This window comes from Populus nigra, chromosome 15, assembly GCF_951802175.1.
Source record: "Populus nigra chromosome 15, ddPopNigr1.1, whole genome shotgun sequence".
In the NCBI taxonomy this organism is placed as follows: Eukaryota; Viridiplantae; Streptophyta; class Magnoliopsida; order Malpighiales; family Salicaceae; genus Populus; species Populus nigra.
The window spans coordinates 10,717,127-10,858,842 of record NC_084866.1 but is presented as its reverse complement, the minus strand read 5'-3'; the positions used below and the strand labels follow the sequence as shown (position 1 = coordinate 10,858,842).

The 141,716-nt window shown below is 33.0% G+C and overlaps 17 protein-coding genes and 1 long non-coding RNA gene across 27 annotated transcripts; 10 read left to right on the top strand and 8 right to left on the bottom strand.

Moving 5' to 3' along the window:
* Positions 1 to 577: 577 nt before the first annotated feature.
* Positions 578 to 5,874, top strand: LOC133673714 (mitochondrial outer membrane protein porin 4-like). Of its 2 annotated transcripts, none has more exons than XM_062094586.1 (7): positions 578 to 843; positions 1,438 to 1,520; positions 2,126 to 2,193; positions 3,284 to 3,394; positions 3,594 to 3,680; positions 4,805 to 5,013; positions 5,386 to 5,874. In XM_062094586.1, the coding sequence occupies exons 2-7, from the start codon at positions 1,472 to 1,474 to the stop codon at positions 5,687 to 5,689; spliced, it is 828 nt and encodes a 275-aa protein (XP_061950570.1). In that variant the 5' UTR covers positions 578 to 843; positions 1,438 to 1,471; the 3' UTR covers positions 5,690 to 5,874. The 2 variants fall into 2 exon arrangements, with proteins under 2 accessions (XP_061950570.1, XP_061950571.1); XM_062094587.1 differs by lacking the exon at positions 578 to 843 and adding an exon at positions 929 to 984.
* A 2,016-nt stretch (positions 5,875 to 7,890) lies between these two features.
* On the top strand, positions 7,891 to 11,859 carry LOC133674890 (protein YIP4b-like). The gene is made up of 3 exons (XM_062096185.1): positions 7,891 to 8,544; positions 11,001 to 11,075; positions 11,239 to 11,859. Exons 1-3 carry the CDS (start codon positions 8,029 to 8,031, stop codon positions 11,497 to 11,499), a joined length of 852 nt encoding a protein of 283 aa, XP_061952169.1. The 5' UTR covers positions 7,891 to 8,028; the 3' UTR covers positions 11,500 to 11,859.
* Positions 11,860 to 13,551: 1,692 nt separating this feature from the next.
* LOC133674087 (pentatricopeptide repeat-containing protein At2g27800, mitochondrial-like) lies at positions 13,552 to 16,598 on the bottom strand. The gene is made up of 2 exons (XM_062095065.1): positions 16,441 to 16,598; positions 13,552 to 15,178 (listed from the first exon to the last, which is right to left on the bottom strand). Exon 2 carries the CDS (start codon positions 15,168 to 15,170, stop codon positions 13,848 to 13,850), a length of 1,323 nt encoding a protein of 440 aa, XP_061951049.1. The 5' UTR covers positions 15,171 to 15,178; positions 16,441 to 16,598; the 3' UTR covers positions 13,552 to 13,847.
* Positions 16,599 to 23,139: 6,541 nt separating this feature from the next.
* On the bottom strand, positions 23,140 to 24,199 carry LOC133673775 (uncharacterized). Its single transcript, XR_009835061.1, has 2 exons — positions 23,913 to 24,199; positions 23,140 to 23,711 (listed from the first exon to the last, which is right to left on the bottom strand). It is a non-coding gene; the product is annotated as an uncharacterized LOC133673775 (long non-coding RNA).
* Positions 24,200 to 41,127: 16,928 nt separating this feature from the next.
* On the top strand, positions 41,128 to 43,735 carry LOC133674040 (AAA-ATPase At5g57480-like). The gene has a single exon (XM_062094997.1). The coding sequence runs from the start codon at positions 41,408 to 41,410 to the stop codon at positions 42,947 to 42,949; it is 1,542 nt and encodes a 513-aa protein (XP_061950981.1). The 5' UTR covers positions 41,128 to 41,407; the 3' UTR covers positions 42,950 to 43,735.
* Positions 43,736 to 51,132: 7,397 nt separating this feature from the next.
* LOC133673794 (uncharacterized) lies at positions 51,133 to 55,376 on the top strand. 3 transcript variants are annotated; one of them, XM_062094685.1, is made up of 4 exons: positions 51,133 to 51,243; positions 52,453 to 52,570; positions 54,579 to 54,658; positions 55,003 to 55,376. In XM_062094685.1, the coding sequence occupies exons 2-4, from the start codon at positions 52,466 to 52,468 to the stop codon at positions 55,070 to 55,072; spliced, it is 255 nt and encodes an 84-aa protein (XP_061950669.1). In that variant the 5' UTR covers positions 51,133 to 51,243; positions 52,453 to 52,465; the 3' UTR covers positions 55,073 to 55,376. The 3 variants fall into 3 exon arrangements, with proteins under 3 accessions (XP_061950669.1, XP_061950670.1, XP_061950668.1); XM_062094686.1 differs by having other exon boundaries at positions 51,149 to 51,243; positions 52,432 to 52,570; XM_062094684.1 differs by lacking the exon at positions 51,133 to 51,243 and having other exon boundaries at positions 52,518 to 52,570; positions 54,579 to 54,748.
* Positions 55,377 to 64,411: 9,035 nt separating this feature from the next.
* Positions 64,412 to 69,602, top strand: LOC133674337 (uncharacterized). Of its 6 annotated transcripts, none has more exons than XM_062095385.1 (7): positions 64,413 to 64,819; positions 65,195 to 65,266; positions 65,478 to 65,592; positions 66,066 to 66,728; positions 66,955 to 67,066; positions 67,787 to 67,850; positions 69,232 to 69,602. In XM_062095385.1, the coding sequence occupies exons 3-6, from the start codon at positions 65,479 to 65,481 to the stop codon at positions 67,810 to 67,812; spliced, it is 915 nt and encodes a 304-aa protein (XP_061951369.1). In that variant the 5' UTR covers positions 64,413 to 64,819; positions 65,195 to 65,266; position 65,478; the 3' UTR covers positions 67,813 to 67,850; positions 69,232 to 69,602. The 6 variants fall into 6 exon arrangements, with proteins under 6 accessions (XP_061951367.1, XP_061951369.1, XP_061951368.1 ...); XM_062095384.1 differs by having other exon boundaries at positions 65,195 to 65,305; XM_062095383.1 differs by lacking the exon at positions 65,195 to 65,266 and having other exon boundaries at positions 64,412 to 64,819; positions 66,967 to 67,066.
* A 1,015-nt stretch (positions 69,603 to 70,617) lies between these two features.
* On the bottom strand, positions 70,618 to 72,120 carry LOC133674339 (DNA repair protein XRCC3 homolog). 2 transcript variants are annotated; one of them, XR_009835204.1, is made up of 2 exons: positions 70,917 to 72,119; positions 70,618 to 70,813 (listed from the first exon to the last, which is right to left on the bottom strand). XR_009835204.1 is itself a non-coding variant. In XM_062095387.1 (2 exons), exon 1 carries the CDS (start codon positions 71,961 to 71,963, stop codon positions 71,037 to 71,039), a length of 927 nt encoding a protein of 308 aa, XP_061951371.1. In that variant the 5' UTR covers positions 71,964 to 72,120; the 3' UTR covers positions 70,618 to 70,813; positions 70,994 to 71,036. The 2 variants fall into 2 exon arrangements, 1 of the variants encoding a protein (XP_061951371.1); XM_062095387.1 differs by having other exon boundaries at positions 70,994 to 72,120.
* Positions 72,121 to 73,024: 904 nt separating this feature from the next.
* LOC133674858 (histone H4) lies at positions 73,025 to 73,602 on the bottom strand. Its single transcript, XM_062096136.1, has one exon. It carries the CDS (start codon positions 73,522 to 73,524, stop codon positions 73,213 to 73,215), a length of 312 nt encoding a protein of 103 aa, XP_061952120.1. The 5' UTR covers positions 73,525 to 73,602; the 3' UTR covers positions 73,025 to 73,212.
* Positions 73,603 to 75,151: 1,549 nt separating this feature from the next.
* Positions 75,152 to 75,657, top strand: LOC133674857 (histone H4). The gene has a single exon (XM_062096135.1). The coding sequence runs from the start codon at positions 75,215 to 75,217 to the stop codon at positions 75,524 to 75,526; it is 312 nt and encodes a 103-aa protein (XP_061952119.1). The 5' UTR covers positions 75,152 to 75,214; the 3' UTR covers positions 75,527 to 75,657.
* A 3,529-nt stretch (positions 75,658 to 79,186) lies between these two features.
* LOC133674915 (uncharacterized) lies at positions 79,187 to 80,704 on the top strand. Its single transcript, XM_062096210.1, has one exon. It carries the CDS (start codon positions 79,477 to 79,479, stop codon positions 80,275 to 80,277), a length of 801 nt encoding a protein of 266 aa, XP_061952194.1. The 5' UTR covers positions 79,187 to 79,476; the 3' UTR covers positions 80,278 to 80,704.
* A 7,869-nt stretch (positions 80,705 to 88,573) lies between these two features.
* LOC133674709 (uncharacterized) lies at positions 88,574 to 91,854 on the bottom strand. Its single transcript, XM_062095919.1, has 3 exons — positions 91,407 to 91,854; positions 91,265 to 91,320; positions 88,574 to 88,999 (listed from the first exon to the last, which is right to left on the bottom strand). Exons 1-3 carry the CDS (start codon positions 91,711 to 91,713, stop codon positions 88,670 to 88,672), a joined length of 693 nt encoding a protein of 230 aa, XP_061951903.1. The 5' UTR covers positions 91,714 to 91,854; the 3' UTR covers positions 88,574 to 88,669.
* A 1,234-nt stretch (positions 91,855 to 93,088) lies between these two features.
* LOC133674708 (uncharacterized) lies at positions 93,089 to 94,318 on the bottom strand. The gene has a single exon (XM_062095916.1). The coding sequence runs from the start codon at positions 94,316 to 94,318 to the stop codon at positions 93,089 to 93,091; it is 1,230 nt and encodes a 409-aa protein (XP_061951900.1).
* Positions 94,319 to 97,502: 3,184 nt separating this feature from the next.
* On the top strand, positions 97,503 to 102,163 carry LOC133674785 ((DL)-glycerol-3-phosphatase 2-like). Its single transcript, XM_062096019.1, has 6 exons — positions 97,503 to 97,697; positions 98,116 to 98,340; positions 99,705 to 99,765; positions 99,866 to 100,013; positions 100,178 to 100,257; positions 101,743 to 102,163. Exons 1-6 carry the CDS (start codon positions 97,616 to 97,618, stop codon positions 101,873 to 101,875), a joined length of 729 nt encoding a protein of 242 aa, XP_061952003.1. The 5' UTR covers positions 97,503 to 97,615; the 3' UTR covers positions 101,876 to 102,163.
* A 1,437-nt stretch (positions 102,164 to 103,600) lies between these two features.
* LOC133674784 (pentatricopeptide repeat-containing protein At1g59720, chloroplastic/mitochondrial) lies at positions 103,601 to 105,778 on the top strand. Its single transcript, XM_062096018.1, has one exon. The coding sequence runs from the start codon at positions 103,755 to 103,757 to the stop codon at positions 105,576 to 105,578; it is 1,824 nt and encodes a 607-aa protein (XP_061952002.1). The 5' UTR covers positions 103,601 to 103,754; the 3' UTR covers positions 105,579 to 105,778.
* Positions 105,779 to 109,224: 3,446 nt separating this feature from the next.
* On the bottom strand, positions 109,225 to 110,863 carry LOC133674908 (auxin-responsive protein IAA33-like). The gene is made up of 2 exons (XM_062096202.1): positions 109,932 to 110,863; positions 109,225 to 109,516 (listed from the first exon to the last, which is right to left on the bottom strand). Exons 1-2 carry the CDS (start codon positions 110,372 to 110,374, stop codon positions 109,432 to 109,434), a joined length of 528 nt encoding a protein of 175 aa, XP_061952186.1. The 5' UTR covers positions 110,375 to 110,863; the 3' UTR covers positions 109,225 to 109,431.
* Positions 110,864 to 118,283: 7,420 nt separating this feature from the next.
* LOC133673970 (probable small nuclear ribonucleoprotein F) lies at positions 118,284 to 122,238 on the top strand. The gene is made up of 5 exons (XM_062094920.1): positions 118,284 to 118,420; positions 118,549 to 118,636; positions 118,732 to 118,769; positions 118,973 to 119,037; positions 121,949 to 122,238. The coding sequence occupies exons 1-5, from the start codon at positions 118,415 to 118,417 to the stop codon at positions 122,016 to 122,018; spliced, it is 267 nt and encodes an 88-aa protein (XP_061950904.1). The 5' UTR covers positions 118,284 to 118,414; the 3' UTR covers positions 122,019 to 122,238.
* A 2,268-nt stretch (positions 122,239 to 124,506) lies between these two features.
* Positions 124,507 to 130,427, bottom strand: LOC133674109 (NADPH--cytochrome P450 reductase-like). Its single transcript, XM_062095095.1, has 18 exons — positions 129,908 to 130,427; positions 129,693 to 129,752; positions 129,533 to 129,609; positions 129,392 to 129,449; positions 129,220 to 129,303; positions 129,075 to 129,111; positions 128,235 to 128,304; positions 127,947 to 128,141; positions 127,766 to 127,858; positions 127,380 to 127,605; positions 127,192 to 127,275; positions 126,944 to 127,095; positions 126,443 to 126,539; positions 126,007 to 126,156; positions 125,823 to 125,900; positions 125,608 to 125,730; positions 125,380 to 125,493; positions 124,507 to 124,958 (listed from the first exon to the last, which is right to left on the bottom strand). The coding sequence occupies exons 1-18, from the start codon at positions 130,265 to 130,267 to the stop codon at positions 124,878 to 124,880; spliced, it is 2,139 nt and encodes a 712-aa protein (XP_061951079.1). The 5' UTR covers positions 130,268 to 130,427; the 3' UTR covers positions 124,507 to 124,877.
* Between the last annotated feature and the right edge of the window lie 11,289 nt (positions 130,428 to 141,716).

The window sequence follows — 141,716 nt, the reverse complement described above, 5'->3', positions numbered from 1 at the left end:
TTTAGCTAATTTGAATTTTGAATTTGTTGAACTTGGATGAATGTAATTAAACTTCGCCTTGAGTAATTTAACTCTAAAATTTCTTTCTAATTTTTATCTAAGAGTGCTATCATTAATTTTTTTAAATTTGGTTCAAAACCATCCATTTTATTAAAAAATAAAAAAACAATCATGAAAGATGTAGTTCAAGTAGTCAACTCTAGGTTAGTTCTTTAAAGGTCATTGGTTTGAATCCACATTAATAAATATAAATAAATAAAAAATAAAAAAAGCAAAATAATATCATTTGAAAACTCTTTGTTTCACTCAACAAAATCACGATTTAAATTTTGAGTGGGTGAAAGAGAAACCTCAGACGGTCTGATAAATTTGATCTCGGACCCAGCTGCCCATTTCGATTTCCATGGTCACCAATGTCACTGCAGAAACCATATTTGTTGGCAATATCGTCATTTAACTTCTCAACTTGACCCTCACTGAACTGTTACCTGAATCCCTCACAGTCAAATCAAAACTCTCAATTTACATTTATCTTAAGAACCTCTCTCCAATCGAGATCCACACCTGTTCTGTTCTTTATCTATCACCAACCATTAAAGTAACCTAATCACCCCACTCGTGTCCCGTTTTTGACCTTGGCCTTCCTTGCCTGGCCTTGCTTTGGTCACTCATTAGTCACAACTAGACTAGTGCGCCATTCAAATTAAAATACCACATCCACTTATTCTTCAGCAATACAATACACATATATAACCTGCCTCCTGATTCCGCCGCCGCCGCCGCCCCCGAATTTGTCGGTGATCGTTGGCGTTTTCCATTTCATTTCGTTTTCTTATCTCCTGTGTAAGCACCTCTCTGTCTCGTGTATAAATGAGGGAGAGATTTGATAGATATCCTATTTAATTACTTTTTCGTTAGGGTTGGTTTTTCACTCATTAATGCATCATCATGAGTTTTAAAATCAGTGTTATTACTTTTAATCCAGTAAGCACCTGCAATGACCATGCTAATTGCGAAGAAAACATGTCTGTCTAGAGGTTTTGAAATTTGTGCAAAATCCTACTAGTTGATTTGGAAACTTCTGTAAAGTGCAATCTATTATAGAGTAAAGTAGTTTTAGGAAGTCATCGCAGTGCTTAAAATGATAATGGAAATGGGGGGTGCTTTTGTTTTATGATTGGTTCTGTTTTATTTTAGGATATAATATAATATAATGCTTTTCCTTCTCATTTTGACGTTAATGGCGGTTTGTGCACCAATGTATGTAGATGCAGTGTTTTGCAAAGGCTTGTATCTTTACCATCGTATATGCCTGAACACAAGTGTTTTGCGAGGGCATCTATCATTTTCTCGTTTTGTTTCTTCTTTTTTTCCTGTGTTGTTGATAGAAGGCTTCTTTTTGGTCTGTGGCTCATGTGAATTGTCTTAGTTTTACAGGTTATAGTTGGCAAATCATTTTTCCCAATTAAAGATGGGTAGCAAACCAGCTCCATTTTCAGATATTGGCAAAAGAGCCAAAGGTATCTTTTATATGGATGTTTATATGTAACCATGTAGTTTTATTTTCTTGAGATTCTAGATGCGTGTTTGGATGCAAGCACATGCATGTTTTGATGTGTTCATCTATGTGCTTATCTGTGAATGCTTAATGGTTTAATATGGAGTTTCCACTATTGAAATTTTACCTGAGGTTTGACCTTTTCTTACGGCACGACTAAACTTTGAGAAAAAACACTTTTTTTTTTAATTAATCTGTCAAAGTGAAAATCAATTCCAGTATTTATTTATATTTACACAAAGTAATACATTACATCACTTGGATCAAAAATATGTAACCATAACCTTGAACTTTAGGTAGCAATCCTTCCTGTAAAATGTTTGTTATGGATATGATAGATAGCCTTGTAATCTCAATGGAACTGTGTCCTCAACCTAAATATAACAATCAAATGATTGTCCAGACACTCCAAAGGACTTTTCTTGCTCCGCTCTTTTTTCTTAGTGATAGTGACTTTTAATGTATATTGTCTTTCATTGTTGATGCCGTGTTGACTGAATTATGCTTTTACAAATTTGCTTTAGCTATAAATTCTGATTTTTTGCAAACATTGCTTATCTTATGCAGACCTCTTGACCAAAGATTACAACTATGATCACAAGTTTACCCTCTCAATTCTGAGTTCTACTGGAATGGTACCATTGAATTTACATCTCCTCATTTAAGTTCCTTATTTACTGCTTTTCGTAATAACATCTGTTTAGGGGATATCTGTCTGGGTATTTCAGATTTCACACCCAAATGCTTTAGTATATGGTTTTACTTACTCTCTTGTTAAGGCAGTGAACTATTGATCTATGTGTGTTTTCTCCTTGAGATTGTAAATGTTATACATACTAACTGTTGATGCTTGCAACTCACTGGATTAATATCTGATACACTTGATTAGAATGTCGAACCACGAGTACTTTTAAATGATTTATATGTTGAGCGTTGGGATGCATATTTGAGCATGTGCACATCCTATGGTTTCAATTCTATGTCTGCTCTACGTACGCGTTTGACATTCTAAATGTTAAGATATTAGCGAAGCGTTAGGTCATGATTGATTATAGAAACTATTGACTAACCCCACAAAAACTATCAAGCTGAATAGAGATAATAAGTATTCCTGAACATGTGAGAAGACATATCCGTCAAATTGGAATGAATTTTTAAGTGTTGTGCGCATGGAAAGAAAGAGTGTGTGTTTGAAACAAAATAGAGCTGAAAGGCCATAAATGATTGAAAATGACTTGGTTTTGCAAGGTTAGCCAAACTCAGGAGAGGTCTTCTTAGTCTTGATGACGTGGACCAATATCAGCTAGTTAATGAAAGCAGATAGATTTTCTTTCAGAACTCATTCTCATGTATTTGCTGTCATTCAATCCTGTTGTTTATCTAAAGGAATGTTACTTTAGATAATCCAAACGACTTTTAAGGACATCAGTCATTGAATGTATCTTCTATGTTTGGAATATTGAAGCTATTAATGAAAGAGATTAGGTGAAGCCTGATTTGGCATGCCAGTGGATTATTTATAATTTTCTTTTCTCAATGTTAAATATTTGATGTGGGAATCAGGCATGTAAGGTTGTCATAGTGCTCCTGTTTTTCAGAAAATAGGACCCCATTCATAAATAAATTTTGACGTTATTGTTTCTCTTAAAAAAAGAAGCATTTAGAGTTTGAATGATGAGGTTGTGATGCTATCTAATCAAATATATCATTAAACTGCATGTGCAGGGGTTTACAGCGACAGGTTTGAAGAAGGATGAAATTTTTAATGGTGATATAAGCACCTTGTACAGGAGCAAGAATACTGTTGTGGATGTGAAAATTGATACCTATTCCATTGTAAGAGAGAAGTTCTTGTACTTGATCAGAATTTTTGGCATTTTCACTCAACAATTGAATTCTTATTTTCACTCAGCTACAATTGAATTCTTACTCTCATCATGGTCATTTTGAAATATAGTCAATGCTCAATTATTTGCATTCAAGCGCCTTGATGGTATGGTATGCTGATCTGTTTCTATGTGTAACTCTTTGACAGGTGTCTACCAAAGTGACTGTTAATGACATATTTCCCAGCACCAAAGCAGCACTTAGTTTCAAAATACCTGATCACAAGTCTGGCAAGGTCAGTGCATTTTAAATCGTGTAACAAAAAAAAATGATTATAAGAATTTGCATGCTGCATGTGCATGGAACTGTTAGGGATGCATTTGTATTGGAAGTTACTTGTTCCTTGCATGGCTTCCCAGTAATTTTTCTTACTTTCAGAATTTGGTAATATTGTTATCAATCTGTACTTTATAGAGCCTTTCCATGTTGCTTAAAATGGAAAATCTATCTAGTGTCATTCAGTTGATCCATAACTGGGCATGGCCTTTTCTTTTTACTTATTACGAGTCATACCATACTATTATTCACTGTGACATGCAACTCATCCCAAAGTTTTAACCAACAAAAGGAGGCGTAAAGCTGAATGAAGATGGAACTTAACAAGCAAGTGCTACAAATAAATAGTATTTTCCATGATTGTTTTCCATAAATGGGTATGGCTAGTGATGGAATTAAACAAGTGCTAACATCATATAGAAGACGAGGGAAAAGGCAAGTGATCGGATTAACAACCATGGTTGCAGCAATGCTGAGTAAGAGTCAAGTTTTTCCGAGACAGCAGCATATTAGCATGAGTTTTTAGTATTTAGAATGATAATCTGAATGACTTTGTATCTGGGATCCTTCCTTAAACAACCTGAGAGACTATAGTACTGAATTGAGGCAGGCAGATTAGATTACTCGTACTCAGTAATGACTCTGCTGGCTTGCCCCCAAGTTCTCTTAAAGGACTTTCTGATAGTCTGAGTCCTAAGAATGCACAGGAAAAAATGCATATTATTGAAGACGTCTTCATTTAGTGAAGTCTGTATCTCCATGTTTTACTTAATTTTTCCTAACATCTATCATCTTTCCAATAAGAATGAATTACAAAGGTGAAATAATTTGTGGCAGTTTTTCCTTGTGAGTAAATGAAACCTCCATGCTTGAAATTTACTAGATTTACATGAAAAAATGAACTAGTGGAAAGAAGCACCAGTTATGTTTTAAATTAACTGCGAACAGGTTTGAGATGCTGGTAGGACATAATAACCAAGAAAATTAGATTTCATTTTGTTGTAGAAGTACTTGCTAATTGTGGATAACCTTTATGAAATTGCGTGCTGAAAATCTGACTTATTTCTGTCTGTTGAGTCGCAGCTGGATGTGCAGTACCTTCATCATCATGCAGCCATTGATTCCAGCATTGGCCTCAATCCAAATCCCCTTTTGGAGCTCTCAGCTGCAATTGGAAGCAACAATCTTAGTGTGGGTGGTGAAGTTGGATTTGATACTGCTTCTTCTTCATTTGTCAAGTGTAATGCTGGGATTGGCTTGAACAAGCCAGATTTCTCTGCTGCATTTTTACTGTAAGCATACGGAAAGCTTGTTCTCTCTTGTTAAAAGAGTATTTATTCCTTCTCCTGTTTTAATATTTTATATGTCGTGCCTTTTGTCTTAAAAGGTATGTGCATTTTTTTGTTATTACATTTAAAGACAAAATGAATATTCTTAAATCGCAGCAGTTACAGTATTAGATGTGTTAGTAGTAAAGGTACTTGTTCTTTTCGAGTATGAACTCATCAGAAGCAGCTAAATAATTATTCACATGCGCCAGGAGTTATTATTGTTATTACATTTTAGGCCTTTTCGTGTCTTTTGTTATTCAGAATGGTTGCTTTTTATTGGTCTAAAGTTTGCTTTGACTTGCCTTTAAATTGAAGCTCGACTTTGCTATGTAGGACGGACAAAGGACAAACTATCAAGGCATCTTATGTTCATTCAGTGAACCCCTTACATTCAGTTGCCGCAGAAATGACTCACAAGTTGTCCTCCTTTGAGAACAGTTTTACCATTGGAAGTTCTCATGCAGTGGATCCATTTACAGTGGTAAAAACACGATTCTCTGACAATGGCAAGGCTGCAATGCTATGCCAACATGAATGGAGACCAAAGTCGCTTATAACTTTTTCAGCTGAGTATGACCCAAAGGCCACCCATGCAGCAGCCCCCAAGTTTGGCCTTGCTCTTGCTCTCAAGCCATGAATGTGAAATCACCTTTTATTCTGTTCAGCAACTTGAATTGAAGAACACCTGAATCCTGTTATATTTTTTCCAGAACCCGAGGAGGGTTTAAGTTTTTACCTTGTACATGTAGGTAAACCAAAAGATCAACTGAATGGTGAAAGGTTCTCAAGTATTGTTTGGGAGATTGAACCCAATTTTGATAAGCTTTCGAGGAAAAAAAAAAACCAGAAATCACAATACTATTTTTTGCAATTGAATTCTCAAGGATGCAGTGTAAGGGATGCTTAATCTCTCCTGATATTTCAGCCTTGTGATGCCTCATGGAATAAATGTTTTTCCTTTGGCCAGTTGATTCACTGCCCTACTATAATTACTGGTCTGTTAGTGATACTTTTGTATTCTTATCAGTAACCATGTGTGCAGACGACTGCCCTGATTCTTGTAATCCAATCCATCTCTCCACTACCTGATCTGGAAGAGGACTAGGCCAGCTGCATAATTCGGACCTTTTCCCTCTAGTCTTCTGAATTTTATTTGTTTATTTTTTTAAATGAAAATAGCATAGTTTTAAAAGAGCTGTTATTCTGAATTATGATTTTAATATAATCGTGGTTCTGTCTACTGCTTCAGTCAATATAATTGGAATGCAGCCATGTAATTATAACTGCTGCTTCTTTTTGTATGCTTCCTTCCAGCTCATTATACACAATCCATCCAAATTATTCGGCAGATGCTTTTTCTTTAACTTCTAGAATATATATAGTGAAGAAAAAGAAGAAGAGGAAGTTGTCTTGAAGGAGAGGTAGGGACCGGGGATGGGTCAGTCCTCTTCTTCATGCTCGTGCTATAATGGCCATGAGATTGACAAGCCTATTATCATTGGAAAAAACAACAGTAATATTGATGGGGACGACGACTTGAAGTCTTCCTGACGAGTGCTTGGGCAGTGTGTTTGCCTTGACAGGAATTCTTGCTCTCTGGTTTGCAAGAGATGGAAATGTGTGGATTCGAAGTCAAGAAACCGCCTTGTCTTGCTTGCTCGTTCCGAGATGTCTCCATTCCTGCTTTCTGTCTCTCAAGGGCTCCCGCAAGCTACTCGACATGGACTATGCTGCCCTCTATCGCCTTCCCATTTTTCTCTCGTTTTTCACCGAGCATGTGTATCGAAAAACTGTCATTATTCTCGGCGGTTGTTTAATATATTAACTATTATTTAATATAACTATTATTTTTATTAGCAATTTTTTAATAAAATTACATTTTTTATTAGAGGTTAAGTAAAAAAAATATATTATTTTTTTAATATTTTTTATCCTCTGTGTTATATCCTGAAATATTTTAATAAAAACTGTGCTAGTTTTATAAAAATTCTCTCGGAGACCAGTGTGTGCTTGAATCAGTCGAATGAAAATCGGATATGAACTGAAGTCTTCATCAGTATTTAAAGTGTACATTTGATCACCTAGGATTTGAAAATATTTAAAGAGTGAATAAATAGATAAAAAATTATTAATAATATCTAAAAATAAAACTTGAAAAATAAAATAAAAATATAAATTAAAATATTTAATCTCAAAATACATGATATTTATCTAGCTATATTTATTAAAATAAATTTTTTATGAACTTACATCTTTTGCAAAATTTATTACATGCCATCCATATTTGATGTCCATTTCATTTCCATCCCTCATCTTTCAATCCCAACATTTTATAAGAAATACAAATTAGACTAAATCATTAAAAAAATTAAATACCGAATTAAAAAAACAAAAAATTTCTCATGTATATAAATAATAATAATACTACGTGAAAGAATGAATAATAAAATCTTATATAATGAAAAACTCGCGCGTGCGTGTGTATATATATATACTTGAGAAATTAAAACTCATGGTAAATCGAAATTCTATTCCTCCGTCCATTTTCAATACTTGAGAAATCTAGTGGCAAAAAGCCTATTTAGTATTTACCTCACGATTGAGAAATATTTTATTGCGGCATTTCTTTTCCTGGTTAGAAAGTACTTTCATAAAAAAATATATTTTTTATTATATATATATATAGTTTTAATATGTTTATATAAAAAATAAAATTTAATAAATAAAAAAATATTATTTTAATATATTTAAAAAAACAATTTAAAAAATAACCAACTTTCCATAATGCATTTACAACGACGACGTTTTCTATCCCCCCTCCCGAAACACACAAACAAAACCTTTCCTTCACGATCCATAAATTAAAAACACCAGATCTTCTTCTCTCTTTCGATCAGATCTAAAACAGAAATACCTTTTTTCCATCACTTTCCCGCGAAAACAAAACACCACATTTTCCCGGAAAATAATCAAAAAATGTCGCACAACAGCGACACGATCCCTCTCCACGCATCTTCTCAATCAGACATCGACGAGATCGAGAACCTAATCAACTCCTCCATCCAATCCAGTCCTTCAACAGTCCTACCCGCCCGCCCACCAAGCCCGCCCCGAATACCCGTATCCACTTCTCCCTTCATCCAATCAAATCTCCCTCCACCTCAACCGAAACCACAACCCACCATCCAGAAACCGCCATCCATCTTCCCTTCCGCCCCTCTACCTCCTCTCCCACCTAGCTCTGGAAACTCTGCCGGTGGCAATTTTTCTGCAGCCGGGTTCGGGTCCCCTCCGAACACGTTGACGGAGCCAGTTTGGGATACCGTAAAAAGAGATCTTTCTAGGATTGTGAGTAATTTGAAGCTGGTTGTGTTTCCTAACCCGTATCGAGAAGATCCGGGTAAGGCTTTGAGAGATTGGGATCTGTGGGGTCCCTTTTTCTTTATCGTCTTTCTGGGACTCACTCTTTCTTGGTCCGCTTCTGTTAAAAAGGTTAGTAATTTTTTTTAACAGAATGGCTTTGATTTTGTGCTAATTGGTTTTTATATTTTTTATTTTTCACCTGTTTGAACTCTTTTAGGATATTTTTGGTAGCTTAGAGAATGGAAGAATGGGAATTACTAGGAATGAAAGGTTTTTAGTCATTTTGATTCTGTACAGATTAATGGAGTTGCTGATAAGGCAGGGATAGATGATGGGTCCTGTCCTGATATATTTAACTATAAATTTGGAGATGAGGTAGCCATGTTGGTTTTAGAATTTGGGACTGCATTGTGGCACCAGGCACATGATAGGATCTGAATGTGCTTCCACATTTAACCACCGCCGTATGATGGGGATGTTTGATTGAATCTGTAATGTTTATAGTGATTATTTTTTAATAGTTATGACCGTTATTTCAAGCTTGATGGTTATTGTTTTAAAAAGTTCACCAAAAATTGATGAAAATGTCTGCATATTATTGTTAGTTTGTGAGACTTTGTGGGAGAACACTTGTTTTTTGTTGTGTACATCATAGCATTGGAGTTTAACAGTCTTTCATTTTGGTAGCTCTACTTATTTGTCCCTTCTGGTGAATTTGTGGAAAATGTGGAAGATATTTTTTCAAACATTCTTTATAATGTCATGCATTCCATGGTGGCTGTGACCAAGATATAACACCCTTGACAGTGAAAAGTTGTGTGATCAGGAATGCATTGTTATAAGATCACACTACTTAATAGCTGCTAGTTACAACCAAGATGTATAATTTTGAGTAATCAAAAACAGGGAACAATGAGATTTGAGATTTCTGCCCAACAAGTCAACTGTTTCATGATCAGTTCTTGTGCTTTGTGGTTTCATGTTCATGCCAATTGATTGTGATATTCTTGAGGGTTGTAAAAGTAGGGTTTGAATGAAGTGAAAAATAGGTCTGAATTTTGTTAGTTTTTTTTCCAGAAACAATGGATATTCCAAGTTTTACGCCTGGAGTAATGCAAACATTTTAAATGCCTGATCTGATTTCTTAGTATCAGACTTGCATCATAAAATCTGAAAGATGGTTAGAAAGCTTATAAACTTTTGCAAAACTTATTTTCATCCTTGGAGTAAAACATCATAATTAGTTAAGAACAATTTATTGATTGAGTTAGGTCTTCCTGATTCTTTAAAGACTTTTGACTCTAGACAGGAAACTTGGAAATTTGAATATAAATTAACTATGATTGCATAATAAGACCTGAAAACATTAAAACACAATGACAGAAATTCATACCTGTTTAAAACGAAAATTATCAAATGTTGTAGGCTCAATTTTTTTTGTCAAAGAAAATAAATGAAATGGAACCATAGGTTTTCATATGCAAAATAAATGTAAAATAGCAGTTGATACAAATGGAGCAAAACTTCAAAAGAATTCCAAGTAGCTCTAAATTAATTTGAAAATATTTAGGGCTTGTTTGATGTTGCTGTTGGTTACCCTGTAATGGTCACACAAATATTGTAACAAATCACAAAAAGCAAGAAAACTTGCAACCCACTACTCCGAAAAGGCTGGGTAAGGAGAAGCACACTCTCCTATGAAGGATTTCCCCATCAAACGTGATGAATGAGTACCGTAATGAATGAGTTAAACAGGCCTGTTAGCGACACGAGCCCTTTTTTCTGCTTTCTAGATCAACATTTCAGCTTTTGATATATAAGCTATTGTTTGGTGATAAATAGCAACATTTTCAAACAACTTGGCTTTGTCTTTGCTACATGGTGGCTGCAGAATTGATTTTTGGTGTTCACATGGTGTTTCGCTGTTTGCTAATCCATGGTAGTCTTGTGTCATATGAGAATTGAAAATTTGATCTTAGAAAGAAAAGTGGGCATCAATGCTTATCAACTGATGTGTGGTCATCACGCAACAACTGACAACAAAGCCAAGCAAACCCTTGGTTATTACATGGGGGCACTGAACCATTTGTATAGTGACCGAAAAGGAATACCAAAACATCTGCTTAAACAATCAATGATTTGATATTTAAGCCTGCTCTTTTGTCAATGCCTTGCAACATTCTGTCACCTTTTATATGTTGAGTAGTTATCATTTCCAAGGCAGAATGTGCCAGATAAATCGGAAAGGCTAGCTGGAAAATAAGTGCTCCTATGTGATTTTGGTGTTGACCTGTGATTTATTTTTCGTTGCATTTTCTACCTCTGTAGATGTCTTTTCATATTTCAATTGTGGCAGTGCCGAAGTTAACCTTGATGTTCTTGCAAGATCTAGAAATGGGCAAGCTCTCATCATTGCTACGAATGTGTAGAGAGAGACTAATACTGTCCCATTCTGGATTGATGATTTTAGCTGCCTGTCTTGTCCATGTGTTTTCTTAACTCTTCAAACAAAGCATGTGGCTTGTTATTAGAGCAAAATGTTGCAAGTTTTGTTCAGTTCTAACAGTTTACATGTCATTTTCCAGTCTGAGGTGTTTGCTGTTGCATTTGCACTGCTTGCAGCTGGTGCTGTAATCTTGACACTGAACGTCCTGCTGCTGGTAATAGTTTCTTCTCTTTCTCTTTCCATGAAACACAATCATACATATCCCTCCGTATGTGTATGCTTTTACATTCCACAGGATTGAACACAGTAGCTAGCTTTCATTATTGGTTTATTGCTCGTTTTATTTTAAGTCAAATATTATTGTTTTGCTGTTTCAGGGTGGACACATAATTTTCTTCCAAAGTCTGAGCCTATTGGGTTACTGTCTCTTTCCTCTAGACGTTGGAGCTCTCGTCTGCATGTTGAAGGACAATGTATTAATAAAAGTGATTGTAGTATCTGTGGCGCTGGCTTGGAGCTCGTGGGCTGCCTATCCTTTCATGAGTTCAGCTGTCAACCCAAGAAGAAAGGCTCTTGCACTTTACCCTGTATTTCTGATGTATGTATCGGTTGGTTTTCTCATCATCGCCATTGATTGATGCATTGGCAACTCCCATTGTTGGGATTTTTTCCGTAACTTACAGCAGTGCATAGGAATTTTACATGGTGGTTAATTTTCGTCTCATGTTACTGTATTTTTTGACCCGTTTTTGACTTGAGATGTCTGGAGATTCAATCTGCCAGATATTATATAGTATGAAACTTTGATGTGTGCCCTGTTCATGTCATTTCTGAAAGTGGTGTCTGTCCTGAAGGAAATGCCTTTAAGGGAGAAGATAGATCTTTCAGCTCGATCTCTTGAATTTTTTTTTTTATTTTTATTTTTTTGCCATTTTTATGCTTCTTGTAAAGATGTCGGTTGTTACAGTAACAAAAATCTCATGACTATTCTGCTATTATTTCTATGCTTTTGTTTTTTTTAAGCGCGTGCTATCAAGTAAGAATTTAAAAAGAAAAAAAAAGATGCAGAAACTTTTTCAGCCTATGGGGCTTTTTTAAATGTTACTGTGAGGCTGGAATTTCTCGAGTTTCATGAATTCAGGAAACGTAGTAAGGCCTTGATGTTCAAAGAAAGGGGGGGCGGGGGAGAGCACAAGAAGCCTTTTCTAACTTAATTGTATATTTGAAGTATGAGTTTTTTTTTTTTTTGAAAAATAGATGCTTTTTATTATGATGTTTTTCTTAGGTTTTTTATTTATTAGAAGGGAATATTTTTTATAATTTTTTTTTCTATTTAGTATTATTATGATTTTTTAGTTTTTTTTAACATAAAAATTGGAATAGTCTTTGGTAAGTGGAGATATTAATAAGTAAAATTGATTATTTTAAGAGTTTCCTATATTTACAGTGTTTTTGGTGTTTTAAGAATTTTTATATATAATAAATATTTTTATCATCCGCTTCCGCATATATTAATTAATATTAAAACCCAAAGATTTTAGGTTATTGCGTGTGTTGCGTATTGTATTGCGCAATCCAAAGTTATTTATTTTATTTGTTATGTGATAATAAATATCCATACCTAGAAGACAGTCCAGCTAACAATCCTTGGTGTAAATTTTGCTTTAATGTGTGTTGTAAAATAACAAAAATTAGAAAATATTACAGAATAAAATGTGATTATAATAAGTTGTTTCTCAAGAAAAATACGTCTAGGATGTAGTATTTTGTTTTAGAATGAATGACTTGCTATCATTCAAAATCATGGCTGTGGAAACCACTAGCCCACAGAAAAATAGCGTCAAGAATCTATGATTAAAAAAAAAAAAAAAAAAAAACCCTGCACAAAAATACATTCTTTGATAGATGACATTTTTTAACAGAGAACCAGGAGATTAATGCAGGAAATTTTTTTAAAAATTTTATTTTTTTTATTTTTTATTATGATGTTTTTCTAGTTTTTTTTTATATTTAAAGAGTATTTTTTTTAATTTAGTTTTTACTATTCAATATTATTATTAGGAGGGTTGTAATAATCTTTTAACAAATGGACATATAACAAATAAAATTAAATATTTTAAGATTCTCACTCTACTTGTGATATTTTTGGTTTTAAGAGTAATAGACTCTTTTACCCTAAGCTTCGCTTTATTTTGCGCAAAGACCTCATCATGTTTCCCATCCTCGTTATCTTTCTTCAGACAAGGAGGGCAAGACCACGAAAGAAGTCCCGAAAAATCCCGCTAGAAATGTAGTTGATGCTCTATTAATTTAGTTCTGAATTGCTGATTATTAACCTTTTCGTGGAGAGTTGAAGAGGTGTAAATCCATGAAAAACACAAGCAATGCACCGCACAGTAGTCAAATGCATGTCACCACACGACACTGCTCGTTGCAAGATTAAAATGTAAAAAACTGAAGCCAGGAGAAATAAATGAATTCCAAAGATCTACCTAAATTCAGAAATAAATGAGTTTTACCTACAATCATACAAGAAGCAATAACGAGAGCATTCCGACAATTTTCACCTGTGAGAATTCCATGCTCTGCGATCATGGAGTACTTCAGAAATATAAAGCGGTGTGATATTTGAATTTAACTCTTCATAACTTTAAATTTAGGTGAAATTTCATGTATGGGAAACTCATACCTCTTTTAAGATGCCTAATATAAACAGAGAGAGTGTACTTTAACAGAATGCGTTGTAGTAGAGTACAGAATGATCTTTTCTTGCCAGCATTATGTTTTATGCATTTGATTATTTGCTGTCAATATTACAAGCAATTCTTCTTTACAAAATTGCACAGCAGCTCAAATTCGACTTTCATGCACGGTGCAGACAATAGTAGCGTAGCTCATCGTGATGGTAATGTAGAAATTTTGAAAACCACACTTGAAACATGGTAGAGCTATTTAATGTTCAGAAACAATGGAACATGCCCAACACTCAATACCTGAAACGTTCTCTGTCATTTGAATTTCCAAAGTCATCTTCAAGCACGTGTAGAAGCTCTCTGTAAGTTATCCCATCCACAAGGTCTTTTTCTTGCCACTCCTTCAACAAACTCGTGGCCTCCCCAATCCTTCCTTGCCTGCAGATCTCATCCAAGACTGTCTTGTATGTGATTAAATCAACTGACCTATGCTTATCAATCATCTCCCACAAATAATTCACTGCCTCCCCAACTTCTCCACCAAGAGCCAAAGCATTCACAAGTGAGTTGAATGACTTGTTGCTTAGGACAAATCCTTTTTCCTTCATTTCATCAAACAACTCTCTAGCATTATTTGTTCGGCCTTGAGCACATAATCCATGGACCAGATAATCATAGGAAAATGAGTTAGGCAAGCACTTGTAAACCACACCCATTTGATGGAACACTCTCAAAGCATCATTGACATGCAACGAAAGAACATAGCCCTTTATCATAGAATTCAAAGAGAAAATATCAGGCTCGATCCCATCATCCACCATCTGCTTAAACAAGCATCTCATAGTCTCCATATAAATATGATTTATATAAGAATTCCTGCCCCTGCTCAACATTGCCGTTAAAAGAATATTATATGTTTTAATTGACGGTCTACAATCTAAGTTTCTACTACTTTTCATGCGCTTAAATATATTCACGGCTCTAGTCAGCTTCCTAGCTTCAGTAAAATAATAGATAATTGAATTGTATAAAGCCTCATTACCAATATGAGGAACAGCAAGTAGTTGGTTGACAACATCATCCATCTCTTGGTACATTTTGGCAATTCCAAGCTTCTTTATAGTGACATGATAAGTGGATGCATCATGCCTAAACCTATGTTGTTGTGATGCCCAATTGAAAAGCTCCAAACAGACTAAAGGATCATCTTCAAGAGTTATGTTATTGCACAATTCTTCATTGGTGAATCTTGATGGAAGTTGGGAAATTGACCGTTGAAATTTAGCTTCATCAAGAATAGGCCTGCTGTTGGCTTTTGCTCGTTTATTATTTCTCTTTCTAAAAGATCTCGATGGGGCTTTAGTCGAGTAAAAGGTAGAAAAATTGGAACTTGGGAGAATTTGTGTTTGAGCTAAAAGATCTATATCTTTCAATTTTCTGGCAGTGGGGTTCAAATATGAAGAAATAACTGAATATTGGGTCAGTATGGGAAATGGAAATTTAGCCAAGTTTTTGGAATGAAATGTGTTTATGCAGGACGGTGGACTGATAAATTTTCTTTTAGAGAGGATGTATCTCAAGCAATCTCCACCAATAGCACCCTTCTTTTCCCACATCTTGGAAACTACAGAAGCAAACCAAGAAAGAAAGAAAATTACTCACAATTACTCTCGAGAAAGCAATCAGAAACAAACTCGCATACCAGGAAATATTGGATCATGTAAATGCCTAAACTGGACGCTCTATAACACAACAATAACAAAAAATGGAGTCCACGGTCACCTCCAACCATCAAGAAGGAAAGTTGGAAATGGATGGAATTAGGTCCTTGTCATCAATTGAAGTCTATGGTTAAACTAGGAGGAATATTAAGCAGAGTCTCAATTTCTAACCCCAAAAGCTCAAATATTAAAAGCAGACTATATTATTTGCAATAAACTTATATCACAGATGCCCTGCAAATTATCAACTTGAAATCACCAAAGCTTAGTATATTAAGAAGATATAAAACCAGAATCATGAGTTGTTCTTGGGGATCTTCATGAACTCTTTCATTTTCATTATATTCCCCCCCCCCCCCCCCAATCGAGTTGTTGCAGTTGATATTAACACTCAATTTACTCTTTTACTACTCAACATCGATCTGTTTCTGTGTGATACCAATGACTAACATAGCTATCTTCTGCATGCTGCAATGTGCATCCAAGTAACCAGCTAGTGAAGTTAATGGTCATGGTACCGTGTAAAGAGAAATTATTAGGTATACTGGGAGTTGTAATCCCCCCTCTCACATACACATGAGACCCGCAACAAAAATCATCTATGGGTTCCATCTTTATGTTAGAGGGGGAGTACAACTCCGGGCATACTGAATAATTCCTCCTAAAAGGTTCTCTATGTATACATGCATATATGATGGTGTGGGCTACCAACTTGTAACACCCACCACCCGTCGCCCCATGGGGGTTCTGGATTCAATCTACCAAGAACAACACGATAAAGGAAGCTTTCATCATGGCTAGTTGTCAGCGGATAGACACACAGGCTATATTGATAAATGTTATAGATGCAAGAAACCAAGTCTACTTTTTAGAAACAAAAAGGATACTAGGAGGGAAACATTTCCCTCGTTCATTAGAGAGATTAGCTTATATCCAGTCAATAAGGTCCTACTCGTAAACATTTTAAATTACAGGAAAAATGAAAAACACAATTCCATAAACAGTAAAGAAGCTGCACACAGAATTCATTCTTCCCATCACACAAAGACAAACAAGCAATAGATAGGCTTGATATCAACGGAGGCGAATGAAAAGCGATCCCAGTTAACCAAGAGTCAAGGAAAAAAAAAACGAAGGGATGAATCCATGAAAAAGAGGGACTTACGAGTTTGAAGGAAGAGAGTAATGTGAGTGAAGTGAATTAGGATTTCGATTCTTTCCTTCTGTCACAACTGAAAATTGAGATGGATGCTTGCTTGCTTCTTCTAGCTAAGCATTGCAATTTGCAACAAGAAGATCCAAAAACGAGTGCCAAGTCTCTTCTCTTCCGTTGTTTCTTTAGGTTGTCTGTAATTTGACTCCATTGATGGGCTTATGAAGCCCAGGTAGTGGGGGTAATCATTTTGTCGGGAGCCGAATCCGAAGCCCATAGGCCCATTAAAACGACAACATGCCCAAAATAACACAACGGATGGATGTATTTCAGTGTCGGGGGGAGGAGGGGAGAAAGAGAGTGTTTGTTCTTCATTTTTATTCGATGGTTTTTTGGTGTTGGAAATTTTAGAGAATAATATAAATTATATCTTGAAATCTCATCTAACAGCTTAAATTTTTGAATTGAATTGATTCTCTAACATAGTATAAGTTTTAATGACCAAACAGTCATGAATTTAAATTTTATCATTTTTATTTCTTTGATAAAAAAATTAAGTATAAAGTAGTATGGTTCTTTGCAAATTTCAAGAGTAAAGAATTTTTACTTGAGGTGTATGTTAGAGAATAATATAAATTAAATTTTGATATCTCACCTAATAATTTAAGTTTTTAGATGAGATGTTTTTACCATAGAGAAAAATGTGAATAAGAGAAATGGTGAGAAATACGTTAAGAAACTTGTTAGACAAGGTGAATCAGAGGGGTGATCTCCTGGTTCAAAGCTGGAAAAGAATCTGGAGCCGCATCGCTCAACACCCACCCACTGACCTGTCTCTTTGCAAGAAGTGAATGAAAAGCAAAGAGGGATGTCTAGTTCTTAGAAGCTGGGGATTAGGATAGTTTGGACACAGAATTTGAAGCTTATAGAAAATGGGAAGATCTATAGGCACAGAAGGACAGCAAATTTCTCAAAAAGAAAAATACGCAGGCGGGCCCAGCTCGAGCAGAAGATTGAGGTGGTGGGATTCGAAGGCATTGTTTTTATTATGGGAGTGCAGTGCTCGAATTCATTCAAAGAACTAATTAGATTGTACGTGATCGCAGATGTAGATGACATCCTGCAATTTCATTTTTTTCTGTCCGTCATCTTGACCGGAACTCCATGCTTGAATTTGTCAAGAAAAGCTTATAATCATTGCTTCAATTCAAAAGTAACTAGAAGAGCTGACGGCGGAGCTAGAATTAACATCCGGTCAAGTCAGAAATGCTGGCGGCAGGCACCTGAATATTGTCCCACCGGTCCAATAAAAACCACACTGTTTACGAATTTTATATTGAGAATCCACTTGCCTGGTGAGGCTTAGAATCTCCCAGCTGTCTAGATTATGTGATTGGATTATCATGATTATAAACAGCAAATTGGCCTCATAATAATGGGTACAGAGTCGAATGGATGCCAATAATAATGTGAAAGTGTAATTTGTGTATAGTATGCCTGGATCCGCTTGTTGCGTGCGACATAAATTTTGTTTTTTAAAATATTCTTTTTAATGGAGATAGAATATTAATTGAAAAATGTAATTTCTTTTAAAATGTGTTCTAAAATATGTTAAAATAATATTTTTTTTATTTTTTATATCAGAATATTAAAATTAAAAATTAAAAAAAATCTCATTTTTTTTAGAACACGACTCAATCTAAATTCAACCTAGAAGATAAAAACTATTATATAAAATGCAAGTTAGTCCTTGTTATAGAATTAATGTAAAACTATACGTAGAACCTTATTTATTAATTTAAATATATGGTTTGAGATGATTCTTCAACCATTCCTAAATCATAAATATTATAAATATAATAACAATTGAAGTTTCCTTAGATCTTAAAGCTTATATAAAATAAAATAAAAATACATGACGGTAAGGGCTATTAATTAGTTCCATAATAGGTTTAAGAAACAGAAAACTAAAAGAAAACCATTTTGGTCCCTCAACTATATATTATTGATTTATCGAGTCCTTTTTACAATAAGTTGCTGTTGATAGGTCCCTCTTCTATTTTGACACAACCACAAATCCTCCTTCTACATCATCGATATCAATCAACCAAGTGGCTCAATAATTCCTGATTAATTCATGTATTTGATGAGATTTATTTTTTAAATGAATATCCAGTCGGAGTTTTATCCTCTGAATGCGAGTCCATTGTAATTAATTAGCCTTATAACTATTTTTTAATGCTCAATAAATCCTTTCTCCACTGTCAATTTCATGATCGATCTTACCTCTATCGATTATTCAAAGTCATTGTAAATATAAAAAATATAAAAAATAATAATATGAAATATATTTTACATTCTCGATCCATATTCAATTTAAATTCTTAATTATTATTAAGATTTCTTAAAAAGATAATCAAATAATTAAATTTAGAATTTTAGGTAGTATTTGCCTATAAAGATAATTCTTAAATGGTTAGACTTTAAATTCTTAATTTCTATTTTAGTTTAATTTTGTTTTAATTATCAAATCTGAATTATTAAATATAACTCATTGAATTACTTGCTAGATCGTGGAGCGTTGAACTTTTCAAATCAATGCTAAATGATTATTTATTTTGGCCATTAATTTTTTTTCGACATATTAATTTATCATGGCATTCTAACTTGATTTTTTTTATTTCTTTTAAAAAGTAGATATGATTATATCAATTCATGTTAACTTCTCAACCTGTAGTTTGGGTCACTAAATCGAAAACACCTTATATGAAAAAATTATAAAATTCAATTCTCAACAAATCAAATGTTGATGAAATGAAAAAAAAAAAGAATTGTTGTTAAAAAACCTACAACAATTATTGATGAATATTGCAATAGAAAAGAAACTAGAAAGAAAATAATATTTAACATTGTTCGACAATGTACCTAGCTACATCCACAGGAGCAAGGAGCTTTTATTTTTCTCTATATCTAAATAGAGTTACATAGTATAGTAGACCCTATACTACCCAAGAAAACCTAACTGCCAAAGGAATCCTAACTATCCAAGGAGTGTTAATGGCTTTTTCTAATATTCTTTTACCGTATCGTGGGGCTGTTTCCCCACACCCCTAACCTATTAATCATCATTAGCAACAAACACAAGAAATAAATCCTAAAGAGGTAGATGTCGTCGTTCCACTTCGTTTAACACACTCCACTTCACTTCTGCAACTGCATATAAGCCACAAACTATAACAAGAGTCAATTATATAAAAAGATCCAAAACAAAATAAAAAATAACAATGGAGAGAATGGAGACCAAATTTGAAATTAAAAAAAAAGGTACAACCTAGAATTTTAAATTGAGGGGGAGAATTGAAAATACAAATCAAATTCATAAAAGGACGCAAAACAAAAATGCAAAATAATAAGGATCAGATTTGAAAAATAACAAATTATAATTATGGATTCAATGATGAAATTGAAAGCATATCAGAATTTGACAAAAGGGTAAAGAACAAAAATTAAAAATTAAAAAATAAATATCAAAGTTGAAATATCAGTAAATGTGAGGACAGCTATAATATTTTGAATGGTCAATGTGAATTTCAAAGGGAAAAGAGAGAAAAGAGTAAAAGAAAAAGGAAGAGGTCGTCACCCTGTTGCATAAACAACAACATGCATTATCCCACACTACAGGAGACGTCTTGACACTTCAAACATTATCGTGTGGATGCTAGGAGACATTACACACGCTCTAGAAGACCGTAGGTGTCTCCCACCCACTGACATGTGCATTCAACTTTGGTTTTAAAATTAAAATTTATATTTATTAAAATATCAAATTTCTTTTTTGTCGACTTGATAATAACTAAAAAATCAGAATAAAAAGTACAAAAAAACCTCTAGATACTAGTTAAATAAGTTTTGTTTTTAAAGTAATTTAATTATTTTATTGTTTTTTTTTAATGCAAAAAAAAAAACATGTTTATCCCCTATCAATATGACGAGGACTTATAAATATGGTGAAAACACTTTGATACTCTTAATAATTAACTCATCAATTGTTTTCTAGAATGATATTTTTATTATTTTATTGTTTTTTTTAATGATGAATTCTCTTTTTTTAATTAGCTTTTGTAGTGATATAATTATATGCGAGTCCACGAAATTTACAAAATCAAATTGCTTTAATGATTAATATAAAAATATTTTTAAAATACCGACCAACCAAATTAAACTATTTTTTTTTAAAAAAAAGATAGAACACGATGAAGATGAACAGCAACATTTGGCCTCTCTTTCTTGGAATTTCCTTCTCTTGCAGTGGTTACGGCCACGATATAAGTACTAGGGCGCCAAAAAAGAAAAATAGATACAGTGCCAAATCCTCAACTGATTCGCTGGGTCAGGATAACAGAAATCATGTGAAGGACACGTGTCCTCCTGATGTGTCAAAACAACATGTAAAGGCAAGCAACCCATGTTTTAAATGAAAGTTTTACGTAAACTTCTGTGGGTAAAGTTTAATTAGTTAAATTATAAATTTATTTATTTAGAAATTATTAGTTTGAATTTTATAAATTTTATAATTATTAAATATTTATATAATTATTAATTTTAATATTTATAAAATTAATTGAGTTACATATAAATTAATCCGATAACTTATGATAATCTTTATAAAAAAAAAGTGAAAATTTTATTTATCCTGGTCAGGTACATGTGGCAAAGCTTGTCAAGAGAAGCCCCATCAAGGCAATCTGCTTCACTAATGGAGTACGGTGAAGTCAGTGGCTTGGCAGTTCCTGCTTTTAAATGTGTTTGAATTATAAAATGGTTGAGATTGAAGCATTGTTTATTTTTTTTAGATCGTTTTAAAAGTGGATTTATTGGAACAAATATTAATTTTAATATTTTTTAATAGATATAATGAAAATATAAAATAAAATCATTATATTTATAAATAAAAATATATTTTTTAAATCATCACTTGTTTAGACACCGTTTGTTTATGCGGTGTAGAAACATTTTTAAAAAAATTTAGATTTTGTTTTGCTTCAAACTAATTTTTGTTATATTTTTATATTATTTAGATGGGCTGATATTAAAAATAAATTTAAAATAAATAAAAAAATTATTTTAAAATATTTTTAATTAAAAAATATTTTAAAAAACAACCATTATCATAATAAAAAAAAAAAACAAGCTCTCAATCCACTACCCTATCCCTAACCCTCCCTATCCAAACAATTAATCCATATATAATATAAAAGGTACTTAAAGAATTCTTAACTACATGTTTGGCCTAGTGTGCTCGTAAAAAAAGCACTTTGGATCGATTATCAAAAAAGCAGGGATCGAAGATGCTTTCTTGTTTTTTTCTAAAAACAAACATATTAGTACTAGACTAATCATAATTAAGCAAATTTAGAGAAAAAGAAAACCATAAACATGCTAAATTTATACAATTGGAACACTTGTTCTATATTATCTGAGATCGAGGCCAGTTCTAGTAGTTTTCTCCTCACGATTTGTGACAAAAAAATTTCCCTGGCCCTTTGGTCCCTCCAAGTACATGCATGCACCGACGCACGCTCACCGCTGTGTGTGCACTGTGCAGGCAGTAAAGGACCGTTTGGCTGGCAAGGGCACGGTATCACTGGAAGCATTGTTTGGATTACAGTATGGGCATAAAATCGTACGGTCAAAACTGCCTGTAATCTGTATACCTCCCTCCCTACAGTTATAATTAGACATCGACTGTTTGCTTGCTTGTGACAATTATATATTTGGTTTACGTGAAGATGAACATAAGACAGTGTGTGTACGGCCATGATCTGTTCAGGCAGAAACAAAATAGTAGTTGCCGTGAGAGAGGCAGGGATCAGATGGGTTGCTTTACTTATTGGGCGAGGTTTTCCTTTACTTGCAAGTGTGGGCATGTGCTGGTGGTGTCGTGTGCTTTCTTTTTGGCATGCAGGTGATGCAAGAGGGCTCAGGAAAACGAGCCCCGATGAGGATTCTCTCTGGACAAAAGCTACACCATGCAACTGCAGAGCTCGGGTCAATCAACCGATTGGACTCAGTCCCTCTCCATATGACTCTCACTTGTACTGCTGTCCAAGCAAAACAGAAGAAGACAAAACCAGATCCTAGAAAGAGGGTAGATTTTGATTCTTACCATTTTGTCTGTAGTGCTATCCTGTTAAATCTCTCTCATTTACGAGATGTCGTTGCAATTATCGGGGGGTTTTCGGATTTTTTCTGAGAATTAACCCGGCTTGAACAAAAATTTTGGGAAAATTAGTTGGTAAACAGTGTCTTTTTAACAAATACGTGATTGAAAAAATAGTGATTTTCTCAAAAAATAAATAAAATGAAACCATAAACTAACCTTAACTCTAACCTTAAACTAACCCTAATTCACAACCCTAAATCTTAAAAACAAACCTTAAACCTTAATACTAATCACTAACACTTAAAACAAACATTAATCAATAACTCTATAAAAACCCTAACTAAATATAATAAATTTTTTTGGTAATTTTATTAATATTTAGGTTGTAATTGTGATAAAGATACTGAGATGTGTTTTCTTTAAGATAATATTTTTAATTTTAAAAAATAAATCTAGGATTCATGGACGGGTCTTGATTTGGAAAATAAGAATGTGGTAGAGGCAATTTTACCAAATTTTTTTAAAAGATATTTTAACCTAGATCTCCATCAACAAAACGAATCCCTAGATTATATCGAGTTTACACAGTCAATTTGACAAGATGATGACCAATTATTTTACGCGAGATTTTTCTTCAACCACTAGCCTCAACGACCGTGACGAGACCTTTTTCCCTTATAGCCAACCAAACCACCATCAATTGCTCCTGCGATCTCTCCATGTTACCAATACCACTAGAAAGACACCACTAGAGTCCAGCCCCTACCAGACCGAATTAGTTTCACAGCCACCATCATAAACCAACCCATAGTAACCCACTGAATCTCCACCAAGACCAGCCACCACTCAACAGCTCCTCTCCTTCACATCAACCCAAACAACCACTACAACAACCACCACCCACGCCACCTCGATCTCCTCTTTTTCTCTCGTCAGAAACAGCCCTGGCCAGACCACCATTGCCTTTCTCTCCCTCACTCTCCTAGCTTTCTCATCTTATCGAAACTAGCTAGGATCAATCTGCTGCTTACTCATTCTAGGATCAATCGGCTACTTACGTACTCCAAAATCTTCTTTCGTCAAACATCATCATCTTGTTATCCATATTCTCTCCCATCGACTACATCAAAATAATATTTAACAATTATCAATTAATTTGATCTGGTAAAATTAAAATTACTGTACTTTGCATAAACTACATGAAAATATATATATCTTGACCAGGCAAACACAAATCACTGATTGTATTCAGTGAGGTGGCTGGCATTAACAGATCTAATTTCGTAAAAACCAAACAGATTGGGGAGAACAAAATGCTTACCTTTGTCGATGGAAAAGAAAAGAGAGATCCAATCACAGAGAGAGCAATGGTTTGAGTACTTGATGGTCTGCAAATGCACAATCTTGAGCCATGAAATGAAAAAGGAAGAAGATAAATTCACACGGACCATACTAGGTTATTTCTTTGAATATGATAACGGGTATGAGAAAAAGCTCTCAACAAATGAGATGGGGTTGTCGATTTTTGTTTCACATGTATCTGTTTTACGGTTTGAAGTTTGAACGAGCTAAACATAGAAATTAAAAATAAAGAAGACGAAAATTCAAATCTAGCTAGAGGAGTGGTAATGTGCTAGATAAATTGTTTATGATATATTATAGTTTGATTTTTTTTTCTAAATTAAAAAATTGTCAATATGTAAACTGTAATTATTTTTCTTAAATGACAAATTGATGGATAATTTTTTGGCTAAATTATTTATTAAAAAAACAAATCAAGCCCCTTCGTCCAAGTTTATATTTTTTTATTAATTTTTCTTAAATCACGTGTTTTCACGACACTTTTTATGTTTTTAAATTATTATTTATAGTCAAAATTAATAAAAAAATATATTTTTATAAAATTTAGTTTGAGTATTCAAATACAAAAAAAGATCAAAGAATAAGTTCAGTTTAATACAAAACTCTAAATAATTCTTGATAATTTAATCTTTTTTTTTCCAATTGCTAAAATGACAGGTCTCCTCGACATCTCATAATAACCAAAACTAATTTGAAAAGCTCTAGATGAAAAGCTAAAATGGTTTGTTTATCAAAGAAAAGTCATCTCTACATATCTATTAAAAAAGCCAAAAACATTAAAATTGATTATTTAAAGATTTTTTTTGTTTCCATAACTTTTCTCAATATTTTTATTAATAAAATTAAACTATTAATATTAAATATATTAAAATAAAAATAGCTTGTTAAAATGATTTTTTTTCATTGGAGAGCACATAAAAGAACCATATTTGCACTATTAAAAAAATTATATCAACAATTTGTCTTTTTAAATAACTTTTGTTATTCACTACCACAATCTTTATATTTACTTACGGATTTTTCTGTCGGTATTTGCACTATCATTTTATTGGTAATTAATTTACCAATAAAATCATCGATGAAAATGTTCCGTCGATAATTTTTTATATGTCGGTAAGTCCGTTGGTAATAAAAAAAATATTATTACCGATGGATTTATTGACGGAAAAAGCGCCCAAAAAAAATTACATGCTTCATTCTGTTGATATTTTCCTCGGCAAAATACCGTGTGTAATTCTGTCGGTAATTATTTAAAAATATTTTTTAAAAAATCTATTTTACAAAAATATAAAATAATTAAATTAATATAAATCAATACTCTATAATACTAAAAATGCTTGGAAAAGAAGAAGAAGAAAATCAACTCAAACAAATTTGTAACAAATAAATAAATCAATTATAAATTGATCTCATATGAAAAAAAATCCTACAACAACATTCATACAATTATTAAGAACAAAAACAATAAAAAAAAATTAGTGAAAAAAACATGAAAAAAAAAGAAAAAAAAATCTTACCTTAATGTAATTGCAGGTGAAGCTAAGAAGAGGGGAGAAAATTCGTAAAGTATACTAGTTAAAAAAATTAAGAAGAAAAAAAGAAGAGAAGAAAACATACCTGAGCATGGAGGAAGAGAGAAGGAGATGAAGAGAGAAGAGAATAAAAGAAAAAGAAATGGATATTGATGTTTTTTACATATGAGAAAAAGAAGAAGAAGAAGAAGAAAGGAGCTGGGTTTGTTGTTAAACTAGAAATTCTAAACTTTTTATTGGAGTATTTTACTGACGAAAGTGAATAGTTGTAGAGCTCTCTGAAAAATACCGACGGAACTTCCCGTCGGTGATTTCTTTTGTAATTGACATGATGAACAGTATTCACAGTTTACTAACGATTTTACTGACGAAATATATTCCGTCAGTAATTCTATTGGTAAAAGTGACACAACATTGTTTTTTCTGCTTTGTTTTAATTATTTTTTCTCCACTATAATTCCTTCGGTATATACCGCGGGAATATATTTGCGCCAGTAATTCTATTGGTAAAAGTGACACAGCATTGTTTTTTCTGCTTTGTTTTAATTATTTTTTCTCCATTATAATTCCTTCGGTATATACCGCAGGAATATATTTGTTGGTAAATTTTCGACGGAAATATTTTTTCGGTATTTCCATTTATATTTATCAATTTTCTAGTGGTGATTAGAGATACTCTAAAAAAAAAATTATAAAATTCGCTAGAAAATCTACACTATTAAATAAACTTAAGCGGTTAAATGAGCATACAACATATAATTTATATTATTTACAGTTTCCCTCGTAATAAGTATGGTGGATAGAAACATTCCAATTATAAAGCAAGAGCTCCAAGATTTGAGATAATTAGCTATCTAATTTGCGATTCGTTGTGGGCTATAAAGTTTTTTTTTTAAAAAATATAAGTATGCAAGTTGTTTTGATGTATTTTTTATATAGAAAAAATTAAAATTGTAAATTAAAAAAGTCTATGTAGATATCTAATTAAATAAATCAATAATCATTTATGTAAATAAATGAAAAAGATTGTAAACAAAAAAAAATTAAAAAAACTGAGAGGTGAATGCAAATCAAGATATTAAACCACACAAAATAAGACATTAACCCGATTGTATTTATTGAACTTAGTTATTTAAATAAATAAAAGATAATTCTACATCCTAAAACACTCATGACCTAAAAGATAAACACAAATGAAACTAAATGAATAAAATCACGCCTTAAAAAATTATTATGCAAGGCCGAACACATCAGCAATATTATTTAAAAATAAATATTTTTTATTTTAAAAAATGAAGTTTATATGTATAAAACAAGAAAAAAGATTAATTATAATAATATCCTGAAAAATCAAACACAAACAAGACAATTAAAAAAACTTATATTAAAAAAAGGCATGTAAAGCCCGTGACCTAGACTATGAGATTGAGATAAACTCATTGAAAAAATATTAAAGATAATGACAAAACCAATATTAAAAAAAAACTAATGCAAAACGATAAGATTATAGAAAGTCGAATCTCCAAAAAATCAAATGTTGAAAGAATAAAACCAGGAATAAAATCAATTACACAAAGAGATCCAAATAAAAATGAGGGTGAAAATAAAATATAAAAAAACCCCATTAATTAGAGGGCGAATAAATTTTTTGAATGGGATGGTTAAATTGAATTGAAAAATAGAATGAGAATCAAATTAGAAAAAACAAAACAATAAAAACTTTGATTGAATGATGAAATTAAAAGCAAAAAAATAAAAACTTCAAAATAAGGGCCAAGGAAAAAATTTAAAAATAAAAAAGGACTAAATTAAAAAAAAATTATACAAAAGGAATAAAAATAAAATAAAAAATTAAAAGAATAAGGATTGGAATAAAAAACAAAATATATGAGAAATTATAATTGAAGGAGTAAAATAAAAAAAAAACTTCTATAAAAAAAATAATAATGAAATAAAAACCAAAAGAATGAGGACATGAAATGAAAAAAATATATATAAAAAGGACACTAGTGTCCTTGACCTATCAAGAAATAGAAAAGAAAAAAAATAACCACTAATAACAATCAAACTACCATATATTATTACTTGTCAAACCTTATTAAAAAGGATACGATGGTGCATCTAAACTATATCTATTGCTACAGTGAAACTCCCTAGCCCTTTAAAGTTTATGTTAATAAAGGATCACATTAAGATCATGTTGAGGTTGAGGAAAAGTGCAAGTTTACGGGGGTGTTTGAGAATGGGTTTAAACATGTTTTTTTGTTAAATTTTAAAAAATATTTAAAATTAATTTTTTTATATTTTTAAATTTTTTTATATGTTGATATTAAAAATAATTTGTTTTATAGTTTTTCAAATAAAAAAATAAACAAGTGATATTATATCTTTGAATAGTAAAGTATTCCAATTGAACATGCGGATAGCCCGAAGTCCAAGCTAGATTCAAGCCAGTAAAAGCTGCCCACGTCTCTGCTTTAACTGAAGAGCAGACTACCAAGTTAACTGAAAATCCATGAATCGAGTTGCATCAATCATCCCTAATAATCCACCTCCACTGGCTAGAACTGGGTTTCCTTTTGCAGCACCATCCGTACACCCAGCTCTAGGACAAGTCCACCCGATTAGCCGTTCTTCTCTCTTCGCCACTGACTTCGAACAACAAATCTCAGTCTGAGCGTTCTCATTGTCATTCACTTACGCACGGATTTCCTGCACATTTATTTTAGATATTTTTCATGATTTTTTTATTATTTTCCAAATAATATAATTTTTTTATATTCAAGAGTTTCTTAACAATGTAAAATATTAAATTATTTTTCACATTTTAATATTTATTTAATGTCATAAATTTATTTTTTATTATAAATCAAATATAAAATATTTCCTTTTTAGTTAACATGCTTAAATTTTTTATGATACTTTTAATCTCAATAAAATAAAATATATATTAGAAAAATACAAAATATTAAAATGAGTGTTATAAATTTTAGTTTTTTATGAGAAATATTTTTTTAATTGAAAAACTATTCCCGGTTTTTAATAAATGAACATATTTTTTTAAAAAAATGAAATTTAAATAAAAAATAAAATATGGAAAAGCAAAATAATTTTATGTTTTCGAAAAGACCCCAAGTGACCATCATTGTAAAGTTGAAAGGATATCCTACCTTCCTCCAATAATGAGATATATACTTAAAGTTTGTGTTGTGCAAATATTTATTCAAAGCAACCGTCATTGTGTAATCTCTCTTCTCTTGCAATATAAGAAACTAATTTAGAGCTTATTAATGTACTAAGAAAAGTTAAAGACAAGGTCCAATGACATATTAATTTTAAAAGAAAATAAGTAACATTAGAGTTATATTTTACAAATACCTTTTATTTTTTTAATATATAATTTTGATATATAATAAATTATTCAAGTGGAATCTATGTTGTTTTTTAAAATGTATTTATCTTATAAATTTAGAAAACTATTAATTTATTATATTAGTTCCAACTCAGAACCAATAAAAAATATACTAGTTATTTGAGATTATTAATTTATTGGGTATTAATTTATCAAGATTACAGTAGTTATATTGTAGTGGGATAAAAAATTGTTTAATTTATTAACATGTCAAAGCCAAACAGAGATTTAATGTACCCTGCCCCTGCCCCTGCCCCTGCCCCTGCCCCTGCCCCTGCTTCTTCTTTTTTTTTTAGTGAAATTGAATTATATGGATTATTTGTTATTATTATTTTAAGTATATGTCAAATTATACAAAATGAGAAAACAATCATGAGGGCATAGTTTTAAAATCGGAGTAAATTCGGGATCAGGTCCGGGACTCGGGTCAACCCGGTTGACCCAAATTAACTAAAACCACTATTTTCATTTGGCGTATATAATAAGGAGAGGAGTCGTCCTGAACTGACACGCGAGCACCACTCCCTTTCTCATTTCATTTTTTGTGGCCACTACTCACTCCACTTCTCTCAAATCTCAGGTCTTATCTCTCTCGCTCTCCTCCTCTCCCTGTTAATTTATGTTTGGTTGCCGAGAAAATACAAAATCAGAAAGAAAAACTTAGGATAACTTTTTATCCACAGCTTCTTAATTTCTCTCACTGTTTTATCTTCTCTTAATCGATGAAATGAGAAATGATTCGATTTGATATCTCTCTTTTGCGGGTAGATCATTCTAGAAGTTCTCTTTTATTTTTCTCTCCTTCTCTCGCTCGCTACCAGATTATCGAAGTAGCGATGAAAAAATACGGTTTTGCACATGTAGGTCTTGTGCGATCTTAATTTGTTTACTTAAATCTCTAGTTTATTTTGTTTAATTTGATCTTAATTGAATCCCATTTTGGTTTTCCTGTTCTTGTTCTTGTGTAGTGGAAGTGATCACTACGTGAAGAATCAATCAACAGCTTTAAAAATAAACCCGGTTCTCATCCGGGTTTCATCGGGTTGATCGGATTTTGCCACGCTAAATCCTCAGGTTGTCTTTGTGTTAATCTAGACCGGTTCAAGCTCTAAATCACCCGGGTTCAGAATCAACCCATCTGGATCGAATTTTAAAACCATGCATGATTACGATGGATGAGATTGGACGGAGAATAGAAAGGGGAAGATCGATTGTTGAGGTAAAGAAAAAGAACATCAATGGCTGAAGTATAAAGGAACATCGTATAAAAAAATTAAGATTACATCACACCTAAACACTATAGTTTTAAAACTCGTTTGGTAAGTCAACTTAGAACTTTGCTGATACAAGATTAGAATCGGGCCGAACTTAAAAAAAATAAAGAATCTGGCTGATTTTGTTGACCCAGTTGTCATCACCCAATTTTGGGTGATTCCCCAAAATTCTCTTTTTTCCAAAAAAATCAAAAAAAATCAAAAAATCAAAATCAAAAAAATAAAATAAAGGCTGCAAAAATAGGCGAAAATCAAGCTGCAATTTTCGGAAGAATTTCAAGGCCCAATTGTACGCTGTTATGCCAAAAAATAGAAAAATGCAAATTCAAAGGTCAAATTAAATAAGTATTGGACGAATTTGCATAAAAATTAAGCCTAATGACATAATTAAATTTTTAATGGGCCAATTTGATTTAATCATGGGCCAAATTGAATTTTAATTATGTTCAAGAATTAATTCGGGTCCAATTGAAGGAGTTAATTAAGTGCAAGGACTTAATTATACTTTAAGCGGGTCAAAATTAATTGGAGGGCTTAATTGGTGAAAATTAAGTTTGGGAGCCTAATTTGGACTAAATTGAAAAATCAAAGACCCAATTTAATTTTTTTACCAAGTAATTGATTAAAATCAGGGGCCAAACACAAAACTTGAGGGACCAATTTTGAAGCCCGAAAAAATACTCTGCCTATAAATAGCAGCCTACAACTCAGAACAAAAAGGGGGGCAATTTTGACAAAAAAAAAAAAGAGAAGAACAAACCCTAAAAAACCTAACCCTAAAAAACTTAATCTTCTTCTTCCTGCAGCAGCCGCCTCCCCCAACAAAAAACATTAAATTTTCATCTTCTTCCTCGGCCGGCCGTCTCCCCCCAGGGCTGGATTTTTGTTTCATCTTCTTCACCCCGTTTATGCTCATCTTCCCTTCCTCGGTCTTCTCCCTCACCAAGCAGCTCAGCCACCATTTTTCCTCTTCCAGCCGGACCCTCTTCATCCAACCCGAGCAGACCCAGCTCCTCCATCAACACGAACCCTCGGTCGCCGCACGCCAAAGGCTTCCCCTCTCTCGGCCGACCATCTTTCTCCCCAGCTGCGAGCCAAGACAAACCCATCTTCTTCGCCATCAGCAGCGACATCTTCCCTTTCTCAGCTGTTCCCCACGCCCTTCCTCCCTCGCCGTTAGCAGCAGCAGACCCGATCTCCTCAGCCGTCGTGGACACCGGCCAACAACAGTCTCTTTTCCCCCGGTGGTGGCAGCGACAGCAACATTCGGACCAGCCAAGCGAGCCGCCTTCTCCTCCAAAAACAGAGATCGGACGCTAGCCCCTCTGCCTTGGATTTCGTTTTCTTCCAGCAGCGGCGGCGCCTCCCCGTGCAGCAGATTCCTCCTGCAGCAACCCCGCCGTTTTCTTCATCTCCTTCATCGCCGGTCGCCAATCTCGCCGAAGCAGAAGAGAAGAAGATGAACCCATAACAGCCGACCCGGAGCAGATCTAAAGGACCCGAGAAGAACAAATCTGAAATAAAAGAAACTAAAATCAACTGCCTGTGATTGTCGCGTTTCTTTGTTGTTTTGCAGGTCACGGCGTCGCCAGCGTTGCAGAAGAGGAGCGGAGAAGAAACTTGGCCGGCTGTTTTCCCCGCGGCGCGTGAACCCACGCGCCGCCAGCGTTCCTGCGGATGAAATCTTGCAGTTCCAGTGGTTTCTTTGTAATTTCGGACTGTTTGGGGGACTATTTTGTAAATTTGAACTTATTTGATGTAATTTTTGGATATTGTAATTTGTATTGTGGATGTAAAAAAAAAAGAAGAAAAAGAAAAAAAAAAGAAAAAAAAAGAAAAAGAAAAAGAAAAAAAAGAAAAAATATAATATAATAAAAAATGTGTGTTTGTGTTTGTATTTTTTATTATGTTATTGAATTATAAAAAGAAAAGAAAAAAAACAAAAATGCATGTTTGTATTTATTTCAGGGATTCTTTCATGATGAGACGGCAAAAGAATAAAGAAGGATTTAATATTTTGATTGGATCACGGTGTAGAAGTACAAACTTGTACGGAAGTTGTATTTCTAAATTCCGATGAAAAGACAAAATTTCTAAAACTTCTTTAACACATCAAAGCCACGAAGCAGCTTACCTTAGGTAGGGTGCGTTAGGGGTGCTAATACCTTCCCTAACCACAATCAGTCCCTTACCCGCGAATCTCTGACAAGACCAGTCAACTTGGGTTTCCTAGTAACCCTCAATTAAATACTAGGTGGCGACTCCAAACAAAATCAATTCCAATAACAGAGCGAGCAAAGACCGCCATCGCCAGGACGGGACAGCGCCGCGCGCGGGTGTTTTCCGACGCGGGTCTGCTGCTGCTAACGGCGAGGGAGGAAGGGCGTGGGGAACAGCTGAGAAAGGGAAGATGTCGCTGCTGATGGCGAAGAAGATGGGTTTGTCTTGGCTCGCAGCTGGGGAGAAAGATGGTCGGCCGAGAGAGGGGAAGCCTTTGGCGTGCGGCGACCGAGGGTTCGTGTTGATGGAGGAGCTGGGTCTGCTCGGGTTGGATGAAGAGGGTCCGGCTGGAAGAGGAAAAATCTTGACATATTAGTGTCTCATCATCACCTCTTTTGAGCAGGTTGTTAAGCCCTCACACCTTAGGTAGTGTGTTTTCCAACCTTACCTCCTTTTTAATGTGCCTTCGAGCCATCACACCTTAGGTAGCGTGTTTTCTAACCATACCTCCTTTTGAGTGCGCCTTAGAGCCTTCAACCATCTTAGGTAGTGCGTTTTCCAACTCTACCCCTTTTTAGTGCGCCTTAGAGCCATCAACCACTTTAGGTAGCATGTTTTCCAACCTTACCTCCTTTTTAGTGCGCCTTAGAGCCATTAACCAGCTTAGGTAGTGTGTTTCCCAACCATACCTCCTTTTAGTGTGCCTTAGAGCCCTTACCTCTTAGGTAGTGTGTTTTCCAACCCTGCCTCTTCTTTAGTGTGCCTCCGAGCCATCAACCATCTTAGGTAGTGCGTTATCCAACCCTGCCTCTTTTTAAGAGCTCCTTCGAGTCCTAACCTTTTAGGTAGTGTGTTTTTCTAACCCTCCTTCCTTTCGAGTGCGCTTTCTAACCCTCAAGAGGATTCTTCATTCTTCAACGAGATGAGTCAATCATATCTCATCCTTTTTTCTTCTTTACAACGCTTACTATCTAAAGTCTCTTACAAGACTTTCTACCGTAAGCATTGTAAAGAGGGGGGCAACTGTCATCACCCAATTTTGGGTGATTCCCCAAAATTCTCTTTTTTCCAAAAAAATCAAAAAAAATCAAAAAATCAAAATCAAAAAAATAAAATAAAGGCTGCAAAAATAGGCGAAAATCAAGCTGCAATTTTCGGAAGAATTTCAAGGCCCAATTGTACGCTGTTATGCCAAAAAATAGAAAAATGCAAATTCAAAGGTCAAATTAAATAAGTATTGGACGAATTTGCATAAAAATTAAGCCTAATGACATAATTAAATTTTTAATGGGCCAATTTGATTTAATCATGGGCCAAATTGAATTTTAATTATGTTCAAGAATTAATTCGGGTCCAATTGAAGGAGTTAATTAAGTGCAAGGACTTAATTATACTTTAAGCGGGTCAAAATTAATTGGAGGGCTTAATTGGTGAAAATTAAGTTTGGGAGCCTAATTTGGACTAAATTGAAAAATCAAAGACCCAATTTAATTTTTTTACCAAGTAATTGATTAAAATCAGGGGCCAAACACAAAACTTGAGGGACCAATTTTGAAGCCCGAAAAAATACTCTGCCTATAAATAGCAGCCTACAACTCAGAACAAAAAGGGGGGCAATTTTGACAAAAAAAAAAAAGAGAAGAACAAACCCTAAAAAACCTAACCCTAAAAAACTTAATCTTCTTCTTCCTGCAGCAGCCGCCTCCCCCAACAAAAAACATTAAATTTTCATCTTCTTCCTCGGCCGGCCGTCTCCCCCCAGGGCTGGATTTTTGTTTCATCTTCTTCACCCCGTTTATGCTCATCTTCCCTTCCTCGGTCTTCTCCCTCACCAAGCAGCTCAGCCACCATTTTTCCTCTTCCAGCCGGACCCTCTTCATCCAACCCGAGCAGACCCAGCTCCTCCATCAACACGAACCCTCGGTCGCCGCACGCCAAAGGCTTCCCCTCTCTCGGCCGACCATCTTTCTCCCCAGCTGCGAGCCAAGACAAACCCATCTTCTTCGCCATCAGCAGCGACATCTTCCCTTTCTCAGCTGTTCCCCACGCCCTTCCTCCCTCGCCGTTAGCAGCAGCAGACCCGATCTCCTCAGCCGTCGTGGACACCGGCCAACAACAGTCTCTTTTCCCCCGGTGGTGGCAGCGACAGCAACATTCGGACCAGCCAAGCGAGCCGCCTTCTCCTCCAAAAACAGAGATCGGACGCTAGCCCCTCTGCCTTGGATTTCGTTTTCTTCCAGCAGCGGCGGCGCCTCCCCGTGCAGCAGATTCCTCCTGCAGCAACCCCGCCGTTTTCTTCATCTCCTTCATCGCCGGTCGCCAATCTCGCCGAAGCAGAAGAGAAGAAGATGAACCCATAACAGCCGACCCGGAGCAGATCTAAAGGACCCGAGAAGAACAAATCTGAAATAAAAGAAACTAAAATCAACTGCCTGTGATTGTCGCGTTTCTTTGTTGTTTTGCAGGTCACGGCGTCGCCAGCGTTGCAGAAGAGGAGCGGAGAAGAAACTTGGCCGGCTGTTTTCCCCGCGGCGCGTGAACCCACGCGCCGCCAGCGTTCCTGCGGATGAAATCTTGCAGTTCCAGTGGTTTCTTTGTAATTTCGGACTGTTTGGGGGACTATTTTGTAAATTTGAACTTATTTGATGTAATTTTTGGATATTGTAATTTGTATTGTGGATGTAAAAAAAAAAGAAGAAAAAGAAAAAAAAAAGAAAAAAAAAGAAAAAGAAAAAGAAAAAAAAGAAAAAATATAATATAATAAAAAATGTGTGTTTGTGTTTGTATTTTTTATTATGTTATTGAATTATAAAAAGAAAAGAAAAAAAACAAAAATGCATGTTTGTATTTATTTCAGGGATTCTTTCATGATGAGACGGCAAAAGAATAAAGAAGGATTTAATATTTTGATTGGATCACGGTGTAGAAGTACAAACTTGTACGGAAGTTGTATTTCTAAATTCCGATGAAAAGACAAAATTTCTAAAACTTCTTTAACACATCAAAGCCACGAAGCAGCTTACCTTAGGTAGGGTGCGTTAGGGGTGCTAATACCTTCCCTAACCACAATCAGTCCCTTACCCGCGAATCTCTGACAAGACCAGTCAACTTGGGTTTCCTAGTAACCCTCAATTAAATACTAGGTGGCGACTCCAAACAAAATCAATTCCAATAACAGAGCGAGCAAAGACCGCCATCGCCAGGACGGGACAGCGCCGCGCGCGGGTGTTTTCCGACGTGCGACACCAGTTAAAGCCCGGTTGCAACCACTATTTATTTTTTAACCAAAACGATGTCATTTTGATTTATAAAAAAATTAGGGTTGATCCAGGTAACCCGAACAAAACCCGATGACCCAAGTAAAACCTATTACCTGGGTCTTGAATCGGGTCGACCACTGGGGTAGATTTAAAAACTCTGTTAGACACACTAAAACACGTAATCCCTTTTCACTTGGTGTTTGTGATAATAGTATGCCGAGAGAACTACTACATTTTTGTCCTGTTTTACAACACGAGTCAGATTAATTTTTTAAAACATAAAAATAGTGTAAAAACATTTAAAAATAATTACTAATAAAAACACTTGATACATGTTATCCAATAACTTGTGAAATACAAAACAACTTTTTTTATTTTAAAATATTTAAACAATAACATAATGAATCGCTTTAGTCAACCTTAATTAAATCATTCAATACGTAACCCAGATAATGAGAAATGAAAGTAAATTGAAAATAAAATTGAAGTAAGTCTTTCAAACCAGTGATCCAAGTAATGAAAGTGGGGTAACCTTGCAGAAAACAACTTGAAAAAAATTACAAATTAAATTTCCAAACCAACCAAATTTTAAGGGTTGAAATTGTAAAAAATAAATTTTTTAAAAAAAAGCGATGAAAAAAAGAAACCATGTCAAACCGAGTAACCCGCCAAACCCGTAACCCAAGTCATGAGACCATAATAACCTCCTATAAAGAAAAGAGAAAAAAGTTTATGAAGCATAATCCCCAATTAACTTTGTATTAGAGATGGATATGAAAAAAATTAATTTTAAAAAATGACCTAAAAAAACATAAGTCAATCTAGGCTAACCTTTCAAAATTATAACCTAAGTTATGAGTTTGTGATTACCTAATAAAAGGAGAACCAGGACAAATCATGAAGTTCAATTCTCAGTAAACCTAATAACGAGGGATGAAACTAAAGAAAAATCAACACAAATAATCCAACACAAAACAAATATCAATCAAAATAATGAGGATGAGATTTGATATATATAAAGCAGGACACCTTGTAATTTTAGAGAGAATTTTTGTGGAAAAAAGGAGAGGGGAGAGAAAAGAGAGAGGGGAAGGAAAAAGAAAAGGGAAGGCCCACACGCCATCCACATGCACACGCACCGCATCACCAATAAGGGTTCACCGAGACGAGTCAAACACTACAAAAAAAGATGGCATTCCACCACCATATGACATTGCACGTGCTGCTTGAGTGCAACGACATCTTTTACACGTTGGCGTGTGCAATGCAAGTATCAGCACTTTATACATTGCTCGTTTACCTCAGTCTTGTAATTATTTTATTTTTAAAATTTGATCTCTTAAGTCGTAATTACTTGAGATCAATAAAATCTAACTTAATTTTGCAAAATCAAACATCAACAACGCCTTAAATATTTTCCTCGACATCACAAAATCCTTTTATCGAGGAAAAAAAACATTTAAGTTTAATCTAAAATAAATTAAATTTTAATAGATTAAATTGAAAAAAAAAATTAAGAGAAAAAAAAAGAGGGGATGGCCTTTTCTCTGCCCGTGTAATTAAGTCGCTGATTCTTTTAAGATAAAGGGTTGAACATTTATTGATTGTTCAATTTTGATTTTCAGAGCTTTAACTATTTTAAATCAAAACAATTTCATTTAATTTTGGCAAACCAAACACTATTTTTTTCTCTCAACATTCTGAGAACCCCATACCAAGTTAATTAAAGCAAAATATCAAGTACGGTCCCAATTAAATCCAATTTGAAAAGATGACACTAAAAAGAGAGATAAAAAAAACACTTGAGTGACCAAAAAATAAAGAAGAAGCTAACTCTGTTATAATTTATAGTAACTTTATATTTGAGTGAACAATATTTTCCCTTGTTATTTTAGTTTTTTTTTTTTTGTAATGGACGGTATTATTCAAGAAACAATGTCATTTTCTTTTAATTGATTATTGTTGAATTCATTTATAGATATAGTATCTTTAAAAATTATAAAGTCTAATTTTTTAATACTTGTATGAGAAAGAATTTAAAGTGATAATTAAAAAAATAAAATAACAAGGACAAAAAAAGACCAACTACTACATTGAGGCGAAAACCTGAGTTTGATCCCTTAAGTTTTAATTTTTCACATTTTATTTGGTCCTTTTATTTTTTGATTTTACATTTTGATTCTAAACTTTTATTTCTATCATGTTTAAGTCCCTGCATGTTATGAAAGTATAGAGAAAGTCACCAAAAATAAAAAAGAAGCAAGAATAGGATTGGCCGGCCACTTTCTGACCGTAAATAAGGTTGATTTTGAAGTCAATAAGATTATTTGAAGTGTTAAATTCCATGAAAGTGATTTGAAACTTCATATTCCATAAAAAAAAAAGATTGAAGTTCAAAAAGGGTTTTTTATTTTTTTATTTAGTCTAATTTTTTTAATTTTTTTAATAGTTCAATGGAATTTCATGATTAAAAATAGTTTTACTTAGGTTGCTAGAATGTATTTTTAGGTGTTTTCATGAGAAAACGAATTTTAAATTGTTTTGTTTTGTCAAAGAACCCAAAATCAACCTTTGCCGGGCCGAAATTTGAACCAAATCATGACAAGTCGCTTTCCTAAATAGATAATACGTTATTCATTTTATTAAAAAAGACATTAAAAATTGATGATGTGTCATTCATCCATTAAATCACATGCTTGGTCCAAGACAAGTACTGACTTCTTTTTTCTTTAGACCAAGCACGTGAATCCATCCTCCTAAGCCCAACCCTTGGCTTCTTTTTATATCACCCTTCTTTTTAAAAAGGATATTTTTAATTTTGAATAAAATTTACTATAAAAAAAAAATTAAAATAATATTTAAAATGTTATCTAATTTTTTTATAGCTTTCAAATAAGATAATAGTTTTTTTATGATAATATTAACAATTACTTTATAAATTATTATATATTAACCTAATATATAAATATTATAAAAAAGCATTCTCATAAATGTTAAATGAGAATGATATATATATATATATATATATATATATATATATATATATATATATCATTTTTATTGTAATTTTTTACATAGTCAAGGTTTTTTCTATCTTTATTGAAACTTGTTTTTAAAATCATGGTAAATTTTTATTTAAAAGACAACGATTTTTATAAAAAAAAATGTTTTCATCAAAACACGAAAAAATAAAATAAATGAACAACGAAATGGAGTTTTGATTGAAAAAATGTTTTTTTTCCTTATTCAAATGATTGAATTTTTTGTGAATATTTATTTTAATGAACTATAGTTTTTTATTCAAAAAATATGCTACCAATAAAAATGATAGATTTTTATAAAAACAAAAAAAAGTACATTAATAAAAAAATAAAAACTTGTCTGGTAAAAAATATTTTTAAAGAATTTAATTGTTTTTTTCTTGCAAATGCCTATTTTAATAAAATTGCAACGCAATAAAAATGCCTATTTTAAAAATATATTAATAAAATACTTAATAATTTTGTTATTTTTTTAATAAAAATCAAACCAAATCAAAAATAATTATCCCTTATAAAACTGGTTTTTAAAAGCTATCCCCCGGCACTGTATTGGGAAAAAAAACTAATATTTTCGAGTAAATAATGTTATTTCGGGTCCAAATGATAATCGACAGTGAAATGCTCCCCCGTTTTTTTATGTATATATTAATGAAAGTTAATGTATGCTTTTTCATACGTGACTATACACTGATCGCAAGGAACAAATTGTTTTAAATTGTGAAAAAAAAATCATTCTCATATAAAAAAATAAAAAAGCATATTATATAAAATACTTTGAAAAAAATCAAAAGATAGACCCCTCATTATTGGATGATTGTATCATTATAGTAATGTTTAATTATTGTTTTTGATAATAAAAATGGAGATAGTGGAAATAGATGAGATAAGACTAAAAAAAAAACAACATAATTATGTTTGGTAATTATATATAAAACATAATAATTATTTATGTATTCAATTTTGTTATGATGAATAAAATATAATAAGATATAAAAAAATATTTTATCTTATATAAAATAAATTATGATATTTAATTTTTTTAAAAAATAAAAATAAAAAATAATAATTAAAAAAATCTAAAAAGCAATACAAGCCAACCCCAATCAGCTTTTAAAACTCAATTATAAGATTAAGATAATTTTATAAAAATAAATTAAAATAAATTATAAAACTTAATTTTTAACAAACTAAATATAAAAAAATAATATAAAAAATAAAAAGCAGACTCATCTAAACCCAAAAACCGGATATTAAAGTATATTTTTATAAAGACAGGCTACGAAGATAGGCTCTAAAGCACACAGCCCATCATAACAAACCTACATGTATGTGTGGGTGTGTGTGTGTGGACCTTGACGGGTTTTGGAGTACATGAAGAGTCAGCAACCTAACTCCCAATAAGATATCGACACCTGTTACCTGACAGATTAAAGTATTAGGCCTTGGTTTTGGCTTAAACCAAGGACGTAAAATCCAAAGACTGAAAAGAGAATCACCATCACTAGCACATCGACTGAGATCTATTTATTTAGACATCCATCTCAATCTTTGAAGATCTTTTCTCAACTTATCTAGAAACTTTGTGGCAGAGCCTCGCAGTCGCGGGCAGAGGAGGGGAGGAGGAGATCTTCCATTTCTGAGCAAGAATTTTGTTTCAGCGGAGTAAAAAAGAGGACGCAATTATGTGGAAGAAAGTAACCATTTCCTTTTTGAGGAAAGAATACGACTCCACATGCAAGTCCTGTCATGTGTGCCTGAAAGGGTCAAATGGGGCTCGACAAAACACTTCAACCTGGGCTTTTCACCTATTAAAAGTAATGCATTGTGCCTTTGAATTTCCTCCTCCCTCTTTTTTTATTTTATTTTAATTTTCTTCTCCATTTAATGTCGTGCCTCTGCGGTTGGTAAGTTAATTTTAATGCTCATTTAATATTTTTCAAAGGATGTTGTTGTTTAAAATATCAACAGGCTTTTGAATAAACCGTGTTATTTTATAATTTTTTCCTCAACTATACTGCTTCTTTAATGTTTTTTTTTTTAAATCAAAATAGTTATTGCTTTGCCTTTCTGATTATACAACAAATCTGCTGTCCAGCAGTAAATCCTCTTTCAGCCTCATTCATTGTCCATTTATGGATCTTGAAAGATCATCTCTCTCTCTCATTGCACAATTGCTCTCAGTTTTTTTCTTGTCAGCAAAAGACTTAATTCAAATCCTCCATGATAGAGTTCAGGAAGAAAGTAAAAATGTCCCAACAAAACCTCCTGTAAATCACTCAAGTCTCCGACCCTTCACACCCCACTTGGACCCATCTCTGATCTTCTCCAGCTCAAAACTCCAAACCCCTTTTTGTTCTCTCTCTCTCTCTCTCTCTCTCTACCTTGCTGTTTTCCTTGTACTTGTATATATATATATATATATATATATATCTTGGCTAACCAAGCTCTCCGCATCTCAAAACCCTTCCTTTCTCTTCCCTTTTTGTGTCCTTTACTTCTCCTTTATTCCCCATCTCTATCCACAAATTTCCCAGTTTCTAAAGAAACCTCTCAAAATTCCAAGGCCCATCAGTCCTATAAATTAAAGCAAGACCCTTTTACAAAACCTCCTCAAACCAAAACAAAACCCTCTTTCCCTCTCCCCTCTCAAAAAAAAAAAAAAAAAAAAACTAAACACCAGTACCCCTCTCTCAATCTTTACAAAAGAATACCAATATGAAGGAATATTGGGGCTCCCTGGCCTCAGTACTTGGTGTTTTGGCCTTTTGTCAAAGTCTCCTTCAAGTATTGTTTCCACCAGAACTCCGGTTTGCAGCACTCAAGCTCTTCAACCGGATCTTTAACGTGTTCAATTCTTATTGCTACTTTGACATCACAGAAATTGATGGAGTTAACACCAACGAGCTTTACAACGCAGTCCAGCTCTATTTAAGTTCCTCTGTCTCCATCTCTGGTAGCCGTTTGAGCCTCACTCGTGCTCTCAATTCAAGTGCCATAACTTTTGGCCTAACAAACAATGACACACTCTTCGACACCTTCAATGGTGTCAATGTCCTTTGGGAACATATTGTGACTCAAAGGCAAGCACAGACATTTTCCTGGCGTCCAATGCCTGATGAGAAGAGAGGTTTCACTCTACGTATCAAGAAAAAGGACAAGTCTTTGATTCTTAATTCTTATCTTGATTACATTATGGAGAAAGCCAATGATATAAGGAGGAAAAATGAGGACAGGCTTTTGTATACTAATTCAAGAGGTGGGTCTTTGGATTCAAGAGGGCATCCTTGGGAGTCAGTGCCATTTAAGCATCCAAGTACTTTTGAAACTCTGGCTATGGACCCTGCCAAGAAAGGTGAGATCATGGAAGATTTGAAAGATTTTGCAAATGGTCAATCTTTTTATCAAAAGACTGGAAGAGCTTGGAAGAGAGGTTATTTGCTCTATGGACCTCCTGGTACTGGTAAATCTAGCATGATTGCTGCTATGGCTAATTATCTTGGTTACGATATCTATGATCTTGAATTGACTGAGGTACACAATAACTCTGAGCTTAGAAAACTTTTGATGAAAACAAGCTCAAAATCTATCATTGTTATTGAGGATATTGATTGTTCTATTAATTTGAGTAATAGGAAGAAGAGTACTGCTAATAATAGTTCAATTGGGAGGAGTTACTGTGACCCAGAAATGCGATCTGGGCCCGGTGTTGGTGCTGGTGATGAAGGGGGGAATTCAATAACTTTATCTGGGTTATTGAATTTTACTGATGGTTTATGGTCGTGTTGTGGGAGTGAGAGGATATTTGTGTTCACTACAAACCACGTTGACAAACTTGATCCTGCATTGCTAAGGAGTGGTAGGATGGACATGCATGTTTTCATGAATTACTGTTCATTTCCTGCATTGAAGATTTTGTTGAAGAATTATTTGGGGCGTGAAGAAAGTGACTTGGATGAAGGGGTCTTGAAGGAATTGGAAGAGGTTATTGATAAGGCAGAGATGACTCCTGCTGATATCAGTGAGTTATTGATCAAGAACAGGAGAAACAAGGACAAGGCAGTGATTGAATTGTTGGAGGCACTGAAGGAGAGGGCAGAGAGGAAATCGAAGAGTGGAGAATGTGTTAGAGAGAAGAATTTGAATGACGTGGAAGAGGAAGAGCAAGAGAAGAGAGCCTTGGATAGTCCTAAAGAAGGTTGTGCCTTTGACGAGAGCTGCAAGAAAGATGAGGAGGATGAAGAAAAGAAGATTAAATGATATAGAAATGAAAGGTTTTTGTTTTCTTCTTCTTTTGTAGCTGCTGCTGCTGCTGCTGCTGCTGCTGCAGGACGGTAAAGATGAAAAGGATATTGGTCTCTGAAGTATTATTATTTCTTCAAATTTTGTTGGTGCACAAGCATAAGCCTTGCGGTTGGCTGCTGTGAAGATTGGAAGTGAATCTGTACTGGATAATAATATTAGGTCTCCAATTTTTTTCAATGTTTAATATAATTATCTATCTTAACGTTAATTAAATAATGAAACTAGTACCATATGATCAACAGATAAGCTTAGCATATGGTGTGGTCTTGGTGGCTTGGCCATGTGGGGTTTTCTTATTTGTTTACAAGGGTCTAGAATGACACAGTCTTTCCTTCTCATTCTCTGCAAACCACCCCCCCTGCACATGCTCTACCATTACAGTTTTCAATTAGGGAATTGCAGCTTAGCAATGGAATGAGCCTGTGATCAATTACTATCGAGGGAGCACATGGGAAGGATCCACGTTATTCCTTCTTCATTTGTTTTGTATTTTCTTTACTGGGTTTTCTCTCTTCAAGATTCAGGGGAGATTTGTGACAGCAACCGGCCTCGCAGTGGCCGGAGTTATCAATTGCTAATTGAATGAATTGAAGCGATGCATGAGAAACAAGACGGGAAAGTGAAACATGATGGTTCGGAGCTTCTCGTGACTAGGAGTTAGGTAGCAGAGCTTGACAAATTGTCATGTAAACCCCCGTTCATTGTTGTTTTTGCAAGACAAGAATAAAGGCTCTTTGTCAATTCGAATGTCGCCCTTCTTGAAATTATGCAAAGATGGAGACGTAGTTCCCTCCTTATCCTTGCAATGGACGAATGCATTACTATTCATATGGTCAAAAATGGGGACCAATCTATTATTGAGTACATGTGTTCACGAGATAATCTGAAATAATTCCACGTTATATTGTAATAATCTTGTGCATAAGAGTGTCCTTTTCAATTCTTTCTTTATGTCAAATTAATGGATTTCTTTGTCTCACTTCCCACAAGTTTTCAAAAGGATGATAGTAAAAGAACAAAATGATGCATGGGTTTATGTTTACAGCATTTTTTTAAGAAACCAATTTAAGGATGGGGAAACAACAACCAAGCAAACAACTTGGGACGTAATCAAGAAAAGTTTTCATAATCTTCTCGAGTTCTTCCTTAAAATTTGTTGAAGGGGGTACTTTCCTTTGTCATTTTCTAATTATGAAATAGTAACAGTTCCAATCTTGAAGTGACATGGCTTGTGGATAGGATTTAAGGGGCGTTTTAGGAAAAACAAACATGAAAAGGGCAAACAATTGAACAAGCTCAAGATTTCATGTTGGTAAAAGGAAGGATTGAGTAGCCAAAGTAACTAAAAAGTCTACATTTACAATGAGAAAGAGGAGGACATTTTTTCTGTGCGTGTTTGTTTGATTTCGAGACTGAGTTGGAAAGGCATCTGGGTGTCAATTTGCTCCTCCAATATTAAAATATTTCGACATTTTCCATGGAAAACATGCCTTTTTGTGAAGGAAAAGGGTGGGACGATAGCTGGCAGGGGAAGCCAATTGTACATAATCTCTCTCATTTTTTACTTTATATTCCCTTCAAAAAGTAGGGTGGAGTCGAGGTGGATTCGCAAATAAGACACCAGTAACAACTGCAAGCACAAAGATTTGTTGTCTTGAGGCATTTATGAGCAAACACTGCTTCAACACGGTAACATGATGAGTCTCACATGAGAGCCTTCGTCTTTAGAGTGTAGAGAAAGGTTCCTTTCTTGGGTATGGGCAATGCTTTAACTGCACTTGCTAATACAAGATGCTGGAAGGATTTAAAAGTAGCATGTAGATTACCATTTCCTCGAAGCTTTTTTATGCCAGACCTGTTATAAGTTACTAATTATATATACTACTTTCCTAAAAATCTCTCCCCTAAAGCTTGATTAATTTGACTAGATACTAGGAGGATATGGAGAGTGGAGAGATTCTAGCTAGTCTAGATCTTAGTTTCCCAAAATGAGAAACATTTTTTTAGCAATCTTAATTGGAATTTTTTGAGCTAAAAAAATGTTTTTATTTAATATGCTACAAATAAAAGAAGAAATCCAAGAATTTTTGCCACCCCTCCAAACCCAGTACATGTTTTTCATAACTACAATATTCAATTTATCACAAGCAATTAAGCAGCGCTCTAGCTAATATGATCTTCTCTTGCGCCCTTGGTTGAAAAGTAACAAAGCTATTTACTTTTATGTTTTTGATATCCAGTCATAATCGGATATATACTCATGAAATCCCATGTAGATTTATCAATCGTTCAAGGGAGTCTCCTCATGAAATGTAACATCTATTCTAGATTTTTGTATCCAATGCTCAAATCACATGATTTCATCCACTTGTTTGGATAGAAAAAAAGAAGAAAAACCCTAAAGACCAACGATGTTAGAAGAATCCAAACACACCGAAGAAAGTATCATGAACAACATGCAATCTTCACTTTTGAAATTCAGAAGACAACTGAGAAAGAATCGATTAAGATTAGCGTGAAACCACAAACCATCCATTTACTAGGGTGAGTAAGAAGGCATCAGGGAATTACTGTATGGTATGGTACTGTTGGTGAAAGTAACGGAGAAGCAGATCAATTATATACGCAGCCGTGCTTAAGCTGTTAATTGGGAGTACGTAGGGACTTCCTTGCTGGATATTAGCCTACAAAATTTGTGGCCCTGAGCATGGAGTGGAAGGAATATAGTTATGTGACAGTTCTTCAGGAAACAAGGGGGATGCATTTACGAAGGTGGACCATTGATAGTTTGGAGCTTGGATTCTGTATCTCCTCAATGTTGATTCTTCAACAATTTTGCAGGTCTAGCCTCTTGGCATTTTGTGACTATCCATACCCTTAGATCAGGAATCATTGTTATATTGAACCAAAATGTTTCTGGTCTTCACCTCAATTATAACAAGCAACATTTCATGCATACACAAAAGAAAAGAAAAGGGAAAAAGGGAACAGAAAAAGGTATGAAATTATGAATTGACATGCCCACAGACAACGAAGCAGGTATATATTTGAGATAGCTCAGCTCCAATCCAACACCCATCACTATTCGCAATCCATGCATGCTATGCAACAAATAGTTGAGTCTTTATATTTATAAAGTATACCTTCATTGGCGAGAAAATACAGCAACTTTTATTCTTATGGTTTCCCATCGAAGCGTTCATATGTCCCACAGAGAGAAAAAATTGACTGGTAAGGTTGGCTTTCTCTACCAAACAATTTAAGTCTAGTATTGCTGCCTAATTGCCGTGCTGCAATAAGCAAGAATAAATTCAACGGTGTTGCTTGCAGAACATTCTCATGTTAAGACCAGTTGTTATATGTTGAAAGAAAAGGAGTACTCTTGCAATTTGGCATAATTTTAAGATGTGCTAGAACCTTTTCCTGGGAAAAAAAAATGTAATTAGAGCCTAAAACATAACCAGTTTAGTGTGAAAAACTGGACACAATTCATTAACCTCGTGTTTAAAATTACTTTAAATTTTAATTCTGAAATAGGTAAAGTAATCACTGTTATACCAAACCTGGTTGGAGTTAGGTGATGGAAAAAAAAAAACCATAGTTTATCTTATTTGACTTAGTTGACCTAACAAGTCGACTCGTGAATTGATCAAACTTGATTTAATTTTTTTTATTAAAAAATAATTGTCACAAGATAACTTGTAATCCAAACCATGTGTTGAGTATCTTCTATATCAAATTTATTAATGTACACGTATACGAAACATGGAATTCATAAAACATTTTATATTGTTAACTTATATTATTGATGGATTTACCGACAAAATATCGTCGAAAAAAGTTTTGTTAGGAATTTGCTATTTGTTGAAATTTTCATAGGTAATTATTAATTATATTAGAAATGTTGATGGAATATTGCACCAAAAAAAATAATACCCTAACCAGTTTCATGTCACATTCTCCTAGTAAATAAATTACCAATGATATATTTCGTTGTCTATCCATTAAAAAAAACCTAAATATATATTGTTGAGTGCATAGCCGATGGAATTTGCGACAGAATTGCCATTAAGATTAATATTTTTTAGTTATGTAGTTATTATTTGTGTGTTTAAGATGAATTTTCAAGGGTTTCCTTACAATTTTCCCTTGCTCTCTCCTTCCCCACTTCGCCGGCCACTTGTGGCCATAAAAAACACCGTCCATTCCTTTTATAATTCACTAATTTTCCTTAATTACATTCTTGACCCATAGTTCTTTAAATTACACATTAAACCCCACGTTCCTTCTTTCTTTTAATCTAATGTTTCTTAATTTTTCTTCCATTCAATTTCACCCCATGTATAAAGTACACTTCTTTTATTTTTATTTTTTTTCAAATTAATTTTAGCACATTTACTAACTTACACTTATCTAATTTAATTAATTGCAACGTGATTTTTTTATACTTCCCTGACCACACTCTCCATTCAATGTTGCATGCATTGTCAATTTGTACATTAATTAATTAGTTTATTTTTAAAAAATTATATGCTAACTAAAAAAAATATATTCTATCTTAACTTAAATAGTTCCCACCAAGCATCTATCATAGTCATTTATTCAAGATGATATTGGACATGACTCCACTAAAATAATAGTTCCTTAAATGGTGATTTTGTCACACTTGTGATAAAACATGCAACTTTAATATTTACATGCCTGCAAAATAAAATCACTCAAAGTCACTCATTTTCATTTAATGTGAATCTTAGAATAATTTGATAGAACTAAATAACTTCAACACTATAACTTACATAGAGTTGACAAACCTATTATTCTATAATAATTTTACTGAAATATAAATCTTTTGAACAAGGGATTCCATTTTTGTTGCTCAAAATGGACGAGTCTCGGTTAATATCATGTTTTTTAGGTATCTTCTCATGATTAACATCTAAATTAATAACATGATCACTGATATTATCAATGCTAATATTGATTGAAGTAACATTAATAATAATTCTCTTTAAACTTTTTCTAAGGATTTCCAAAAAAAACATAACACAAGTTAATTCTTAATTTTAACAAATATGAACAAGGAAAAAATGAATTAAAGAGCCAATCTAATTAACTTAGTAAGCAACAAGCTAAAAGCCAGATTAACCGCAGCAACTATGTTTGTAGGTCATCAATACAAAGAAACAAATTAACTCAACACTTTTAGAAAAATAACACAGTGTAAAGAGCTGAATCAAACCATGCATGTTAGAACTAGCAAATGCAGCAAGATTGATAACAAGCAAGGACAAGAGCAACAAGAAATTAAGAACAAAGCTTCTTTAACTGCTACACATGTATATATGTTTACTTCTCATTCCTCCTAATGTGAACGATGACATTAATTAAGATGGTAACTTAAAACTAATTATAGCCACGTCACCCTGTCATAACTTCAGGAAAAAAAAAACTTTTATCTTGTCGGATGAACTCTCAACTTTCCTCGATCTATACAAGTTGGAACTCCTGATTTCCCAAGCATATAAAACCAAACAAATACAGAAAGAAAAATTCAACTCTAAAGCTTGAACTTCACCATCATTTCCCCTTTTAATTGCTAGCATTTCAGAGGCTTTGTCGACATCCAAACACCAAAAAGTCCGATTATAAACTAAAGGATAAATTCAAATAAAAACAAGTCCTAATTATCGTGGTTATATAACTCAAGTAACCAAACTAATTTCTTTTAATATGAATTTATAAAATCACAAATGATCAACAAGAGAGATTCAACACCAAACATGACACTTTACGCACATATAAATGTGATATTTTTTTTTGTATTTTTTTTCCTCTTAAATTACAATTTATATAAATTACAAAACTAAACTCAATTTCATCAAATAAAAATAAAATTTATTTTTCCTCAAATTTCAAACAAATTAATCCTTGCTTGTAAATCATATATTAATACAAAAAAATATTTTATAATACAAGAAAATATTATGAAGAAGAAGAAGAACATGGGACGGAGTTATTAATTATAACTTATTTATATTTTCTAAAGAAAATATTCTATTAGCAATTTCGCTGATAAATCATGTTGTGTCAACTTTTCAATAGAATTGTCGATAAAAATTTTATTGATTTTTTAAAATTCAGAAATTGCAAATGAAAAAATTTTTGTCACTATATTTTTTTGGAAATTGTTGATGGAATGTATTCATTTAACATTTCCATTACTATTAATCAATATTTTGGTAGATTTAAGCATAAATGACATTTGGATTAAAGTATAATGGTATATAGATTGTGGTTTTGTTTTGTTTTTCTTGGAGAAATTACCATTTCTTTTATTTGAAACATGTTGAATATAGAGTTCTGTTACAGCCTTACTACAAAAAACAAAAATCATCAGCCACAACAAAAACTGATGAGCATCAGATTCTGATTCAGGAGTACGGGAGTCAATAAAAAATTAATGGGAACTGATATATATTTGATTGATTGGATAGATCATAAACCATCGTCAAAAGGTTATAGAATCTTAGAACAAATGAAGGTTTATAATCAATAGAAGATGATAATGGCAAATATATATCCAAAAATACTTGACGTCGAAGCTTTCAAAGATTGGATTCTTTTAGACCAATATGTGAACCAACGAGCCAATCTTTTTGCATATGCTATGTTTCTCCAATTAGGACCGTATCTCTGGGCACCCACAACCATCCCTTTCTCCCCTTCAAGCTCTAAAGGTTCCTAACAGGTGGGAACCGTATTTTCTTTCCACCATGCAAAAGCATGAAGGTATAAAATCAAAAGATTCTGGTTCTTAACAAGAAGTTAGCCTTGCAGATGAGATCGGACACAGTCACACACAGCAATCACACGCTTTCTTTTCCAGTAAAAAATAAAGTAAAAAAGTCGATTAGCTATCCAGCCCATTCAAAGAAAATGATCGATCATGAGTTTGAATAATAACTTGTGTGGTGCAGATCTCAAACTGATTTGCATATTCTGAAGAAGTCTAGGGTCAGCCATACTGGTCTATGGTGACATGTATGAATTAATTAATCCATTTTTTGGATGATATTAATGAGCTTGATGGATTATGTGCTCTAGATCGATATACTAGTAAATAATAACTTTTAGAACTTAATTTTGACTAGACTATTGTTAGAACTTAGCTGCAGCCTCTGCAGAAACGCTGAAATGAAGCTGTCAGAATTGAATGTCAAGGAAAAGATCGCACCCTCCAAGGTAGAGATAGCTAGATAGATTAACGTGCATGGGAGATATCAACGTCCCAATGGATATATACAGGTCAAAATACGTACCAGCCGGATCAACCAGGCATGGAGAGCTTTTAGCATCATGCTATATATCTTAGCTCTTGCTTGCTGCAATATTTTCCGATCAAGGCTCTTGAAACAAAGAAAATATATACAATAACGGTGGTCAAGGATTTGACTGCATAATGGAACAAGGCAAGACAATATCAATTACATCCATTACTATTCCTCTCTTTCTTTTCAAAAAATAAATATATAAACAGACTGATTAACTTTATGATGAACTGAGTTATAAAGCGATGAGGTGACCTGCTAACTTGGAGTTGGGTTTGTGCTAAGTTTCATGTCCAAGTATTTCTCACTATAATAACTTTGTTCTGGTGTTCCGTTTTATATAAAAATACAAAACAGCATCGTTTTTATGTTTTCTTTAAAAAACAAAACTCAGTCCTGGTGTTCTGATTTAAATAAAAATACAAAACGACATCGTGTTTATGTTTTCTTTAAAAAAACAAAACTTAGATTAACCTATTAACTCATGAGTTACCCGCGCAACTCATGATGTAGGCATGGAGCTGGGTTGGTGAGCTGAGTTGGAGGCCTGGTTGGGCCTCATGAATATTAATTATCGTATCTACTCAACTAATCCCAATGGCAGTTGAAGCATCTAATGCCATTACCCAACTATAACAGCTGGGCTTCGTGAGTGCCAATGGACACTTGATGGGAATATCAGGAGTTTTTAATATGGTAAAAGCCCACTGCTATGCCGGCCCATCATAACATACATTGCCCTGTCCTATCAAGAGCATGGGCTAATGATAAGTGGGCTTAAAGTCCATGGAGGAGGTTCACCAGAACCATGCTGGACTGGTTTTGAGAGCAGAACAAAGCTGGGAGCTGCCCCAAATACAAGTGCAGCTAAGAAGAAAATACACACGAGAGAGGGCACCACCACCACCAGGACACTCACTGGTATGGAGCTCCATCGTCTTCTTTGCTTTTTTTTTTACCGCCTCATTGCTTTTCTCTCTGCCCCAAAATTCTTGTTCCTTCTATATAAAAATCACATGTGCAAATGCGATTGTTTTACTTTTCCTGAAGCTTTTTTCAAGCTCATTGAATGTGGATTTATCCCAAATAGGATTTTAGGGTTTGATTGTTTATTTATTTTTATTTATTCTAGGTACTTTTTAATTTCTTTTATACTTAGTTTTTAGACATCTGTCAAGTCCTTCATCTTATAGTTTGCTGCAAAATTTTTGCATATATATGCCCAAAATTCTTGTTTTACTAGTTATGGTGTTGAGGAGTGAAGAAAAAATATGCAATTTCTGGTTGCTTATTTCATCTTTTGTTGTGTATGCATGAGTATGATGCCTGCCTGTGTTCTGAAATACCACTAAGCTACTTAAAGAAAAAAGAAATGTAGGGTTTTCAGACCATTTTAGCCGCAGAAAGCTGTTGTGCTTTGTTGTTTTAGGTAATCAACATTAAAATTATCTGCATGTTTAGTTTCTAAGACTTTTGAATCGTTGAATTTTAATGTCACTAGTAAATTGCATCTGGGATGTTGCGGAATGTGAAGTTTTATAATCAAATAATTAGTTTTCTTGTACCCCTTCAAGTTTTTTCTTCTTTTATTTCCTGTACTTTTTTTAATTTTTTGCAATAGTACATTTCTCCTACAAACAGGTTAAAACTCACTGAACTTTTTTTCCTCTATAGAGAGCATATGTGCGATTTGATGTTTAACTTCCAGTATGTTTTTAAGTTTTCTGGTGTGGAAGAATGAATCTGTGAAAAAAAAACTGCAATGCAAGGCAATGCAAGAAATGTAAGAATTTAACTGTAATTGATTTTTACACTGAGATAACAAGGCAAGTAAATAAATACTATAGCGATAGCTATCCATGCTTCTGGCAAGTAATTTTAACTCATTGATTTTGCAAATAAATTGAATGTTTACCTATTATCTTGAAGTTGTGCAAGCTTCCTTTTTCATGAATCAACTTTTCACATATGTTGCGATAATTGATGAAGGCTTAATTGTCTATGATAATTTACAGTATTGATTCACTGGATTTCCAATTGTATAGAAGCTTATGCTGATCATGGGTGACAAATTTTGTGACATTATTTTCTTCATATAATTTTCAAAAGTTTCCTGTAAACAATATTTAGAGGTAGGGAGAAAATGAGCAAGGTGCCAAGAAGAGAGAGTCCATGGGGGATGCCAGAAGGAGACAATCGCGAACCAAAGGCACATCGATGCAATGATCGAGCTGAGGATGTTATCCAGGTTCTTATCTTATGGTTTTCAATTTTTTTTTTCCTTCCAGAATGTTGGTTTTTGGGTTCAAAAGGTTTAATTATTTATATTATTTCTTTGTTTTCTTATTATTTTCTCCTTAATTATTCTTGAAAATTTTCAAACAGGTTTGTGGAACAGCATATTTAGTTGTTGGAAATTAACAGTTTTTAAGATTAAAAATATTTTAGTTCCTGTGTTTTCTGCCAAATGACACTGATTATCTCATCCTCTTTTGCTGATAACCAAAATGAGCACCGCTGCTTGTAGGATATTGAGTCTGCGCTTTATGTTATTTGGTGAGTTCTGGGGGTCTGATTTGACGTTAATGAAATAGATTGCAATTAGAAAAATTGTCATCATGACAACTTAGGAAACATGAGTGTAGTTGGCCTGCTAAATATTACCATCAAATGCATAGACAGCCATTTATCTGAAGCAGCTGAATAAACCACCCTCTAATCAACTTCAAGAATGATTTCTCAGAAAACCACTTCTAAGAATCAAGATCAAGATCAGTTTTTAATGCTCACCATTCAGATTCAGCAGAAGATTAATTCCCAGCATTGCTGCAAACCCACTGAACAAGAAACCAGTTGAGTTTTGACGTAAGCCATCAGCTTCTGGTAATACCTGCATTTCCCATGCTTCCACCATCAGTATCAACCTTGATCCATCCATGAGTTGTAAAAGATCAACTGCTCTTCTTGGCATGCTACATTTTATTCTTAAGAATGTTAATAAAGCATTTTTTTTATGTAAGATAGTTTTAGTTGATGTTAGGAAGTTACTTGGGCTTCATTTCATCACTTTACAGAATTTCTGTGTAAGCTTTGTTATCTCTGTGATATTTTTACATCTTGGTTACTTATCTTCAAAAAAAAAAAAATCATCTTGATTTACTAAAAATCTGCGTTGTTACTATGTGCAGAAAATTTTTGTGTTATCTTTACAATAGTTGGAAAAAGAAAATCTTAAAATGCTTTATTTGTTTTCATTTTGGTACTTGATGGATAACAATCTATGATATCAAATGGTTTTCATGAGATTAACACTTACATTTCAAATGGTTTGAGAGTAGAATTTGGAGTCATAATAGTTTATCATGTGAACAACAGAAGCAAATAAGAAAAGAACTACATGAAAGAGTTAGGCACTCATGGCCTTCAAGCATCAAAAGTCTACCGTTACTTTATAGTAAGCCACATTCGTAGACTCACAATCTAACAATAACAAATCCTAGTATTGAATCAAATTAATTTTAAACAAATATTTCTAATTAAAAAGACCTAAAGTGAAAAACAAAAAATCACTTGGTGTAGCATTGATTAAAGTAATCGGGTATGACGACTTAAAACTTAAGTGTATATTTGCAGCCAATAGATATGTAGCCATGCAGCTGTAGAATAATGCTGTCCAATGCAAAACCAGTGGGAGAAACTGTCCCTGCACCGTGCTTTTACATTGATGTCTGATTAGTTCTTTACTTCTATTTGGAAATTTAGTGGAGTTGCATGCTGTTTATGTGCCTCAAGGGAATAAACTGAACCTATTTCATAATATTCAAATAAAACTATTAATCCTAGACTGATATTATTTTTCTGGTTCTGAAAATGATATCATAAACTAGAAGTAAAATACATCATAAAAATTCTGGAAAATGTCTCTTTTTTCATTAGATGAATAAAAATATTTTTATTGATATTTGATACTGACTCCTAAAGATTATGATAGATTTGTATCAGTTGCTGTATGTGGAAACAATTAGGTTATCTGTTTTCTCTGGCCATGCTGGCACTTCCTATAAAAAAGAAAGTTTAGGACCATTTTACTTTTTCATCAGCCATGAACATGATGTTTTGCCTTACCGATGTACTATGCTGGGTAGGGGGGGGGGGGGGTTGGAGCAAATCTGCTTAGTTGTTAGTGTGAATAAAAAATTTCCATTGCTTTTTCATTATATGTTCTGAATGTGTCATTTTGTTTTCCTATGGTGCAGGCTTGTTTTGAGGGAAACCCGTTTAAGACAGTTCCTGGACCTTTCAAGCTCTTCTGGCAATGCATGCGCTCTAAACCTGGGTATGTTTTGGCTTAGATTTGGAGTATCCTTGTCTGTGCTCTCAACTAGTTTCCATGACTTCTCTGGAATGCCACTTGAGCCCTTGATTGGTAATTTTTTAAGAAACACTGACAAAGCATTTTAAGTTGCTTTATCTCAGTACTCTGGTCAAATCCCACAATCTGAGACCTGCCATGGTTACACACCCCTAGTGATGGCACTTAAGCTCATCTTCATACTACATACCTCTTTGATGTATATGAGTGTAAATGGCTGCATCATCAATAGTGTTAGTTTTTTCAAAAAAACAAATTTCCAGTAGTGGTAGTAGTAAGAGCACGTGACAAGTTGTGTGGTTATGCAGGGAGGAACCAACAGAGCCGTACACCTATTTGCAAATTGATCCCCCAAGGAGAGAGGTGCAACTTGAGTAAAAACAGCTTCTTTCACTGCATTCGTGAGATTTCCATTTGTTCCAATCTTATGTTTGCTAGGCTTCCAACTTTTGGTTATCTCATCAAATGGGTGAATTGTAACAAATATTCGCATTTGGAGTGGCGGCACAGGTATTCTAGCCTTTCGCTTTGCAATAATGATTTGGTTCATTGAGTACAAAAGGTAAATTGATGTGAGTACTTTCCTCGACAATATTTGGAATCAAAATATTATCGAAGTTGTAAAACATTGTCTCAACTTTGCAGATGTTGCCCTACATGAAGCTTCTTTAGTGATGTGTCATTTATTTTTTATCACCTGACAAACACAAAGCAAGGCACAATGATTTCAAAGTTGGATAAATTAGGGTAGTTGTAGCAAAATTTACCAGTACAATGGCCTCACTTTCTTCGTTTCCGGATCTTATTCCTGCTACTCTAAATGCTTCTTTGTTTTTTTGAAAAATCTATTCAAGTAAATCGTTTAATTCTCTTGCCACTTGAACTACTTGCATTACAGCACTCCACCCAACAGTGCATTTCAGCATTCCACAAGCACTGAGTGCCATTGTCGATGGTCGAGTAATATTATTATCACCCATTCATAAATAATCTATTTGTTTTCGCCCATTTAGTAAACAAAGTATTTCTTACATACTATGTTTATTACACTTTTTTTTCATTGATTGGATTTTGGGTTATGCAACAGAGGAGGGTTTTTTTTATTTTTTTATTATATAAAAACTAAATAAATCGGAATCAGATTTGCTTCCGTGAAAGAAACTATCAGATAAATAATATAATGGTTAGGTTATAACTGATTGCACTTTGATTTTATAAAATTTCACATTATTCAATTTTGGTGATGTATTTGTAATCTTTCTACATTTGCGCCTCTAAAATGTATCTAAATTGAAACTTTTCTCCAGCCTACTTCAGGGACTGTAATTTGATTCAATTACTAGGATCGGATCCTGTGTTGAGAAGGGTGAAGTGTTATGAAGGATGTATGATATGAGACTGGAGAGGATGGAGACTTTAAACTGATTGGCTGGGCCTACGTGATGACATATTTGCATCACGATGGGAGCAGCCTCTCATTCATAGGGATATATTTAACTCAATATATAGCGTGCGGCCGATAAGGTTATCGTGGATTGCTATAGTAGATTTATTATTTTACTCTTCACTGGGAAATAGTGGCCTAATTTGATATTTTCTAGTAGTTCACTGTCATTAAAAGATTATTTAGCAGTATTTAAGTTTTTTTAAAACTTTTTCACATTAAAATTATGTTTTTACCTCTAAAGTTAGTAAAATTTAGAATGGGTATCCAAAAGTTTTTCATCTTTTCACAAACTTTAAAACAATAAAAATACTTATTTGCTATTAAGCTAAAAAAAAACCTGTAGTTGTTGATAAAGGGTTTTTTGGTTTTTCTTTTATTAGGCTACAACTAAAACACATCTTTGCCCTTAGAAAAGACAAATCTATATATATATATATATATATATATATATATATATATATGCGCACGCGCACGCGCTCATTTAGAGGTGTTTTTGTTATTTCACACGAATTTATTTGTAATTTTCAGAGTAATGAGGGATGTTTTGGTATTTTTATGTTGAATTTTTAATTTTTTATTCCAAAAAGCAGTTGGCGCATGGTCATTACACGCTGATTCCAAAAAGCAGTTGGCATCTGCTTCATTTGGGCGGCGTGTGTGTGACACCACTCGATGGCTAAACCTTACCTTTCGACGTGTCTTTGAAAGCGTCATTGCATCATTTTCCTTCTAGTTTGGCATGTGACGACGGATGATTGTCAGTTTGTTACCGATGGTCATTTCTTTTTTTTTCTTCCTTCTTTTCTCTCTTTACTAGAGAAATTGCATGTCCTCTTTTTCATTTTTAATGCATGCAGAGTGAAGTGTATGAAATCATTTTAATTGTGTGATCAAGTAAGATATAAAGATTTATTTAATTGTGCTATCAAGTAAGATATAAAGATTTACATATAAGCACTAAAATAAATACTTAATCTAAATCTTCAATTTGTTTCCTTCTTGGACTTCCTGATTGATTTCTTGATGAGATTTATCATGCTTGTTGATATGTTTTTTTTATATATATAAAACATGTTTAAAGCTTATTGTTAACCAATAATATTATTAATCCATTTTTTATTTTATTGTTATCAACAAAATATATAAAATCATGAATGTGTGACTTTAAAGGTCAACAAGTTTTTCTCATACATTTAAAAAGGTTTATAATTTTGATACCCAACATCCTCATACAGCTCAAGTTGCTCCCAAGCCAGTACCTATTCAATTATCTCACTGATGAGTGAAGATGACCACTTTAAATTTCTCACCTCTAAATCTAAGAGTATGATTGACTTTTTTACAATGGCTTGTAATATGTATTTTCATGTAATGATCTTCTTTTCATTGATAAAATAGGTTGGATATATTAATTTTTATTACTTGTTTATAATCTTGGGAGGCAAATAATGGAGAGTCAGAGACAAATAACCCGAAGATAAATGACTCATTAGGCTTGATTTGATCGAGCCCAAGGCGGGGCTCTATTTGGGCTTGGTTGGACCAAACACAATGGTCAAACCAAAGCCAAAACTTAGGCTTGACCAAACTGAACCTAAACTGGGTTTGGTCAGTCGAGCCAAGGCTGGGCTCACTTGGGTTTGGTTGGATCGAACCCAAGCTAGGTTCGATCAACCGAGCCTATTGTTGGGCCTCGTTTGGGCTCGGTCGAACCAAACCTAAATTGGAGAAAATTGGGCCCTAAAGAGCTAGTTGAATCTTAATCGGAGAAAACTAAGGCATGAAAAAAATTAAACATGTGGTCAACTTAGTAAAAAATAACCTAGAGACACATTGGAGATAATTTCACCTTTACAATGGAGATTAACTTAGAGAAATAACTAGGAGAAAAATGAAGAATAACACTTCGTTAAATTTTATATAGGAGACATAAACTTTAGAGATACATTTGATTAGAGATTCTAGAGATTTATAGACAACATAGGAGAATTTAACTGAAGTACATCTTCAAGTGGTCAAACCGAGCCCAATGAGTCATTTCTCTTTAGGCTATTTGTCTCCATTATTTGCCTTCTAAGATTATAAACAAGTGATGAAAGTGAAGAAGTTCAATTTTTTTTTATTAATGAAAAGAAGATCATTATATGGAAATACATGTTACAAGCGACTGTGAAAAAAAGAGTCAGTAATGCTCTAAAAGATTCAAATGCAAGAAATTCAAAGTGGTCATTTTCACTTATCAGTAGGAGATTCAGACAAGTATTGGCTTTGGGAGGCAGCTAGATCTTTATGAGGATGTTGGGCATTAAAATCAGAAACCTCCTTAAATGTATAAGAGAAATCAATATTAAGGTTCCTAAACTTATTCTAGAAATGAAGATTCTCTTTTTGGTCAATTAGTTAATCTCCTAAAAAGGTATTATACACAGTGGAACCAAGATAAGCAGCTGTAAATGCATCAGTATTTTTCCCAGGGAGTACAAACACTCATATTCTAACATCCAATGTTCACATTCAGCTCAAGTCTCGTCAAACTTATGTTGAACATCAATTAGTGCATTATACTTATCTTCAAAAATCTTCTCTAATTTTGCAATCTTACCGTTGCATTCATCCACCACTTTTTTATACTTAATTTCCAGTGCACAAATGGAATTAAGATTTACATTAAATTGATATATTTTCTAATGCGTGAGGTTATAAGAGGTCTTCAAGGTTTTGATTTTCTCTTGAGTTTTGCTCTGACTCGTTTTCAAAACATTAATCTCACACGAGGTATTTATCAACAAACTATATATTCGATTCATTTATTCCTTCCATCTTCTTAAAATATTTGATTGGACTTGAACATTCTAAAGAAAAACAATCATATGTCAATATTGGAGTAGATATAAAGGATAACAGGGAAAGTACGATTATGTTTTTACCATGAAGATATTCATCACTTGGTTTCTAATTTGGGTAGACAAATCATCTCTATCAAACTTCTCTATATCCCAAGGAAACCAGGACATCCTAGTAAAAACATGTATGCTCTACCATGGTGATCCAAAGTTGAGGGTTTTCACTGAATATGAAGGTCATAACTGCTCTCTCTCAATAATCATAGTTTATCATGGAGTAAGCTAGTTTCCTACCATGGCAAGAGAAAATGACACGAAACCAAAACTAACATCAATATCACAATGTCCTATATCAAGCACATAAGCATTCTCTGAGGATGATGTAGAACTATTTGAAGGAGATTTTGAGCTATACTCTTCCTTGATTTTCATGGGCCATCTACAAGATTGCATGAAAGATATAAGTATGAAAGTGAAAAAACATGAAAAAGATAAGAAACAATTAGTATTCATACCATATAATCTTTTTTTTTCTTCAAAGATAACCTTTTAGCTAATAAAAGTACTTAAATCTCATATGAGTTTAAAGAGCGATGTTATCTTTAATAGCCATATTCCAAACTGAGAAATGCCCTTATACATTATTTAGGGAGGTTGTCAATCCCCTATAGCTAACCACTACTTTCTCGTATCTCCATCTTTTTACTGACAAGGATTTACCTTTAAAAATATCATTCAAAGGGTTTAGTTCCTTCTTTTAGTAAAAGTGTAAAACCAAGCCACCTCTTTCTACCTTTCGAAGAACCTGATAAAGTAAAACAATACCTAAATAGTTCCATAATAAGAAATTAACCCATAAGTTTTACATATTTATCAAAAGATGCTGGTGACATTCACTCATTTAGATGCAACTGACTCACACATAAGTTGTAATACTCAAACACCTCTTTCACGAAGCCATTCAAAGGTAATGAATATCTGAATTTAAATATACATAAAGAAGTAGTTATCTCCAACTCCCTATTAGGTACATCAGGTGCTTTACTTATCCTCTCATGAGAGAAAGAAGTCCTAACATTATACCCTATTGTTATTCTTATATTTATTCTAATAATATCAGTGAGAGTAATTGTATTGGCATGTAAGTTATTGGTTTAGATGGTTTGGATTATTTGACATCTGAAAGATGGACGCCTCCCACCATTTTGGGAAGACCCAACTCCACTGACATTATTAGCAGTATGGGAAAGACTAGATCTGCCATTTTTGTTGGCCCAAGAATCTCCTTTACCAAAATTACCCTTAAGCAAACAATTCATCTTCTTTGACATATTGCAAATAAGAAGCAAAAAGCAAGAGAAGAAGTGATCCTCACCTGGTTTTTTAGAGTAGAAATCTCATACTCGGAAACAAGAGCCAAAGAGCTTATTTAGGAATGTTCGAGGATTGATCATATAGCAATGTTTCTGGTCCCCTCTTTCTCCATTTTTCATTGTTGAGCCCTACACAAGTAATGTACATTATTGACATGTCAAGACAAATGCTCATTGATACTCTCAACTATACGGGTCCATCTTGCAAGTGAAGTGTTTACCCATCAACAACTACACGACAACAACTTTTGCAGACCCACGTATCAAGCATTATTTTATTCAAAATGGACCATGACTTGGCATGTGTTATTAGGTATCAAAAATTCATCACTCATACTATAGTATGATATGTGCAATTCAAAATTTTAACGAAATGTTACAAAATTATCTAGAGGTATATGATGATACAAGTTGGAAAAAGGAAGAAAAAAAAAGATCTGGCACAGGTTTGAGTTAAGCTCATGAGCTTGGTTTGACTCATTTAAGGTTGGTTTGACCACGGTCTAACAGAACATAATATGGGGTTCATTTTGACCCTGGTTAAACCAAACCCAACCAAGCCCATATTTGGACTTGGTTTGACTCTTTTTAGGCTTGATTTGACCCTGGTCAACCTAAACATAACCAAGCCTGCATTGGGCTTGGTTTGACTCCTTTTAAATTTGGTTTGACTGTCCATATGGGGTTTGGTTTGACCCTGGTCAAACCAAACCCAACTAAGCTCATATTGGATTCGGTTTGACTTTTTTTAGACTCGATTTTACCCTAGTCAAACTGAGCCCAATCGGGCCCATATTGAGCTCGATTTGACCATGGTCAAATCTAGTCCAACATGGGGTTTGCTTTGACCCTGGTCAAATTGAACTCGACTGAGCTTATATTGGGCTCAGTTTAACTTTTTTTAGACTTGGTTCAATCGAACAACTCAATCTTCTCCTTGTCTTTCCTCCCTCTCTCTTTCCTATTTTTCTCTAATTTATTATTATTCATGTCGACTACTCATCATATGTCCAAGATGATATCATGTTGTGTAGACTATACTTTTATCTACGCTTTACCAGTGTCATTCAGCTATTACATCGTAAAGCATATATGTAAAGAGCTACGCTTGTCTCAGTTATCTATAATTCATAATAAGATGTTCCTAACATTTTTTTTCCTGGGGTAAGCTACACAAACAAAGTAAAATAAAGAAGAAAGAGATTGATATTCTTATTCACAACTATATATATGCAATTACTCTTTTTATATTTTTCTTTAAAAAACAAAATACACCCTTCAAACACAACACTAACTTAGCTATTTAGTGTTATTTTGTAGATAACACCCATATCTACAACACAGTATTATCCCCGAAGAGAGCCCAAGTCCGAGCAGAGTTTTTATGAGCAATTAAATATATTCTATTATGGCTTGTTACTTGATCATCTGCTTAGAGCTTGTAATCCTGCCCCGCACAACAAGACCATTGTAATTTTATTTCTGTGCAGTTCATGTTTTATATGTTGGTTTGTGCGTGTTTCCTAAATTGGCTCTGCTTGACGTTGATATCCGTTTCATCGATTTTTTAAATTTACTTGTAAAATTAGGAGGCATCAAACTCGGAGAATGAAGAAGAAGCTCTCGAAGACTTCCAGTCAGCCTTTAGTAGCGTGATGGAAAGTCTTGGCGACACAGTTCTTGTCAACAGGTAAAGAATTCCCTGATCAGCATTTAGCTCAGAACGGCTTTCATGGAGTAAGCTGTTTCCGTTTTTAATAATACTGAAAGGTTTTTATGCCATACTGATCATGACGCATGGATCTTGTAGTATTATAAGAGCTCAAGGTTCAATGGCCTTTCGTGTCTGATATCTCAATCAATCACATTTTTTTTATTTTTTATTTTGGTATAATTAATGATTTAATGGGGGCATGAAACATGGAATCTGGTCATCTGATTTTGGTTGTGGCGTTTTATTCTTTTTTTCTCCACACCATTGATAGTGCACACAACCTTTATGTAGTGTTTGCGTTTCTGTGGTCTTAGAGAGGGTTTGTGTTCATTCTATGCATTTGGATGCGTGGCTGATATTATTTTAAGACTACTTTTACATAGAAAAATTAAATCTCTCTCAATTTGATCCTGAGCATGTTGAATTGTGCTTGGGAGTGTTTCGAATGAGATAATTTTTTAAATTGTTTTTTTTAATGTATTAAAATAATATATTTTATTTTTAAAAATTTATTTTTGATAATAATACATTAAAATAATAAAAAAATATTAAAAAATTAAATTAAAAATTAAAAAATTTAAATTTAAAAAATAATATAGTTGAACCACGATTACAAACACGTGTTCAAAAAAATTGGAAAAGATATCTACTTCTTTAATGATTATGCGTAGAACATTTTATAAAAAATATATTTTTACCTTGTGTTTGTGTTTGTTTCTGTATAATAATTTATAAAAACAAAATTAATCAATGTAAAATATTTTATAATTAACTTTTAAATTCAATTTATTTATTAAAAAAATTTAAACTCGTTGAAATTTATAAAATATTAAATAAATATTAATCAATTCACAATATTATTCCATAATTTTTACAATTATCTCCGTCGTCATCACCTCCTAGCATCGTTGTTTACACCACCCCTCCACAATCACCATCGTTATTAATTCATTGGTCATTAAAAGATATTTTACAGAAAAGTTATAAGAGATGATCTGAACAATGCTTTAAATAAATAAAAAAAGAATTTTCCTCAAGTTAAATTAGCAACCGACAAAATCAAGAAATAGAGAGCACTGCCACCTCAAATCATGCTTAATTTAGCAGTAGTTAGGCATATGCCGACAGATCCTCCCATAAGGGAATAAAAACAGGAACAAACGAAGACGACCAGCTGCCAACATACGGGCCTCTGCTCATCTTTTCTAGACCACATATTTACTCTTTTCTTTGGATTTTATAACAAAATAAATAAATAAATAAATTCAACAGTTTTTATAAAAGTGTTTTTTTATTAAAAATAATATTTTTTATATCTTCCCTATTTTCTCATTAATATTATTACTTGTTTCACTAACCATAATTAACAATTCCTTTCACGTCGTTAATATCCCTTGAAATTAGGGATTGACATATTGTTAATATGATTAAAGTAGAGATTGTAGCCAAAATAATAAATAAAAGAATAAATAAAGAGAGAATATTAATCCACATGAGCAAGTGCAGGCTGGCCTACGACAAAGAATGCACTGGCTTCTAGCTAATGGGCAGCCCACCACCGCCTCCCTCTTCCCTGTCCTTTCCATTACCGCCGTTCTTCCATTTCTTTAAATCTTCTTATTTTATTGCTGCAAACAACAATAAAAATAAAAAATAAAAATACCTTATCTCCAAACAATCCCGCCAACGAAGTGTCTTGGTTATTACATTGTTTTCTTAAGAAAATATATATATCAAAATAATTTTTTATTTTTAATAATAACATATTAAAATTATAAAAAAATATTTTTTCAAATGGAATATATTTTTAAAACACATTAAAAAATAAAAGTTATTATAATTATAAATACTTGCAAAATTCATCAACCAATCAAATAATTAAAAAAATTCTTTAAATGGGTAGATGGACAGGCAATAACAAGTATTATAAACAACAAACAATTAATTAGATGAAATAATTACACATTCTAATTTAAAAAAAAAGAAAATTAACATTTGATTTATTTTTAAAATTCAAATCTAGTTAACTTATAATGTTATAACTTACTAATGAAAAATAACATATTTAAATGATATTAGTATTTATGAAGTTTAATTTTGGATAAAAATAAAATTTAATGCCTCTAAAACGTGTAAAGAAAATATTACTATCAATTATAAATAATAATAATAAAAAAAACAGTAGTGTCTATTTTATGAAGAAAAAAGAAAGAAACTGTAAAGAGAAGATAGAACCGCTTACATTTATTCCATTTTTTTAATAGAAACGAGTAAAATGAGAGGGGAAAAATAATAAAAATAAATTAAATAATAGCATAATCGTTTATAAAGCAGAGCACGAGCACGCACGCCCAGGAAGAAATGGAGGCATATTTTCTTAAAAAAAAAAAACTTTAAAAGAGAGAGAAGAGAACAGGTGAAAGAAAGAGACGTTTAAGCAAACTCTCTCTCTCATTCCTTCTGTTTGCTTTCTCTCTCTTTCATTCTTAGCACGGAAGAGAGGAGAGAAGCCAGAAGAGAGAGAGGAAGCGAAAGGAAAGCATTATCTGTCCAAGCAAAAACAGAAAAGAAAAAACAAAGCATATTTGTTGATTTCTGGTTTTTTTATTTGTGGTTGAAAGATTTTGGAATTGCTTTTTTTTTTGTTGAATTTGAAGTGAAGAAGATGATGGTAGCAAACAGTTTCGATCTATGGCAAAAAGATGCTTTCTTTTCTGCTGCAGAGGAGGTTCAGGAATCTGCTGATGCGTACGTTTTGCATTTCTCTTCAATTCATACTTTACATTCTGTATGCAGTTCGGTACAAGAATTTGGCAGCTGGGCTTGTTTGATTTCTCCATTTTTATGGGGTTTCGTTAAGATTTGGGTATGACTGAATTTTCTTGAATTGGGTTTTGCATGCTGCACACTGATGTTTATGATAAGTTTTGCTTGTGAGGTTTTCAAGACGTGTATTTATTGCTTTGTTTTAAAAGGTTTGTCTAGTGGATCTTGGGTTTGTTTTCTGGTTGGAATTTCTGCTTAATTGATGGAGTGTGTTTGTACGTGTTATGATGTCAAGTTCTTCAATTTAAAGTTTGGCATAAAATACGAGGACTTGTGCATTAGCTTTTTTATTTTCAGGTCCTGATGATATGAAGTAAGAAGGAAATGTGTGGTTTGTTTAGCAGTGCATGACTATATCTGCCTGTCTTGGTAATAGTTGATCTTCCAGGATCATGAAATCTACTTCGTGTAATTCTCGTGCTGCAAACTTGACAATTATACGGGTTTTCTGTTGAAGGCAGGGAGCTGTATATTCTAGGAAATCAGCAAGTTATTCTTGTGCTACAAATTTGATAGTTATTCATAGACTTTTAGTGAATTGAAATTTGAGGTTTTTATTGGTTGTTTTTGTGTTTGGCAGAATGGAGTCAGCATATAGAGTGTGGACAAGAGAGAAGAGAGAGGGGTCAGAACCAGAGGATTTGGATGAACTATCCAGAGAGCTCCAAACTGCTTTAGGAACTGCCAAGTGGCAGGTATAATTTCACATCTTGAATCTTTAATTTTTTTTACATGTGTCCCTTAATTCATTTCTTTAAACTGCTTATCAGTTTATTGAACGTTGCTTATAGTTTCTGTTTGTGAACTTCACTTGATTGGTCTGTAAGAAACATCAGTTGAAGGAAATACTATTGTCAATTCTATGTTTTCTATTTTTTACATTTCTGACAATTGAAAAGCAAACGCCAACTCATCCAACTTTGAATCCCTTGCTTATAAGGATATTATGCTTTTTGCTAAATTTCACTTATCATCCGTATTAATCAAAATATTTTCCCCCTTTTACTGCACTCTCTAGCCAACCAATCTGAGCATCAAGAAATCATTATAGGTTGTGCTTTCAATTCTTATAGTTGGCTCATTTTATTTTATTTTATTTTTTGGAAATAGTTCTCTTCTTTTTCCTCTCTTTTTTCCTTGTATCATTGATCTATGAACTCTAAAACAGTTGGAAGAGTTTGAGAGGGCTGTTTGGTTGAGCCATGGACATCGTTCTGATGATATCACAGCATCTAGGCATAAACAATTTGTTGCTGCTATTGAAAGTCAAATATCTCGTGTTGAAGCGGCACTAAGGGAAGCTTTTAGTGGGGAAGGAAAGCAACCTCTTCGATGGGTGAATCTGGATAAAGAAGAATGCGATGATTTAGCCATGTTTCTATCTGGAACTGTCCAAATTCCGCAGATTGTGAAAGATGATTGCACCACACTTAAATCTCCCATGAAAGGTTCTCTTGGGGAGAACCATCATAAGAGAAGAAATTTGGACCTTAACTCGAGTGCCAACTGTAGTAGAGGTACTTCGGATGAAAATGAATTCATTACTAATAAGAAAAATGAACATATTATAGATATAGAAGAGAGAGAAAATCTTGGAATGAGGGATGACATAATCTGTCAAGTTGATAAAACAATTGGCTCAAGGAGAACATGGAGTTCACCAAATTTTGGTGCTTTGAAAATTGTGATTGCTCAGGACGATGGACAAAGGGATAAAGTGATGTCAAGTGTTGAGGCCACTCCTAAAGAAAAAGGGTACAAACCTTTCTTCTGGAAGCAAAGGTGTGGAGAACATTCTCGGGCAAAGGGATCGATTACTTTGTTCAATAAGGTAAAATAGTTATGTTCTTATGGGATGTGAAAATGGATGTTACCTGTCTGAAATAAAGGTGCCCTTTAGTAAAAAAGAAAAAGGGCAAGGATGATCTCTCATATTGTTGTCAACCTAAATAGATCAATACCTGTACAATTGTCAAGATCTGTAGTTTTCTATGGTTGCAAATCATCATGTTTTGGTAGCTTTCCAGGAGATCTTATAAAATTTTAACCTTTGGCAGCTCTTTGGTCAGGCTGGTGGTCTCCAAAGGCAATTGCAACCTCCACTGCACCTGCAGTTCAGCTGTTCCATCCAACTTACTCTTGCTTTAATGCTCAGCATTTTCTTAATTGGTAAGCTCTTGATTCTTTTGAACTCCATGCACTCTTTTTTGTTGAAAATTGATTGCCAGCCATCACTCTCTTTGTTCTCCCCTCCTGCTCTCTGGTCAAAGCACAAAGCCACCAGTTGGTATTGGACACTTAATTTGAGCCCACTGATCAACATAAGGGAATGATCTGGTATAATGGACACAGCTGAACAAGTATGTACACCAGGAAGCTAAGTAGTTAAAGACTATTTACTGGCTTAATGATGTCATATTGAACTAAGCAGATATTTCATTTTTACTTTTAGCCTTCTCAGAAGATTTGGGTCCATTAATTTAAAATCATTAGCTCCTTGGAACTATCATTTGTTGGTTATGTTGTTTGGATATTTAGCATATCCAAAAGCAATTTCTGCACAGCATGCTGTATGGGTATTACATCAACAAATGCTTACAGACAATGCTATAATGATACCATGTCTTAATTGATCAAGCAACTACCAACGACCTCGTCCTCATCCTTTGATTGATATGGATCACTGAATCACTTGTCCCTCCCTTATTTTGTTACTTGGGGTTTAGCCATTCTTCTATTTGTGAAGGAAATAGCTTGGAAATGTGTGTGCCTGTCTTTTTATAATAGAGAGAACTGTTGCAATTCTTTTTTATTTTTTTTTAGTGCCCATACTCGAGTCCTTGTTAAACATTAAACCGATCAAGGTTATTAATTTTACTCTCTCTGCAGTGCCTTTTCTAGTTTATTCAGCTTGAGAAGAGGTTGTTTTCACTGCTCATTGTCGAGGTGAAAGGTAATTCTATTGCTTGTTATAGTAATGGCCTATGAACTCGTCTTATGAGATTATAGTGAAAATATAAAACTGATGTAATGGCATTTACTTGTTGGCGGATGATAATAATATTCCACAATGCCAACTCTGAGAGAAAATGATGACACCTTACAATGAAACACTTTGAATGTTCTTTGAATGTTTACTTGCAGTTCTTATTTCGGGAATAAGACAATTGTCACAAGGAATTTTGGTCCCCTTTTTTTCAGCGACTTGTCATCTTGACCCATATTCCACTCTGAAACTTGTGATGATCATTTATGCAAACAAAATCGGAAGTCTTGATGCTTCTGTGTTTTTGCACTCAATTTCATGCTTTTGACATTAGGTAACATGTGCTGCCATTGACATTGCTTTTACACAAAAGTCTTTTGATATAGGGGGCGTATTGTAATTCTTGTACCCCCGGAACATGAATCTTTTGCAGCTACTATCTCTCCTCTTGAAACTTGTATAGCATAAGATCTATCCTCTTCCCAAACTTGTATAGCATAAGATCTGTTCATGCTCATAAAAGTCTATTTCTATAGCAAAACAAAAGTTTCAAATTGAGGAACAGTGGAGCAATTTATTGAGAACTTGTTGGGAAAGAGTTGGTGGCCCCATTTTGCTTTTAGACATGCAGTAGAAACCAGTGTCTCTCAGTGTCATGGATTTATCAGTATTATTCATGTGGCTTAGGGCAACAAGTTTTCCCAGTCAACTCCAATTCTATTGTTCTTTAATAAATATATATAAAAATAGAAGTCCGTTGCCTTGCCTAGCTTAAAGTCCAATCGAAGTGCAGTGTTGAGTCCTGAGAATTGGTCCAATCAAAATGGGGTTCGTAGAGGGAGGTTGGAGATAATCTCAAGTTTTGGTATTTCCCCAAAACACTTCGCAATAGTATTTGATATTGTCTGTGAATGTGAATCTTGTGCAGTTGACTGAGATTCTGGTGTCTTTTGCTTTTTAAAGTGCTTTTCATTTAAAAATACATCAATTTTTTTTATTTTTTCATTTTATTTTTATATCAGCATATCAAAATAATTAAAAACACACACAAAAAAAAACCTATTAATTTGAAGCTTTTTCAAAAAGAAAAAAAAATGAAAAAGTACGTCCAGATGTTAATTAGTTTAATTGTCAGATGTTAAAAGAGACTTAAACCTGCTCTTTCATAATCTGCAGTCATTTGTTTTCTTCCTGTTGTCAGAATGTGATGGCATAACATTTGAGTGAGACATTTCAATTAAATTCACATCTAACAGAGATTTCCCATTATGAAATGGTTATACCACAACACTGATAATTCCCTTTCCTATGAATGGCATAATTGAAAGGATTCATGTTTTGTGTGCAGGTACTGAATTTCTTTCTAGAGTGTAGAAAGTAAGCAGCAAGGAGAAGATAACAGTTGTCAATATCTTCGATGTTGTTTTTGAAATTCAGGGCCAGGCAAATCTACCTCTACGAAACACGAGTAGCAGCAGCAGGATGGAGTGTTATTTTAGATTCCATAGCCATAGAAAATGTGCATGTACTCATGTAGTCTCAAATGTGCTCCTAAGAATATTTGGTAGTTCACACAAATCCAAATTATATGTAAACTGAATTTACAACGGGAGGATTGCCAATCATGACATTGTCGAGGACCAAACATGACTCTTGATGTAGCAACCCTAACCATTTTATAGTTTGTAAAAATGTCATGTGCTCTATATCTACTAATAATCTGTACTGAGTAACTACCACTCTACACTCTAGGCCGAACCGCTGAAGTGCGGATCATATCTAGACTGTTTCAGGTCAAGTGATTTCTTCATGTGGGATTCTAACTCCAAAACAGTGCAAAACCTGGAATGAAGCAGCCATGGTGACGCTATGATAATCTAGAATTGGAATATAGTAACCTGCATCACTGTCATTTTCAAAAAAACAACACCATCACTCTTTGAATGTTTTGCATCTGCCAGTGAGGTCTACTGTCACTCTGCTTGAATAGGGAACATATGGAGCGACTGCTTATTTTCTTTCTAAATTTCTACCCCTGATAATAAACAGGTGGCAGAAAATTTATCCAACTATATGGCCCCAGATGAAGCTCCCTCTACTTGCAGGAAAATAATGTTTAACAACTTAGCATCACTATTTAAGAAATTACCTGTATTATTGTAATCAAAATTCGTTCACCAAAACCATGAGATACCATCAAAAAGAATCTTTTCCCTAGAACAAGATGAAGGCAAGAGGACTTGGTTATGGCTAGAAACATTTGCAGTCATGATTACAGGAGAACTGGAAAGACTATGGAAGGTCCTAACAATGAGAGCAGCTCTGCTGCATAAAGTCGATCAGCAATTAGAGTTTGTAAGACTTCTGCGTGCATGTATTTATGCATATAGGTCATGCAAGCATCAAGTCAACTTGAAACCGATAGTTTGCGAAAGGCGAATCAGAGACCTAAATGTGTTTTCATGAATGAACTCCAAAAATGCGTTGTCCATTAATAATAGATCCACCAAGACCCTCACTACTCTCTCTTCTCCATGCATACAACACATTACAACATATAGTAGGTCAGCAACATTGAGTTCATCACTTACCTGTCTTTACCAACCACTCCTAGAACCCTCCTCTCCTTACATGGACACAAATTTATTTGTTCCGATATGACTGCATGTTTAGCACACAATATGCAGTCAAGTTTACATGCACCCTAAAGATTAGTTGGCAGAACTTCTAAGAATGAATGACTGAAATGTGTTTTATGAAGTAACTCTTCAAATTTGTAATTCCTACTATTCTTAATATAAATCAGGGCAAGCAAAAGAGTTGACATCATGGGTCTGCTCCCCTAATCTAAAAGTATAGAAGATATTTGGCTGTTAAATATAAATGGTTCCTTTACATGCTGGAAGTGCAGCCATCGTAAAAGTGCTGGTCTGGTTGAAGATGGAAAAACAAACAAGAGAAACCACTGATGAGAACAGATAATAACATTTGTATAGTAACACAGGGAATAAATGAAATGGACGAAAATCTCACTTCTCTGCCGAAGCGAAGCCTCCATGTAAAGAAGTGAATACAAGCTCAAAATGAGGAACAAAAGTGACAGGACAAACCAGGGTAATGTGGCGCAAAAACAGCGTGAAGCCATCTCCTCGTTTATCTGTTGACTCCCACAACCCCTTCTCTCCTGATCACAAACTCACAAGACAAATCAGGCAAATGTGGCGCAAAAACAACGTGAAGCCTTCTCCTCGTTTCCCTAGACAGAAAACCACTCTCACCACCACCCACCAAACCACTCTCATATTCATCTTTGGACAAGAACAACCTCGAATTTACACAATTAGCCCACGACAATCCCAGAGCCGGACAAACCCTTCGTCCAGACGAATACATACCACTCAAATTCCCAATCCTTACCTCGTTTACTCCCTCTCCAGAGTCCACAACATCCATCACTTGATTAGTCACCAGCACCACCAAATTAAACCTCTTCGCAAACTCTTTTAGCTTCCCGGATATCTTAAAAAACAACGACGACCTCCTTATAAGATCACTCGCTGTATTCTCAAACTCAGCCCTAAACAATGCAGCCATGGAATCAATCACAATCACTCTGACAGGCAACCGGGTTTTTGAGTTTTCAAGAAATGATTCTACTTGCGGCATTATATCGAGCAGTTGGTCTGCGGTGTTTACACTTTGCAGAAATATACTATCACAAGGATCATAATTTCTGACGAATATTTGTGGGTATTGACATTGAAGGGCACTGGAGAGCTGGTGGAGGCGGCGAGTGGGAAACGGGAATTCGGTGTAGAGGTAAAGAGAGGAAGCGGACAGGCCGCCGAGGAAGGGTGGGAGTTGGGCGCGGAGGGAGAGTTGGAGGCAGAGTTGGGTTTTGCCGGAACCACTTTCAGCCACGATTTCGGTTATGGAGTTGCAAGGGATGCCTCCGCCCATGCAGCAGTCAAGGATGGGGCATCCCAGTGAGTATTTTTCGACTGGGAGAAGCTTTTGCGGTGTCATGAATGCGGGACGAAGATTGTTGTGAGTTGAGGGATCAGATTGAATTTGGGACATGGCGCCAAATTAATGTGAGAGCTGTTATGATACCGGCAAAGTCTTGAGATATATATATTAAAAAAAAAAAAAAACATGATTTAGATTAAAAAAATTCATAATAATCCTTTTTAACATTGAAATGGTGACGAGAAAAAAAAAATTTGTTTCTTAACCCGTGAAATCTATAGTTTAATATTGCATTTGATAGGGCGTCTTCATCAAATTTAAGCCCATCAAACTTCCCTTATTACAATTTTAGGCCCATTAAACTTAAGAACAGCTTTCCCCTGTAAAATTCCAATAAAAATCCTCATGGTAAACGCAGTTGAAGCATCTCAATCCTCCTCCATTGGAAAGATTTGTATTGACGTAACCCCAAACTTCTTCATTTAAGAACTTCAAATACTCTCTTTTTGATGAATCAACCAAAAATCTATGCTTGCAAGTTGTGTAGCATTCTTCGATATTGCATTCATACAGGCAACCCAATTTCAAACTATCATCTGCCTGATAATTTCATGAACGGAAGACATGTCTTCAGAAATTTCTGTCCTGAGAAAATTCCAAAGAATTGAGAAGCATAACGCAGGTCAATTAGACAAAAAGCAACAATCATTTCATTGAGATCAACATTGAAGACAGCAAATAGAACATTTCAATTGAAGTTCCAGTATGAATGTTCGACATGAATCTGGTTCAGCCAATGGCAATGCATCCAGCCCAGAAGCGGCAGCTTTCAGATTCTTACTTCTGCCCGCGCAGAATCCTGAAATTCCAGATGAGTATATATGGCATGCCAAAAGCTAAACAAATATCAAGTTCAAAGCGGGAGACTATTAAAACGGAACAAAACCACTGTTATGTCCCTTTTATTTTTTGATAAGCAACTAAATCCACCTTTTCTGTCTTTGAATTTACGAATCAACACTCAAATTCAATTTTGCTTTAACCATAAATCGTTTTAGTGGCGTGAATGATTAATCTTGTTACTGATTTCATACAATTTCTCAGTGGGCAAAGAGAACCCAGTTTGAGAAATTGAATCAGGAGATTAAAGCTAACCAAGATGGGAAACAGAATACGAAGCAATAAGAGGGTTTCATATAGAACAAGTATCAACAGAGAGATACATGACGTTTTGCAAGTAGAGGAACCAGATATCTACCACTATTTGTAAAGCTGAAGCCTAATGCCTATCAAACCACAAACACAAGAAACACATAAAAACCCTAAATCGATCACTAGTCCATACAATCCCCAGATTCCCTTAACCACCGAACCCATAGAGAGTGCGTCCCTGCCTTTTCAAAGCATACACAACATCCATAGCAGTCACAGTCTTGCGGCGAGCGTGCTCGGTGTATGTCACAGCATCACGAATCACGTTCTCCAGGAAGATCTTGAGAACGCCTCTGGTCTCCTCGTAGATGAGACCACTGATACGCTTGACTCCCCCACGCCTAGCCAGACGACGAATCGCAGGCTTCGTGATACCCTGGATATTATCACGAAGAACTTTCCTGTGCCTCTTGGCTCCTCCCTTTCCCAATCCCTTACCTCCCTTTCCTCTTCCTGACATCTTTGCCTAACCCTCCTTGATTCTCTCTCAAAGATCTCAAGTTGGCTTTATGATTTCAGCTGCCTGTGACTGGCCTTGGAGAGTTTTATTTTATAGAGAGGGAGGTGGCGTGGTAGCCATTGGATTAAGTGTCGATCCGTGCGATGGGTGTGGTTTATATTTTGTACCGTTGGATTTTAGGTTCTTGGGTGTGATTGGAGGAAACGGGGAGAGGTGGATCGTTGTTTTTAAAGGTGTTCAAAAGCTTTTATTAGTCCCTACCCTATACTCTCCATTTCGTATACGTTTATCTTTTTATTTTTATTTACTCTAATCTCAACTCTATGGTTTCAAAAACTTCTATTTATTTAGTCTTCAAGTGACAAAGATGGTGTTTGGTAATATAATAGTAATTGTTTTTTAAATAATTTTTTACACTGAAATGCATGTTAATAATATTTTTTTTATTTTTTAAAAATTATTTTTGACATTAACACATTAAAACGATCTAAAATATACAAACTATATTAAATTTTAACAAAACAAATTTTAATTTTTTAAAAACATAGTTTATGTATTCCCAAACATGTTCAAAAACTCAAATTTTCATTAAATTATCATATTATATCGGTCCTTAATGGACTAATTCTCAAATTTTCTTTAAATCATCATATCATATCAAACAATATTGTTATATGTGTTATAAATCCATTTTTATTTGACATATGTCATACATGATATATAATTTGATAGGTTAAGAAAATAAGGTCAGAAAAATTTATGATAATCTTGAAAAATATTATCTTATTGGTAATTAAAAATTTAATTATAATCAAATTTAATTATAATGAAGTTAAATTATATGGAATTCTTGATCATAATAAAGAAAAAAATATAGGTTATAGAAAAATATTAGATATTGTTATTAAATATAATCAAAGTGGTCCGCCTTTAAATATCTAATCTAATTTTTATTTAATTTAAATTGAAAATAAAATTATACAGAAAATGAATTAAAATAACTCAGTCAACTTGATAAATTTAAAGATAATGTAACTAGCAGATAAAAAAATATGAAAATTAAAATTAAATTTTTTTTTATTGACCTAACTCTTTGTCTATTAAATTATATAGTAGCTATTTAATTGATTTAAAAGCAATTCAAAAAAATGAAGATGATTTAAAAAAGAATAAAAGAAAAAACAAAAAAACTGAATTGAAAAAAAAACATAGAACTTCATGTTTTTTAATAAAGTTTGTCTACAATCGCTATTAAAAAATGGGTTATATTTAAACGCTATTACACAATCGTTGATGTTTTATCATGACCTCATATAGAGGCCTTTGCCCACGTGGCGGTAAAATAAAAATCCATTTGAAAACAACATTCTGCGTAAACCAAAGGCGGCAAAAAGATTTGTGTTTTCTCTGTGAGGGAAAATCCCCCTCCAAACTCTTTTTGCCCCCGCTTCTATTTCAAACTCCTAATCTACACGATCCGCCCCCTCATGTTTTAACCAATCAAATTCAAGCATTCTCAATCCAGCGACCGAAAACCCAAACCCAGCCCTCACACAGATCCACGCCTCATCCAACGGCCACCAAAAATCCTCTCCTCTTATAAAACCAGCCCTCCAAATTCCTCCTCTACAGTCTCGCAAAATAAAAAAATAAAAGGAAAAATCAAACCGAGGGAATTCTTTGAGAGAAAATGTCAGGGAGAGGAAAGGGAGGGAAGGGATTGGGAAAGGGAGGAGCCAAGAGGCATCGGAAGGTTCTTCGTGATAACATTCAGGGCATCACCAAGCCTGCCATACGTCGTCTAGCTAGACGTGGTGGAGTCAAGCGTATCAGTGGTCTTATCTACGAGGAGACCAGGGGCGTTCTCAAGATCTTCCTGGAGAATGTGATTCGTGATGCCGTGACATACACCGAGCACGCTCGCCGCAAGACTGTGACTGCTATGGATGTTGTGTATGCTTTGAAGAGGCAGGGCCGCACACTATACGGGTTCGGTGGTTAAAGGGATATTTGTTTTGTTGGTAGTGTAGAGTGGGTTAGGGTTATCTTGTTTCAAAATTTATTAAGTTCAAAGTTGGAGTAATCTATGAAATTCAGTGTTTAGAATAAATGAATATTTTACAAGTTTGCGAATCTCTCTTGAGTGCGATTTGTGTGTTTGATTTAGAATGTTTTGGCTGTGGAATCCTGCTTGGACACTGAGAAAATTGAAATAATCATCATGCAAAAACTTGATGAATCATTGGTGTTTTGCGCTGAAAATCAAAATCTTAATGAAAGGGGATCAGAGAGTTGTTTTCTTGGTGTCAAGTCCCAAAGGGCAGAAGCTATGACGAATCGGGGAATTGTAATCAAAGGTTATGTAGAACATTTTGTTATGAATTCCAGAACGAATTGCAGCGTTATTGTTTCAAAATCGTTTATCCAAGTGAAAAGGGATTTGAGCTTTCAAAAGAACCTCTCTTGATGGGCCTCCAAGCCTGCCTTAACAGGCCTTTTGGACTCAAATAGGGAACATCAAGCTTCTTCCATTGACAGGCCTATAATAGCCTCGTTTTCACCGAATCAATCTCTGGCATTGGGCCTTTGCGGTTGTGGTTTTCAAAATAGATTCCGGAAAACACAGGACCATATGTAACAGCATGTTCCCTTCCCTAGTTATTGGCTTGATCCAACGGTTGAGAATTTATTGTCAAATGTCAAGTACTTAAATTGCTTAAATTTTAATTTTCCATTTAAAATCCAAGAATTAGGCTGACATCAAGTGGTTGCCCCTTTCGAAGCTGTCCCATCTCCGCATGAAAGCAGATACTGTATCTAAGTTAAGGAGTCTCATTTTCCCAGTGTAGACCAGAGCAAGGGAGATGCAGAGACATGTCAATCAAACGTAATGATTTAGTTCCTCTCCTATTTAAAAGTGAGTAATTTTTTAGTTTAGTTTTAACTTTTTATATTCCCATTAAATAAACCATCAAAAAACATTTTTTTTCTTTGTGAAATAATGATTTTTAAAGAGTTGAGTTTTTCTAAAATATATCAATAAAAAATTATTTAAGAATAATTTCTTATTTATTTATAGTTTATTTAAATCATGTTAATATTTTATATTAAAAAATTTATATTAAAGTTTAAATTCCAATAAAATTTTAATATAAAAAATTAAATGGATCTAATTTTTAATTTGGCATAAATATTCTCCTAACTCTGTTTTAAACAAAATTTTTTAACAAGTTTAACCTTGAGTAATCTGCTACTATCTTTTTTAAGTGCACAAAAATAACTCTTTTTTTTAATAGCGAATGTTAGAATTAATTTATATTCATTTTGATTAATTTTTTAAGATTTTAAAATTAATAATTATATAAATTTTTAGTAATTATATAGTTTATAACACTCAAATTGATAATTTTTAAATAATAAAATCAAAACCTGATTAGTAAAATACTATATAATTAAAAAAAAGTACCCTGTTATTCCTCTTTGCTAATATAGGTGCGAAATTACAAGCAACAGATACAGTGAATTAAAAATCGGATAACACCTTTACGTCATTAAGATATATACGAGCCGTTGCAAGGACATGAACTCTAATATTAGCGTTTAAGTTTTGATTTTCCAACTAATCTGCCAATTTTTTTTTATTTTCCTATAACTAATAAGTCGAATATTCGAACTGTCCGATTCTTGTCAAGAAGGTGCATGATTTCTGCTGGGTATATTTCTCGAATATATATTTAGTAGGGTTCTATTTTAATATTTTAACATGGAATGGAGTGACTTAGGCATTATTTGGAAACCGGCCCCAATAGTATTTATCAAATATATTATTTTTTTATGAATTTTTTTATATATTTTTAAATTATTTTAATGTGTTAATATGAAAAATAAATTTTAAAAAATAAATAATATCAAAATCCTAAACAGTTATGAATTAAGTGTCAACGGTAATCCACGAAATGGAAGCGACAATAATAGTGTGCCAATTGGGCTGTTTAAAGGGTAGATGTTGGGTTGTTGATGACGTGGTGATAATTACCTCAAATATATAGCTAAATGATTCATCAAGGTAATAATATGGATAATATACAATATGTTAGACAGGACAGGCAATTGGTAACTAAATATAGCACTTTAATGGACAATTACGTAACCTGCTTAAAATAAAAAAATAATAAAAAAGGAACTTTAAACACCAGCCACATGCTTTTTTTTTCATTCCCTGCATGTTTATTCTGTTTTTTTCCCATTCCCCACATGCTTTTTCCTTTTCTTTTCATTTCTTTTCATTTTTATGTTTTTTTAAAAAAATTATCTTTATCAATTTTATTTTTTTTATTAAACTGGTTGAAAAGTTAACTTTATAGTTTTTTTCTTTGAAACATTGTCAATTGCTACAGTGTTTTTTCACATTTTTTTTTTCTAAAATTATCTTTGTTGAATTTATTTTTTTAATATTGAGATAATTAAGAATTTAGTTTTATATTTTTTTTCTTTAAAACATTTTGGATTGCTATAGTATTTTTCCACATCATTTTTATGATTTTCTCCAAAATTATCTGTCAATTTTAATTTTTTAATATTGAGTTAGTTAAGAATTACAACTGTAGTTTTATTCACAAAACATTATGGATTACTGTAGTGTTTCTCTACATGGATTTTTTTTAAGATTTTTTTTATATGATTTTTTAAAAAATTGTCTTTGTTGCTTCTTTTTTTTTTTAATATTAAGCTAGTTAAGAATTTCACTTTGTACTTTAAAAAAAAAAAAAACACTGGATCGCTACAGTCATTTCCCACATTTTTTTTTGTTATGAATTTTTTCATAATTATCTTTGTCAATTTTATTTTTTTAATATTGAGCTGATTGAGAATTACAACTGTATATTTTCTCACAAAATACTATAGCTTGCTACAGTATTTTCATACATAGTTTTTTTTTCCCTTCATAATTTTTATGTTATTTTTTCTAAAATTATTTTTGTAGTTTTTTCTTGAAAACATTATAAATTGCTACAATTTTTTTTTATAGAATTTTTTTTTAATGCTTTTCTTATAAATTTACAATAACGCACAAACATGCCACAAGCTCACAGACAAGCATGACATATAAGAAGAATCTAAAATAGCAAAAAAATGCTTGAAAAGGAAAGAATACCAAGTCTCTCCTCTCTTTCTTATCTTGTTTCTTGCTGGCAGCTCGAGTTGATTTTTTTTATGTAAATAAATATTTTATTATTATTAAGATATTTTTAAATAATAATAAAATAAATTATATAAAAATTAATATAATATAATAGTTAATTTTATAAGTTATAATTAGGATAACCAATAAAAATATAATTTATTTTAAAAATAATATTTATTTTAAAAAATATTAAAATAATAATATATTAAATTAATTTGGATAAACTCAAGTTAATTTTTCAAATTCATTATATCATGTGAACTTAATATAATTATATATATAAAAAGTAATTAAACTAAATTTTAAAATAAAAAGTCCTCAAAATGTTTTCTAGGACAAAAAAAGAAAAAAACTTAGCTTTTAAAGCCAAGCTATTTTAATACATGTTAATTATTAATTATGTTAATATATTTCTTCCCTATGTAAGAGTCCATATCATCTCCCTCTGATATCATCTTTCCAAGTGTCTTTCTCTATATCTCTCTCGTCCTTTCTCTCCCTTCTAGAAAGCCGAAACAAAACTTACTTAAATAGCCCACAAGATCCAGCGTGATCTCTGCCTCTCTCCTTCTCTTTCTCACTCTAGCATGCGGTTTTATATTCTCCATCTCCTCTATTTTTACAACGCATTGTTAACTGCCAAGGAAAGCAAGGGAGAAGTAGACAAAAAATATATATATATCTGGTTCTTACAAGCAAACCGATCATCCTAAATTCTAAACAGAGAAACCACAAAAACATTTGATTTCTCTATCCCGGCCCAGAATATGGGAGATTATTCCAATATTGTTCTCCACCACGATCGAGAACAAGAACACGGACACGAAGGAGAAGGAGAAGAAGAAGAAGAAGCACTCTCTCTTTGCGACTTCCCACTGGAAGGTAGGAACGAAGAAAGCCCAAATATAGCCTTCCACAGTGGTGCAAGATCATCATCCGAGCCTGCTGAATTCTTCGAGTTCTTTAGCGACCTAAGCTCAGAGATGCGTTCAGCTGAAGATATCATCTTTCGGGGTAAGCTCGTTCCCGTCAAAGAACCGTACTTCACCCCCCAAAACCAATCTAAAGAAGACAAGCAACGCATTTCTTTTCGTCGCCGATGTGAATCTTTATCTGAGTTGCAAAGTTCTGTATGTCGTTCAAGTAGTAGCAAGAACAATATTGGACTCATGAGAAACAGTCGGTCCCTGGATTATCGCAAACTCGAAAGGTTTTCCAGCTCTAAGAAATGTTCATCGGACTTGGATATTGAAAGAAGTAGCTCATCATTGAAGAGCATCCATGCAAAAAGTGATGTAAAAAAGACGGGCTCAAAGCCCCGATGGTATCTGCTGATGTTCGGCGTGGTTAAGCCCCCTACAGAGATGAACCTTAGCGATATAAAAAGCCGGCAAGGTCGCCGGAATTACTCGGTGTCCATGTTCCCACCAGCTGATACCGACGGAAAGAAGGCTCCGGTTAACCAGAGTTGTATTAGCAAGGGCTCTTGCAGGCTGCTTAGAGTATTAAGCTGCAAGGATCCTGCCAGTGTTGCTGTAGCAACGTCTTTCCTGGTGCCCCGGGTATAGAATTGAAGCTGGCAGGTGCCATGGCAGGTGATGTCGGATATGTGTGGTGAGGGTAAAATGGTGATTGGATTGATATGATGCCCTGTGTTTCAGGGTAATGTAATTGTGACTTTACGTAGAGGGGAGTCGATTTTCTGATAGAGTAGAGTGATGGAACATCCATGTTCATATGGCCCCTTCGTAATTGAGCATTTAAGGTTTGTGGGTTTGTTTTTATTTATTTTTATTTTTATTTTTATTTTTTGTTAGGTGGGTATGCACAGGAGTGAATGACGATCACGAGAGTCCTGCGAATGGCATAATTAAACCGATCGATGTAATTAATTATCTTTATACCGTATGAATGATATTGTCACCTTTGGAATTTTGCCTTTGTATTTATGTCTACTTTTTTCGGAGTTGGTGGAAGATCCATCTTGTATATTCAATAAATATTTTTTTCTCCATGAAATTTACGTCACAAATTGATGAAATTAAGCTCATAAGTGAGGATACGTTGAGATGACAATGGATATTAATTTATAGATCGAATTTCTTGATATTTATAATTTATTAATTTATTATTATCTATAGGATAAAAACATAATAAAATAATGTTTTGTTTACCACTACGGGAGACTTGAAAAGGCAAAATAATAATTGTTTTTAGCATGTCCATTGGAGATGCTGTAACAGAGAACATTATAAAGCATACCTGTTAACAAAAAGGGGAGAAAATTACATATATAAAGCAGAGACCAAAAAAATCGAAACAATTATTAAGAAATGAAGCTGCCGGCTTCCTTGTTGACCTTGCTGCAACCCTACACTTGTTCTTAGAATGATTCTTTGTTTTATATCAAGAGTGTTGCAGTGAGCTTTGCCCATTTTGCATGCCTATAATGGCCACATTAAAAATTAAATTATGACCATTTATATATATATGAAATAAAAAAAAAACATGATTTAAGTGTATAATTTATTGACCATGGAATATATATATATATATATATATATATATATATATATATATATATATCATACAGTGTTTTGGGCTATATATTAAACTAGTTGAAGTATTTATCCGCGTCTTTAATCATTCTTAACATCCATGCGAAGAGGGGGGGAAATCATTCTCGCGTATGAAGCAAAGAACAGCGAGGCGTCGATCCTTGCCAAATTATGAAACTAGTATTATGTTGTCAATAGCGATAATGGCGGAAATCATGGCTTTAAATGCTAAAGAGAACAGGATTTGGAAAAAAATATATTAACTATATGAAAAAACAATATATATTAATTATTGTTCCATAAATCTAAGCTAGGGGCCTCATCATATTCCTAGTCGATAAAATTTTATGTCTCTTGCAGTAATGATGCTTATTCATTGCATAAAATAAATTCCAAACTACTTACAAAACAAAAAAAAAATATATATATATATATATATATATATATATATATATATATATATATATATATATATATAAAAAGTGCATTTACATCTTAATAGCTTGTTTGATATTATTATAACGGATGAATTTTAAAATAATTTTTACTTGAAAATTAATCAAAATAATATTATTTTTATAATTTTTATATTAACACATTAAAATATATAAAAATATAAAAAAATATTAAAATATTTTTTTTTCAAATACACTTTTAAAATGAAATTCAAGTGAGCTATCCGTTTTAAGTGAGTTATCCGGCTGTTGATTCTTACATAAATCTTAAAAGACATAGATGTATGTTTTGTTAGCAATAATTATCAAAATAGATTAGGTGAGAAAATATGGGAACTGAGCGCTATCAATAATGATAGGCTAGACTGCTTTGAAAGGTAAAGGCTAGCTAGCTTCATTAATTCCAGACGTTGGGCTAATTAATACATTATTGACTGTCATTTATTCTGTCATCTTCTTCGCATAACCTTTCGTCTACTTTCTTTAATGGTTCTTGATCTTCAATCATGCTCTACAGACACTTGAAGAGCAAGAATTAATAAAACGATGACAGACCAAGTGCTTCAAAGACTATCTTATTTCACTATATACCAGCTTGGTAGAGTGAGCAGTCTTGAATAATTAACAGGGAGAGAACATGGAAATTTTAATAATAATTTGGCATCATTTCTTGGTTTAGTTATGTTGGATTTATTCAGGACAATCTTGATTCTTGCGTTTGGGAGAGATTTGAAAAAAGGAGAGGAACTCTCTCATTAAAATATGTGATCAAATTACTCCGCGCATGCCTAAAAAGAGAAATTGGACGAACAAAATGATCCTTTACTACTATCCTCGTATATAGGAAAGACAACAAGATTACGCCTCATAAAAAATGAATTTTAAAATTTTTTTGTGCTTATTTATTATTAAAAAAATTAATTAATAAAAAATACTTTATAAAGAGAAAATTAGCTTGGTTAATTTTCAAGAAAGTCTATATATATTAAATTTTAGAATCAAACAGAAATACTTGTGTATATATATATATAGACAAACACACGTGCTACAAGATCTCGTATATTAGGACCTATGGTTACAAACCTGAAAATCCCTTAACTATATAAAAGAGTGGAAATGTGCTTTTGTTGTTGTGAAATAAGAAGTATTTGTAATTTTAATGCATGTATTTAAATTATTTAGAACTATTAAAGTGAGACTCACTTTTTAGAGAATATAAGTCAAAACAATATTAATAACATCCATATCATGAATGTTTGGAATCCATATTACATAAGGAGACATTGTTTTTGCTAATTTGAATTGAAGGGTGATATAAACATATACATAGTTAGTGCATTCATCTTAGTTAGAAGCTTCAACTATGTATTAAGGTCATAATTGATATTGTCACTCACATCAATATCATCTCTATCATCAATAAAAAAATACTTAGACTTGTTATTCAGAAACTTGTTCAGAAATATTATAATTTGGTATGATATTTATAAGATTGATATTAAAAAAAAATACATTATACTAATTTGACCCCGTGTAAGGAAAACCACAACCCCATAACATGTTACCTCTATAAACAAAACCCTATATTTCTTCAAGAAAATCTCCTAATTGTTCAAGAGCAAATAGAAATACATTTTTTAACTAGAAAGAATTTAGTCCAAATATAGAATATTTATCCAGAAGTTTTCGCAACTCAATCATGTATGATGTAATCATTAAAGATTTGATCTTTTTTAACTCTTTCTATAACTCATTATAAACTCGAGAAACAAAGAAAAGATGTGTACAAATAAGATATCCTACAACAAGAAGAAAAATGATTGAAGAAAGAAACTCCCAAACATTTGACGTTCTCATGTGTCGATATCAATAGTAATTTATTATTTCAATGAATCATTTCTTCAAACATAAAAAAATTATGTAAATATTTACTTGAAATCTCACTTGTCAAATTCCATTATATTTCCATAATTATTTTTGAAGAACTCAACATATATGATGATATTATAACTGGTCCATGCATTATATCATATGAAAAATTGATATAAGTTTTTTGCCGTTACTTAGTATTAGTAATAAATGGTATGGAAAGATATATATATAAATATCATATTTAGATATTTGTACCATGTTAAAGCGAGAAATCATGACATATATGTTTGGAATATATTTCATTTATAAAGACATTGTTTTTTTTTATTTTAGGATGGTAAATATTTCTCAATACATGCCTCTTAATTTTGTTTTTCCGCTACTTTCGAAAGCTTTATCTAATGGAATTAGATTGTACAAGGATTAAATAAAAAAAATTAAATTAAGGACAAGAATAAATACAACATGACTAAAAGAAAAAAAAATAGTAAAGTGCTTCACTATTTTAAGCTATTCAAGATAAGTAGGAAATATATTTCTCGAATATAAATTCAATTTTTTTATGAACATAGCTCTCGATTATTTTAGTTAAAACAAGTTTTTTTTAACTAGAATAACTATGTCAACGCAAGTTAAAAATATATATATAAAAATAATGTGTCTATATTTTATATGCAATCGAAGGCTAAACAAATAAAAATAAAACATGTCATAAAATCATGTTATAAAATTCAGTTTAAGCAAATATCCATAAGAAATTTATTATTACTATTAATGTTTTGCATATTAGATACATAATAATTGGGGGAAAAAAATTGTTCAAATAATAATGAAAACCTATAATATTATTTAAGATCCATGTTAAAATTAAAGAATAGATGAATTATCATGTTAAATAATTTATATAAATTGCCAACAATAACAAAAAAATCAAACCCAACACCTAGTCTAAACAGAAAAAGGTTAGGTCCATGCACCTAGTTTGCTTATATTTTTCTTTTTTTCCTAGTAATATAAGAAAAAAACTCACCACCCTCGAATTTCTCAATTTTATTTAAGATGTATGTTAAAATTAAAGAATAGATGAATTATCATGTTAAATAATTTATATAGATTGCCAACAATAACAAAAAAGTCAGACCCAACACCTAGTCTAAATAAAAAAATGTTAGGTCCATGCATCTAGTTTTACTTCTTCTTTTTTTCTCGTAATATAAAAAAAAAACTCATCATCCTCAAATTTCTCAATTCAACATAGATTTGTTAACATTAAGATTATTGTTTTTATACTATTGGAATCTTAACAACCAACAATTTTCTTTTCTTTTCATGTTTTTATGTGACTTTCTCTTTTTAATTTTTGAACTCAGAAACTGAAAAATAAAAATGTTAACTTTTTAAGTTTAACCATGCTTTTTACAAAATAACTAAAAGAAAAAGAAAAATAGCAAGGTGCTTGACATATGAATAAGAAAAGTATCATGTCAAAAGTCAAATCCTTGCAGTATGTTAGCTAATGCTCTTGCACTCTCGGTTATAACTGGTAGATGAAATAATTATTTCACATGCAAAAAGAATCATGCTATCATTCAGTTCAAAACCTGCTACATGAAAATGAGAACGACTTGTCATAAATCAACGAGGCAGATCCAACAAGATCCTGTGGAGAATACTCATTGTTTTTTTTATTATTATTATTTAATATGGATGTCCGGGTCAGTTTGTACGCACCTCGATTAATCCCACGGGCTCTGAAGTTAACGACCATGTAAGCCTTCGGTGGTCATCATATGAGCAACCACATGACTCGAATCTGAAACCACAGAGGGAGTAAACCTCTTGATCCCAAACTCTTATCATTAGATCACCACCTAGATAATTGAAAATACTCATTGTTAAAAAGCAGTATGGATTCTAAAAAAAAAAAAAGTCATCCCATCTTTATCTCATCTCAGCAGTAGCAAGGTTTCTATAGAATTATGGTAATTAAGATTGAAATATCAAAAAGACTTAACTGCTATAATTAAAGATATATTTAATTTTGAGAGGTAGTTTAACTAATTAGACCTTAAATTTATTTCTTAATAATTATAAATTTGAGTTCTTTCAGGACCATTAAAGACTTATATGATCATTAATTTCAAAACCCATAAAATTAGTCGAGGTACACGCAGATTAACCCGAATAACTACATTAATAAAAATATATATATATTTCATCGTTCAATTTCCATATCATCTATGTTATGTATGAAAAAGTTGCAAGTGATTAAACACCAATTATTAAGAAGTAAATCATCTGGACCTTAAATTTACTTCTTAATAATTATGTGTTCGAGTTCTTTCAAGACCACTAAAGATTTATATAAATATTAATTTTAAAATTTATAAAATTAATTGAAATACACACAAATTAATCCGAACAACTATATATATATCACCGTTCAATTTCCAAATCATCTATGTTGTAGGGTTTTATGAAAAGATACATTGCTTGTATTGCAGTGTGCTTTATATAGAGATTATAATGAGAATTACAATCAGAATAGAAAAGAAGAATTACACACAAGGAAGGAAACTGAATATCTTGAGAACAAGGAAACAGATGTGGAGTCATAGCTGATGGAGATTTGCAGCTGGTGTGGATGTATTTGATACACACGGGGAACTTATTCCTTTACTCTTATATATGTTACGTATGAAAAGGTTGCAAGTGATTAAACACCAATTTCAGGTAAAACTACAAACAAAACTCCCATTTCTCATCTAATTTAGAAATTGACTCGAAAAAATAGTTTAATTCACATATTACTGGATCAATCCAAAAATATTCAGATTAACCTAGAGGGCCAATAAAAATTTAATTTAGAAATAATTTTAACGTGTTAAATTTAAATGCAAGGACACGAATGTTCAACAGAGTTCCATGACACAACGAATCATAACCGTTGGATTTTTTAGTTTTTAGTTTATGTTGTCTTTTGTTATATCTTCATTTTTAGTCCTATGTTGTGATACCAATTCTCAATATGGCCCTAGAGTAAATAAAATTATGTAAATGAGAAACCTTGCACGGATGGATTTTGAACTTTCCTAAACTTTAGGTATTAAATATTGTACCATAATTATTTTTATTTCTACAAGTAATTATATATATTATAGTAAAACACTGAAAGGCTTCGGCCTCTTACCGTGCATTTCTATGAACTGCATTACAGTAATACACTAAAAAACTTTGCCCATTTACCATGCATGCTCTCTCAATTCACTAAGCACTGCATTGTTCAATAAATATATTTTTTTTAATTTCATCTTTTCTGGTAATATTTGAAATGTTCTACGTTGATATTTTCTTCCACTTTCTTGATAATTTGATGTTATTTCAATAAACAGTATTTACCTTTGTTAGCAAAGTATTATTCATTAAAATAAAATAGAGTGTTATTTTATTTTTTTAATTTTATCATTTAATATTATATTTTTTTATTTAGTAGTGACACTTTCATGACATGGATTCCAGATTTGATGGGTTAACCCTATTAATTCAATTTTTTTTTTTAATTTTATAATTTAATATTGATTTGATTGAGAATTAAACTTCAAGATTTATTTTGTTTACTTTTCATTAGGTTATTCTAGTCTTATAACCCGAGAATAGTGCTTAAAGTGTTAACCCAAGTTAACTTGGATTGTTTTTTTATGTTTTTTATTTAATTAATTTTTTTTAATTTTATCATTCAACATTGAATCAATTAAGAATTAATCTTCATAATCTGTTTTTATTTACTTTTTATAATAATATCTTAGTTTCATAATCAAAATCATGAGTTTTTGTATTTTAACCTTGGTTAAATCAAGTCATTTTTTTACTTTTTTTCTAAGAGATTATATCGATTTCATGACCGGGTTATAAGTTCTTTAATATTGAAATTGTTTTTTATTGAATTGTCCCCATCTCATGACCCTTGTTGCATATTTGACATATTAATTCAATTGACTCTTTTCTCTTTATCTAATTTTTTTTAATTTGATCAATTAATATTATATTTAATTAAAAATTACGTTTCATAATTTGTTTTGATTTATTTTTTTGACATTATAAACCAAAAATAGTGATTAACAATTAACGATAGTTAACCTGTATTATTTTTTATTCCTTTTCCTCTCTTTTAAATTTAGATGAACAAGTTAGATGTCTTTCAGGTTGCAATAATGCAAGCTTTAACATATGAGAACACATCTTGTGACTTCCATGTTTCATCATCATTCTTCATGGTCTCATCAACAGGTGATGAAAACTATTGAGCATAAAACTAAAACAAAACCAATCTACTTAGGCTGCCAAATCATTGAAAGAGGATACTGATTATGATTCTCAAGAAAGAACCCTTGTCTGAGGCTCCCAACAATCTGGAATTCGCATATTCTATAATTGATATGTTTCCAATAATTTACAAAATAATAGAGACAAAGTATATAACGGAATAAATTATAAGATGCCCTAAGTAATTTTTGCCTTGATAAAATGCCTAGCTAATAATAACAAGTAACAGCAAAGTTTACACATCTTAATCTACATTACAAGTTCAATATCAAAGAATGCTACATGCACATAGACACAGCAAACCCCATGGAGCAAAAGGAAGAAACACAACAATCTATAAGCAAGCAGCCATGGTGTCATTGATCAATTGCACGTAAAAACCCCACTCTCATATCGGTGACTAACCTCATAAAAGTCGGTCTTACCCTCATGAGCAGGCCGTAGACAAACGCCGGATTGCTAGCGGCGATCACTCGCGGGTTTGGAGGATGTTCGATCCATTTGCAGGTTGCAAATATAGGGCTAGGCAGGACATGGTAGTGATTTAGATCTGTTCGTTATGAGTTATCCAGGTTTAATTGATTTAAACTGGAAACCATTTTATATATATATATAGGGCTAGACAGGACATGGTAGTGGTATGGAGGATTGCTGCATGCATAAAACTTCCTTGCATTTTATTGTTTCCTGTTAGCCTAAATAAACAACACATGAAACCCTAAACCAAGAAGACGTCCTCGGAACAGGTCCCTTCAACCACCAAACCCATAGAGAGTACGGCCTTGCCTCTTCAAAGCATACACAACATCCATAGCTGTCACTGTCTTGCGGCGAGCGTGCTCCGTGTAGGTTACGGCATCACGAATCACATTCTCCAAGAAGATCTTGAGGACACCTCTGGTCTCCTCGTATATAAGACCACTGATACGCTTGACTCCACCACGCCTAGCCAGACGACGGATCGCAGGCTTGGTGATACCCTGGATGTTATCACGAAGAACCTTACGATGCCTCTTGGCTCCACCCTTTCCCAATCCCTTACCTCCCTTTCCTCTCCCTGACATTCTTTTCTTTTCTTTACTCTAGGAGATATTTTGATCCGATTTTATTGTTTGTTCGGGGACGTTTGGAAGGCTGGTTTTATAAAGGGCACGGTTGTATGGTGGCCGTTGGATTAGATAGCGATCCGAGTGAGAGGTTAAGCTTAGCTTACTGGCCGTTGGATTGTGGGTGCTTGAAGTTGATTAGTTGTTAAAGTTTGGGGTTTGGGAGAGCGGGATCTTGGGCTTTTTTTTGGAAGGCGGGATTTTTAAGCGGGATGGTTTTGGGGTACTTGAAATTTTAAATTTTCGAGGGTGAAAATACAATTTCTTTGATATTTTTCGTTAGCAAAAAATGCGAAACGACTTTAGCCCATGAAGGCAATTTAAGGCATTTATTCTTTGATATTACATATGATTAAGGGAATCCTTAAATTGCTCACGGAAAATTGGAAGTGTTGTGAGACGCTACAATAAAAATACCTTATCCCGTTTCAAAAAATAAAACTACTGCTTCTTGCAGCTATAGATCAATCATTCGGTAGTGGTGCTTGTTTACAGGGCTGTGTTACCACGCGTTTAAATTTAAAAAAAAATGATGTAAAAAAATATTTAAATTATAAGAAACTATTTCATATGTAGTATGTAAATTTTAAAAAAAATTTATTTGATTTTATAATTAATTTAAATTTAAAATTAATTGTATGAAAGTTATTATGACACAAGTCAATCGACTTAACAAGTTCTATTGTAATTTAAATGATTGATAAAAAAAATATAAAAAAACTTTAAAAAAGATAAAAATGATTTTTTTAATATTAAAACGGTGACATTAGATCGACATGAGTTTTGTAGTTTAACCCGTTAAATCTGCAAATCTGCAATTTTAATTGTGTGTTTTATTGGGTTTAAGAGCTTTGTTTTTTTAAAAAAATATTTTTTATTTTATTATATTCAATAAAAAAAATGATTATAAAACTGATTATAAAACCAAGTACAAATTAAATATTAAAATATTTATTTGAGATTGTGATAACTCTATAAAAATTAAAATAAAATAAATTTTAAAAATAAATTTAAAATCAAGCAAATATTCGAGAAAAGAATGAAAAGAAAAAAGTAACCTCTTTTACTATTTATATTAACAGTGAAGGAGGTGACACGTTAATCCTTTTAATATATTAAGTAATAAGTAATTCTTTTTTCATAAGGAACCAAGTAAATGGCTTCATCCTTTGGGATCACAAGTTTATATGTCAATTAACGAGGTGCATAATAAAAATACAGGATCTGAGTCGATCTTGGTTCCACAATGAAATAACGGAGGGCGTCTTCATCAAATTTGTTAGCGTTGTAGATATTTAAGCCCATTAAACTTCCCTTATTACAGTATTAGGCCCATTAAACTTAAGAACAGCTTCCCCTTGTAAAATTCCAATAAAAATCCTCATGGTAAAGGCAGTTGAAGCATCTCAATCCTCCTCCATTGGAAACATTTGTATTGACGTAACCCCAAAATTCTTCATTTAAGAACTTCAAATGCTTTCTCTTTTTGATGAATCAACCAAAAATCTTTGCTTGCAAGTTGTGTAGAGCATTCTTCGATATTGCATTCATACAGGCAAACCCAATTTCAAACTATCGTCTGATTGATAGTTTCAACTTTCATGAACGGAAGACATGTCTCCAGCAATTCTTCTGTCCTGAGAGAATTCCAAAGAATTGAGAAGCAAAACGCAGGTCAATAAGACAAAATGAGATTCGAAAACCCAAGAGAAAGCAACAATCATTTCACTGAGATCAACATTGAAGACAGCAAATCGAACATTTCAATTGAATTCCCAGTATGAATGATCAACATGATTCTGGTTCAGCCAATGGCAATGCATCCAAGCCAGAAGCGGCAGCTTTCAGATTCTTACTTCCTCACGCCTAGAATCCTGAAATTCCAGATGAGTATATATGGCATGCCAAAGGCAAAACATGGATAAAGCTCAAAGAGAGAGAGCATGACAACGGAACAAAACCACATGTTATGTCCCTTTTTTTATAGGCAACTAAATCCACCTTTTCTGTCTTTGGATTTCCGGATCAACACTCAAATTCAATTTTACTTTAACCATAAATCGTGTTCGTGGTGTGAATGATTAATCTTGTTACTGATTTCATACAATTTACAATTTCTCAGTGGGCAAAGAGAACCCAGCTTGAGAAATTGAATCAGGAGATTAAAGCTAATCAAGATGGAAAACAGAATATGAAGCAATAAGAGCTTTTCATATAGCACAAGTATCAACAGAGAGATACATGACGTTTTGCAAGTAGAGGAATCAGATATCTACCACTACTCGTAAAGCTGAAGCCTAATGCCTATCAAACCACATACCCAAGAAACACATAAAAACCCTAAATCGACCACTAGCCCAGAAAATCCCCAGATCCCCTTAACCACCAAAGCCATAGAGAGTGCGTCCTTGCCTCTTCAAAGCATACACAACATCCATAGCAGTCACTGTCTTGCGACGAGCGTGCTCAGTGTACGTGACAGCATCACGAATCACGTTCTCCAGGAAGATCTTGAGAACGCCTCTGGTCTCCTCGTAGATAAGACCACTGATACGCTTGACTCCACCACGCCTAGCCAGACGACGAATCGCAGGCTTCGTGATACCCTGGATATTATCACGAAGAACTTTCCTGTGCCTCTTGGCTCCTCCCTTTCCCAATCCCTTACCTCCCTTTCCTCTTCCTGACATCTTTGCTTAACCCTCCTTGATTCCCTCTCAAAAATCTCAAGTTGGCTTTATGATTGCAGCTGCCTGTGATTGGACTTGGAGAGGTTAGTTTTATAGAGAGGGAGGCGGCGTGGTAGCCATTGGATTAAGTGTCGATCCGTGCGATGGGTGTGTTTTATATTGTGAACCGTTGGATTTTAAGTTCTTGGGTGTGATTGGAGGAAACGGGGAGAGGTGGATCGTTGTTTTTAAAGGTGTTCAAAAGCTTTTATTAGTCCCTACCCTATACTATTCATTTCGTATACTTTTATATTTTTTTATTTTTATTTACTCTAATCTCATCCCCATGGTTTCAATTAATAGAATCAGAAACTTATTTATTTTCTTGAAAATAAATTCATACATTAAACTTCGATCTACCCTTTTCCTTTTGTGATATGTGTTATAAATCCATTTTTATTTGACATATGCCATACATGATGGTATATAATTTGATAGGTTAAGAAAATAAGGTCAAAAAAAATTTATGATAACATAAAAATTAAATAAAAATAATTTAAAAATAGAAAATTGACATTGATAAAAATATAAATATAAATATAAAATTATTAATTTAATTTATTTTTAAAATAAATATATTTTTAAAACACATCTACATACAAGTAAAAACACAATAATACTAATAGGATACTCGGGGAAAACTTTGTTATGGCTCTGTTTGGAGTGAGCCCATGCTCCATGAGAGGGCTTGGAGTGGTATCTGTTTTTACATTACAATTCTGGATTTGTATATGTTTTATCCAAACAGGATTAATTATATAGACGAAAATTTATTATTATTACTGACTTCTTCGATTACTTTTGATTACTGAGCTGTGTTAATAAATGAAAACTCATTATATTAAACTATTTATTTTTATTTGAGCTAACATGAATTCTGCTCTAGTTAGCGTTTTGTTTTTTTTAACTAGAATGATATGTTTAGGTTTTGGAGCATGTTTTGGGTTGTGTTGTTCATATATATATATATATATATATATATATATATATATATATATATAATTAATCTAATTATAATATTAATCTAAAATACATAATTATAATTAAAATTCAAAAATAAATTAACTTGAAATTATACTATTCAAATTTTAAACACGATTATCTAAACATGATTTTAAAAATTAAATATTTTTATTTAATAATTATTAAATTGTTGGTTCACCCTATGCTTTGAGTCATGTTATTTTTTTAATTTAAAAAAAATATTTAAATATAACTAATATTTTTTTAATACAAAAATTAAATTGCACTAGAAATATCTAATATTACCCAATCGAAAGGTAATTTTACTGTTACCAAGTTTTATAAATACATAACTAAAAAAAACCATGAAAGATTAAAGTATTTCCAATTCAACTCGTGAAGGTAATTTTGCTTGCATCTTTTGGGCACGATTTCTGGCAGCCCCCAGTTCCCTTGTGTCTTCATTGGAGCTCGACTCCTCTTCCAACCAAAACAACTGTCGCGGATTAATTATCAATTTTTGAAGAGATACGGCGTACTTGACTAAGTCCAGGGCAAGTTCAAGATCATAAGACCGACCCGTAAACCCAACAATTTCCACCACCTTCAGGGATCGATGTTTTTGGCCCCCAATAGACCTCCATGTCATCTCCCCAAACATTTCTTTAGGTCTTGGTCGTAACTGCAGCGATAATCTATGTAATGAGGGAGAAGCTTCTATCAAAGAGCGGGAATAGAGAAGGCCCTCCTCATCAAACACATCTAAAGTCAACTGCATTTGGTTAAGATTGTTTAGTCCAGAGAATTTCTGGATCGGAATGCCCCAATTCATCTGAAATTCCAAAAAGTTAAGGTAATCATCAAAAGTCTTAAACCCTCGGCACAATGAAAGCTTTTCCAGTTGAGAAAGATAACTTGAAAATTCTGATAACATATCTTTTAATAGATGATCACAGTAAGGTCCCCCAACTGATACCTCGGTTAGTCGAGGAACATCCGTAAGAGACATGTTCGTCTTTCTCCCATGATACTTGGAAGAAACAAGATCTTTGGCAGATATCTCAACATTTTCCACAAGATTATAAGCTAAAACCAAGTATTTTAACTTCACAGAAGAACTAGAAACTTTCAGATCACCCAGGCATGATGAACGTTCCACATGTAACCCTTCAAGGAATGGAGAATCAGATAAAAGGTGCTCAATAACTTTTCCAGTCACTTCCACAGATATCAAATGCAGGGCCGTTAGAGAATTAAAGCTGGAAGAGCTGCGTGACTGCAAGGGAAAACTGTAGTCTCCAAACGGCCATTTTGTACAACTTTTCAAATCGAACCGATACCTTTTAACATCTTTTTCCTTTGCAAAGTGGATCCAACTATCAATTTCACGTTTATATTGATCCACATCGAAACAAATCTTGAGTTCATCAACACTCAAACCCTGATATTGTTTCAAGGCTTGGTTCACTGAATTCACAAATTTACGCTGTTCGATTGGAAGAATCAACTCCCTCTCCTCGTAAGACTTGTTCTTTATTTCCAACACGGTACTTGAAGCATCGAAGTCCAATAACCAGGATAAAATGTCCACAAGCATCTCCATCTTCTGGAGACGACACTGGTTCTGGCTGCTTCTCTAAATGTCAGTCGAGACAGAATGGTAACCAGAACATCATCAGGTAGTCGACTGATGTAATCGTCAGTACTGATGCAACAACTGGAATAAAGAGAATCATTGCAGCTTCTCTTGTTAACTTTCTCCCCCCAAATCCACAAAAGTGCCCGGCAATCAACTAATTGTGTTACTTTGCTCACATCCAAATTATAAGACGATCGTGCTGGCACTGCACCCTTCTTCATAATTAAAACAGCAATTTCAAACTATTTAGATAGTTGTCTAGTAGTAAGAACTTAGCTCAAAGAAATTTATTTTTTTTATGATCTCAAGTTCGAATTTTATGATTATTTATATGATAGCCACTGGAGACTTGAATGGTCGTTAACTTCAGGAACCGTATGATAGCCACTGAAGGCTTGAATGGTCGTTAATTTCAGGAACCGTGAGATCAGTCGAGGTATGCGCAAGCTGAACACCCACATTAGGCTAAAAAAAAAAAAGTGCAATTTGGTTTTCCCTTTTGCTCCATAAGCTTGATTCAGTTACAGCCCGCACCATTTTTCCTCTCTTTCTAACCTAAAATGACAACAGACTATTGAAAAAGCAAAAGGGCAGTTTATAAAGTCTGTAAGAAGACAATGAAGCACAGTAAGGCTGACCCTAAAAAAAATATACAGATTGACTAATGCTTTCCCTTTATCATGTGACTATACATAAAAACAACACGTACAGCTAATTCTCTCCATCAGCCATGGACAAAATTCTAACATGCCCCGCTCCTTTAAGGGTTCAAAGCCCTCCTACATTTACTAAAATAATTCAAGAAAAGGGAAACATTTCTTAACAAATTAATACTGCATTGAAGTCTACATAAAAAGAAAAAAAAATCCAAGCAATTTAGGCCAATTTCTGAAAAAAAACAAAACAAAACAAAATAATGGAATTATTAATGGAACTGTATGGATTACCTCACTGTATTGTTTGTTAAGAACATGTAGTGGTTTATTTCTTCGGACTTCAGAGTACGCAGAAAAAGATCGATCAGAGAGGGCCAGAGGTGAGACGAGGAGAAGGATGCTTAAGCAGAGAACGACGTGATGTTTTTAGTGTAGTACGGTGTCATATAACAAGACAGTTTTGTCCTGTTATTTTCCCTTCCTTAAGGTGCTGGGGAACAGGATACTACCGATGCAACAGTAGTAATTATTTATTAAAAGTTTTTTAATTTAAAAATATATTAAAATAATATTATTTTTATATTTTAAAATTTATTTTTAATATTAATATATTAAAACAATTTAATAATATCTAAAAATTTTAATTTAAAAAATCAAAATTTTGAAAATTTCAATATAAATTAAACAAACACCTCTTAATTAGCTCACTAGTATATTGGCCCGCGATCTGCAGCAAATCAATATTATTTAAAAAAAATATAAAAAAAAATATTAAGAATATCTGGTAATCATGCCAGACCTAAGTGAATTGGGTTTGACAACCAGATAATTTTGATATTGCTTATTTGTCAAACTCAAGTAAACGTTCGTTAAGCACAACTTTTTGAATTTAAAAATAATAACACAATATCAAAATACTAAAATATCCCTCATAATTATAGAAAATTACATAAAAATAGTGTGAAAATACAAAAACACACCATATACAAAGGTTTTTTTTTTTTTATCTTTTTCAATGCTAAAGATGTGTTTTAACTATTTAACAATTTGTAAAAGCTCAAAAAACCTCCCTGCTCCATGTCTTAATTTTGTTAACTTTAGAGGTAGAATAATATTTTTACTATGCAAATAATTATATAAAAAATATCATATCCCCGCTGAAATGTTTAATAACAAATATGCCTATGAAAAGTGCTGAAATACTCTCATAACCAGGGCTTCAATTTTTTCAACCAAAGTACAAAATGATAATTGAACTGGATTCTTTTTTATAATTGATTTTTAAAAAAAAATTATCATTTAATATTTGATTAGTTGAAAATTAAACTTTAAATTTTTTTTCCAGATAGAGTGTTTATTGTCTAATAACCTTTGACATAAGTTTAAAAAGTTAATGCAAGTTAATATCTATTTTTTTTACTTATTCTCTTTTCTGATTTTATTATTCAATATTATTTTTTTAAAATGGATTTTATGACTTTCTTTATTTTTTTTTTGGTTGTCATAATCTCATGACATGAGTTGCATGTTTAATAGATTAATCTGGACCAACTCGATTTTTATTACTCAAGTTACAAGTTTGTTATATTAACTTGCGTAAACTTTGGATAGTATTTAATTGGTTGAGAATTAAGTTATGTTGTTTTTTTCCTTTAAAATAAAGTTTTATTCCTAGGCTATCGTAATTACTTTTGTTTTTTTATTTAGTTTATTTACTGTTATTGTTTATTTTTTTCATCTAATTAAGATAAAATTAACTAATTTAACCTATACAAATCTATGATTTGAATCATAAATTTTTCTTAATTCTTTATACAATTATGACATATGAATATTATTTTTTACACAAAAAAAAAATTAACTCCGCAGTGCAATGCAGGTGTATTATGGTTAAAATCTAAGCAAGGTGGTTCATAAGAAAATATTAAATTATTGTTCATATTTAACATGGTACAAAGTTAAATATTTTAGCATTATATATAAATATAACTAAGTAAAAAAGTCATTTAGTTTTGGTGTATAAAATTTATATTGATGATGTCTTTTTCATCAGGATAAAAAATACAATTATATACATAATATAAATTGCAATCACAATATATATTAAAGGTATAATCCCTAAAGAATAAAAATATATTCCACATAAAATCTATTAAATATTTTTGTTCATGTAAAATATCAAAATAAAGTTTTCCGTATAAAAAAATCTTCAAATGGGTCGAGGAGTAAATTTTTTAAATGGTTTTTGGATGAAAAATTATTTTACAAAAGGGTTTTGGCAATTATCTCAAGAAAAAAATAAAATAAAATCCCACCTAATCAAATAACAAGACTTTCGTGGATTAAATTTGTTTTTTGCAAGCAGAGACAATATTTCTCTTCAAGATATCAGTAATATCTTTAAAGAGTCGATTTTTTTTTAAAAAAATAAATTATTTTATAAGAGTGAATTTTTAGACTGGAAATTAGAAAACCAGTCAACGAATGAAATGTCGGTGATGTCCCTGGACTCCTCTCATAGTATCCCTTCCACTCGGAGGATCCAAGCAATTAAGCTGCTTCGCCTTCAAATCCTTCAATCCGCAGGTCCCTCCTCCATTTGCAAATGGCCAATCCTTCCGCTCCTGTTTCAGGCGAAAAAGGACCCATCACTCACGTCATCTTCGACATGGATGGTCTTTTACTCGGTAATTTTATCTGACATGTAGACTTCATTTGCTGAAACTCCATTTATTTTATTTTATTTTATATTTTCCTACTGCATATAGATAAATAGATAGATAGATCTTGGAGTCTGTTTTTTCAATTCTTAGTTGAATCAACGTGAATATTTATGAGACAAAAAATTTCTCTGAAATCCCATGTCGCAGTAGCAAGTTTGATCCTTCCTCGTGAAGAGGATAACTTTGGTCCTTTCAAGTGTTAATGGTTTGCTGCCGGTTCTCTCACTTCTGCTAGAGAAAGGTGGCTTATAGTGTCTAAAATGGCAGTGTTATTTTAAAATGTTTGTGGGATTGAGAATGCTGTATAACTGCATCGATTCCATTGGAAATAAAATAAGCCTATATATTTCATGGGTTTTATTTCAACTTCACTACGCTGCAGATACGGAGAAATTCTATACTGAAGTTCAAGAAATCATACTTGCTAGATACAATAAAGCTTTTGATTGGTCTCTCAAGGCAAAAATGATGGGGAAGAAGGCTATAGAATCAGCTCGGATCTTTGTTGAGGAGACTGGGATTAGTGACTCTCTTTCAGCTGAAGACTTTCTTGTGGAAAGGGAGGCCATGCTGCAAAACCTATTTCCAACAAGTGACCTGATGCCAGGTTTTCTTTATTGCAAAAATTATTTTGCATGACCTAGACTGGATTCTTTCCCTGTTTAATTTTGTTAGTATATTGATGATTTTTCATTAGCTATCCTGAATAAGAAAAACCATAAAAGGACCCCAAAGGCTAGGATCAGTGCATTTCTTTCCTTTTATTTTCTAAGAATTGCATTCTATGCAAGTCTTTTCTTTTTAGCCTTATGTTATAGGAAATGAAAAAAAGAAGCTGTTATTATCTCTCTAACTGGAACCGGTTTTTGGTGATGTGAATTAAAGACATGTTTTCTGTCTGGTTTCCACACAGAAAAGGATGCTTTCATTGGCACTCCTAACATTCACTTCTTCAGGAAAATGTTTCTGTTCTAAGCCTCCAATAACCTGTAATGCATTAAAATAGGACCAGGAACCAAGTGTTCTACTTGTAAATCTTCAACACAATCTTGTCATCAGCTAAACCTAAACCATTTAACCAGACAATAAACCATCTATGAAGTCTGGATTGTAGCCCTCCAGTTGATTTATTCTGTTATCTGAAAGTAATCAGGATATAGTTCTTTCAATTGCTCCTCCCCATGCCACTCATCCTCAAACTAATCAGGAAACCTATCCTGTTTCTTTTAATCAGCATGCACTTTCCTGTTGTATTCTTTTTCAAATGAGAATTTGCATCCCCTGGATGAGAAAAAATATAGCAGAAAGGTCAAGACATGAATACGTGAGGCCTGAGTCTACCTTTGCATTGCATAATTACTTTCGAACCATTAAGATTTAAAGTATCAACACAAATCCTCTTTGACCAAACTCATCATTCACTTGGTAATTGAAAGTGCATGAATGTTGGGGATAGTTGGATCAAGTTCCATGGAGATGGTTTAACTGAACTTTCTGCCTCAAAACGGGATGACATAAATATTTGAGGAGCTTTTTAAAGCTCATCCCAATGTTTTCTCTGTCTCGGTGAAAGAGAGTGAGAAAGGACTATACTTGAATGCAAGGTGTTACGCTTCTTATTTTGCATAGGAATCTCTTTGAGGAAGGCTTTTTGTCCCTTGGAACACTCCATTTGAGAAAGTGAGAAAAGAGGAGAATTTCGTTCGTTGGCTCCTCTCTTGTCATGTGGAAACTATAAGGGAACATGTAAAACAACTCATAAAAGGCCAAAGTAGTGTTTTCTCCCTCAAAATTTTATTTTTAATCATCCTGTGAGGTTTTCAATGTTGTTTGACCACGTTTGGACTTGGGATACTCTTATAAATTAATGTAAAATGGGACTTTAGAAGTTTTAGTGCATAATCTCTTGCTTTCTTGTAATGTAAGATCAATTGCGAGAAGAATTTTCCCATGAATCCTTTTTTATTGTAGGGGCAAGCCGTTTGATCAAACATCTCCATGCAAAAGGAATACCGATTGCCGTGGCAACTGGGTATGGTTTATTTATTCATTTCCCATAGATTTTTTTTTTAGTTTTTTTGTGAATGATATGCCTTAAATTTGAGAAGTAATTAACAGGATGTATTTTTCAGCTCTCACAAGCGCCATTTTGGTTTGAAAACACAAAGACACGGTGAGCTTTTCTCATTGATGCATCATATTGTTCTTGGAGATGATCCAGAAGTTAAACAAGGCAAACCATCACCAGATGTATTTCTAGCTGCAGCCAGGAGATTCGAGGTATTCTTGTAGATGGTTTTTCTTTTATAGTTACTGATGAACTGTAAAATATGATGGGATAGGAGTTTTTGGTTGATTCATTTCATCTTTCACTGTTGAGTTAGCTTTTTTTTACTTTGACATCAACAGTGCACTTCAGCATATTATTATTTGTAAATTGATAGGGTGGCCCAGTAGATCCAATGAAGATTCTTGTTTTTGAAGATGCACCTGCAGGTGTTCTTGCAGCCAAGACTGCTGGGATGTAAGTGCATTGCTTGTATATCTCTTTCAACATTTGTCGGATATTTCTAGTTTTTGTTGCCGTTCATATTACTTGCTTGACTTGCAGCCAAGACTGCTGTCCATATGTGGGGAATTCGAACATACTTGCCCACTTCCATGTTAGGAACCAAAGCTTGTCTTGTCCAGTTATCCTCTTTGTTCCAAATATTCACCTGGGTCCTCTCCTCAATCAGAATTCTTGAAGCATGCTTGCTCTTTTTTAGAATTCTTGATGTATATAATCTGTGGATTTCATCTTGCTTGCTCATACTGATTAGAGCTGCAAAAATCCATTTGGTGGCTCTCTTTTGGGGTTTGGGGGTTGAGGTTATATTTCACTCAAAGTCCAAGCAGGAAAATGCCATATCAAGAAGCATGCGGCTCTTGAAATTGCCATGGGGTTTTTAGATATGACTTCAAATCTAGAGAGAATTTTGGAGATTTAATAGTTTCAGGGTTTCCTTTCAACAAGTTTCTAGTGGATGCAATTTGATAATTTTATATAGGAGATTGAGTTACCCTTATTTTTAGGTATATTATATCAAACATCCATCAGTGTGATTACCCCAGCAATCTGCTTTGTTTCTCAAGACACATTTTCTACTCCTATATGATAATTGTCTCATTATATCAACTCTATACATTACAATTTAAGGAATGGAGTGTGTACTTTATCAACTCGAAATTTAGGCCAGCTAGGTGATCCTAGTACATCTGAGAAACAAGAGGAGTGGCTCATGCTTTCCAATGTCCTTATCTTTTAGGGTTTTTTGCCCCACATTTCCATTCAGGGACACCCCTATTCATGTATATTCTTCCTATTCACGAACACATGTTGGCCACTTGGTGAGTCATGAGGTCCTCTCTATTAACTAAGGTTATTCAATCCGACCTGTACTGCCAGGTCAACCCAGAGCTTGTTCTGAGTTGGGTTTCCTTTCAAACTGTTTGGACATTGACCCAGTCAAACCCAAGTGACCTAGCAGGTTAACCCATGACTCGGGTGAGACCTGACCAAGTCAACTCCAATGATTGATTTTTTTTCTCTTTCTTAAATGACATCAATTTAGTTAAAAATAACCACACGATTGACCTACGGGTTAACCCGATGACTTATGGATTGACCTGGTGGCCCAATGACTATGTTATTAACTCCGTTGTCAAGGCTTTCAAGTTATAATTCACAGGCTTGTATCTTCATAATGAACTGATCAATATGGTTGGAAAAGGGGAGGAAGCAAAGAAAGAATAGCTCCCATCATGTGTCTTTTGCTGGTTATAACGTTTCCTGCAGGAAGATTTGCCTTCTTTTCTTTTGGAAAATGCATTTGATTGAATGACATTATCTTAGCATCATAGGTCCCTGATAGTTGGGAAAGGCATTTGACATGATGCAATTTAGGAATTTTTGACATTTGAAATTGTTGCATGGCTGATAATATATTTTGTTGCACATACCATGCAGGTCTGCGGTAATGGTTCCAGATCCGAGGCTGGATAGCTCTCATCATGAAACTGCAGATCAAGTTTTAAGTTCCCTGTTGGATTTCAACCCAAGTTACTGGGGCTTGCCTCCTTTCGAGGGTGTGGAAAGCTGAATGTGCAAATTTATTGGCGTCATGGTTAGTGTACCATGAAAGAGAAGCTACCTTTTAAAACTCCTCGATCTTTTTGTCTAATGAAAGGACATCTATTCTTCGGGCAAACATTTAACATATTCTCATTGAGGATTAGCCATATACTATATATCTTGAAAGTAATATTCAACTTTCATTATATTGCTATTGTTGCAAGGACAGAAATCTACTTGACTATTAGAGGCCCATGTAACAAATGATTCAGATTGAATTTGCAGCATAATGGTTAGGGTTTCATTGAAATGCAAATTGCCGTTGTTTTCTTTCTTTTTCCTGAGCCAAACATATGTTGACAAGAAAGAAAATGATGAAAAATTGTGGATATTCTGCCAGTGCCAATGTGAAGGAAAATGTCAGCTGCGACTTGTTGATACGGAAGATGATAAACAATTGAAATGGCCATGCATCAGGGTGATGAGATTTGCATCATTTTGCCTCTCCTATTTCTTTCCCGGCATTTGATTTAGGCAAAGTGCAATATTTTCTATATTTCGCATAATATCTCAGTTCGGTACTGTTTCAATTTCACATCGAAATTTGTAATGGTTGCCATATATCTCTGCAATTCATATTCAATCTAGAGATTGGACCTGCCATAGCAGCCATATCGCCTCTATTAAGCTATTCATTTTGACCATCACTTTGTTTTAGCCAATCAAAATATCAACATCTTTTCATAGATTGCCATTTGAAGCATTACTCCTGTCATGTCAGGATATAGATCAAATCACTTAAGAATGTACCTAAGCCTGTTCCAAACGTTCATTCAGAGGCGTTGCAGGGATCCCACTCTGCTGAAAAGGTCAAGCTTTTACTTGAAAAGGCGCCTGGACAACTGCTAATGTGTTGGACCTTCTTAGCATGATTGTGAACAGTCAAATTGGTATTGCTGAAATGATGGTAAAAGGAATTAATTATGGCTTTTCAGTTCATGAAGAAGACGAAGCAAATCATCTTTTGATGGTCGGAAGGGACATCCAACCAATAGTGTTTTGGAGGATGAAAAACTTATGAGCATGGTGGTTTTTCTGATTGACACGCTATAACAAACCCATCAATAAGCAGAGATTCCTCCTATTTCTTCCATCATCCTTGCCTGCAGGAACAATAAAAAAAACCCATCAATTTGGAAATTCGAATTTTCTTTGAAAAAAAAAAAAAGGAAGAACGGAGAGACAAAGTAACGTCATTTGGCAGTAGAAATAAAAGACCTAGCTCCAAAGAATGACCCCAGCTGCAAGATTCCATCCTCTTTCCCCTGTCATCCATGCTTGTAAGAACACCGAAAATTTAGCTTCAGTAACCATTTTTTTAAAAGAAGAAAGATGCATAACCAAATCAACGATGTTTGCTAGCACAATTAAACCAATCACCTCAAAAATTAACAAATTCCTACTAAAATCGAACCAAAAAATGAAATTAAACCTGGATTCACTGATTTTTTGTGAGAAAAAGGGGGAGAAGAAGTTTGGGATGGCTAAGGTCAGTTGCTGGTGGTGGACATCATCGGCAAGGGAGAGTCTGTTTTGTCAGTTTGGAGAGGGAAAATGTCAGCTCAATACCCAAGCTATAGGAGAGGGAGACAGCAAAAGACCATGTTGAGGCAAATGGACAGGACACAAAATCAAAACAAAAAAAATATAATTTTTTTAAAAAATATTTTAAAACGTAAAAACAAACAATCCTTAAAAATATAATCAAACACTACCTCGTATCCACACAAGTCGAACCAGAGCAACCATACATTTATGGAGGCCTGCCCTCTCTGGGCTAAAACCAAGAAGACAACACTGTTATTAGCAGTTGAATCTGCCGAAAACTGAACAAAATTGAATTGAAAATGGTTCTGGGAGTCATACAAAGCCCACCTCCTCAGATCGTGACCTCCAAGCCCGCCAATCATTACAACCTTCTTCTGCAGCATTTGAATGAATGCAAGGACATGTCACAGCTCAAGCAAATCCACGCTCTCTCTCTACGTTCCACCTTGCCAAACCACTCAACCACTCTCTTTCTCTACAGTCGAATTCTCCATTTCTCTTCCCTCCATGATCTTAACTACGCTTATCGAGTGTTCGATCAAGTTGACAACCCTAATTCATTTATGTGGAACATTCTTATCAGAGCCTGTGCACAAAGCCAAAGCGTTCATCTTAAACGAGAAGCTATTTTGCTGTATAACACTATGCTACAGCGATCATCACCCTTCCCCGATAACCACACCTTCCCCTTCGTTTTAAAGGCTTGCGCATATTTGTTTGCTTTGTTTGAAGGGAAACAAGCACACGCCCACTTGTTAAAACTTGGGTTTCAATCTGATGTTTATATAAATAACAGCCTCATTCATTTCTATGCTTCCTGCGGTAGTTTGGAGTCCGCAAAGAATGTGTTTGATAAAATGCCGCAGAGAAGTTTGGTTTCATGGAATGCTATGATTGACGCGTTTGTTCTGTTTGGTGAGTTTGAAACTGCTTTGCAATTGTTTGTTCAGTTTCAGCAGCAGTTCTTTGAGCCAGACGGGTATACAATTCAGAGTGTTATAAATGCTTGTGCTGGCCTGTGTGCTTTGTCTCTGGGGATGTGGGCTCATGCTTTTTTGTTGAGAAACTGTGGTGTTTCTGTAGCTAGAGATCATGTTTTGGTTAACAATTCTTTGTTGGATATGTATTGCAAATGTGGGTCGTTGGATATTGCTACGCAGATCTTTGAGGGGATGCAAAAGCACGATGTAACTTCATGGAATTCAATGATTTTAGGATTTGCCATGCATGGAAAAGGTGAGTTAGCATTGGAGTGTTTTGAACGCATGATTAGGATATCGAGATTTGTTCCGAATTCTATCACTTTTGTTGGGGTTTTGAGCGCGTGTAACCACAGGTATATGGTTAATGAGGGCCGCAAGTATTTTGACATGATGGTTAACGAATACAAGATAGAACCTCAATTAGAACACTACGGATGCCTAGTCGATATCCTGGCCCGTGCTGGTTTGATTGATGAAGCTTTGGAATTGGTTTCAAGCATGCCCATGAAACCAGATGTTGTTATATGGAGGAGTCTCCTTGATTCCTGTTGCAAGAGAAATGCAAGCGTTGAGCTAAGTGAAAATATAGCTAGGCAGATCCTTGAGTCAGAACAAGGTGATTCTAGTGGAGTTTATGTGCTCTTATCCAGAGTCTATGCATCGGCTAGCAGGTGGAATGATGTTGGCTTGGTTAGAAAATTGATGACTAACAATGGCATATTAAAAGAGCCTGGCTGTAGTTTGATTGAGGTAGATGGTGTTACCCACGAATTTTTTGCTGGGGACACCTCTCATCCACAAACTAAAGAAATATATCAGGTTTTGAATGTTGTTGAAGAAAGGTTAGATTCAACAGGGTATAAACCTGACTATTCGCAAGCACCTATGGTTGATGAGCTGAACACTAGCAAGCGAGACAGTCTTAGGCTGCACAGCGAGAGACTTGCCATTGCTTTGGGGCTTTTAAACTTGAAACCAGGAATGCCAATACGTATTTTCAAGAACCTTCGGGTCTGTGATGACTGCCACAAGGTCACTGGATTAATTTCTGAAATCTTCAATGTGGAGATTATTGTGAGAGATCGCGTTCGATTCCATCACTTTAAAGACGGTTCCTGTTCATGCATGGATTATTGGTGATGGTATTTAGAGCCATTGCTCTGCTCATGCAAGGTCCATCTTAATTAGAGCATTCAGAAAGTGGCTGTGTGATATACTTTTACACATTATCTCAGTTTTTGTACATTAATTTAAAGGTCTGTTATGCCAACAAGAGTGACTCTCATTCAGCTGGGGACCTGTAGAAAGGGATTGAATGCCGCAGAAAATGTTTCCAACAAGTGACCCGATGCCAGATATTATTCATTGCACTAATTTTATGCAAAGATAAATAAACACATGAGCTGTAAAGAAAACAATGAACTGAAATTGCTCAGAAGCTTGAAAGAAACTTGTATTTAAATTGTGTATTGAGGCATGTCAAAGAACTACAATGAATACTCTTGAACCTAGTTCTTCTCCTACAAAATAGGAAAAACTACCAATCTACAAGGAAATCATTTATTTCAAATACTAGAAAAATACTTTAATTTCTCTGTTGGATTATATAGAAAAAGCTCTCAACTTGTATCCACACGATCACTTAGCCTATGATTTCTTCTTAGCCCACCAAGCGCACTCAGCATTAAAGTTATATTACCCCATGATGATCGCTGGCTGCTAGCATTATTTAAAATATTAGCCTTGGATATTCTTCGATCGTGCAGCTACTTCTTCCATAAAATAAAAAGCTCATTGCCACACTTAAAAGGACAATAATACACATGTTTCCTTTTATTTATTTTTATCATAAGCAAGTATTAGTCTGGTTGTCTAGATTTATGGTGCATGTTTAAGTTATGGCTGGAACTGTAAGGACCCAAATTATGCGTTATTATCGCGTCAGTTCCATAAGAAACGTCAAAGCTAGCCATGAATTACTGTGTAATTGTAGTGGCTAACAAGGGATCAGCATAGGAAAGGACCACATGTACTTGTGTGTATATATAGAGTCTAGTTTTTCATTGGAGCACGAGATATATATTTTATGTCAAGAAATTATCATTTTATTCTTTGAATGGAAAAATAAAAATCTGGGTATTGAGGGCGATCATTAAAATATTTTTATAGAATATATTTATTTTTTCTTGAATTTTTAAATAGTAAAATAAAAGAAATATGTGTTCTTATAAAAAAAAAATAAGACATGCATTTAGAGTTATTTTTGTCATTTCACAATTTTTTTGGTAATGGAAGGCATTTTGATCCTTTTGTGTTGGATAATTAATTTTTTATATAAAAAAACTGTTTGTACTTACTTATTACATGTCTGTTAATGGATAATGTTTGTGTCATATAAGCGATACATGCAACACATATCGGTAGCCAAACTTGCTTTTCTACCATGTAGTTGGAAAAGTCATCGTATTCTCTCTTTTTTGGTGTGGTGTATGATGGTAGATGATTATCGGTTTGTTATTGGTGGTCATTTGTTTTCTTTTCCCCTTCTTTTACCTCTCCTACTCAAAAAAATATACATTTGTCCCTTTTGTTTTTGGTATTTCAATCTTAGTCCTCATTCTTTTGGTTTTTTATTTTTGTTTTTAGTATTTTTATAAAACTTTTATTTGTTTTCAATTTAATCCTTCAATTAAAATTTATCATATATTATTTTTTCAGTTCGGTCCTTATTCTTTTGATTTCTAATTTTTCTTCTTAGCTCTTTTGTTAAAGTTTTATTAGTTTTTAATTTCATCATCCAATTAAAGTTTATGTTGTATTATGTTTTTTAATTTGGCATTTATTCTTTTGACTTGTTTTTTTTTTTGTTAAAGTTATTTTTATTTTTAATTTAACCCTTCAATTTCTGGTTTTTTTTTTTTTTTGAAATGTATGCATATAGTTGAAAATATGATGATACTCTGTAAAAAAGAAAACAAAAGGTATAAAACCCTTATAGCTAAATTCCATTCTAATTTTTTGTGAAGCCTATATTTTCGTGCTACGCCTGGAGAGTCTCTCACATTTCATTCTGATCGAAGGCAGTGGATTCAGGAGATTGGAAGCCATTTAATATCAGCAAATTGGGACCTCGTATCTCGCACCTGTTTTTTTGCAGATGATATGCTCCTATTTGCTGGAGCGAATGAGGGACAAATGAAGCAGGTTCTGAGTTGCCTTAACTACTTACTTCGTGAAGCTTCTGGTCAGAAGGTTAGTGTTGCTAAAACTAAGATATTATTTTCGAAGAATGTCCCTGCTAGTTTAGCAGCATTAATCAGTCGTAGTTGTGGTTTTGCTAAGACTGATAATCTTGCTGGCAAGTACTTGGGAGTTCCTCTATTATTACATCAGAGGATTTCCAAGCAAACTTATAGTTCATCATTGAGACCATGCAACAAAAGCTGTATAATTTGTCTTCGGCAGAAAGGATCACTCTCTGTAAATCAGTGTTACAAGCCATTCTTTTGTATTCCATGCAGCCCTCCTTTATTCCTAAAGCAATCAGTTATGAGATTGAAAAGGTTTGTAGAAGCTTTATATATAGAGGAAGACATTGAGGGCAAGTCTAAAATCCACCTTATAGCTTTATATATAGAGGAAATAATTGTGTTAAAAAACACACACATTGCAACACATCATTGCTAGCAAATTTGGCCGCCGTGTTGCGGCGGAAATCTCAGCCACACCGCTGCCACAATAGCGATGTGTTGAGACCGGAATCTCAAAAAAATAAATTAAAAAAAAAAGGCGCAGTGACCAAAGACTAATCCTAGTGTACCTTATGCGCCAAATAATTTATTGAGGTGGTACAGTAAGTAAACCATCAACTATATTACTCAGCGTGATTTCCGTGGATTTGATTATGCTTCTAACCTAGCTAGCCTAATCTTGTGTTAATTAGGAGTATTTGGCTATGCAGCCCGTATCTCATTGTATAATATTCAACAAATGCGTCAATATTCTATGTATTGTATTATTTATAGTAGTTAATCGTTGTTTACAACTATTTATATATCCAACAAGGCATTTCATGTAATATTTGAGCAAGTTATTATTATAGAATGTACATCTATATATCCTCTCTATATATAGAAATATTCTATAATAATTATCAACACGAGTTGAGAGCTAACTAGTAGATTAATAAAAACTTTTTTTTTTAATTTGAGGAAACCCCACCTCTCGAAAAGCATACTTTGTGAGTTCAGGTGAGCGAGTAAAATCTCCGCTGTTCCAGGTTCTAATAAGAGATGTATGCCATGACTCGAACTCGAGACCTACTGTACCAATCTTAAATTCTTTGTTATCACGCTACGCCTATTGAGAATTAATAAAAACCTTTACATGGAATAATAATAGTCTAATATTGAAAATTATTTATGACCAAGTTGTATTTTTTCTGGAAATATTATTTAGAGTTTTTAAATAAATAACTTAAATATTTGAACCAATACATGAATTTATTTTAAAAATTCAACGTTATAGTATAGTGATGAAATGTATGACTAATAGTCTCGATCAAAAAGGACAAAGAGCTTGTTTTAATTTCTTAAGCTGTCAATTAATTAGATTAAGATAAAGATATATTCATGTATACGTGAAACGATTTGATAATCTTATGGTTCATATGGGCACGTACGTATACGTATGGTAATGTAATTAGTTTCTGACTAGATAGCCCAACTAATTACTAAAGCGAACGTGTACCGACCTTCCTTACAGCATGCAGCTACAACGACCGAACTCGGGAAATTGAAGTTCTTTCATTCAAAGAAGGAAACGAGGTATTTTACAGTTTACACACGGAAAAACTTCGTGTCCTTCACAAGAAATCTAGCTTAATCGCCACCATCTTTTCCATAATAAAAACACATAAAACCAGTTTTTTAATATTAAAGTGTACGTATATATAACTTCCATGGCTTCTTACACACCTTGATCAATGCAATCGTCACACAGCCGTCCCTACTGTAGCCTTCCTTGAATTCCCCTTTGCGGGCAGTATCCTAATCCTCTTGGCCACACGCACAAAATCTCTATTCACACCGAGAGAGGACAATTAGGAGCCAGCAATAGTATCATTCATAACCAATAATTGATGATCATCAAAAGAATAAGAAAATAACACCAATACGTGCTATTGGGTCTGCATACTCTAACTTGATAATTAACGAATAATTATATCAATCATCATGGGATCGATCATAGAATATATCGATTTAGTATATATTGATCTACTAATTGACATGTCAACAGATCTATTACCGTATAATTGAGTCCGTGGGAAAATATACTACCTCTATCATGGATTTTAAACAGAAATTGGATAGTGTTGGATTGGAAGAGAACTCGTGTTTCATACTAAAAATGAATGATATACTCCTATATTTAGTCAATGATATCAAAACATGGAAATATAACAAGTCCAAATTAATGATAGCGTATACGTACTTCCAGTTAAGGTCACCGGCAAGAAGGAGATCATTTTCAATGTCTTCATAGGCAATGAGATGACCAGGAATCGCATTTGAAAGATCAAGATCATGATCACTAACACTATCTGATGCTGATGATGTGTTCTGTCCTGAATCGCTGCCAGCTCCATCAACAAACATCTGCCTTAGAGCCTTTGCAAGGCTATGATAACTTTCATGCTTATGAAGGCTAATTCTCTGGCAGATCGAACGGCCCTCGAGAGCAACTGTCACCGGAGGGATCATGGTGGAAACAACATCGTCATCTTCAAAACCAGGGAAGGTTACAGGCTTAGCCATGAAGTTGGGTACAGAAGAAGTTGGTCGAGTGTACTGGCTCATGTTTGGGACTCCTCTAATCTCCTGCCATCTTCCTTTCAAGGAGTCTTCTCTTTTTTGAGAATCAAAACTACTGTTCATGTTAATTTTTTCCTCTTGCTTGATCTCTCCCTTGGGTGGGAATTATGGAAAAGTGTTTGTGATCTTTTGGAAGAGATACAGCTAACAAACTGAATAGGGTTTGGTCCTTAGTGGGATTTATGCAAGAGGGAGAGAGAGCGTGCAGAAAAACAAGCTGCAGGAGCCCGTAGAGGGCCGGGTTGAGAAAGAGAGTAGGGGAGAGAGAGAGAGAGCTGTGAACAGTGAACCTATAGGTTTGAGCTCAAACGCTGGTAAGGTAAGGTAAGAGAGGCTTAACGAGAGAGAGAGAGAGAGAGAGCGAGCTCAAACGCTGGTAAGGTAATTAGGTAAGAGAGGCTTAACTTGATTTTTGTTTCTTTTCTAAATTAATGTTCTCTCTTTGAGAACTATGAATCTATAACTCGTCCTTCCCTAGCATCTCCTAGCTTAGCTAGTTCTTCCCTCCCTGACTACACAAGGACCCCAGAGCTTTCTGCCCTGTTCTTCACGTCTCTGATCTGATTTGTTATATAAGCAAAATAGTTTACCAAAAAAATATATATATCTATATATTTAAGTGTGTGTAAGATACAAGGAAAGAGAATTATTAACATGTAATAAAAGGGTTGGACTTTTCGGTGTAGCAATAAATATTGAAGAACCAAGTTCTTTTACACTTTCATCCTCGGATTTTTTTTAAAGGGTTGGACTTTCCAGTGTAGCAATAAATATTAAAAGGTTGGACTTTCAGTGTAGTAATTAACAAATAAATATTAGTTCTGCTGATTTAGGTTTTTTTTAATACAATTTTTTAAAATTAAATTAATTAAGAATTGAGATTTATAATTTTTTTTATTTACTTTATATATGGTTATTATAGTTTTATTACTCGAATTGCATGTTAGGTCCATTAGCTCAAAGTTTTTTTTTAGTTATTTTTTTAATTTCATTTGAGTTAATTGAGAATTAAATTTTATAATTTATTTCAGTTTGTATTTTATGATATTATCCCGGTTTTATTACATGGATTACAAGTTTGGTCAGTTGACTCTGGTGGATTTTATATCATTTTTAAATATTTTATTATTATTTTTACCCTTTAATATTAGGTTGATTGAAAATTAAGTTTCATAATTTATTTTGATTTGCTGTCTATATGGTTATCTCGATCTAATGACCTATATTTGACAAGTTAACCCAAGTTGATTCAACTCATTTTTTAATTGAATTTTATTTTAAATTTCATCATTTAATATTGGATTATTTGAAAAAAAAATATTTATTTTCTATAGGGTTATCATGGTTTCATGACCTTGGTAGCAAATTTAACAGCTTAATCTGAGTTCTTCCAAGTCAATCTAATATGTTATTGTTTTAATATTATTTTTTTTAATATCATATTAGTTTTTTAAAATCAAATTATATTTTTATTAGTTATTTAGGATATTTTTGAACTTTTTAAATCATCTGGACTATATAAATTCAATCCTCTTATAATTTTATTTAATTTAACAAAAAAACATATTTACAAGATCTGAATGTTTTTAAATATTAAAAAAAAAATCAAAATAGAGTATAGTGGGGGCAATAATTTAGTTAGCAGCTATAACTATTGCTAGCTCTAGCTAGCATGGCAACGAGAGGGAGATCAGGATGTTTGCTTGCAAACGAAAAAGATGGTGTGTCCTAAGAATTTGTACACATTTTTTTTTTAATTTTTTGCATTATATTATGTAGATGACAATCGCAAATTTAAAAAATAATATTTATGGGGATGGTTATTAAATGCGTGAAGAGAAGGCGAGCTCAAAAGGAGTGCTACATGTAAATAATTCATCAGAAATATATATATATATATATATATATATATATATATATAGAGAGAGAGAGAGAGAGAGAGAGAGAGAGAGAGTTGTGTCTCGTAAATTGAAATGCATGGGCTGTGTAAACGACCGCGCTGCGGTCGGCGAACGCATCGCTTCTTTGACTCTCAGGTGGTCGGGAACTCCAAATGCCTCTTTGGCCACTCTTATTTTTAATTCTATTAAAATGAGTTCGGTCCCTTGCACAACCAAAAGACAATCATAACCTTACTCGATTAGAGAAATAAAAGAGCCAATGGGCTTTCGTACTATCACTAATTACATTAATAGTGCAATGTAGCGGGTCATTTTTTTTTACATAAAAAATATAAAAAAATAAAAGTTTAAAAATTTTGAGTTTTCCTGTAAAGTTATACTCAAGAATCTTGGGTTTGGCTGCAACGCCCAACCTAAAAGTAATATTTATGATATTAATAATAACATTAAACTTGTATGATCCAAGTTTAAGTGAGTCTGACTGCAACACCGGACCCAAGAATGTTGGATATGGGTCTGGTTATAAGATCGTGTCATAAAAATATGATAATTAAATAGATTAATTAAAAAAAATCAACAGGAAAAAAAAATTAATGAAGAAAAAAAATTAAAATTAATTGGGTTAACCCTTTAAACCAGGTTATCCCGTAAAATTTGGGATTCGCGTTATGAAAGTTTGATAACTAAATAGAAAAAAAAATGAAGGGTTTACCCATCAAACCGGATTAACCCATCAAACCAAGTTAACCCGTCAAGCCCAGGATACGTGTCATGAAAGTCTGATAATTAAATAGAAAGAAATTTAATTTTAATAAACTAAACTAAATGAAAAAAATAATTAAAAAAAATCCGGATTAACTCGTCAAATCAGGTTAAGCCATCAAACTTGGAATCCGTATCATGAAAATCTAATAACTAAATAAAAAAAAAATTAACATTAACAAACTAAATCAAACAAAAAAAATTCATTTAAAAAACAAAAAAACAGTTATATAATATAATAATAATAATAATAATAATGTAATAATAATAATTATAATTATAATAATATAATACATTAATAAGTAAATATATTAGTAAAAATAAATATATTAGTAAAAGGTGTGGGAAAGCTACAGTAGTTTTCTTACACCTTTTAAAGTATTACTTAATAATTCTTGTCATTTACCATCTGAAGAAATTTTTTTAAAAAAAAATTTTTAAAAAAATATTTTCAGATTATATTATTTTTTTAAAAAAAAATAATATATTTTTAAATAAAAAATATTTTAAAAAATAATTATTATCACAGTACTAAACATGCTCTAACTTCCGACTTTACCATAATAATTTGACTATTGTTGTTGTTGTTATTTTTATTTAAAAGATTTTATTTAATTGAATGCATCAAATCATGTGATAGTATGCTTTCTAAGATTGGTTGAGAGAGAAAATAATCTTGATTATATAAATATGATTCAATTAAAACTAATGCATTGTTTCATAAAATAAAAAGACTAATGCATTGATTTGGATCATATATGCATCGTAACATGTGAATTATATGTGCTTGCAAATTCATGCACGTACATTTCGTAATCATGTCACTTATAACTATTATTAGAGGTTTCAAAGTCATTCAATCTATGTACCAAAAAAAAACAATAAACCTATTTATTCGAAAAATAATTAAAACTAATCTATTCCAACATCATACATTATAATATAATATATTCAATTAATGAATCATGTGGGTTGATTAAATTCATACATGATATCCAATGATTTTAAGTGAGGAAATGCTCTGAATAATAAAGGATATCCACTGTTGATATTCTAGGAGTTAATTTATCATTAAGGTGTTGTTGCGTAAAAAAAAAAAAGAATTGCTAGTAATGAGAATGGAAGTTTTTTTTTTAATCAATGTGGATGTGCGGGCCAACTTGTATGCACCTCGACTAATCTCATGGATTCTGAAGTTAACGACCATTTAAGTCTTTAGTAGTTTTAAAATTTATAGAACTTGAACTAAAGATCTTCGCGGAGCAAATCAGGCCATGAGGTTTTATTTTTATTTTTATTTTTTTTGTAGGTGCTGGATTGAAAAAGAAAAGGGGGAATAAAAATGAAAATTCAACATATATAGGTTTACTCTAACGGGGATGGGGGAAAATGAGAAGTCAAATATCATTTTTATTCATTATTCATTATTCATTATTAATTATTTCTATTACAATCATATCTCAACTATGATCACTCTTCTACTATCCTTATCATTTTCCTTCCATCGCCATCTCTTCCGGTGGTGGTGGCATCAATTTTTTTTATAATAATAACAATAATATCACCACCATCCTACCATCTATTCCTTCTCCGCATCCTTTATTATCATTATAATCACCTTAATTATTTTTGTTACGGTCACTTTCCATTAAATTATTTTTTAATCATATTTGCTTTTCATCTTAAAAATGAGATATTAAAAATCTTAATTTTCCAATTCAATTTCTTGTCACTATTCCAAACATAATATTAAAACTAAATTATCATTCTGATTTCTTTGTTCCTATTTCAATTTCCTAATCTTATTCCAAACCTTTCATTCTTGATAATTAAACACCACCTATGAGGAAGTTCGTCAAGTATTCAAAAAGTATGCTCTCTTTTTTGCTTAAGAAATAAAAAGTTTATAAATTATTGATTTCAAAATAGTTAGATCTCATATAACCATTTTAATTTTAAATTTTAAATTATTAGAAGAGTTCATAGATACATCATCTTACACTAAAAATTTAATGTTATGTAATTAGAAGTGAGGTGATTCTTCGGAAATAATTTTATGTTAGACTACAAATGAATTAAACATTTAAAAAATAAAAAAAATGCCTCGCTCATCAAAGTTAGTATAAAAAATTCAAACCCCCGTCTCAAATGGAAAAGGAACAAAATGAAAAACAAATGAAATTGTATATAGCAATTATAAAATTGGTTGTAAAACGATGTAAATGAGCTTCTTGAATGTTATGTTAGATTAAATTTTATATGTACAAACCATATTTTTCTATTTCCCTATATTTTTTTCCAATTATGTCTTTTTTACACACTTCAATAAGTCTCATGCATTGTATCTATTAGATTATTATATATTGTTTGTTAGTTAGTTTCCATAATTTTAGTACATATTTATAAAAGTTATATCATTGTAATACTTGTTGAAATTTTATTATATATGATCAATTTGAATCTTATATTTGCATTTTCTTAATCTTTGGTCAATTAGGTTTTATAGTAAAAATAAAAACATTATATATTACCTAATATTTATTTCATATTATAATTGCTTATCAACGCTTTGTTAAACTATTTTTATTATACATTAACATGGTAAATTATTTTTGCCCATATAGATTAATCAATATTCCAATAAAAATAGGAGTAGCAGCCCAACTCACCATAGAGAGAGAAGAGAAGAGATCAATACTTTAAGTGACCAAATCTTATTCATCAAGTGGCAGTGTGCATCACCACTGGTGTAGAAAAAGAAGAGGCTTCTCCTGATCCACCCTAGAATGAGTCTCATTAATGGCGAGACGTGAGTCTAGACACTAGAAGTAATAGTGATGCACGAGTTCACACATCATTACTATCATCTCAATTCTAACAACTTATTCACCTTATTTCAATCGACTAGCATTTTAAAGGTCAATTTTCAATCCCAAATGAATTTTTTAATAGTTTGAAATATGTTATTAAATATTGTGGTAAAATATTTGTTTTTTTATTATTTTTATTTGATTGTTGATTGTTGTGAAATATGTGGAGAGTTAGGGTTTACATTGTTGTGTGGCAACTTCAAGGTTATGAAGCTATCAAGAATATTTTTTAAAACAAAATAAAGATAGAATCAATATTCCATGATGAGATTGGAAGGATTGGGTTTCAACATGCTTATTCAAGGCGTGATGGTTTGATCTCAGGTGTAGAATTTGATGTGTTGACGTTGTTTTCAAATTGTTATTTTGTGTGCATGGATGTTGTAGTTGGTTTGCATTTGTTAGTATTATTGTTAATTTGTTATATTGTTTTAGACCTGTTATGTTGTATGTTAATGTTGTTTTTCATTTGATATGTTGTGTGAATGGTTTTATTGCACAATTTTCCCACATATTAATGATTTTTTTGTTCATTAATCCTATTTATGGAAAATATATTGTCATTAGGCAGTGTCATAAAGTGTGGTAAATAAATTATAAAATCACTTAATATGTTACATTATTATATTTAAAATATTTTCAAGATTATTTTTCTTGCGATTCTCCACGTGTTATTAATGATTTTGTTATCCTCCGATCCTATATATGAAAATGTAGCATTATCGAGTAGTCATAGGGTATGATTATTAAATAATAAAATCACTTGATATGTTATATTATTGTGTTCAAGATCATTTTTCCTTGCAATTTTATAATGTATTTTATTATACATTGATCATTCTTGTGGCAAATGCACTGACAACAAGTTGTCATAAAATGCGATTAATAAATCATTAAATCAATCAATGTATTACACTATTGCATTCAAAATAATTTTCATCATAATTTGTTAAATAAAAAATCATGTCAACAAATATTTTAAAAAATAATCAATAATAAAGATGTAATAATAAAGGTTTTTTTTTTACATTTCTTTTGTGAATTTGAACCCATGAGTCCAAGGGTGCTCTCAACAATACTCTTTCAAGCTGTTATTCTAGTTATACAGTCAATCATTTTCGAGAGGCAGAGTCACCTACAGTGACAATATTTTTTTTTTTTAAAAATATGAATGTAAATATTAGAAAAATCTTAATATTTTTTTAATTGTAATTATTATTTGTGAATACTTGTTTATTATTTGAATTTGATTTTTTTTTTTTTTATGTTTATGTTGATGTGTGAATTTATATTTGTGTTCTTGTTTTTTGGGACACCTTTCTTTAATGATATGGGTGATTTTTTTTTTTTAATTTTACCCTTCAATTAAATATAAAATTTATTTTATATTTTAATTGTGATCCTCATTTTTTATTTGCTATTTTTTTAAAATCTTTTTTATGTAAATAGAATTCTTTTTTCAATTACATCCTTCAATATATGATTTATTGAGAATCAAATTTCATAATTTTTACAGATTGGATGCCTTAGGTTTAATGATTTGGGTCACATGTATGAAAAGTTAACAAGATTTTTTTAAAAAAAAAGAGCTTTATAATTTTATTTATTCTTTTATCGGGTTATTATAATTATATTATCTGGGTCATAAGTTTGGTGGGATATCCCAGGTTAACTTAGCCTTAATTAACATCATTACAAGTTTGTTATAACTAGTGTTTTTTTTTATCTCATTTTAAAACTTGATCATTTTTACAAGAAAAAAAATCCAGTTACGTGACAAGTTGCAGACATCAAGGCTAGTCTAACTCTATTTAAAAAAATCTTAATGAGTAGATTTTATGCTCCAAAGACTTTTTTATTTTATTTCTTTAATATAATTCATTTTTTATTTTATTTCTTTAATATAATTCGTGGGTGTATTTTTAAGATTGTTTGAGAAGTGATTTAATATCAATTGATGAATAAACTAGTTTGCATTTACTCTAAGATTATAATTTTATTAAACTCAGTATAATTTATTAACAATAGTGAGTTAAACTTGGCCTAGCTTACCGGATTGACTCGAGACTTGATCTAGTTTGAGTTTTAAAAAAATCATGTTGGAGTTAACATGAGCGACCTAATAAATTAATTTGCGACCTAATCAGAACCCGATCTAAATTTTTAAAAAAAATTAAAAATAATATCATTTTAACTTTAAAAAATTAAAACAATGTCATTTTAATTAATCCAAATCAACCTTGTTAATCTAATCAACCCATAAATCAAGCTTCAAATTGGTTCATGGGCTCAACCCATAAATCAAACATGTTGTTGTACCTTTTTATTATCCATAACTAGTTGGGCCATGGAACCTGACGGAGGCCATATTATCTCGCAATCCCATAAAGAGAGAGAACAAGCCCTGGGGTTTTGGGTCATCAAACTTTGACCCAACAACATCAACAAGCCCTTCTAAAATTTTAATTACAATACTGAAACCCATTCCATTTAATTGACCGCAAACACTCACAAACCCTCAAAACCCTTGACACTCCACCTTCTCTCCATCTCTCTCTCTCTCGTTTGCCATGGCCGTGAGTTTTCTCTGCTCTTTATTACGTTTGCTCTTTTTTACGCGTTAATGATATTTTTTGTGTTTGTCTTTAAAAGGTTAGTATGTTTAATGTAATAGTTGATGATAACTATATTTTGATGTTTGCAGACTGTACCAGTTAACCCTAAGCCTTTTTTGAACAATCTGACTGGAAAGACTGTTATTGTCAAACTTAAATGGGGAATGGAGTACAAAGGTCAAAATTTTGTTCTCTTTTTTAGTTTCTTATTTGGGTTTTACTTCTTCTTTGTGCTTATGATTTTCGATTGGTTGGTTGGTTTGGTCTTTCAGGTTTTCTTGCTTCTGTTGATTCATACATGAACCTCCAGGTACTGTCTTTCTTTTTGCAGTTTTCTTTTTGCTTCTGTTAGTTCTTTTTTTTTTTGTAAGATTAAGTTTTATTTCTTTATGTTTAAGTTACTTAGGGTTTTTTATTTTTATTTTTTCAGTTTCAGATTTTGTTTTGTTTTTCTTTTTGGCGCACATTATTATGTTACTCGGATTTTTACAATTAATGGAATGTGATTCACAGCTGGGAAATACTGAAGAGTATATTGATGGACAGTTCACTGGAAATCTGGGAGAGATTTTGATCAGGTAAGTTGAGGTTTTTGATTTATAAGTTTATATGTTATTGAGATATGTGTTTGTTGGCATGAAAACCAAGATAATAAGACATGGCTAGCGAACCTCAAAGCTCCTTTAAGTTTCTAGGCAATGGGCACAAGAAAAGCTTTTCAATCTTTGACTGATTGTATCTTAAAAAGGTTTCTTTACGTTTCAACATTTTCTCAACAATTGGACGAAGTCTTTGGTGTTATTGAAAAAGTAGGACATTTGCTTCTCTGGTAAGAGGTTTATATTTGTGTCTCTTTGTTGATGGTTAATATCAACTGTGGTAAGCTAAGCTTGCACATTTTGCATTCATCTATGGACTAGAATGATGGAGTAGTTACCTGCTGTAAAAGTTGGCAAAGGGATAAGGTTCAACTCTATTGCTGATTATCCAGGCCTGAGAAACTCGGGTCTGCTGACACTTGTGTGAACTCATGCACGCTATTATGAGAGTACTGTTTCTTTATGCAATGTTTGACCTCTTTTCGATAAGATGAATTACAGTGAAAAGCTAGAATTTATCCCCGTGAGGAAGGGAATGTTGGCGTTATAACTAAAAGAGGGAAATACTGAGTTAAAGCTTACCGTGAGATTAAAGCTGTTAAGGAAAAAAGTTGAGGGTAAGATGTTAGCACGATCAGTCATTGTAAAAACTAGCAACTGTACTTATGAGGAAAAACAATCATGGCACTATAAATAAAAGAGGGAAATGCTTTGAAGTTAACGCTTGCCATGACACTAAAATTGTTAAGATAATGATTGAGAGTGTATGTTAATTAGCATGGCCTGTCCTTGATGGATCATAGAGCTTGTTCTTGTGGTAATTGTGCCAAGAATTTGTAAGATTCTTACAAGAATGTTTAGATAGATATTCAAGGTTTCTTATTTATCAAGTTCCTTTTTTGTTTATATAGACTCAATGAATGCAATCTATATGTCAGTGTGCATTTGAAATCACTTTTTTTCCCCTTTAAAGTAATGTTGGGAACTTTACAAGGTACAGTAGGAAAGGATTCGGCTGTGAGATAGCAATCTGGTAACAAATGTTCTCAAATTATAAAGTTCTCTAAAATTATTTGTGCAAATAGGGCCAAAGGCGTTACAATTTTGAAACTGGGATTAGAAGGAATGGCAGGGAGATATCTTAGCTAGGCATTAGTCACTTTGCAAATAAGTGGCCATTTTTCTATGAAGAGTAGGGTAATGCTAAATGAAAATAGCTCTCTCCTAAAAATTTAGTTACCTGTGCAACTGAAGATAACTAGTAATTCCAGCAGGAATTTTTTACTCATACCACTGGTTGAATCATAGAGCTGTTTTGTATTGTGTATAGAAGTACTTTTAGCCTCAGATCTTTGAAACCCACTTGACAACTTAGTTTGAGACCCATAAAACCCTTTACAAAGTTTTTCAAGTGTAAAGCTCCAAAGGAAACCTTTTGGTAGTTCTTCTTGCTGTTACTTTGTGAAGGACAATAGTGATTTTCATAAATTGTGTTCATGTTAGCATGTTGATGATTAGATTACTAACTTTCTTGTTTCATCATTAAAATCAGTTATGAGTTAAGACTCTCAGCAGTATATGTTACCATACACTTCTCCCTTACTCAACTCTATCTAGTGCCAAGAGAAAAGCCAACATTACTACCAAATGGACCCCTGATCTGAAATATATTTAGTTTCATGTTAGAGATCATCTAATACATACCTCTTCTGTTTTATGCTAAGTGGTTGGGGACCTGGAAGCATTCAAAGTTTTAGCCCCGTTTTGAAATGTTTTGAACTTGGAAAGTATGGTAAATATCTTTACAAAAATCTTGAGACAATGGGATATTGATTGATTTAGATGCTTGGAACCAATAGAAATCTGAGAATAGAAGCTGAAACAGTATCATTGAAAAATACGAGGCTTGAGCATAACATGGTTCTTAATGATTTGACCTTGTAATTATTACTTTATATATGTAAAACTGAAATCTTGGAGTTTTTGTGCAACAACACGGAGGTATGGATTGACTAAACTAAGAACTGGTGATATTTCATCAGGTCATGATTTCAAATATGTTGGAAGTTCAAACATGTAATGGTTGTTTTGCGGTGTTATAACTTTATGAAATATCTTTGATGTTCAATGAGGTGTACCAATTTACAAACTCCTTTTTCTTTTTTTATTTCCACGCTTCATATTTCTACACTTGTGAGCAAAAGCTGAAATGACTTTCAGATTGTGATTGTAATAGAGTTGGATTCCTTTGAGTTGGTTTATAATAAAGTATGAAGGCGTCACATAGACATGAGATGTAGATACTGTAAAGTCTTGTGATTTGGTGATTGTGTAGACCTGGAAGTGGATTTTTTACTCAGCAACGGTAATAAATATAGGTCAAATATTACTCTTGAAGATTTTATGCAATTTAATGCTTGCATAAAGCATGTAAATGGTAATAAAAAGATAGCAATGAATCATGCATTTTTCTCTGCATTGAAAATGTCTGCTTCAAATAGGCATCCTTTTGAATATTACATACATGTTTGTTGTTCTTATATAGGTTGTGGATTAGAAGTGTAGGTAGAGTTCCAGACATCAGTAGTCACAGACAATGTTTTATGGCCAGAAACAAAATAGTGCATTAAATTTTGGTTTCTATCATGCCTTAGTATGGTGTAATTTATGTTGCATTTGCATGCCATTAATTCATCAAATACTAATTGAGATGTCATTAGTTAGGAGTAGACTTTGAGGCAAGGTCCCCTGCCTCATAGGAGGACTACATGTCTGCACAACTTCTAGAAACATCATATTATAAATTGCTTTAATTTGTCCAAATTTCATTAGAATTAAGCTTCATATTCCTTCAGAAGATTTACTGGGTCTTGTTGCATGTTATCTGCAGATGCAACAATGTTCTCTACCTTCGTGGAGTGCCGGAGGATGAAGACATAGAAGATGCTGACCGAGACTAAGAAGAGGTCTTAAATGTCCCTTGGTCTTCAATGTACTGAGTTAATAGAACTCCATTTCCATTTCCATTTCCATTTCAGATATGCTAATGTTATATTTGTGTTATAATTAGAGTTTCGATGTTTGCCTTTGATATGAGCCATGGCATTTACTGCACTTGATGGACCGATTCATATCATCTTATTTAACTCTTTGATTGCTTGCTTCTGGATTTTCACCAAACACCTCTGTTTTTCACCTGTTCTAGAGTGATCTAGTTGAATGATACATGGATTCCATCTTCTCGTGTCACATAACCATCTTCTAGAAGACGTCGTGAATTGAAGAAATTCTTCTATGCGGTTACCTGGTTAATGAGTAGAAAAAGAACTCGTTTCGAAGTTTTTTTTTCCCTTCCTCGACAACCTGAGAACTGAGCACAATGATAACAGATAAAGAACTTTCTACAGTTCTTTGTAGAAGTAAAATTAAAGGAAAGGACACGCCAATTTCTTATTCACGTAAAAAAGTCAAAATGGCAGATTAATTTGGTGATTTAAATCGGAGAATTGTTGCTCGTCCCTCTGTCATTAGGATGCGTCTTTTTCCGGTTCACGCATCTCCTAGGTGGTTCAATATCTTGCTTTCTTCTCTAGTTTTAGGTTTGTTCCCCATTTTTTGTCCGAGTCTAATCAAAGCAGGGTGGCTTTATCTTTGCTATCTTTCTGGTGGCTCTCCTCATTTCAGGAAATTACTGTGCCGGATTCCTGCTTCCTTCCTGTTTATATTATTCACAAGGTCCCGAGCTGGCTCTGTTTAGATGCTTTGGTGATCACTATTGCGCGCATGCAATAAATAGTGTTGATGTGATTCCATTGGTATGATAGGAAGGAAAGCTCCATGACCATCTTTGTGTGTGTGGTCTTGCAAGCAACATGCCAAGCAGCTCCGCTTGTTTTTATTTTGGAGCTTTGGGGCCCCATTAAATCAGTGTACTTACCACCAATTTGTCCTCTTCTGCCAAGAAACACTTGCAAGTATTAACTTTAAAGTTGGATTTCTGTAACAAGTGACATATGGTCAAACGCTGCTTGATAGATGGCTTTGCGCAAGAAAGAAAAAAAAGGCAAATCAGACAAGTTAGAATTCTCTCTTGTCTCTTGCGTTTTTTTATTCAGCCCCAGACGCTACCTCTAGCTTAACCTTTCTAAATTAATGGTGTTGATATTTTACACTCCACATAGTATTGCGTGGGTTTGGGGGGAAATAATTTTTAAAGAATAAAAAAAAAATTATTTTACTCTTTCAAGCATCCTCTAAGGCTCTAAATCTAAGCTATATACAAACAAAACGTATTGGTTATTTCTCCAACGGGTATCGGATCAGCCAAAGCAGATGGCATCAAAAGAATAAAAAATTGAGAATGCAAATAATATAATAAACCATACTGGTCGCACATTTGTCCACGTGTATGCAAAGTACAAAACCTAACATCAAACTTCCGTGGAGTTGAGGGCCGCACGGGAAGACAGATATGTTGGAGTTCCGAGTAAGGAATCATGCGATGTAATGAAAAGGCATAACCCCAGCTAGCTACCACCAACTAACCACGTGAGAGATAGATGTGTAATGTAAAGAGTTGTTTGGTTGCCCAGAATTCAACGGGTTACCCTTCTTCTCAACAACCATGTGAGAACCCACTTCCATTTAAGCTGTGTGCCCACAGTTTTTCCATGGCGAAGGGCCCAGGATGCCTCCAAAGTCCTCTTCACATTTATTAAGTCACTTTGCAGGACATGATTGGTTGTTTGTCCCCACCAAAGACATGTATTTTAAACAGCCTTTTGTCAGGGTCAAGAGCGGCTAATAATGTATTATGTTAGTCTGCAGCAAAACTTAGTTGATTAGCAAATATAATGATTCTCTTCTTTGTCAATTCAGGACCATGGCATCGATGAAATCTTGACTTGGTCGCGTCTAATTAGGTCAAAGATGAACTCGTGGTTGATGGTGAACCTAATTATCAGTGTTGGGAACATCCACCTTGACCTCATCAGCCCACGTCCATCAAGTTAACTGAAATAATTCAAACAAGTTGTCGTTTTAATCAATGTTCAGTAAGATAAATGTTGGGGTACCCTCAGTTTTTGAAAGAAAACCTCCAGTATTGCCATGATGATGATACAACCATTGAGAAAGATGAATTATACACACTTTGGATCTTTTTCTTCAAGAAAAAGGGTCCTCTCTGTGGTCTGTAAAAGGGTACCCTGATGGGATGCTTCTGGATTTTAAGTTCGTCTTAACTCACTCGCCGACGCGAAAATACAAATGAAAAAAGATAAAAGGAGGTAAATCACAGCATAATGTCCCGTCGAATGCCTGTAGCCAATTACCGTAGAAAAGGGGGGAGGGGGGATGACAGCGACACCAAGATTACGGGGCATCGAGAGAGAGGATAACTGGAGATAAGAAACATGCAATGCTGCACGAGGAAATTTCGAGCAAGACTTCAAACTTAAACTCGGAATTATCCATTCATGCAAGCGCTTAGACGTACAACAAGAATATTTGTCTGTCATTTGAACCATTTTGTTGGGTTCATCAAAAGGAAAATGAAGTCATGAACTAGGGCTGCTACTCATTTATTACATTATGTATATATAAATTACAAGACCAAAAAATTCCTTCGTGGGAGAAGAGAGAAAAGAATCACAATTTGCTATAATGATAGCACGTTCGATGACCACTTGAAGGGACACAAGGCAGGCGTCAAAAGTAGCCTCTCGCTTAAAATTCCTTCAATTCCAGCAAGGCTTCGGTATTTATAGAGTAAACTTTCACATCACCCTCCTTTCTTCATGGCCTACACGAACGATTAATTACCATACATCACGTAGATACCTGCCATTCATTTGCAGACTCTTCACAAAGCTTTCTGTCCTTGAGTTGTCGAAGGATCCCTGGGATATACAACCGAGTACACAAAGTTACATGCGATACAGGCAAAAATTACACATTAGAAAAATTGAGAAAGGGCGTGATGTGATGGCTCTCTCAGACACCAAGAAAGGGGGACAAATTTATATCATGATGTGGATTCTAGCCTTTCAAGGAACTAAAGGGAGTGTACGAAATATGTCCACGTTCAGAACAAGAAAGCAATGTCGACATGGAAAAATCTCAATCACAGGAAAGCAATGGACGTGGGATTGGGCCCTTTGCTAACCATGTCTGTGGGGTAGGTTCTGTTAGATTTTTTCCCCTAGTTTTCGTGACTACTAACCGTGAAAAAGAACGCAGCAGGAACACTTTTAAGGTGCACTAAATACATGGTGATAGAGCCAGCTATAAACTTCTAACAACAAGGCTAATTTTTTTTACCTGCTCTTGCACAATAGTGTGGAGCGCTCTGTGCACATCTTTAGCCATGCCTTTGGCATCACCACAAACATATAAATACCCACCTTGTGAAATCATGTTCCAGATATCAGAAGCCTGAACCAAAGAAAACACATGCTCAGCGCTTTAGTTAATAACAAAAATAAATAAATAACATCACAGCATTTTGATTTCACCAGATAGTGTGTTAGGTGAAACAGAACCAAGTACCTTCTGCATCATCTTATGCTGCACGTATTCCTTGGTAGGTCCCTCACGGGAGAAGGCAACAACTAGTTCAGAAAGTGCACCACTTTCTACGAAGTTGTTGAGCTCGTCTTCATAGATAAAATCCTGCAAAGTTTAAGCGTGTTAATTAAATTCTTGAAATGATATCCCTACACCAACCAAGAGCATTCTAGATATATGATAATAACATAACCTACCATTTTGCGGTTCCTGCAACCAAAGAATAATACAGAGGATCCCAGTTCTGATCCTGCTGCTTTCAGGGCTAATCTTTCCTGAAAAGGAAGATAAAAAATAAAGATTATAAGATTGGATAATTCATTGTGATAACATAGATCACTTGAAAAAAGACAACTGAACATAAAGTTAACGAGTCCAAACCTGGAGGAAACCTCTGAAGGGAGCTAAACCAGTTCCAGGGCCAATCATAATGATAGGAACTTTAGCATCTGCTGGGAGTTTGAAGTTTGATTGCCTAACAAAAACAGGTGCCCAGCTGCAATCATGGCTTTTCTCCAGAGGCACAGCGTTCTGTGGAAGGAATAAAAAAAGAATTAACCTTGATAAACTTGGTGTATAGAATATAACATTGATAGAAGAATCGTAATACAAACATCAGTACACGTGCAAGGAGATAGGCTAACCCTAGCATCGAGCATTGTAAAAATGCGGATCACTAATTTCCAACCCCCGTGATAATTTAAGACACCCCACATATTTACTACCCAATTCAATCGATTTTTGCACTCCACCCTGAGGTGTTGCTTTGTCATAAAATGCAAAAAACAAAGCAAGACAAAAAATTTTGAATAAGTACCTTCATCCAAGTTGAGCACACTCCTTTGTGAATACGACCTCCTGGTGTTTTCTCAAGAACCAGTGCACATGTAACATGAATTCTTGATGGAGCCATGCTGCAAGTCATAATTTCAAATATTAGGCACATAAATTCCAAAGAACAGAATTAAGAATGATAAACCAAAGAGGGGTGCAGGTGCAATTTTTGAACGTAAATGGTCCTTGAATACATAAAAGTTCCCTTTGTGCTAAAAAGGGATATCCAGACTCCAATTACAGTTCCTCTAAAAGAGCTACAAAATACAAAATCCAGATTTTTGTTCTCTTCAATATTTATCCCGTTGATCAGTGGAACAACTTGTTTGCCACATTCCATAACTTTTTATTCAGGAAAATTGAGCAAGCTAAAAGAATTTGGGTTTAGATTAAACATGATATGAATCCCTTGCCATCTCCCATCACAAACTAAGATAGATTAATTCTGAACCTTCCCAGAAAAAAGAGGGTAAAAAAAACACACCTTGGAGATGATGAAATTGAATAGTATCTTGGCTGCAATCGAGGAGCAACTGAAGCAAAGAAGACACCAAGTGGGGGCTTGGCTGATGGAAATTCAGCCATGACCTCAAGGAGGCTTCTCTGATTTGCAACTAACAATTGTGCATATTCATCCTGTACAAGAGTGCAAATCAAAGTTATAGCCACTTAAAGCTACAAACTAAAACAGGGACTAACTTGATGACAAAATATTGTTGGTAGATTTACAACCTTCCCAGCAGGCGATGCAAGATGCCTTAGTCGATCAGCTTCTGTTGGATCGGTAGCATGAGCTGCTAAAGCCATTAGAGCAGACTGCAAAGCATATGCATTGCAACAATAATTACTCGAATGTGAAAAAAATCCTATAAAATGAAGTATGATATCCATTGATGCTTTGACTTAAGAAAACAGCTAACCTTCTTGGGCAAACTCAAAAGATCAGCATATCGAGCTAGAGCAGTTTTTAAGGTGGACGGTGGGAATGGAGGTGGCAAGGCGCTTCCACTGAGTGGTGTGCCATCCTCATTATCATTGTGGATAGAGAAATAAGTATCTGGTGATAAACCCAACAACTGCAGTGCTTCCTCTACAGTTTCACTTAGGTTTTCACAGTACACGCCAACATGATCCCCAGTTCCATATCTGAACAGCAAAGGAACAGTTATGAGCACATAATAAATTGTTCTGTGCATAACCAGTGTACATTGTTCTCTTACAATTATTCCCCATGAAAATGCATTTGGATGTCATTTTCAAGGGGAAAAAAAAAGAGAAAACAACAAATATATTGCAAACAACTTACGCAAGTCCGGTGCCTGATATTTCAAACTCCAGATGGGTACACGAACGATCAGATGCCGGGGTATGAAGCTCCCTCCTCACAGCAACATTAGCCCTTCAGTAGTAAACAGAACACAAAACTTAGATCAAATTAAGCTACTAAATTGTCACCAGAAAAACCAAAAGGAATTATTTTTTGATACCTGCATGGATGCTGAGCATCATAGACAGCATGGCCATTTGCATTACTCCAGTTATCATCCTCTAATGGGGCATCTTCAGGGTCATGGAATACAACCCGATATTCTGACACAGTGGCAGCATAAGGAGTAGAAACAGCTGTTGGATCGTCCCCATCAAGAAGCAACTGGTCCATCTCAGGCCACAACAATTCCCGCCTAAAATAGCAAGAAGAAAAGGAAAGAATGAGATCTCTAGTTACAAGAAAATTCATTCTGTTCATGCAGTATACCAATTCAAGTTCTCCTTACCATGCAGCAAAGTCATCTTCCATGCATTGATCATCATCACCAAGACCCACTGGGGCAAGGCGCTTCCCACCTAAAAAAACAAAGAAAAATGGTTATGGAAGGAAAACAAGGAAAACTTAGTAGCTAGGCAGAATGAACACATCGATGGGAGCATTTTAACTCTTGAAGACCATTTGATGATAATAAGGAAAAACATTGAGGACCACAATGTGGCGCACAATTAATTATAAAACTCTTCTAATTCTTATATTAAATATGCAGCTAATTGGGTTTCAAATTTTTTATTTTTTGCAAACAATTGAATTGTAGAAACAGTGTTCCTTTTGGAGCAAAAGCTTCGTATGCATCAGGAGAACCTGGCAGACTCTATTTATCTTGGCAAGGAAGCTGGCTAGCATCAAAGGGCACACTGCCTTCATCAACACACAAAACATTTGCAAAGTAGCAATGCATTATTGACAAAAGATCCATATTGCAAAGCGATCATGTTTCCTTGAGTAATAGCAAGTTTGAACATGCAACTCATTGACTTTACGCAGCTTCAAAATCCTTTACATAGTTTTCTGGTTGGTAGAGAATGTTTTACTCGGCACATTTGCTAGTTTAACAAACAAATTGATAGTAGAATGTGGTCTTCACAAGCACTAGTCTTGTCTGCATATTCATGGTTCACAAACACAAATTTCATTGAATCACATTATTCAAATATAAGGAGTCTGAAGCCATTCAGGCTTTATACTCGTCAGTATAAAAACATTAGCAAGAAAAACTCTCGACATATAAAAAAAATTCCAAACAATTTTTCACTAAAACAAGGAGCAAACAAATATGTAGGCATACCCTGGTCAGCAAAGATTTTATCCACCACTATAGCAATCTGTTCAACGAAACAAAACAAGTATATAAACAGTTAATCAGCAAAAACAAGCAATTAAAACCACCGGCTAATTGTGAAAGAAAGTATAAATAGAGTCACATTCCACACCTTGTTAAAATGCTCGTACTGCCTGTTGCCAAGGCCAAAAACTGCATATGGAAGGTCCTTGAGCCATTCACCTCTCTCATTTCCCTATATGAACACCATCATAAAACCATGAACATAATTATGAAATCCTGCTCTCTAATACCAAACCAATTAATACTTCCCAGAAACTCACCTCTGTAAACCATTTGTAGAACCTTGCCGCATTATCAGTAGGCTCACCATCTCCGTATCTAAACACCCCCATACATCAAAAACAATTTTTAAAAAAAAAACTAAAATAAATTACAAGTAGACTATTATCAAAATTACTCACGTAGCCAAGAAGAAAATAACCAGATCCTCTTTCTTCAATTTCTCTTCGTATTCATCATCATCACCCGCATAATCATCCTATCATAAATAAATAAATAAATCAAATTAGATATTAAAAAAAAACAATATAGAAAAAAATTTAAAAAAAAGGTCCACCATACCAAATCAACAGTTTTAAATGTAGCCTTGTCATACCGAGCTTTTGCCTCCTCAGCTAGAGCCTTGAAAAAAAAAATTCAAAAGAAAATCTTAGCTAAACTACTCATCAACTAAAGCTGAATTCTCACCGTGCACGTGGGACATCATCGCACGTGCACGGTGATGATTACAGAGTCATGTCACTCCATCGATAGCATTGCGATAAACTAAAGTGTACCTTAGCGAATCCTTCTGCGGTACCGGTTTGGGTGCCGAAAAAGATGGTGACCTTTTTCTTACCATCGTCAACTTCAGGTTCAAGGTCTTTAACAATCAAGGGCTTGGGAGGTACAGGTACTTTGGGCCTCTGATACCCAGATGATCTTCTCCAAATCAAAACGACGACGCAGCCGATCAAAACAGCGATGGAAGTAGTTAAGATCATAACAAACTCACGATTCTCGAGGATCAAAGTTGCTAACTCAGCAACAGAACCACCGGACTCCGATGAAACATTCGCGGGGTCCACTTTGCCTTTGATTATGGCTTGCATAAGATCAAGTGGAGACACTTTGATCGAGCTGCTTGATGACTCCATGTTGTTTACAAAGATTCACAAACCAGTTTCTTCTTATTACTACTCTTCTTCTTCAAGGAGGAAAAAAGATCTCTCTCTGCTTCTTGCTTGTTGTATGGTTGGTGGGCGGAGGCAGAGAGAGAAATAAGCAGACAGAGTTCCCTGAGAGGGGAAGGCATGAGAGAAATGAGGGGGGGTAATAAAGGGAGGATGGAGGTGCAACGCCAACCAAACCAGACTGGTCAAACTCACCAAACTCTGAGTTAACCATGGTTAAGAGTTAAGGCTTTAAGGCGGTTGATTTTAGATGGAGTCAGGTTATGGAACGGTGAAGTTCTAAAATGCCCTTTTCTGTCCTTTTCTTTTTCTTAATTAACTATTATTATTTCTCAGCAAAGTAAAATTGTTTTATATTTATGACATTTGGATTTGATTTTGCTTTGCTGGCCTTGAGATTTGGATCTGATATTATATTTATTTATTTTTTCTTAAGCAATAAATAAGGAGTAAAGGGTTGTTGGCGCAAGGATACAACTGATATATCAATTTTTTTACTTTTTCTTATTTCAGTACATGGACTTTAGTTTTTTAATTTTACACAACCTTTTCAAAACCATGAGATTGTATTTCCGTCTAAGTTGTTCTACTCCAATAGCATGTTGCATTGCGTTTTTTTAAATTTAAAAGGAAAATATTAATATTTTTTTTATATTTTTATATTTATTTTTGATATCAATATATCAAAATACTTTATTTTGATAAAATAAAATATATATTATTTTGATGCATTTCTTAATAAAAAACACTTTAAACCGCAACCGTTACCACAATCTCAAAAATAATTTAAAAAAATATTATTTTGATTTATTTTTAGATGAAAAGCACTTTGAATCGCAACCGCTACCACTATCACAATTTCAAATAAAATGCTTTTTGTTTAAAATAAATTTATTTGTTTGGTTAAAGTAATTTCTAGTCGTACTTTAATTTTTGAGATTTCTTTTGGTGGTAAAAGTTCCTTCTAACATAACATTGTTTGGTTAAAATAAATTCATTTATTTGGTTAAGAAAACACAATATTTAATATATATAAAAATGAAAGACACTAGCTCGATGTTGTTAAGTCAGGTATGTATTTAATAGAAGTATTTTAGGTTGTGATTGTGATTATTTTTTAAAATGTGTATTTACTTATAAATGTATTAAAATAATACTTTTTTATTTTTAAAATTTATTTTTATATTAATACATCAAAAAAATAAAAAATAAACCAAAAATTTAATTTTAAAAAAAATCATTTAAAATAAACAAGGTCAGAAGGAAATACCAAATGAGATAAGTCATTTGCATTTCATACATGTCACGTAAATTTAAGATAAAAGACAATCATTTAATTAATTGTTTGAGATTGCGGTAGCGGCTGTGATTTAAAATGTTTTTTATTTAGAAATATATTAAAATAAAAATTTTTTATTTTTTAAAATTATTTTTGATATTAACATATTAAAACAATTTAAAAACATTAAAAATTTTAAAAAAATAATTTACACCACATTCTTAAGCACAGTCTTTGATTGGCAAGGTAATAAGCACAATCTTTGCTAATATACATAAACTAAGTGATAGGGTGGATAACTTTTTTATATGATAGGGTGGATAGTGTTTAACTAGGTGATAAGTATATTTATAATGATTAAATAAATATTTCTTTTTAATATTTATTCATTATAGAACCCTATATATAAATATAAATCTTCTACATTTGCACATGTTTTTGTTCTCTATTTTAACCCTGGTCCCGTTTTTTTTTTCCTTCCTTTTTTACCTTTTTTATCACTCTGTTATCATTTGTTTTGCATAATCCAAAATAATAAAAAGATTATCAGCAAGAAAAATAAAAACAAACCATAAAACACCAAGTCTTTTGTTGACTTCAAAAGGAACAAAAAAATAAACCATAAGACACAGAATATTTTTTTAAAAAAAAAACTCGCTGCAGTAAAAAAAATTAGATTTAATATTAATGAATATAGTAATTAGAAAACTAGATAAATAAAATCTTTGAAGATTAGTTTGTGAGGTGACAAGCACAATTTTGTTGACAAAAATAAACTAAAAGTTGGATAATATTCTTTCGACAATAAAATGTAGGTAATATTTAATTAAGTAATGGGCATGAACACAGATGGATAGTGATTAAATAATCATTTATTAATATAAGAGATGTTAACCCGCGAGTCTGCATTGTTTTTTTTTTAAATAATGTTTAGATATTGTGAGTGTTTTTTCAAGAAAGAAAAAATATTTACTACTTGGGTTATAGTCCTAAATAATTTAATTTAATTTTAATTAAATAATAAGAAGAAATAGATACGATAATAAACATATTAAAAAAAAAACATAGTAACTTGGGAAAAACATTCATTTTTCAAGAACGGGGAAATGACACTGTTTGATTTTTAACCAATTAAATATAAAATGTTGAAATCGAGTAAAAATAAATAAAAAAATAATTTGAGTCAACCCGAGTTAGCATGATAAACATGTAAACTGAGCAATTAAAGACGATCTAATTTATGTTAACCCGTCAAGCTCACGTCCCAAGTCATGAGATGGGGATAAATCGATAGAAAAGAAATAAAAGAAAACCGCAAACCTAATTTTTTTTTAAAAAATAATATTGAACAATAAAATCAAAAAGAAAAATTAGACTAGAAAAAGGATGTTAACCTTTTATAACTTTTCAAACGAATGACCCAAGTCATTAAATTGAAAGTACCATACATAGAAAAACATCGAAACCCAATCCATAACAAACCAAATATTGAATGATGAAATTGAAAAAAAATTATTAATTACATAAAAAGATTCAAAACAAAATTAAAAATTAAAAGAATAAAAATAAAAAAAATTATAGGACAACAACATATTTTCAATTGAATTGTGAAATTGAGAATAAAAATAACTTTAACAAAATAAAATAAAATCAAAATCAAAATAATGATGACCAAACTAGAAAAAATAATACATTATAAATTTGTATTAAAAGATAAATTTGAAAACCAATAGAACCTTCACAGGAGGATCAAGAAAAAAAATAGAAATCAAAAAAATAATAACATAAATTAAAATACCAACAATGAAGAGGACCAGTATATAATTTTTAAGGGATGAGAGAGAAAAGACAAGGAAATAAAAGAAAAGAAAGCTCCATCAAAGACAAAACGCTCAACCATCGCTGATATGCACCGCATCAGTAGGGAAAGAATGTGGTGATGCTTTTAGCAATACGGCAAAAATATATTTTTAGTCATCAGAAGGTGCCGCTAGAAATGCATGGGCACCTCCAACACATTAGCAAATCCACCACACATGCTGATAACTTTTTTTTTCATTTTAATAATATATAATCTATACAAAAAGATCAAATTGCCCTCCGTGAAATAGTAATAACAAAAAAAACACATGGTGAAAATAGTAAAAAAAAACCTTGGACATATGTTTTAGTCTTTTCAGGGGTAAAGTTGTTATTTTATTGTGTTTTTAAAAGTAAAAAGACATAAATATCCTTACATGTCAGTTTTAAAATTTTTGTTTTATAAGGTAATTGAGTTATTTCACTATACTTAAAAATAAAATAAAAAACATATACTTTCAGTCAATCATTTAATGACCAGTGAATTATGTGAAAAAATCTAAATACCCCGACACTAGGGCTTTTGATTTTTTCTTTTAAGGACAAATATGTAATTACCTTTTTCAGTGAGCAGTGTAGATGGATTTATGTTCCTAGATAATTCCAGACAACGAGATTGAAATTTTTTACATGTAAAAAAATAATGCACATGATAAGGAAAATTCTATGACAGTGTCATTAAACCCAACTCAACAGGTCAAACTTGAAATCTCTCAACCAAACATCTTGTCTAGCTTGAGTTTTAAAATAAATTGTATGGGTTATTATGGCATGACCCAATCAATTTTGCAAGTTAAAGGAAACTCGGACAATTGATAAAAACATGGTTTGATTTTAGAAATATTTTCAAGGTGATATCTTTTCTAAAAACAATATTGAGATGATGACATATTTGATCAACCCGAATCAACCTAGATTTATCCATCAAACCCGCGACTTGGTTACGAACTCCATTGAGTTTAATAATTTTATTTTTTAAAACTATTTTTATTTAATTATATGATAAAAAATAGACATTCACAAAACCAAACAACAACTCAATACTAATATGTTTTTTGAAAGTCTTGAGAACCTCGCAAAAAGTAAATTGAAATAAATCATAAAACCTGATTTTCAATGTTGTCTTTTTTTACTAGAGTCATTTTTTTATTTGACAATATGATAAAAAAATATTTATTTAATGTGTCATTAATAGCAATTTTAATTTAAGTGATTTTACTACCAGCACGACATACTGGTTCATACTATATAGTTTAAGGTGTTCAATCCTACATCATAGTAGAACATAGCACACCAAACACAGCAAGGGTCAACATACTCTAAATTAAGTATATTGTTTTTTAAATCACATTACAAGAAATCCAGTGAATGCTTAAAAACAGAGCAATCCTCTATTTTTATAGAAAAGTAAACGAAAAAATAAAAATCAAAACTTTAAGTTCAAATACAATATTTATCCATTCACAAAACAAATTTTCCAGTTTTTAAAATTTGTACCAAGTTTGAAAAAAACTTTTTAGAGGCTGTCCATAATTTTTCTTTACAAGTTTTTTAAACGAAGAAAATACATGAATAATACAATTTATATACGTGTGTATACGTGCACAAGCACTTTATAACAATATAAGAGATTAAAAATAGTTAGTGTTATAAATTTATTTTTATTATAAATCCAATATAAAGATTTATGAGTTAGTAACATACCTCTTTACCATAATTTGTAATTTTAATGAAATAAAATTAATAATTTATTATTAGATTATCATGAATATAAAATATTAAAATGACTATTATAGATTATGATTTTGGTTTTTTTCATGAAAAATAGTAATTTTTATGTAATTTTTTTATTTTATTTGGTAAAAAAATCCATCTTTATTCTCAACAAATAAAGATGTTGGAATATAATTAAGTATCCATAGGTGTGTTAAATATTAATTTTTAAAGTATTTTTTTATTTAAAAATATATTAAAATAACATTTTATTTTTTAAAATCTATTTTTTAATACTAATATATTAAAATAATTAAAAAATAAAAAATAATTTTAAACTAAAAATTTCTAATTTTTCTTAAAAGTATAATTGGACTCCAAAGTCAACCAAAAAGAAAAGAAAAAGGCAACGTGCGGTAAACACGCACAGGAATGGCGAGACGGTTAGAGGTCACGTGCACCTCAAATAAAATCCACGCGCCTCCAATGATCTAGCCAATCCCTTCCAGATTCGTGTCGCTGTGCTAAACAGTAACAATCATGCAATTTTATTATTGTATCGACATAGAATTAAAATTTAAAAAATGCCAAACTGAAAGGGACCCACTCATCAAAATCCAAGGACTAAATTGTCACAGGCTGGATCGGTAGTGGGCAGCCACAAAATTGATCAGAATATGCATGTGGAGAGAAGTGATGGCTCATGGCTCCTTTCTCACCAGAAATCTTTTTAAAAAATTTGATGGCTCCCTTCATTTCCATGTTTTGTCAGCAGAAGTTGTGGTACGAGTTTTTTTTTTGGATTTATTACAGCTAAATTGTTTTTTTAAAATAACATAACACAAAAAATATTTTAAAATAATATAAGAATAAATGCTTATTTTTATACGAAATCTAGAAATAAAAATAATTATATTTGAATTAAAATTATTTTGAAGAAGAAAAAAATTAGAGCAATTTAGTTAAGATAAAACCACATATTTTTTAATAAAAGTATTCATTAATGATAAATAAAATATTATTAAATTTCTTCTCCATATATATTTTTCTCTTCATACTATTTCTTTACGTCAATTAATAAACTATTCCTTCAAAATAGTTTTAATTATATTTTATCTCAAACATAACTCTACTCTGTTTACTTGTAGTGCTGGTTTGCGAATGGAGTTTGTGTAAGAATATTTAATTAGGATAAATTCATGTGAATCTATCTATTTAATCAAAAAATAAATAAAATAGTTTTTTAAAGAAAAAATTAGATTATAATTGATTGACGTGAAAAAATAGTATGAGTAGAAAAAAAACCTGGAGAGCAAATTTAAAAATATCTTATCTATTATTGATAAATATTTTTTTTCATTAAGCTAATAGATGCATTTGATTTTATATTAACTAAAATGTTCTAATTTATTTTCTTCAAAATAATTTTAATTTAAATATAACTCTTTTTACTGATAGAATTTATATAAGAACAAAGCATTTATTATTTTATTGTAGATTTGTATAATAATAAATCATTTATTTTTCTTATAAGAATATGTTTTTTAAAATTCAAATCTTAAAATTGGCTCAATTAATTTTTCCATTGTCCTCTCCTATTCTCTAAATTATATATTTTTTATATGGTATTATTTTTTTTTTTAAAAAAAAACTTTATCCATTGCACGCTACTTGTAAGTCCACGCGTACATGTTTTTGCCAGGCTTTGAATGTTGCTAACGGTCAAAAGTTTCGTGCTTGAGATGCATTATTTAAGATGGTGTTTTTTTTCTTCGTTGCTATTTTTCTTTTTGCCACGTTCAAGGTCAGTATCCGAGGAGACCAGTAGCCTTGAGTTGACCAACAGCTCTTCGGAATATTCAAGAAGTACTCTACTGCTTGCATTTTGACAACGTCTCATGCCAGTGAAATTAATTGAATCGGTAAGAGTCAAGACATCCCGCTTTGTTGATGATGCATTACCGTGATTATTTTTTAAAGTTTTTTTATTTTTAATATTAAAATATATAAAAACATACAAAAATAATTTGTAATTAAAAAAATAAAAAAATTAACTTTTTAAAAAATATTTTTAAAACACTCGGGCATATTTGTAATTATGGTGCATGTTTGTGATTATGATAGGTATAACAGTTTAAAATATTTTTTATTTAAAAATATATTAAAATAAAAAAATAATTTTTAATATTAATATATCAAAATAATTTAAAAATATAAAAAAGTTCATTTTAAATAATAAAAAAATTAAAATTTTTAAAACCATCATTTATTTAAACCGTGTTTCAAATAAATCCCAAAACAAACACAAACACGCTGTAAAAAACAGACGGAAGAAAATAGTTAACCATGGTTAATTAGATGTCAGAGTTTGCAGGAAAAGGCCAAAAAGAAAGAAAAAGAAAGAAAGGATACCAGCCAGAAAATGAAAGAGAACGTAGATCCAAGTTGATCCATCGATAATTTCAACGGAAGAGATTGTTTACATACTTCGTTAATTTGATTTTGTTTTTATCAATTTATCATCATGTATTTTTTTTTAGTTTAAAGTAAATATTTAGAGTGAGTGTGTCTTGATTAATTTTATAAATTTTAAAATTAATAATCATATAAATTTATAATAAATATTATATAAACAATTACCAACTTAAATCTGGAATCATAAAAAAAATAAATTTTTTAATTTTAAATTCTTATCAGTTGCCACGATTATATTCTGTACTTTTAATCTTTCATCAAGTAAACATCAAATAGATGGTTGCATTGGACACGTGGCATTGTAATAGGACGGCACTTATGGAGCAAAATTGTGAAACCAATGAGCTTGGCCAGGCCGAGGGTGACGCGCCAATTTGTCAAGGTGACTAGTGTCTGGGTATTTTCTTTTGTTACGAAAGTCAATTTCCACCAAAAAATTTACCGTAGTGAGGTGTACTGTTAATATAAATGGTCTTCCATGGTTGATTAGGCTTGTGAAATTGAAAATGCTAGGCTTGGATAACCGTCGAAAAGGACCTTCTAAAGAGTAAATTGTAAGATAATAAATATGTATATTTACATGTTGTTTATTTTTTGCATCATTATATTAAAATGCAAACCAAGAAATCCTTGGTGTAACATGCGAACCACAAAACGTATTATATTTTAATAAATATATATATATTTTTATTAATATAGGTATTCAGGTTAGTCTACGTATATATCTCAACTAATTTCACGGATCCTAAAATTAATAATCATATAAATATTTAATGACCTGATATTTATAAAACTTGAATTGGTGATTTTTAAAGAACAAATTTAGAATTAACTAATTAAACTACACCATTAATGATCAATAAATATACATTTTTTTTTTTGGATTTACGTGGGGTGTCCGGGCCAGCTTACACGCACCACGACTATTCCCCACGGCCCGCTGGACATCCTGCAAGCCCAGGAGCAGGTAAGGCACCGCGGGGGTGACAGGCGTACACATAGAGAGTCGAACCCGGGACGGGGACGGAACAAGTCACACGAATTGACCACAGCAGTTAAACCCTCATGTGCTGGGTACACACGAGAGCTCGAACCAGGGCACTCAGGCAGAGCAAAGTCTGTCAAGGTCACTGAGCTGCAAGCCTCGTGTGTAATAAATATACATTTTGTTCCATGATAAGGGATGGTTTGACCCTTTTTGACTAGGGGTGTACAGAAATCTTGCTTAGGGCTCGGCAGGTCTAGGGGCATTTCTTCGGTTTATACCTAGGTCCATCTATATAGAATTTAATATTTTTTATTAATACTTTATATTTTTTTTACCTGAAAAATCTCTAACTATAAAAATAAAAGGTCAAGATGTTTGTTTATTTTTATCATATCCATTCAGCTCAAGTTTGAAGATGGATCTTCCAGGTTAAAATTCACTAGTTTGGCCATCCTACTAGACATGTAAAATTTTTATTATAACTTGTACTTCCATTTTAAAAATAACATCTTATTGTCAAAGAAAAGGTGCAAGACATTCAATTCATATATCAGGTGTTTTGGGAGCGTAATAAAAATTATTTTTTAAAATATTTTTATTTAAAAATATATTAGAATAATATTTTTTAAAAAAATATATAATTTTAACATTAGCGTATCAAAACAATAAAAAAATATTAAAAAATATAATTTGAATAAAAAAACCAAATTTAAATAAAAAATAATTTGAACCTAACTCCAAATAAACATCTCATTTCATATGTTATACAATGGAAAGAGCTATGATGAAAATAACCACAGGAGTTGCCTTCATTGAGTTAAAAAAACCAAAATAAAGATATTTACTGCATAACATTTTTTTTCTTAATAAGAACATGACATGTTCTCTCAAAAAATTATGCTGATTTTGTGGAATTAAAAAAAAATCATATTAGAGGAGAAATGAAATGCTCAATAATGGAAAAGAACTTTTAGAAAATCGTGAGCTATTCCATGATGATATTAATGTGAAACCCAATAACAGATTCTATTAGTTCCTATGTATTTTTTTTTAAAAATAAATTAATTAGTTTTTATTTTATAAAAAATTACAACACTAAATAATTAATCTTCTTGTTGATTTAAAGTAATGCTGACTGAATCTTTTTATTGACGGAGGGAGTTGAAAAGCGCACACAATCACTCATACCAAAATTGCCATCTTGAAAGCATTATATCCTTTGTTGGAGTACGGAGAGCCGTAAAAATAATACCAGCACGAGTCTAGAATGTCTTCTGTCAAAATAAAGAGCCATTCCTTCATGTTTTTTTTTTTTTTTTGAGGAAAGCCACAAAACGAAAGGAAAATTTTGACTGCCTTTTCTTTTCAAACTCCCATTTTCTTTTTCATAGTAAAATACAAAATAACTTGTTAAAATAGCTTTTTTTTTTTCAATTCAAGTATATATGTATATATATAGATAAAGAAACATTTGACTTTTTCAGGTAATTTTTGGCATTGAAAATGCCCTTGCATCGCTCGCCCTGTCGCCCAGCTACAGGAGGAGGGGGAATCGATGGATGTTGTAAACATTAAGAAATTTCTAAGTGTCTTTTTTTATTTCTTTTTAATACAGCAGCGAAGTTCCAAGCATCTGCATCACGCAAGAGAGGCTTGACTTTGTATTTGCTTGAATGAGTTGAACAGGTGTCCCTAGCTCGCCTATGGGAGCCGAGTAATAGCTGACCAACATCGCCATATTCTAAGAAAATAAAATTATATATAGGCCACGACGAATGATCATGCTTTTCGATGTTTTATATTGATGACTTCGGGCGTCTGTTTATTTGGAATTCCAATGTGCTGCGATGACGCTTTCCACAGTTTCTGCAGATAATTGCCGAGTGGATTCCGCGCGAAACTGCTTCATACAATGAATAACATAAATCGGTGCCCCTCTGTATTCACAGCACCAAGAGGTCAAGAGTTGCCGCCATTTGAATAGCTAAAACACTTTTTGTTGGGCAAAGTGGTGTGTACTGTGTCCATTGGCACATACAGATGCATGCATGCATGCATGGCATGGCATGGCATGGCATGGCATCTCGGCTGAGAACGTGGTTGAAATCTAATTTTTAAAAAGTTAAATTTATTTTGTTTAAAATTAATTTATTTTTTATATTTTTAAATCGTTTAGATATAAATATATTGATATAAAAAATAAAAATGTATTATTTTAATATATTTTTTAATAAAAAATATTTAAACAGTTACTGCCATCGCACTTATAAACACCCCACGGTGCTTTCGGCTTTCCAACTACCAACAAACAACCGGGCCTCCATGTATTGATTTTTTCCCTAGTAGAGATCGTTTTCTACACCAAGATTTTATTTGCTAGTTCTACTACGTACAAGACTTTAATGCATGCCGGCCTTCATTTTCAGCATAGCTGGCCTCGACAAGAAAAGTTTCACACACTTTCCGTTTCAGGATTACGGAGACGTGATCTAGCAATTGAGGGCCGCATCGATTATATCGGTGATGAATTCGTTGTCGACGACCAATTAATGATCAGCGTCCTCGCCGGCTCGTAGTACTGCTATAATAAACGATAGGGATGCTGGTTGAAGTTTTATTGATGGAAACAGTTTGAGTGGTTTTTAAAAGAAGGAAATATAAGCTAGAATGTTGTGCGTACGTGTTCATTCTCCTGTTGTGTTAGCTGCTACTTCCACATCTTCACAATTATAAATATACACCTGTCCTTTTGACTACCATCGAAACTAAAAAAATAAAATCATATGATGAAAAATAATTTATTCAATTTCAGTGAAAATATTAGAGGGATTGTAGTTTATTATAATAAATAAATAAATAAATAAACTTATAACTTATAAGCAATTCACTTGTGAAATCTGAATTAAATAGCATACTAAAATTTCAATTATTTTTTAGAAAATTATCCCATGTGTTTCTTAGGTCGACCTATTAAACAAAACAAGTTCTAGTTTATTTTTTCTCCTCCTTGAACTGGGCTGGAAACAAGTCCAGAAAGCATTTTCTCTCCCATCTCCACCTTCTGCCTTGTTTAAGGCACGCTCTTTATCAACTCAAGC

Bases quoted from the DNA above. Each gene is read 5' to 3' on its own strand.
- LOC133673970 (XM_062094920.1), top strand. The intron at 118,770-118,972 runs GTACTGTCTTTC...TGTGATTCACAG, and splicing joins ATTCATACATGAACCTCCAG to CTGGGAAATACTGAAGAGTA. The intron at 119,038-121,948 runs GTAAGTTGAGGT...TGTTATCTGCAG, and splicing joins CTGGGAGAGATTTTGATCAG to ATGCAACAATGTTCTCTACC.
- LOC133674785 (XM_062096019.1), top strand. From the start codon at position 97,616: ATGGCCAATCCTTCCGCTCCTGTTTCAGGCGAAAAAGGACCCATCACT. The intron at 99,766-99,865 runs GTATGGTTTATT...TGTATTTTTCAG, and splicing joins CCGATTGCCGTGGCAACTGG to CTCTCACAAGCGCCATTTTG. The intron at 100,258-101,742 runs GTAAGTGCATTG...CATACCATGCAG, and splicing joins GCAGCCAAGACTGCTGGGAT to GTCTGCGGTAATGGTTCCAG.
- LOC133674708 (XM_062095916.1), bottom strand. From the start codon at position 94,318: ATGGAGATGCTTGTGGACATTTTATCCTGGTTATTGGACTTCGATGCT.
- LOC133674337 (XM_062095382.1), top strand. From the start codon at position 64,737: ATGATGGTAGCAAACAGTTTCGATCTATGGCAAAAAGATGCTTTCTTT. The intron at 64,820-65,477 runs GTACGTTTTGCA...TGTGTTTGGCAG, and splicing joins GTTCAGGAATCTGCTGATGC to AATGGAGTCAGCATATAGAG. The intron at 65,593-66,065 runs GTATAATTTCAC...ACTCTAAAACAG, and splicing joins TAGGAACTGCCAAGTGGCAG to TTGGAAGAGTTTGAGAGGGC.
- LOC133674908 (XM_062096202.1), bottom strand. From the start codon at position 110,374: ATGAACAGTAGTTTTGATTCTCAAAAAAGAGAAGACTCCTTGAAAGGA. The intron at 109,517-109,931 runs GTACGTATACGC...CGGTGTGAATAG, and splicing joins GCCGGTGACCTTAACTGGAA to AGATTTTGTGCGTGTGGCCA.
- LOC133674109 (XM_062095095.1), bottom strand. From the start codon at position 130,267: ATGGAGTCATCAAGCAGCTCGATCAAAGTGTCTCCACTTGATCTTATG. The intron at 127,096-127,191 runs GTTGTAAATCTA...ACTCTTGTACAG, and splicing joins TTGCATCGCCTGCTGGGAAG to GATGAATATGCACAATTGTT. The intron at 124,959-125,379 runs GTAAAAAAAATT...TGTATATCCCAG, and splicing joins ACACTATTGTGCAAGAGCAG to GGATCCTTCGACAACTCAAG.
- LOC133673794 (XM_062094684.1), top strand. From the start codon at position 52,545: ATGATCGAGCTGAGGATGTTATCCAG. The intron at 52,571-54,578 runs GTTCTTATCTTA...CCTATGGTGCAG, and splicing joins GAGCTGAGGATGTTATCCAG to GCTTGTTTTGAGGGAAACCC. The intron at 54,749-55,002 runs GTAATTTTTTAA...GTGGTTATGCAG, and splicing joins GCCACTTGAGCCCTTGATTG to GGAGGAACCAACAGAGCCGT.
- LOC133674087 (XM_062095065.1), bottom strand. From the start codon at position 15,170: ATGTGGGAAAAGAAGGGTGCTATTGGTGGAGATTGCTTGAGATACATC.
- LOC133674709 (XM_062095919.1), bottom strand. From the start codon at position 91,713: ATGTCAGGAAGAGGAAAGGGAGGTAAGGGATTGGGAAAGGGAGGAGCC. The intron at 91,321-91,406 runs GTTAAGGGGATC...GATAGGCATTAG, and splicing joins CACTCTCTATGGCTTTGGTG to GCTTCAGCTTTACGAGTAGT. The intron at 89,000-91,264 runs GTATCTCTCTGT...AATATCTCCTAG, and splicing joins CTCTACTTGCAAAACGTCAT to AGTAAAGAAAAGAAAAGAAT.
- LOC133674915 (XM_062096210.1), top strand. From the start codon at position 79,477: ATGGGAGATTATTCCAATATTGTTCTCCACCACGATCGAGAACAAGAA.
- LOC133674858 (XM_062096136.1), bottom strand. From the start codon at position 73,524: ATGTCAGGAAGAGGAAAGGGAGGTAAGGGATTGGGAAAGGGAGGAGCC.
- LOC133674339 (XM_062095387.1), bottom strand. From the start codon at position 71,963: ATGTCCCAAATTCAATCTGATCCCTCAACTCACAACAATCTTCGTCCC.
- LOC133674890 (XM_062096185.1), top strand. From the start codon at position 8,029: ATGTCGCACAACAGCGACACGATCCCTCTCCACGCATCTTCTCAATCA. The intron at 8,545-11,000 runs GTTAGTAATTTT...GTCATTTTCCAG, and splicing joins GGTCCGCTTCTGTTAAAAAG to TCTGAGGTGTTTGCTGTTGC. The intron at 11,076-11,238 runs GTAATAGTTTCT...TTGCTGTTTCAG, and splicing joins CACTGAACGTCCTGCTGCTG to GGTGGACACATAATTTTCTT.
- LOC133674784 (XM_062096018.1), top strand. From the start codon at position 103,755: ATGGTTCTGGGAGTCATACAAAGCCCACCTCCTCAGATCGTGACCTCC.
- LOC133673714 (XM_062094586.1), top strand. From the start codon at position 1,472: ATGGGTAGCAAACCAGCTCCATTTTCAGATATTGGCAAAAGAGCCAAA. The intron at 1,521-2,125 runs GTATCTTTTATA...TATCTTATGCAG, and splicing joins TATTGGCAAAAGAGCCAAAG to ACCTCTTGACCAAAGATTAC. The intron at 5,014-5,385 runs GTAAGCATACGG...TTTGCTATGTAG, and splicing joins TTCTCTGCTGCATTTTTACT to GACGGACAAAGGACAAACTA.
- LOC133674040 (XM_062094997.1), top strand. From the start codon at position 41,408: ATGAAGGAATATTGGGGCTCCCTGGCCTCAGTACTTGGTGTTTTGGCC.
- LOC133674857 (XM_062096135.1), top strand. From the start codon at position 75,215: ATGTCAGGGAGAGGAAAGGGAGGGAAGGGATTGGGAAAGGGAGGAGCC.